General features: G+C 45.1%; 10 protein-coding genes and 3 long non-coding RNA genes across 18 annotated transcripts in view; 10 read left to right on the forward strand and 3 right to left on the reverse strand.

The window, feature by feature from the left end:
* The window catches only part of HOXA11 (homeobox A11), a 4,727-nt gene extending 1,221 nt beyond the window's left edge, over positions 1–3,506 (forward strand). The window contains exon 2 of the mRNA XM_082193536.1: positions 1,456–3,506. Within this exon, the coding sequence (XP_082049662.1) occupies positions 1,456–1,688 (233 nt within the window). The 3' untranslated portion in view covers positions 1,689–3,506. The remainder of the gene's footprint in view (positions 1–1,455) is intronic.
* Positions 3,507–12,261: 8,755 nt separating this feature from the next.
* On the forward strand, positions 12,262–17,395 carry HOXA10 (homeobox A10). Its single transcript, XM_082193515.1, has 2 exons — positions 12,262–14,073; positions 15,902–17,395. The coding sequence occupies exons 1-2, from the start codon at positions 13,101–13,103 to the stop codon at positions 16,174–16,176; spliced, it is 1,248 nt and encodes a 415-aa protein (XP_082049641.1). The 5' UTR covers positions 12,262–13,100; the 3' UTR covers positions 16,177–17,395.
* A 6,841-nt stretch (positions 17,396–24,236) lies between these two features.
* HOXA9 (homeobox A9) lies at positions 24,237–27,851 on the forward strand. Its single transcript, XM_082193547.1, has 2 exons — positions 24,237–24,924; positions 26,309–27,851. The coding sequence occupies exons 1-2, from the start codon at positions 24,372–24,374 to the stop codon at positions 26,545–26,547; spliced, it is 792 nt and encodes a 263-aa protein (XP_082049673.1). The 5' UTR covers positions 24,237–24,371; the 3' UTR covers positions 26,548–27,851.
* A 6,920-nt stretch (positions 27,852–34,771) lies between these two features.
* Positions 34,772–38,684, forward strand: HOXA7 (homeobox A7). Its single transcript, XM_082193557.1, has 2 exons — positions 34,772–35,376; positions 36,704–38,684. The coding sequence occupies exons 1-2, from the start codon at positions 34,998–35,000 to the stop codon at positions 37,024–37,026; spliced, it is 702 nt and encodes a 233-aa protein (XP_082049683.1). The 5' UTR covers positions 34,772–34,997; the 3' UTR covers positions 37,027–38,684.
* Positions 38,685–38,834: 150 nt separating this feature from the next.
* HOXA6 (homeobox A6) lies at positions 38,835–48,362 on the forward strand. Its single transcript, XM_082193556.1, is given in 4 exon segments — positions 38,835–40,110; positions 40,113–40,115; positions 44,644–44,914; positions 46,615–48,362. Coding segments are annotated over 4 exon segments (720 nt in total). The 5' UTR covers positions 38,835–39,921; the 3' UTR covers positions 46,872–48,362.
* Positions 39,970–53,885, reverse strand: LOC309515590. The gene is made up of 3 exons (XR_014212537.1): positions 51,771–53,885; positions 42,377–42,444; positions 39,970–40,107 (listed from the first exon to the last, which is right to left on the reverse strand). It is a non-coding gene; the product is annotated as an uncharacterized lncRNA (long non-coding RNA).
* Positions 39,991–92,149, forward strand: HOXA3 (homeobox A3). Of its 6 annotated transcripts, none has more exons than XM_082193510.1 (3): positions 39,991–40,115; positions 86,948–87,566; positions 90,441–92,149. In XM_082193510.1, the coding sequence occupies exons 2-3, from the start codon at positions 87,065–87,067 to the stop codon at positions 91,202–91,204; spliced, it is 1,266 nt and encodes a 421-aa protein (XP_082049636.1). In that variant the 5' UTR covers positions 39,991–40,115; positions 86,948–87,064; the 3' UTR covers positions 91,205–92,149. The 6 variants fall into 6 exon arrangements, with proteins under 6 accessions (XP_082049636.1, XP_082049631.1, XP_082049635.1 ...); XM_082193505.1 differs by lacking the exon at positions 39,991–40,115 and adding an exon at positions 73,519–73,600; XM_082193509.1 differs by lacking the exon at positions 39,991–40,115 and adding an exon at positions 75,589–75,725.
* Positions 49,207–52,769, forward strand: HOXA5 (homeobox A5). Its single transcript, XM_082193540.1, has 2 exons — positions 49,207–50,166; positions 51,401–52,769. Exons 1-2 carry the CDS (start codon positions 49,473–49,475, stop codon positions 51,649–51,651), a joined length of 945 nt encoding a protein of 314 aa, XP_082049666.1. The 5' UTR covers positions 49,207–49,472; the 3' UTR covers positions 51,652–52,769.
* On the forward strand, positions 64,325–66,779 carry HOXA4 (homeobox A4). The gene is made up of 2 exons (XM_082193537.1): positions 64,325–65,119; positions 65,621–66,779. The coding sequence occupies exons 1-2, from the start codon at positions 64,423–64,425 to the stop codon at positions 65,953–65,955; spliced, it is 1,032 nt and encodes a 343-aa protein (XP_082049663.1). The 5' UTR covers positions 64,325–64,422; the 3' UTR covers positions 65,956–66,779.
* A 177-nt stretch (positions 92,150–92,326) lies between the features above and the next one.
* On the reverse strand, positions 92,327–95,326 carry LOC309515587. Its single transcript, XR_014212533.1, has 2 exons — positions 93,811–95,326; positions 92,327–92,847 (listed from the first exon to the last, which is right to left on the reverse strand). It is a non-coding gene; the product is annotated as an uncharacterized lncRNA (long non-coding RNA).
* Positions 95,327–95,530: 204 nt separating this feature from the next.
* HOXA2 (homeobox A2) lies at positions 95,531–99,436 on the forward strand. The gene is made up of 3 exons (XM_082193519.1): positions 95,531–96,055; positions 97,111–97,539; positions 98,300–99,436. Exons 1-3 carry the CDS (start codon positions 96,046–96,048, stop codon positions 99,064–99,066), a joined length of 1,206 nt encoding a protein of 401 aa, XP_082049645.1. The 5' UTR covers positions 95,531–96,045; the 3' UTR covers positions 99,067–99,436.
* A 123-nt stretch (positions 99,437–99,559) lies between these two features.
* LOC309515575 lies at positions 99,560–104,054 on the reverse strand. The gene is made up of 2 exons (XR_014212515.1): positions 103,933–104,054; positions 99,560–100,635 (listed from the first exon to the last, which is right to left on the reverse strand). It is a non-coding gene; the product is annotated as an uncharacterized lncRNA (long non-coding RNA).
* A 345-nt stretch (positions 104,055–104,399) lies between these two features.
* Positions 104,400–107,085, forward strand: HOXA1 (homeobox A1; the record flags this gene model as incomplete). The annotated part of the gene is made up of 2 exons (XM_082193538.1): positions 104,400–105,048; positions 105,702–107,085. 2 exons carry the CDS (start codon positions 104,400–104,402, stop codon positions 106,055–106,057), a joined length of 1,005 nt encoding a protein of 334 aa, XP_082049664.1. The 3' UTR covers positions 106,058–107,085.
* Between the last annotated feature and the right edge of the window lie 34,442 nt (positions 107,086–141,527).

A 141,527-nucleotide genomic window follows, 5' to 3' on the forward strand; every position in this document is an offset into this window, starting at 1 on the left:
TTCCCCCCCCCCTTAAATCATAAAAAAGAATAAAGAGAGAGAGAGAGGATGTTGGGGAGAGAAAGGCTCTGTGGTCAAACTCTTGAAAATATAATAACGCACGTTTTGCGCCTGTAAATGTACCCAAAAGGGGATTTCTGAGTCCTTTGATATCCATGTAATCCTGTGATTATTTTTCTTCTCTCTTTTTTTGGATTTTTTTTTTTATAAAAGCCATGTGTTGCCCCAGAAGCCTAGTTAGAAACTTGGATTCAAAGCCATCCCAGTTTTTTAACGATTGCCCGGGAATAGCGTTTAGCAGAAAAACTAGCTGCCTGTACTGTAGCAATATAGTTAAAGCAACAGATTAACCTAAAGCTGGCCTTTTTTTGTCTAAAGGAAGCCATTTTCCTAAGACAATGTGGCAAGTATGTGTTGCCTTCTGCCCAACAGTTTGCTACTTACAATTGCTATTCAACCTGTCACTGCCTGGTTTTATTTTTTTAATGTAGATTTTTCTTGCTCCTCACCCCCTCACCTTCAAAAGCCTAGGAAAATAGCCTTGTAATGAGCTGTAACAGCAAATGGGGACGTGTTGTATGTGTGTTTGCAAGGAAATATAGCACCAATATTTAATGTAAAAAGCCTTTAAACATTAAAGGAGGGGGGCTATTAACCCCAGTGTGGCTATGAAGGAGCGAAAGGACTTGAGAGAATATAGCAGAGGGGTTAATTTTAAAACACCCCCCCCCCCAGATGCGAGTGATAAGATGTAATGAACTAGTGGTTGTCCAAGGCGCTGGGGTACTGTTTTGTTATTTTTAAACAAAAGGAAGCTGCACACAAAAGCAAAACCAAGTTTAAGATTAAAAAAAATCCTCGGTCAATGTACAGGAGCCCATTTGGCTTCTCAGATCCTGGTGTCATAATGTCCTTCAGGGGTGAAACAAGCGATGAAGCTCCCTATGTCCTCTCTTAAAACTGAGTTGCAAAACTGGGTTGCAAGAACAGTGTCACAGCTGGGTTAGGTCACAGAGAGTCTGCCATCAGCCTTCTTAACCTTCCCGCGCCAAGCATTGTATTATTCGGAGACTGCTTGTGCGATGTCCATCTAGATCTTGTGCATTCTGCTGACTAGAGAGTCAGTCGTTTGGACACCGTGGGTTTTAATTTCATAGCATAGCGCCTCAGGTGTACTGCCTGAAGTGATGCTTCGAAGTGAAGATGTTGGGATTTTGGAATATTACATGCAAATATGTTCCTCAAATACATGCAAATATGTTCCTCAAATACAGGTCAGGCTAATACAGCCGCAGAACGGAACAGAGCGTCAACTTTACGTAGCTAATAAACAGGCCTTTTCTCAATGGTTCAACCCAAGAATGTCCCTTTATTAAATATGAATTGCAGTCGTCCCCCAGCCCTATCTGATCCCAGACTTAATGGCTTCTGCCTTTTATTTTTGTCATTCCACAGGTGGACAACGCACCCGTAAAAAGAGATGCCCATACACCAAATATCAGATTAGAGAATTAGAGAGGGAATTCTTCTTCAGTGTCTATATAAACAAAGAGAAACGCCTCCAGCTCTCCCGAATGCTCAACTTGACCGACCGTCAAGTAAAAATATGGTTTCAAAACAGAAGAATGAAAGAGAAAAAAATTAACAGGGACCGATTACAATATTACTCAGCTAATCCACTACTTTAAAAAACTCGTAGCGTTTTTCAAGATGAGATTAAATTCAGATCTCGCCCATGACAAGGTCAAGCCACAGGGTTACCTATGAGAAGGAGGTGTGCAAAGTGACGGAGGACGCTGGGAAAAAACACCACACTAATATTTTTTTTCGTCCCCATAAAAATGTAAACCAACCGGGGTTTCCCGCTACTTTTCCCTCCCCCCTAAAAAAAGTTCTTCTTAAAGCTCTTGACATATCAACTGGAAACGGTTTACACCCTGGACCCGCATTTCCAAACACGCCACCCCCATATTTTGCTCTGAGGGCAATTTTATACCTCTTACCTATGACACTGCAACTCATCCCAACGCGGGTTCACACGTGAAAAAGCGGGGAGTGAGTTATTGGATTCGTGTCGTTCTAAAACTATGTTACTTTGGTTTTACTGTGGAACATTGCTTGAAAGGCTACCCATGGCTGCACCGGAGCCTGATGGACTACTGCAAAAGAAAACCTACAGGAGCCCCCCGCAACCTCTAAACGCACAGCCGCCGTCCCATCACCTTCCCCTCCTCGACCCTTAAAATGACAAACCTTCTTCCGCAAGAGCGGTTACCCTCTTGACCAAGTTCAAAAAAATTAAGCAGTTGCAAGGCCAATCATAAATGTTTGTAGAGGTGTAGTAGTGTTGAGTCTAACCGTGCTGTTGATAGGGAGTTATGGCGTGGAAGGTTTGACAGTCTCCTTTTGAAACCATTTCAGGTATTAATTCGCCATATATGGTAAGGAAACAATCACTGAAGAGTCAAACACATAGCCACGTGCATTAGCTCTCGTTTAAAAAACCCCAACAAAAATGAACAACAACTGTCGAAAAGTGGCCATCCCTTTGGAGACAAATCATTATGTTCTTATTTAAATGCTTAAAGAAAATTAAAAACCAAACAAATAAATAAAAGTGCACGGTGGGGTGGAAAGAGAGGGAGAAAGAAAGACTAATCTAATAGCTCCAAAGGGGGAAACCGTAAAAGGAAGCTTCTGGCTTCTGTCTCACAAACTTTCTTCAGGAAATACCTGTGGAGAAGGACAGTTTGGCAAATACCACACAACACTTAATTGGACCCTGGATGTGTGCAATGCACTGAGATCAGATCATTAAAATAACTAGCGTTTTCTTTCCCTTAGAAGCCCAAGCAGAAGGCAAACAATGTAAATATGGTGGATTGGTTTTCAGATCTCTTTGTTCACTATTAAGTGTCGAAAGCCCTACTTAATCGCTCAGGCGGCAGAATCAAAGAACGGAGAGTTCCCTGGAGTTATTTTAAATATATATAAAAGAAGTATATTTCCCTGCAGGAACCAAAGCGAGAGTGAGAAATAGAGAGAGAGAGAACAACGAATTTTAAAAGAAAGAACTATTTAAAAGTCTATATCAGTTTACAAAGGATATTGTGTTTTATTGTAAAAGTCGCTTGCTGTCGAGAATATCTGAATGTATATTTCATACGAGAATGGTGTTTTACAAGACTTGTACATTTTTAAATGATCCGTTTTGGTTGGTATATGTTTTTTTAACGGTCCTTTTCCTTGGAAAATGTCGAGTTTGTCCTTTTTTTAAAAAAAAAAAATTATGTGCAAGAAAGATAAGGTGACTAGAATGTTGTAAGAACCACCAGCTTCGAAAAGGGACACGATTTCTTTTACACGGTTCACAAAACGCAATACCTTTATATTCCAACACTGTTTGAAGATATGTATCGTCATATATGTAAATACGGTTTCTTTTACTATGCGAAGGTCTTTCGTGGCATGTATACAGTGGTACGGCGCACAACGAAAATAAACATGTGGGAAATTTATAATAATAATAATAATAATTTTTTTTAATCCTTGTGTTGTATTCATGGATATTCCTTGATCTGGGCTCTGAGAGTTTGAATCATGGCTCCTGAATGGGATGCTTTCATGGAAATTCCATTCACCTATTGCTTCTGGTCCTTCAGGATAAGGCAGTGCAACATGTCTGGTATTTATGAATGCGTAGGCAGACTGCAGCGAGCTTGAGGCCAGGTTTCACCGGTTTGTAGAAGTGGGAGGGGGTGAGGATCACTCCTTCATGTAACTGCAGATTACAGGCTTTATACATTTGCTCACAGGTGTAAAACCTATTAGAAAAGCTGGTGGTTTTTTCTGGGCTCGTCCGCTCTTGTTTATCTCGGGCGCCATGTTTCTGAACACACTCCTTTAAGTGCTAAGAAATGTTTGTGGCAGGATCTGATCCCCAAAACGCAATGATAGAGAGGCAGAATGAAGCATACTGGTTGAAACGTGTTGGCTCCTATGTGGTGACTCCTAAGGGAAGAGGATGGGGAGGCATTCCTCGTGTGAGTGAGGCCCAGATGGGCTGTGTGTGGTTTTCGTTCTTAATCTCTCGAGCGGGGGTGGAAATTAATTTTTTTTAAAAAAAACCACCGAAGACCTTTTTGAGGATGTGGCATGAGGTTGATTTTCCTCTCTTACACTTAATCAGGAGAGAAAGTACATACTGTTTTCTCCTATTGTTTATTGGCTTTGAACTTCTGTATTGCTTTGGACATCACCCATAACCTTGAGGTGAAGGGCTAACTGGCTCTGGGCTTTTGCTGACAACCCCCACCTAAGCCAGACAGCGTCTGGTCAAAGGAAATGTACAAAGATGAAGCGCAGGGGGAGAGAGGAGAGAGAGAATGGAGCTCACTTGCTTGCTTGTTTGTTTATTTGGCTAGCATGCTACAAAGGAATGCAACTCTTAAAAGGGAGAGATAGAAAGATAGATAGAGAGGGAGGAGAGAAAGAGAGGGAGAAGACAGGGAGAGGAATAGGCGGGTGGCAATAAATGTTCAGGCAGCAACTTCCTTTGCTAGTTAAAAATTAACTGGTTATTCATCTCTAGGTTGACTCATGGAGTTTCTCCAGTTTTGTGGAGAGGCTGCTGGTGATTTCCTGGCCCAGTTAAAAAAAGGTGGGGGGACATCCCATATGTGTTGCCGGGACAATGCAGCTATAAAAGTGCCCTCGACTCCCCCCCCCCACTTCTATTTGCATACTGGGAAAGCTGGGCTATAAACGAGACCGAGGTTTGTTTCAGCCATCTCTGAGGGTAGATCCGCGAAGGGCAATTGTCTGCGCTAGCATCCGTTCGTTTAACGCGGGGCATTTGGAAACCGGCTGGCAGGTCAGCTCTGCGGAGGAACGCTGTTGCCACAAGATGGCGTTCTTCAGATCAATGTCAAAGCCGCAGTGGGAGAAGAGGGGGAGAGGAAGGGGGGGGGTTGAAATCTTGGCCTTTGTTCCCCTTGCGTTCTAGGAGCTGCACATTATATTATTTCACTTTCCACGCTCAGATTTGCAAAGGTAAGGTGAAGCCGATTGCTCACTCCTTCACGGAGAAGCACAAGCGTTGAGCCAAGGAGGTTCTCTCTCACACACACTCTCAAGGCTGACTACTCCGGGCTTCCAGCGCTTCCAGAGGGTGAGTATTTCCTTTGAGGCTAAGTTTGGTTGATTAAAGAGGAAGCAAGCTCTTATCAAGGTGCAGCTGGAGTGACCTCTGGTCTACTTGCTCTCGATTAAGTCCTTTCACGTTTATTTTAATTTCTTTTTGGAAGTGGAACTCCAGGGGTGTGGTGTCTTTTCGGAAAGCCAGTCATTAAAAGGTTGGCTGTGGAAAGTATTGTTTGAAGGCTTGCTAAGTTTAGAGAGCAACTCCTCGAAAGGAGTGGAGAAAAGGTTTTCAGGTTGAAGGTCTGCCAAGCAGTTCACGCGGTGGTGAAACAAGCGTAGGTAGGCCAAGACGGCGGCTTTCTTATAAAAGCTGCATCCCTGGGAATACAGGATTATGGATGTCCACGTTTGTCTGGAGGACGCTAGGTGTCTTCTATCAACTAGATCTATAGCGGCGTAGACTGAAAATGGCAGCTATTGGACTTGAGCTGTGGTTTGCTCATTCCAGTTTGGCCGAGTTCGCCCGCCTATGGTTGGTTTACAGCGATATTTATTAAATGCCTTTTTCTTCCGAGGCAGCGTCACTCTCCTCCACTCTAAGCAGAAGAAGCTGGAAATCGATATAGCTGGATGTAGAGTAAAAGCTCCTTTCGCTTAACACCCCCACCTCGGAGCGATCTCATGTAAAGCCAATTCCTGGGTGGAGGCTGAACTTAAAATATCTCTGTTGATCCTGTCTCTATTGATCTGCAGTGTACTTGCTGTAGAAATATTCTGAGAGCGGAGCCATAATCTGGAAGGCCTAGCCCTTGTACACAATAACAGGAAATTTACTTGACACTTGGAGCTACGGTCATCAACATACTTGCTGCAGCGAATTTGCAGGGATCTCGTGTTATGATTATTCTGAGCGGGCCAATTACTTATATAGGATTGAGGGATATCTAGTTTTCTCTAGATTGCTGCCTATTATACAACATCCAGAGGGGATATTCTTGAGCTTCCTTTTGCATAAAGCGCCTGGGATCAGATGCTAACGGTGAAGAGTTACCAGTGTAGCACCCAGGATAGATTAGGAGGAGCAGTCCTGATTTCTTAAGCAGTCGACGAGTTGACCTTGGGATAAATTACAGATTACAGAAGCTCGCGATGAGATTGTCCCCCTCCACTTTACCGCATTCAGATAGGCCCAACTTTATTCGAGCAGTCTGCCTGTGGCATTAACTTCTTCGGCTTGCATATTTTGGTCCGAGTCATGTGTTATGTTAGAAAGTCTCTTATCTTGGCCACGCACCGCCCTAGTGAACTATGATTTCTGAAGTCCAGTGTTAAAGCTTTACTCGGTTATTATGGTGGGGTGGAGGAGGCGAGGCGGGAAGACGGAGGGAACTTTCCTTCAGTGTTTATGGAAACAAAGGCAACCGATTCATAGGAGGGAAACGTTCCGCCCAGGAACTTTCTTGCATTTATTTAATCAATTTCTTAGGTCTCATTATCAAATAATTTCACCAGCCAGCTCGTGCTTCTGTAGTAGTAGCATGGTGTCCTCTTCTCCGAGGGAACTTTCCTCCAGTGCTTATGGAAACAAAGGCAACCGATTAATAGGAGGGAAACGTTTAGTCCAACAACTTTCTTGCTTCTATTTAATCAATTTCTTAGGTCTCATTAGCAGATCACGTCACCAGTTACCTCGTGCTTCTGTAGTAGTAGCATGGTGTCCACAAAAAAATGATAAAAATTTAAGCATAGCAAACTCAAATGAGAGGTTTTCCCCTTCATTTTAACAACAACAAGAAGAAAGAAAAAGAAACCAGCAAAAATGAATAAATACGTGTATTCAGAAGCATACCTTTTTCGTTTTGGTTGCTTCTCTTTCTTTCATTTCATCCAAAAATATAAATAATAATCAGGTTTCCACAGTGGTTAGTCTCTAGATATCCTCTGGTGGTAAAATTAAGTTTGCTGTAGATCTAGGTCAGAAAGCAACCTTCCTTGTAGCTGATTCCTTATATTCACTCTTCCCCACCCGCTTCGATATCTAATAAGCTGGGATAGTGTGCTTGGGGGAAGAGGGTGAAAATGACTCTACGTTTATAATATGCTGCGATTGCTTTTTCGCACACAAGCACGCCTAAGGGTCTTTAAAGAGGCGTCTTCCACTTCGACGTCTCCTTCGGATATCGTGTATTCCCCATCCCACCCCAAATCTGTGCAAAGGAAATGCCTCTGAGAACGAACCATGGCCGAGCTTCAATATAATTTTATATTATAATTTTACGTTGTAACTTAGAAATGCAAATAGATATCCCTCCGCGAACAGCTGCTGCCTCGTAGTTTGAAATAGAGTGCCAAACCCACGTTGAAAAGAAAAGAAGCATAGGTTCAGACATGCGCCTCGCTTTGACTTCAATATTATTGCCTAGCCTAAATTATTCGAAGGGAGAAATCCAACTTTGCTGGAGTCAGATCAATGCACTCTCTCCAAATTTCGTTGCTATGTGCACAACATAATAGGCTACTAGAACCAGACGGGAGTCTACGACACAAAATGCTAGATACGTGTCTGCTAGCCTGGAGCTAGGCTTGCAGACCCAGAAGTGAGTCGCATTAAATTCAATAGGGCTTCAAGTCTCAGGTTAAGTGTGCGCAGAACTGTAGTATTTAATAACTTTCTTATGCTCCGGGATCCTCTAACTTAGGCCTTGGAATGGCCTTATTTTGAATGTGAGCCCCACTGAGACCTGAAAAGACTTGTGCTCTGCTCCCATTCCTTAGGAGACGTTAATTTGGGAGAGATGCCCTTGACTTCAACTGAATTTACGTCCAAGTAAACACGCATTCATATACGTCTGTGGTCCCAGCCACTCTCGCGCGGAAGGATGTGCTATTGAAACCAGCAGGACTTCCTTCCCGACCGACGCGTTTAACACTGGGGTGCCAGGCTGCGATCCTGCGCTCGGTTGCCCGCACATAAATCCCATCCCTATCAGAGAGAAGAAGGAAGGTAGTCACCAGCAAACCGGTGAGCAGGATTTCAGCCAGACCAGAATCCCAGCTGCCAGGAAAAAAAATGGGCTTAAGGTGCAAACGAAGTCCAAATTTTAAAGGAAATAAATCTCCCAAACCCGATCGTCGCTCACTCTTTACCCTTCAGGCCCTCTCCCCCCTTCCCCCCTCCTTTTAACCTGAAAGAATTTCGAAGCGAAGATAAAAAATTACTTCGGTAGTCGTTTGACACCTTTTCTTGGCGCAGAGATGCAGTTCTTAAAACGCCTGATGGAAAGCCGCCTGTTTGGAAATTTTTCCAGAGGGAAAACTGCCTTGGCACACAGTCACATTCTTGACAACTGACACTTTTAATATTAAATAAGTGCGCACTGATTGTATTAATTTGGGTGGAGATTTACAAAATGCAATCTGCGGCTATATATTTAAAGGCAGGCAGCCTTCCGACTCCCATGATAGCTTTTACACTTTTTCCTTCCTCTCCGCGCACCCCCCCCCCGCCACCGCCAGCCCCTTTCCCGCAAAACCTCAATTTACCCATGTCAGAAATATAAAGCCCGTTTTAATTACCGGTAGCATACAAAATAGCATCCCTTTCTTAACAATGTTGTACCTTTTTAGTTCCTCCTGGAAATAAGGAGTGGATAAATCATTCTCTTCAGCGAGTGGGATTTTAAAAGAAGAGAGACAGAAAGTGGTGTGTGTGTGTGGGGGAAATCCCTCCTTCGATCTAACTTGGCTTAAGTTATTGTGTCTTCCTTAGCCCTTCCAGTCTTTTTTAATTTTCAGTTCAAACTCATAAAACAGCCTAACGACTGTACTAATGCAGCCATTATATTTCTCTTGGACCAATAACTGTGGTGTTGTTGTTGTTTAAAAAATTAATAGGATATCTGTGTCTCCGCAGTGTACAAAAGCTCGTCTCCCCACCCCTCACCTCAAACTACCAGCCCTTTGGGTGGCTTCTGAGAGTCTTCGGTCCATTCCATAACTCAACTAAGGAGACTCTAGGCTTTGCCGACCCACATGTTCCAGCGCAACCTGGTTGTAGAGCTGGCTGGTTGTTTGCTGGTGCTTAACCCGCCAACCCTCCACCCACCCACTTCCCAATCTCCCAGACGAATTTGTTGGCAGGAGCAGAATGAAAAAGCAGTCATTTCTCTTCTCCCCCCCCCCCCGCGCCCTGCATAATAGTCTCAAGAAATGCTATAAAGTCCTGGTTAATGTCCGAGACACATTGTTAAGTGTTTAAAATGTTACCGCTACACACAATGCACGCCAAAGTAGTTTAGTTTGCTCTAGAATTGACCATTATCTTTTATAGTTAAAAATCAAGTGCACATTATTAGTTTTACTTCACTGGCTTTGACGATGCTTTTGGCCTTGTTAGCGATTAAAGAAAAAGGCGCCGAGAGCCGAGTTCACGAGCTCCTCCTCGCGCGGTCCAAAAGCTTCCCCGAGTCAAATGCTAGCCTTCTCTTTACCATTGACCTCCCCGGGCTTTGGATCCGGCCCTGGGTGCCTTGACCATCAAAGCCCAGACGCTTTGGGTCCCACAAACGCAACCATAAAAGGGGGCCCTGGATACGAGGGGCCGCTTCCTTATTGCCTTATACTTTGAGTGAAAAGGAACCAACAGTACCCTTCATTGCAGAGGGTGTGTGTGTGTGTGTGTCCAGCTGCAAGCGGTTCTAACCTGAAAGAGAAGAGGTTTCAAACCATTTTCCTAGCCCCGCTCCTCTGGTTTCGACCGCCGGTTTCCCCTTCGAGTCTTCTCTTGAATCTTAAGAGCAGAAACCGAGTCTTGCTGGGATGGATCCGACCAAAGGTCCAATTGACCTCCAAAGTGGCCCACGGGATGCCCCTGGACCTCTTTGAAACGGGAAATGGTCAGTCGCCCATGCACTTATGAGGTGCGAATTCCCGTACTGTATCTCCAGGTTTTTCGCCTTCGCTAGACTCACGAATCGGCTCGACCTTCACTGTAGCACTTATTTAAAGAGAGGAATGGCGGAAGGGAATTCTTTCCATTGGGATCTATAGATTCGCAATCTTTTTATTTGAACTGGGGGGTGATTATTATTTTTAAACAGACTTGTAGTATCTTTTCTTTATTCGCCAACGGACCCTTCCCCAGGTAGACGGTTGTTGTTGTTGTTGTTGCATAAGTAGCAAGATTTTTCAAGGCATGCGCTTCATTTCTTTTGGATCTGGCAGATGAGGGGTGAAGGCGGGGATCAACACACAGCACAGAGGGAGGAAATTCCCCCTCCTCGAAGTTTTGATCTACCTGATTTTAGCCCCACCAAGTCCTGGGAAAGGCGAAGGTGGGCCGTGCGCGCGGGTCCCATTTCATTGCTCGGAGATCTGCTGTTACAACTCTAAGCCCATTGATAATACGTTTCCAATGTGCTAGCCCATAAAAGTGCTCCTTATATGGCATTAATTTTGCTGGAAGTCATATTGCCCTCCTAGGAATCTGATAAGAACTTGTTCCTCACACATTAACACAGTGTAAGTTAAGTCGAGTTGGGGAAACACGGACAATATTACTCCAGGGTGTGGGGAAGGCTGCTGACTCCCTGCCTCTTGTTGTTCTGCCTCCATGCTTAACCTGTGCTGGAAGCCAGCAGAAGTGAAAAACCCAGGGTGCAATTCTTGGCTGGTGGGAGAGGAGATGATAGGTGAGGGTGATGGGTATGGCAGCGGTGGAAGTGGCTTAAGAAGGACGTCTTGCCTTTCCATAAAGATTTTACGGGCCCGGCAAAGTTGCAACTATCTCTGCCAGGCTTCCCATCCGACAAGCCAGAAACCTCAGGAGGCCCCCTTCGCGTTAACTTGCCTAGGAGAAAACTCGCGTTCTGTGTCCTGCTGTCTTCTGAATCTTTTAGAAGCTAAGCGGAGGGGAATCCCAGAAGAAAGGGAGGGAATTTCCCCACTTTTGTAGGCAAAACCAGCCCTCCGTGGAAAGGGGGAAATGTGCGGAGTGGCATATGAGCATTTTGCAGGACTCGCCCTGCATTGTATGAAAGCCAAGGGTAAGCCGTGCCAGAGAGAGAGGGTATATCTGAAAGCCACCCTCTCTGCTGCACTCACTACACCGAAGGCTTGGTCAGGAAAATAAGGCAGCGCCTTTGCCTCCCGATTCCCTTGGCATTCTTAGCGCTTTTGAGGGCTTTATGGACGAGGGAGTGGGTGCCAAAACGGAACCGAGCAGAAGATTTACAGCACAATATTGAATTGTTCAAAAGAATATTCCTACTCGCTTGGGAGCAGAGACAGGCGATCATTTAAATCCTACCAGCTGGGGCGGTTTGGAAGAAGAGATACTTAACGCAGGGATTTGTAACCTAAAAAAAAAAAGTTAAACAAATATTTGTTTTATTTTCTTAAAAAATAATAATTCTAAAAGACTCCATGGGCAATAAGAGATGTTATTTCTCTCAAGTTTTTATTATTTCCAAACAACGCGTGCCAAGAACATGAGAGACAGAGAGGCAGAGAGAGAAGTGGAGCCATTCTTTCGCTCTCTCTCTCTCCCCCCCCCAATTAAAAAATCTGTCTATCTGCCCCCGTCTGACGGGCTCACTCTCTTGTCTGCTAGTTGTCTACCACAATTACGAACTGGCTACACAGTTTTGTCTGACAGTCCTTTTTAGCCTTTTATGGGTTGAGAATGAGGATATTTTGAGATAATTTGCTTGTGGCGCACTTTTGAATCTATAGTGGGTGTGCGATTATTATTATACTCCCCCTTGGGGGGAAAAGAAACAATTCCGAACACTAACCATTAGAATTTAATGTTAATCTGAGGATATCTCGCATCCACGTTCTGTGAGACCTTTTGCTATCCTCGTCCCTACAAGGCACACCAGATATTTCTGCTTCGCATGTTAGTTTAAGACCAGATACGGAAAACTTCGATGCAATGCTTGCTTGCTGGGTCAACAAAGATGGACTCATATTGTTACTGTTGCTTCTGCGGCGCTAGACAGGAATATTTCACAGTGGCGCTCCTCAGCCTCTCTGCCAGGCGGGGGTTCACTTCTGAGCCGGTATTTCTATATGTACACTTAGCTGAAAGTAAACCCACCCATCCCACACTGAACACAGTGGGACTTGCTTCCGCGTAAAACACGTATAGGCCAATATTCAAAGATGGGAGCCAGGCTTGAGAATTTTCTTCATTAGTGTCGTTGTCATCTTGAGGAGACATTGGGTGACTTTATGATGTCCGTAAGCCTTCGGTGCTAGTGAGGAGGTCAGACTGGTTTAGAACTTCCAGTGGCCCATGATGCCATAATCACCGCCACTAAAAATAGGTAAGCAAAAGCGTGTCCCAGGGCTTGACAATAAATACTGAGGTTTTAATAATTTCATCACAGCCATGGGCTGTATGAGATGGGACTGGGAGAGCAAAAGGGGGAGGGGGGAATGTTGGTGGCGAGGTGGCAGAAAGAGAGAGAGGAGTTGGGATGTTGAAAGGTTCACTTACAGCTCGCTTTACGACCTGAACGCTTAATATGCTCCTTTGCAATTTTATATTAGCGCATATACTTAAAGAGGAAGCCTGGCTAAATTATGGGTTGCATTAAAATCGGGGCAAATTGTTTTCTATTGTTTGTCTCCCCTTTCTCCTCCGTGTGCGCGAGAGCCCACGCGCGCCTTTCCCCCTCCTTTGCTCACACGCAGGCAAAAGACAGCCTATATGTGGCAACATCAATTGTACCCCGGGTACCTAGGCAAGGGCAGCTATGTGGCACCATCGATTACACACACACACACATACACACACATATATATAAAATTCAGCAGTGGACCTGAGAGCAGCTCATTGCCTACGAAACCAAACGGGGAGGGGTTGCTGGCGAGGGCTGGGATTCCATTGGCTGCACGCACTCGCCGTGGCGCGGGGGTATCTCTAATCATATCCAGCATGTTTTGCACAAGAAATGTCAGCCAGAAAGGGCTATCTGCTCTCTTCGCCAAATTATTCCACCACGGCCATGGCATGCTCGGAGAGCCCCGCTGCAAACTCTTTTTTGGTGGACTCCTTGATCAGCTCAGCCTCAAGCAGAGGGGAAGGCGGAGGAGGCGGAGGCGGGGGCGGCGGAGGAGTTGGAGGAGGAGGAGGCGGAGGAGGCGGCGGCTACTATCCCAACAACAGCGGTGTCTACCTGCCACAGGCGTCGGATCTGTCCTATGGGCTGCAAAGCTACGGGCTTTTCCCGGTCCTGAGCAAACGCAATGAAGGCCCTTCTCCAAGCGTGGCTCCGGCTTCTCACGCCTACATGTCAGGGATGGAAGTCTGGTTAGATCCCCCCAGGTCCTGCCGCCTGGAAGAGCACGAGAGCCCGCAGGCGACCTCCTGCTCCTTCGCTCCCAACATCAAAGAGGAGAGCTCCTACTGTCTCTATGACTCCGAGAAGGGCACCAAAGAGGCGGCGGCCACCGACTTGTCCGTTTTCCCAAGGCTGAGCTCGGAGGTCTGCTCCATGAACAACGTGACAGCCGCCGGGGTGCCCGTCCCAGGCTACTTCCGCTTGTCTCAAGCCTACGGCACCAGCAAGAGCAGCGGCAGCAGCAATGGCAGCAGCTACAGCAACAACAGCAACCACCACCACCAACATCATCACCAACAGCAGCAGCAGCAGCAGCAGCAGCACCATCCGGGGCGGATGGTGGTTCCTCCCCAGTTCGCCCCGCAACCTCAAGTGCGCTTTGAAACTCCGCCAGCGTTGACTCCTGCAGTCCCACCGCCGGATCCGGGGAGGAAAGACAGCGAGGATTCATCCCCGCCCAGCACCTTGGCTTGCGTGGCCCAAAGGGGTGAGGAAGAAGGACAAGCTTCCTCTTCGGCCCCCGAAGAACTCTCCCCGGCTCCTTCAGAGAACAGCAAGCCCTCTCCAGAGAAGGAAACGCTAGGTAAGCAATAAAATAAAATAAATAAATGCACTACTCTCTACCCGCCTAGCTCCCCCGCCCCAGCGCACGGCAGCCGGCCCCGTTGCCACAAAAACCAGGAGGGGTGGGATGCGATAAGGGGGTGAGAATCTCCCAGAATACTGGAAGCCCCCTTCGCTGGCCAAAATGGCCATTCATAGAGCGGCTTAGCTGAGCTGCCATTCATATCTGGACGCTGGGATGCTGTAAAGATAAATAAATAAATAAATAAATATTGATATATCCACCCCTTCGAGTTTATGAGCCATGCAAAAAGAAAAGAAAAGCTGAGTATGGGTAAAATCCTAAAGGCAAAGGGCTTGAAAAGAGACAAAATAGGAAGAAAAGGAAAAAGAGATAAATACAGCTCTGTATTTCCCCGCCTCAAGTGATGCTGAGGTGACTGCAGAGATAACATAGATGTTTGTAAAGCGTCCAAAGTAAGCAAGGGGCCAGCGCCAATAAATAAGCCCATTAACAGGCTAAGTTCTAGTTTACGATCCTGGATGCCTTAAAAAAAAAAAAAAAAAGGCAGCTGGGTTAAAATTCTCTTCTACGAAGCACTATCAAATTAGACTGCTGGAGACTGCGCTGCGAGAGGCTCTCCAGAGCGCCACAAGGCTTCTGTATTGTAATATATACGCAGGGTCACTGGAATGAATGGGAGCTGTACAAGAATGCCAGAGTTCCTGGTCGGTGCTCAGTCATTCATTTCAACGCGCGGGGATGGCGAGTGGCTTTTGCAGAAGAATTTTCTATTTCATGATGCCATTAAAGGGAATAATAAAATAATAATAATAATAAAGCCGGGAACTCCGCAGGGTAAGCTTACAGTTGTTGTTTCTCCCACAATTCTGAAACAGGATGCAATGAAGCATGTTACGTGTGTGCACACATATATGCATATGCATATCGTTATCTAAATGCACACAGAGAGAGTTGGATTTCCCGCCCCAATCCCACCTCCAGCTACATGTACTTCCAAAAAATAAAGAGAAATGCATATGTGCTTTAAAAAAAACAACGTGCATCATCAGTGTGTGCTTGTAGGAAGCATCTCAGCGCTAAACTGCCCAACGGCTTAGATTTAATTTGAATTTGGAAACGCACAGCCCGTTCTTATGCTTGCTTGTTTGCTGCACCACTGAATTGAACGAGCTTGATTCGCAGTAACGCAACATTCCTATACCTGCTTACCGGGGAGTAAGCCGCACTGAACACAGTGGGACTTACTTCTGAGCGAACATGCTCTGCAAGGGTGTGCGGAGTAGTTTAGATGGGATTGCAGCCCTCATTCGCCAGAAATATTAGGCATAACAATTCGAAAACGACCCCACCCCCAATAAAAAAGCAGCCACCCAGGGCTCCTTCTTTTTTTAATCGAGCGCTTCGGCAGCGTCGACCACATTTTCAAATAATCTGGATTTAGGGGAGGGAGCAGGGGGCGGTCTCGCAACGAGTGTTTTGAGAACAAACGGCCAGGACTGAAGCAGAGGCAAAACCCTGCAAGACGCCACTGCCAAAGGCATTTGTGCGCATCGGTGTCAACTCCAAAAGCGATCCAATCTCTCAGACCAGCGAGATGCGGCAAAGTCAGGGAGTGTGTTGCAATGCTCGCTCTCCTTTGGGGCTCCCAATTTAAGAGGGACCCGAACCCTGAAGGAAGGCCAGAGTGCCCTTCTCAAATTTATATTCGGTACTAAGTACGGAAGCGTTCCCCAGCCCAGCCCCGCTACGCCGCCCAAGTTTTCCTGGTGTCGTTCTGGTAACCTTCCCTTTTTTTTCCTTATCCCCCCCCCCTTAAAACTAGGCAATTCCAAAGGAGAGAACGCAGCCAGTTGGCTCACCGCAAAAAGTGGCAGGAAGAAGCGGTGCCCTTACACCAAGCACCAAACTCTCGAGCTGGAAAAGGAGTTTCTGTTCAACATGTACCTGACTCGTGAGCGTCGCCTAGAGATCAGCCGCACAGTCCACCTAACAGACAGACAAGTCAAAATCTGGTTTCAGAACCGCAGGATGAAACTGAAGAAAATGAACAGGGAGAATCGAATCCGGGAGCTCACAGCCAACTTCAATTTCTCCTGATGAACCCTAGGCACGCATCTTGTCGGTCTGAACAGCTAGGACGGTTCCACCCCCCCCCACGAGTCTCCTCCCCACCCCCTAAGCCTCTAGCTACTCGCACCTGTGTGCGTCCGAGCCTTTCAATTACATCCTCAGCCTCTCCATGGCCTCTTGGTAATTGATTTCGTTGGGATGAAGCCATAACTGATGCACACTACCCCATCCATGTCCGCTGCTGCCCTCAGTCAATGCCCGGTCTGGAAAGTCTGACGCTGAGGGGGGGGAATGGTTTTCAGAACCCTAGATGCCTATTGTCCCCCCCCCCTCTCAACACCCTTCTCCCAAACTCCATTTTCAGAAAATTGAGCCAAATAAGACTGAAGGCAACTTCCCACCCCACTGTAATGGTAGCTGGTGTTTTGGATCTGAGCCGAGGATGGTTTTGAATAATTAAAATCTGGCCACGCCGCTGCTTAATAGGAAGCATGCGTCTAGCCGATCCAGATAAAATCAGGTTATAGAATATGGTGTCAGGAGCCAAGGCTGGCGCACTTATATGTTTGTGCCCAATCCCCCGCGTACCCAAAAATCCATATTTAATATTGCAACTTTTTAAATTGCCACGAAAATGAGACCTCTTCCCCCTCCTCCTCCCCCCCCCCAAAGGAGAGAGGAAAGTCTTTGTCTGCTTTATTGGCTAAAATCTTACACTTTCTGGTTGTAGGTAATGACTTGAGGTAGTTTTTGCTTTGGATACCTTTGGGTTACCGCTAGTTACGCTTGGCAAGCACATGAAAGGAAGGAAGGAAGAAATCTCCCCGCTTTGGAGAGGAGAAACGACTTTGTCCACGGAGAGGTGTGTTATTCTATGTATATTGGACCACCAGATGAATTTTTCCCCTGACTTGACTGTGGGGGACAGCAAAGGAGGTGAAAGTTTCCCCCCTGGTTTCCTTGATACTGTGAAGTTACATGCGTTGAAAAGGTCAAGCGTGTAGTGCAAAGAGAAGTTTTTTTTTAAAAAAAGAAAAAATATCTATGAATACAGAATATGTATAAATGTCTATTAATATTAATATTATTAATATTATTAAAATGCCGATACTGTTGCAAGCAAAGCATTCTATAGCGTTATTCTCGATGTTAGCTCTATCTCTCGTCCATCCCCTCCTTACCTTAAAACCAATGAATTGTAATGCTGCCCTGCGTGGAAGTAAAGCAAAACAAAAAAACAAAAACACAGGACAAAATGGAGGTGCTGTTTATGTTTCTCTTGGAAGAAGAATAAAAGGCATGGAATGAACCACCCTCTTAAAAAAAAAAAAAAAAAAAACCTCGTTTGTGACTGTTTATTCTCATGGTCCTACTTTCAGATCTCCAAGAACTTTTACAACAGGAATAGTTTGCCCGAACCCCCTGCAATTACTTTAGGAATCTATTTAAATATTACCTAGACGGTCGTAATTTGTCTGGGCCATATAGCAATGGTGCTGTAAGGTTTGTCGGCTTTTGTTCAGTTTTATGACTTGCTAGTATATCTGGATTGTTGCTGTCTTGGACGAGTGGTTTTAGTTGACTGAGGGACTGCACAGGCAGAGGAAGCCAAGGGCTGCTTATTTGCGAAGTTAGAGGACTTGGGCTTCTCTTTATTTATTTATTTTATTAAAATAACTCGGTGGTTAACTCACGAGGAAGGATCCACTATTATTATTTTTTATTTTTATTTTAAACCAAACAAAACTACCCCACTAGACGCTCGGAGCTCTTTTCAACTCCAGAGGAAAACCTAGATGCCCCCACATACACAAAAAGGCGATTCTGAAAAGGTGAGCACGTGGGAACGAGGATCTTGAGCCTTGTTCTCCTTGATCGATCAGCTTTTCCGCCATGTTTATTCCTCCCTTCGCTACCTGCCTGCTTGCGGATGCGCTTAAGCGGAGAATGTTTTGGCATTAAGGTTCTGTATCATTGCACGTTGATCAGCTCCAGAATCCAGACAAAGGCGAATCGGGTGGGGAGGGAAGAGAGAGGGGGAGATTGGAAGGGGGGGGGAGTGGAGGCGGTGGTGATGGGAGCCTGAAAGGGCTGTGTAGCCATTTCTTTTTCCAGACTTTGAACCCGCGCATCTTGATCGTCTTCGATAGCCTATGTATACAAGGATTCTTGCCTCTCGAGGCCTCCCTGGCCCCGCTGCCCCCTTCTCTAAGTTGCATTTTAAAAAGGCATTCATACCTAATTCGATCCGTGGCTAAGTTAGAGAACTATGATGGAACGTGGAGAGTAAGATTAAACGGAGTGACTACAGAGGGGGAACAATGATTTGGCGGGTCCAGAAGAAGAGAAAGAACTTCATTTTTTAAAAAAACACACAAGAATGTGGAAAGTTTGTAGACGGAGATGGAGACTTTGGTGGAGAGGGCGGAGGGGAGCGGTGGGAAGGGTGAGGTCTTGTTGCTGTTCGGTTTTTTTGGGGGGAGGGGGCTTTCCCCACCCCACCCGCTCGGAATCTGTTTCTTTGGGGCATTGGTGTCTCTCCATATTTATTCGAAGCGGGATCCTGTTTCCTAAGGAAAGCGGCAGTGGGGAGCCCTCTTAATTAGGAGCCTGAGAACTGGTCGGTGGTTTAGGTAGTTTCATGTTGTTGGGGCTGGATCTCAATCTCTCTCTACAGCACGAAACTGCCTTAATTACTTCAGTTTGAAATCATCAACCGGGTCTAATAAGAATAAGAATAAGCGCCGGAGTCCTTCCGTAGCAATAGCGATACAATACTAATAATACCGCCTTTTACCGAAGAAATATGGCAAGCTACCTTTCCTCGGCAGGCGTTAAGTCCCAATGCCATTGGTTTGCCTTCTGCGCGCCGAAAAACCCCGCGCCTTTCCAGCCGCCTCAATTAATCCATTTCAGCCAAGTTGGAAGAGGGGGGAAATGTTTCAAGGCGCTATTGAAGGAGACCTTCAAGCTTAGCTAGGATCGGTTGTCTTCGGGTTTTCTCATGCAGGTTTCCTTCAAGGTCAGGTGCACTCTGCCAGTTTAGGAATGTCCAGATTTTATTGTCTAATCCGTATCAATGGATACTTTGATTATTGTTGCTGGTGATATTATTCGCATTATTCGCAAAAATGTCTGTTGCCCTGGTGTTTTCCTCCCTATGTATTGGGTGTGTTTCAGTTACTCCGCTGTAAAGAGAGAGAATCTGGTAGCAATTTCCATCCCTGCTTACTGGTTCTATCTCATTATATTTTATTGAGCTATATTGTGTTATGAGGTCTCGCCGCCGGCCCGTTTGCGCAAACACACACACACACACACACACACACACACACAGCCCTTGCTCTCCCTTTACTTACAGTAGTGGCCTTCAGAATCACTCTGTTTTCTCTCCGCTGTTTCTCCCCCCACCCCGAAGCTAGAACAGTCCTTCCAATGTCTGCAGGGAATGCAGACCCTAAGGGCATAAGGGGCGGAAAGAGGGAGCCCGGGGAGGCAGGAAAACTCGGGAGGGGGGACCCCAAGGATTTCTCCGTAGCTCACAAGGCCTCGGTTACGATCATTATTGGAGTGTGTCCGGGCGCCTGCATTCCAATGAGGGGGAATAAGCAACAGCGACCTCGCTTGGGCTCGAGGCTGCGCTGTGCTGTCGCTTTGCCTTTCATGCGCAGCAGCCCAGCGAGAGGCGAAGGAGCGGCAGCGCCTTGTTTACACCGGATACACACATTGTTTACAGCTATTGTAAATGAACAAGACCTCTCCCTTCCATGTCCTGCGGTGGGTACGGGTGCGTGGGTATTGGGAAACGCACGGGAATATCCTTTATATTCTTTTTTCCCCCTCCCCCACCCTTCAAGTTTCCGAACGTTTCAGAGAACAATTAAAAAGGCTGGAGAAATCAGATTTGTTTAATTCTGCCTCCCACAAACACACACCGTCCCGTCAATTTTGGGGGGAGCCTTTGCCACGGTTGAATAATTTAAATGGCAAGTTCACACGATAAGTGCTTCGGGGGCATTGCTGCTTATAATATGGACATTGTGTGGTTATGTATGTGTCTGTGTTTGCACGAATGCACGTGCCTACGGCTTGGATCTAGAGGACGTACATGTTCCCACCACATGAACACAGAAAGAAGGCATTGCTGTATGCAAGCAGCTACCATGGCCAGCCTTCTGTATGAAGTCTGTGCTTCTTCTGAATCATTCTATGATTGTGTGGTCACTTATCTCAAGCAAAGCTTATTTAAAAGCTAAAAACACAACAAAACAGACAAACCCAAGAACCCGGAATGCTCCATATCAGTGCGCAATACATTACCTCCTACAGAATATTATCCAAATCCTATTAGGACTACTTTTCTTTCTTTCTTTCTTTCTTTCTTTCTTTCTTTCTTTCTTTCTAAAAAGAGAAATCTCTATATGTCTCTGTGTGTACACACATATATATGTTTGCATGAATGAGAGGGAGAAGGGGGTGGACTATATGTGGGGGGAGGAGAGAGAGAAACATTATTCAATTATATTGCTTAGATATGTTTAGGAACATACTGATTACTTCAGACTCTGTGTAAAATAAGTAAATAAAGTGCGAGCACACAGTTATAACCCTTAAACGGCGTTTTTATTTTTCCTTTGATCTGTCTGGTAGGCAGATTCAAGGGTTAAAACCTAATAATGTGTGTGTGTGTGTGTGTGTGTGTAACCAGATATAGTTATTAAAACTCTGAAGCTGCGACCATATATGCACACTAACTTGAAATAAATACTGTTGAGATCAGTATAACATTTTTTAACCTGGGCGAAAATTTCCCGAAATGGGCGAGACAGTGTATATGGGTTGTTTATATGTCACGGCTACCGTTCTGCACACACTTACTCGGGAGTAAGTCCCAAATTTATGTGTTCAGGGTAATGTCCAAAGACTGGTAGCCGCCTTATTCCAACCCGAAGCCTATTTCATTGGAGCTAATTAACAGTTCAAAGAAAGCAGGAATTCGGCTAATGAGGAGGCTTTCTCCATTTTCATATTATTTGTCACTAAATGGAAGTCAGCTATAGGTGCTACAAAGCCGAGCTATTAAAAAAAAAGATTCCTGTTTATACTGAAAATACAATATGTGCACCAAATGAAGAAAATGGCGAAGTACTTTGTATTTATCCTTTTCTATCATTTCGAAGGTGGATGTAACAAATCATCTTTAAATTCTTTAATTTTAATGGTTCAGCAGCCAGCTTTTTTAAGGGAACTCTGAAATGTTTAGTCCTTTATTGTAACGCGAGCCTTACATTTCAAATTTCTACATGTCTACTCAAAAGTAAGTCCCACTGAGTTCAATGGCGCTTCTAGGTAACTGGGTAAAGAGACTGCAGTTTTAGACTGCAATTTTACCCAGAAGTAAGTCCCACTGAGCTTTAATGGGACTTACTCTGTAGTAAGTGCCGGGGATTGCAGCTGGATCATTCCCGTTGTTTCCCACTCTCAAAGGCTTAATCCGGAATGAAAAGTCACTACCGCCTCCGAAACCCCAAAAAGTCATAAAAACATTTAGGAATCCTGCTGTTAAGATTATTTTTCTCCTTCGAGGAGGAAGGAAGTTCTGCCAGCATATTTCACAACAGCTGACTCTCGATTTTAAACAAAAATGACGTAAGACTTCCGTCTTTCCAGGAGAGAAACCGACTAATAATAATATTTTCCTCTTCTCTCCTGTTGAGGATATCGCACTAAGGCGATCACATACTTTAGCTGTAATTACATAGGAAGACATTTGTCTACATTTTTTTAAAAAAAGAAATGGCTTTGTTGAGGCATGGGAAGAGATTTCCAGCAACGCCCCTGCGAAATTGTTTCTGCTGAGGATCTGTGAAATATTAATTGTTTCTTGTAATCTCGGGACCTTATGTCAAAAAAAGAGAACTGACTGCTAATTTAAGTTTTTCTCAAGACTCAGCTATTGGAGAAGTATGAAAGGGGAAAAGAACGCTGACGTGATGTAAAGCTAATGAGAACCATACTTTTTGCGCTCACAATATTCACAGACGAATTTCATTAGCACGCGGTTTCCTTGCTATTTGCCCCGTCTCTAGCCTGACGAAGAGTTAAAAAAAATAAAATAATAAAATAAAATACAGAGATCCTTATTCTCTTCCCCCTCCTCCCAGTAGCAGAACACAGCATTTCTTTCCAAAGAAAGAAAGAAAAAAAGAAAGAAAGAAAGAGAAATAAATAGGGGGGGGGGGGAGAGAGACGTTTAGAAATCCTCCGGAGAAAGACAATGAATGCAAATGTCACCGACAATCCACCATTTAGTCATAACTTTAATCCACAACACTGGACTTGATCTGAGACCGTATCACCTTCTCCTTGTTTTTCCTAGACGGCGGTAACCCTCCGCCGCTTACAGAAGCCATATAAGAACGTGCCAGAGAGTAAATAACTATTTGCCCCTCAAATCCGACGGCTCGGGAATGCGATCTTCCAGCGGGGATACTGCATAAAAATGCAAGGGCGAAAGAGGGTGCCCCTTTAAAGGCAGGCGACAGACAGGATTTTTGCTCCTATTTTGCTTTCATGCATGCTTAGGAATTAATCGTCATGAAGAGTGTGTGAGTGTGAGTGTGTGTATATAGTGTGTGTGTGTGTGTGTGTGTGTGTGTATTCCTTCCCCACCCACAGACACACACACACACACACACACACACAGTCTCACACACTCACAGTCTCCAACATAGCTGTGCTTTATCCGGTTCTTGACAGAATGTGTAGTTACACTTCAGAGAGAGAGAGAGAGACAGAAGGGATAAAATGCCCAGTGGCCGTGGATCCCGCCGCAGTCAACTTGATCGAGGGGGATGTGTCCGCTCAGTTTTTCTCCCGCATAAAAGTTCTCTTCTGCATTCCTCCTCTTGACTTGGTCTCTTCCTTTTACCAAAATAAAATAAAATAAAATATAAAGGTTATCTAGTTGTCAAACCTGCATCCAAGAACAGGGCATCAAACAACTTCTTGATAAAATGTCACAATATTATTTAAAAGAAAAACAGCAAGAAGGGTAATTGTCTCCCACACCTGCACGTTAAGCTAGTACTTGTGGCAGAATTTAAATGTGTCTGCGGTTCCTTGCCTTATTCTGCTGCTGGAATTATTTCGGGGGCTGTGCTGGGGGTGAGGGGAGGGAGAGAGAAGAGAAAGAGATTACTGAGGAGCCAGAAGGTGGGTGTTTTGGATTCCTAGTTGTGGGATCGGAGGTGCAGATAAAGATGCAAATTTCGATATCGATTTGAGATCTCTCGCCCCCAACCCCAGTTATCCTCCTGCTCTGTTCGGCGGTGGGCAGATTCCCTTTTGGAAAGGGGAATCGTGTTGGATTTGACTTTTCCCTGCCAGCCCCAGTTAGCTCTGAACTCAACGGCACAGTATTATTTACAGTGAGTTCCCAAACTAAACACAATAGTATAATTTAACCTTTCCAGGCACTCGTAAATTTTTACTGCTGTGAAACACAGCGATGCAAATGAATATGCTCGTAGTTACTGACTTAATAACAACCCCGTGGCTCCCGAAACAATAACTCCTTATGAAATATAATAAATATATATTTAAATACAGTATGCCGCCAATGTTATTTTGCTTTTTTATTGCTTCAATTATTGTATAATTTTATGTGAAGGTCTCCGATCACAAGGAGGGTAGCCTGTCTTTGTGTGTGTGTGAGCGTGAGTGAGTGAGTATGTGTGTGTGTATGTGTGTGTGTGTGTGTGTGTGTGAGAGAGAGAGAGAGACTTGGTGTTTTTTTTTTTTTTTTGCAAGGAACACGGACCATTGATGGGATGATTAATTATGATATAAAATAGTCCGCTTTAGAAAGGTGGCCATACCCAAAATTCTGATCTTTTAATCTCGATCAGCCACAATTAAAACAAATATTGCCGTACAAGTCGTCTATCCCTTTGCATAAAAACATATGGCTTTGCTATAAAAATGATGACGGGAAAACACTGACCCATTAATAGCCTGCGGACTGATTTATACTTTATTGTTCTGCTGCCCGGCCATGTGACGCGAGGCAGCCAATGGGCTGACAGGCAGCCTTCAACTTATTAGGTGACTGTACTTCTTCGTGAGGACCAAGTTGTTACATGAAATCTGCAGTTTCATAATTTCGCCAGGTCTTGCCTCTCCTTTTTTTGCACTGGGGCTGGGGCTGGGGCTTGGCTTGGATGGCTATGTCTTCTTCGGGGACGCTCAGCAACTACTACGTGGACTCTTTCCTCATCCACGACAGCGAGGAGCTGGTGCAGTCCCGCTATGGCTCGGCTTCTCTAGGTCAGCCGGCCAGGCAGGCGACCCTTGGAGACCACCCCGAGTTCACCCCGTGCAGCTTTCAGTCGAAAACCTCCGTCTTCAGCACTTCCTGGAACGCCGTGCACCCGCCGAGCGCTAACAATGTGCCCACCGTGTACCACCCGTACGTGCATCACCAGGCACCAATGGCAGCGCCCGACGGCAGGTACATGCGCTCGTGGCTGGAGCCCATGCCGGGCTCCTTGTCTTTCCCGGGCTTGCCGGCCAGCAGGCATTACGGCATTAAACCTGAACCGCTCACGGCCAGGAGGGGTGACTGTACCACCTTTGACACGCACGCGCTCTCTCTGACTGACTATGCTTGTGGTTCTCCTCCAGCTGATAGGGATAAGCAAGGCAACGACGGCGCGTTCTCGGAAAACAATGGCGAGAGCGAGGCGAACGGAGACAAGCCCCAGATCGACCCAAGTAAGTGCCATCCGCCTGGGCTTGGGCGGGAGGAGGGTGGGCGGGTGGGTAGGGGGCTGGGTGTCGAGAGCCACCGTCTACCGCGAGCTATGCGGCAATGGCTGCTGGGTGGGTGACTGGGTGGGGGCTTCTGTGGTCATAGAAGAACGTCCAGCGGCACCACTGAGCTTCTCTCTATCTCTCTGTGTGTAGAATTGTGTGCGTAAAACGGGAAGATGGTTGCGCATGCATATACGCGTGTATGTACATATTTGGTGCCACAGTCTTTGTAGGTTCACGGTCTATGCAGCCAGCTAGGTCTGTGTGTGTTTCTCAGCGTCAAGGTGCCAGCAAAGTCCAGCATGACCTCCCTGTCGCAACAGTGTGCAGGGGCGCGTCACCAGCGTGTTTTCCTGGGCGCACGCTTCAGCTACAAAGCCACATTGGGGGGGATGGGAGGAGAGAGCCGGGCGGTGTAAGGGGGGGCGGCGTGAGAGGGTGGTGGTCGCGCACAACCCAAGTTACTTGGGAGAGGCGAGGAAAAACAAAACATTGGATGTGAATCTGATCCCTTTGTGACGACTGAGCTAGGAAAGCCAAGAACGACAACTGTGCATGTGTGTGTGTGTTTTATCTAACTTCATTTTAGCACTCTCTTTGGCGACTGTTTATTCCAATCCTTTGCTTGTTGCTAACACCTTCACTTGCCTTTAGAACTGAGCTAGCGGATCAATAGTGCAGGCACGGCAAATAATGCCAAATGCAAATGTGTGAGTGGGTGTTTTCCTACCTAAGCAAGCCAGGCTTCGCCCGAAGAGAGGGCCGGGTGGGTGTGTTCCCTTATCTCCTTGAAAGCGCCCAGTGGTTATATAATAGAAGGTCAGAACTGGAAAGTGAAACATTTTCCGTATGACACTTATTCTCAGGGGTTGTGCACCGGTCCTATATATTTTTTTTCGGAGGGGGAGAGGAGAGAGAGAAATCAGGGGGCTTGGCTGAGAGGAGGGTAAGCAGCAAAAGCAGGCTTTGAAATTACACCCTATATAAACACTATGAAGAAGTGAGGCGGTGGCCAGTGGGGTTCCCCCCTCCCTTTTTCTTTTTCTTTTTTTACTACGCGTAATTCTACGTGACCTTTTCCATGTGTCTCAGTTTGGAGTCCATTGTGTCTGACCCCATCCTGTATGTCTGTCCAAAGGAAAGGAATGTCGTAAACCACCAATATCAGGGCATCCATGCTCTTCAAAAGGAAGGTGGTGGCTTGGGGGGTGGGGGGTGGGAGGAGGTGCTGTTTGTGTGCCTATGGGGTGGAGATGCAGTCATAATAGCAGTACGGGGGGGGGGTGTTGGTGCGGGGTTCTGTCCTTCGCCAACTTAACCCTCTTTGGCGTCCTTTTCCTTGCAGACAACCCGGCCGCGAATTGGTTGCACGCGAGATCCACTCGGAAAAAACGGTGCCCTTACACCAAGCACCAGACGCTGGAGCTGGAGAAAGAGTTTTTGTTCAACATGTATCTCACCAGGGACCGACGGTACGAAGTGGCCCGGCTCCTGAATTTAACCGAGAGACAAGTGAAAATCTGGTTTCAGAACCGGAGGATGAAAATGAAGAAAATCAACAAAGACCGAGCGAAGGATGAATGATGCTCGGCTTCCAGGTTTAATCACGTTTCAAACAGCAAAAATCTCCCCTTCCAGCGCAACGCAACACAATCCTCCCCTCTTCTGTTCCCAGCATACCCCGAGACTGTGTCCAGGCCTCATGTTTTGTTGTTATTATTATTATTATTAATATTATTTGGGGTTTCCCACCCCCCTGGGGTTGTTGCTGTTGTTTTGTCCTTGGCCAATTCAGCTCTTGAATGTATCTCGCCAGCGTGCAGGGAGATATGGCTGTGCTCCGGTGCTATTATGGAGGTACCCAGATTTATCATTTTCTAATCATAGGAAAGGAAAGGGGGGCATTAAACTCGGAAGGCTGATCTGTTGGCTTGTCTAAATCTACCTGTCCTTCACGAAAGAAAGAAAGAAAAAAAGAAAGAAAGAAACTACCTTTTTAATGCACAATTCTTTACAGACTGTATAGGTTAGTCGACGTAGTTAATTTTATTTGCTCTTTGCGCGGCAGAGAGAGGTCTGCTCTAATACTTGAACACTGTGTTTTATTGTGGTAATTATATTTGTGACTCAATTTTTTGTGCTTGGGTGCTGTACCAGATGTGATTGTGTAAGCTAGGATTCAATTTGAACTCAGGTTGTTTATTATAAAGGTTGCATAGAGTATAGCTCGGTAGTGTAAGGAGTCCTTTTTTCTGTATCATTATTAGACAGTGAACCTTGGATTGTACCCGGGGGGAACCAATTCGTTCGCTCTCTTTCTATCCCAGCTTTTAAACACAAAAGTGGGGGCATGATCTGGGATAGCCAAGGACTTGTGGACCCCCCAGTTCTTTTGAAGCAAGTCATTTTCGTATGCACACCTGATCGATCTATCTATCTATATATATATAGTACAGTCTTCGTCGGTTGTATATATCATAATCTATATATTAAAGAAAGAAACCCTTAATAATCAGGCTAGCTTGAATCTTGTTTTTGCACCCGTGAGCAATTTTGAGATAACGGAGCTATACCTATATGTGAAAAAGAAGGTAACTACCTATGGTTTACGTTTTGAGTTTAATCGAATTTAATTGATTCTTATTGTAATGAAGTTTAATTTTATTGATAATAAATTATACACTCTAAAAAAACCTACCTTTTGGTTATTGTAGATTTGTATCGATTATTAACATAAAAAATAAAAAGTCCTGGACGTTATGTTTATGCAGAAGCTACACTGTATATTTTGCAATAGTTACCTCATGGCCTACTGACCAAATAGTTGTGTCCAGAATGATATTTAACTTTTTGCTAAATAAAATATATATTGATTCTTTTAAAAAAAATATTGTGCTGTTTTTAAGATTATTAAGAAGGCAAAACCTGCCCATCTTTACCTTTGGAGAGCAATCAAAATCCTAACACTGGTCCTTTAACACGGTTACTCAAAAGGAAGACCCACTCATTTTGATGGAACTTAACTTCCAAGCAGTTATGGTTCACATGGCAAATCCTTCTCCCAAACGAAAACGCGAGTGGAATCTGGGAGAAGACGACAGTGGAGTAACTCGGCCAGGCATGTTGCGCCCAGGCTATCCAACGATTGCAAAGAACCCTGAACTGGAAACTAAGGATAGTAACTAGTGTGGGTGTCTTTAATTAGTTAAGATGCTGTGAAATGATAATAATAATAATAATAATAATAATAATAATAATAATAATAATAATAATAATAATAATAATAATGGAATTGATAAACATAAACCAAAGCAGCAGGACAAAATTTCGGTGACCTTTTGCAGGAATAATCTAGTCAGTACCCGCCCCCCTTTCAACTCTCATTTTTTTTAAAAAAACAGCTTGGCTTCCAGAAGCAAATAATCCATAGAGTATGAAATTTCATCCATGTCTCTTCATAGAGAAAGCATTCCCAATGTAAAACCCATTCCAGCTGCTTTCTGTGTCCTCCGTGCATTCTCGCCCGCGAAATAAACACACCGCATTTGACGCAGCCAAAGATGGAGGCTGATCGGGCAACAATGGACGCTAGAAAGGTTTTTTGGTCGTTGTTTATAAAGTTCAGGTTAGAAAATCGGGCTGGTTGGCAAAGGGGAGTTGGTGATGGAGATTAACCAACACTTTAACGAATACATGCAGGCGATGGAGTGGGGGTGGGCATTCCGAACGGATGAAGAATAAAAGGAATTCTGACGCGTTGGGAGTTTAGTCGTGCCTCGGGCAGGCTCGGCTCTCCGCTCTGAAATTATTATCCTCCCCCATAAAAAAATATACCAGTTAGAGCAGAGTTGTGCACAAGACCAAACAGGGACTCCTCTGTAGCTCATTGCAGAAGAGTTTATTTTAAAGGCACAAACAAGCCCGCACACTTCCAGCTAACAAGTCTTAGCTGAAGAAGCTGTTAAGAAAATTCAGAGCCATAGTGTGCCATAAAAGAAAATGACTGCTGTAACCGTTTATGGGGTGTAAAATGCTGCAGGGCTGAAGGCAAGAACCTTCAGTATCTCAGGCTTTGAAAATGTTCGAAGGTCCAGAGAGGCAGGGGAAATCACTTGGAGTTTTGTTGGCCTTTTTAATTTTTATTTTTAAAAATAAAGAAATCTCTGGTAAATTGCATTAAATTAACACAAAGCGAAACAGTTCTTGTCTGCAAAAACAAGGGTGGGGGAGTTCTAATTAATGCCTGTCCCAGTGGTTTGGGATGTTGCGACGCCCTCTGTTGTTGCAGACAGTGGGGACTTCAAAGAATCCGCATTGGAAGTGCGTAATAAATGGCAGGTCTGCAAACTGTCTGGAATTCGGCCCTTAATGAGTTTACAACTGTCCAGCCACAATTAAGATTTTCTACAAAAGCCCTTTCATTTGTTTTGTCTGGCTGTTTTAGATAAAGCGGCTCTGCGGAAATAGCTCGTTTTTATTAGCCCTTTCCCCTCTGAAATGTAGGCTGTAAGGTGAACGTTTATCTTTAATGAATATACCGCTGGAACCTTTTCTATAATTGCTACTGCATGGCAAAGTAGATTACCGAAGCGTTTGCAGGGGTAGATATCAGCTATGTTTACACGTTCGTCAGATTCCTGCACCTATTTTATTGCTTGCGGTTACCAGGACGGAACAGCAGATGGCAGTGTTGTTCCACGAAAACAAGGGCGATTTCCGCCATGAAGCCAATGGAAAAAATTCTAAAATGTCGACTTCCTAGGAGCAGCATATGCGGTTTTGAAACTCCTGATTTGACATTAACAAAAGGCGATATTATATATGTCCCCACTACTAAAAGGAATACCTTAATGCTTCAGTATTTCGTGTTTCCATATTTAATACTCTTAAAAGTCAATAACTGCAATGGTAAAGTTCTCCGTCTGTAACTATTAGTATTAGTATTAGTATTATCATGCCAGTTCTGTACAGATTTATATTTTCCCCTCTCAGCTTGAAGCCTGCTTCAAGAATACTGTTAATTTGACCGCAGTAAGAGCAAATAATATGTCGTGCGCCTGAGTGCACGTATCAAACACATGTACAGTGAGACTATATTTAAACAGTTTAAGCTTATACAGATGCATTTGGGTTAAACATCCCGTGTATATTGTAATCGACTAATGAAAATGCATAACGGATATATAATGTAAAGATATATAATGCACAAAGTCAAAGCAGATATTCTCACACAATATAATCGTTTGTATTAACCCGTTCATGGCTTAGGCAATCTACCTGGGAATCTGCCCCAATGAATGCAGCAAGGCTTCTTACTTCAGAGTAGACCTGTATAGGACTGCACTACGCTATACTGAGGCCGCATAAGCAATTTTTATAGCCGGGAATCTCAAAGCGCTTGGAATGCGGATGCTGGTGATTGAAACGCGGCGGAGTTGTTAAAGAAACATGCTCAGTGTGTATTTAAAAACAACAACAACACACAGTTAGACGTGGGTTTTTTATTTTATTTTTTAAAAAATGCTCCGATCAATTTTTTAAAAAAGTATTTATTAGGAGCAAAGAGTTTTCACAATGCAATGGGCGAGCTTTTGAGATGCTGAATATGGATGGCTCCATCTTAATCTCTTATTCAGCCAAAGATCCCCTGCCTTTGGTTCTATTCTGCTCTGAGCCAGAATCTTTCTGAAACAACGTTCTTTTCGCCGGGCCGAAACAGAGGCTCTAAGTTGGTGGCTTGGCAACAAAATTTAATTTGAAAATTATTTACCGGCCACTGAATTCCTTCACCAGATGTCTTTGAGGCAGTTAAAGGCTCCCGCTCGCTTTCTTAAGCAATCTCATCTCTGTGGGACCCGGTTTAATTATGCAGTGCAGATGATAACAGTTCTACTACAGCGCATGACTAAGATGCCTGTACGAATCTAGGCTGGAACTCTTACGGCATTTTATTTACTCTTTCATATATATATATATGTGTGTGTGTGTGTGTGTTTATGTATATATAGTATATATTGTATATATATACACACCTCTCCTTCACTTCTGAATTCTACGGCTCCATCGATTAGTAATTGAGCCATATACACAAACATACATACGGAAGATAGATGAATGGACTCGATGTTTGTGAATAAATAAGACAATTAAACCACAAATGTGTGCCTACTGTACCGAAATTAAGATCCAAGAAAGACAGCATTATTGGGGAAAAGCTTTAAGTTTGCGTCTTTTTTCCCTGCAAAAAAAGAAAAAGAACGTTTAGCAGTCAAACGTTTCCCACTAAATGTGATTATCAAAGGTATTTCATTGTAATTCCTTAGTAGGAATCCAGGAGGATTCCTAAAAAAGACTGGAAATTTATTGTGCATTTATTTAGGATGGAACTTACATAAACTCTACTTAATACAAATCCCCAGTAGAAAATGTCGTTTATATGAACGAAGGACTGGTCATGGCAGCTTTTAATGTTAATTCTTATTGTCTCGTGTGTACTTTTAATGTAGCTTGTCCTCAATGGCTTCAGCTACAGTGAAATGCAAACACAAATATATACATTTGTTGTAAGTAATTTGGACAATGGGTGATCAATGGAGGGAATAAAGGAGGAAGAAAGCAGCTGAAACAGCGGAATAATACCTCAAGTCCAAATTGCAGAAAATTCTTTGCTTGATCCCAAAATAAACCACCCTGCAGAATGGCCAGTTGGTGTGTGTGTTTTTAAATCATCCTCGTTATTTTTAACTTTTTATTCTGTGGGTGGAGGTAGTTTTTAAACGAGGTTTGTTTAGAGAAACCTAGAAAGCAGCAGTTTCCAGGTTACAATTTTTTAAAGGGGGCGGAGAGGGCACTTTGGATGGAATGAGTGACCTAGGGAAAACTTTAAATAGTTAAGCAGTATCCATTCCAACGTATCTTTTATTTTTATTTTTAAGTGGGATGGAGAATAGAGGCATCTTCGAAAACTGGACACCATTAAATTTCCGCATTCATGTACCGGTAATATGTCCAGGAAACATGGCTTAGAAGTGAATAATCATTTTTTCCCTCTTTTTTTTGCTATTTATACTGGAAGTCTATACTTTGGACGTGATTCGGGGCTCATTGCGAAGGGACATTCCGTTTAGCGAGGGTTAGTCCTGAGACTTTATTATAAAACGCCCTATTTCCTGGAGGGGAGGCCGTGGACAACGTGTGTGTGTGTGTGTGTGTGTGTGTGATGGTCTTCTCAATGTAAGCAGCGTTTCCAAGAAGTGACTTTAGGCAAACGCGATTTTAAAATATATTTATATAATCCCAGCAGAACTGAGACACGCACACGTCTAAGAAAGCAGTGTGCGGTTTGATCCTCCCAGACCTCGGCCTCAAAGCTAGTTGCACTTAACGGTGTCCTTTAAAGACTCATCGATAAAATTCTGTCTTGCTCTTATCAATACCCAAGTCTAGACTGTCGGTTCTGTTTGCTGCTGCTTTCCTCTGGCATCTTGGCTGCGTTGTCACCAGAGGAGCAATTTATTGGCCGAATGCCGTCTAATTCCGCTTCTTTGATCTGGCTCGTCGTCTTTGGCAGGTTTTCTTTCGCCTTCCCTTCTAACTTCTTAGTCCTCTTTTATTTTTCTCAGGAGGCTTTTCTTTCTTTCTTAAAATTTCAAGGTTATTTTTTAAAGGGGGTATTATTATTATTGTAGCCCCTCAATCTTGCATCACACGCCTCTCCCCCCCCCCCAACACACACATTTTCTTCCTTTGGGTTTGACAGCCATCTTGGTGCCTTGACCGATCTTGGCGGAATGAAAACCAAAGACGTCTGTCGATGCAACCAGACTGTTCTCTCCCAGGAATAGCAAAGCAAACCTCGAAGGGCGGTCTCCGCGCCCAGGACCGGCTCCAGTCCATATCACTGATTGTGAAGACGAGTTCATGATAATAATGTTCTTCCTTTCCAAAACTGTACACCAACACCTCTCTCCAGCCCCTGTTGCACCCGGGCCTCCTCAGGCCCCTTAGCTGAGTCCTCCCCCCTTCCCTCCCATGGGTTGCCAAAATGTGCCCCTCTGAAGGGTCCCTGCGAAATATGGGCCAGGCATAATTTTAAACTGGTGAGAACCTCTTTGTACACACAGGATACCAAACTCTATAATCTAAAGGGAGAATTTCCGGGGCAATCTCATTGTCCTCCTTCCAGTTTATGGTGTGCAATATAGCAGGGCAGTAAAAGCTGTCTTTACCAAAACTCCCCCGTCTGAGGGAAGGAAACTAGTTTTACGATCCGTTTTAAAGGAAGGGTAGGGCGCAACATCCTCAATGGCGTGTCCTCTTATTGCTTAGTGGGGGCCGAGTGTTTAGAAATTAAGGAGCTGCCTTATCCGAGATCTGGGACGGACACGCACACACACACGCACACACATGCCACCGCTCTCGCCACCACCAACACCACCACATAAAGTCAGAGGTAGGTATTTATTTACCCCGGGGGCGGGGGAGGAGAAAGAAGAAGCCAGGATGAAACAAAGAAACCTGAGTCCGCATCCCAAGTCTCTTCGATTTTATTTTTTTTTTAAATAAGAGGTGCTGAAAGTCCGTTTGTTTTTATTTTATTTCCCACTGTATCATTTTTTTTGAGGGGGGGAGTGGCTGAAATATGCATGCTAATGCATAGAAGAAATCCGCACCAGTAAAGGCAGACCGGCTGCATTATCACCGAAAAACAAAAACAAAACAAAACTCCCTCCTGGATATAAACCTTCCTGGAGTAAAAGGAACAGGCAAAAGTAGACACATGCCTTCTTCTTCTTCTTCTTCTTCTTCTTCTTCTTCTTCTTCTTCTTCTTCTTCTTTCTTCTTCTTCTTCTTCTTCTTCTTCTTCTTCTTCTTCTTCTCCTCCTCCTCCTCCTCCTCCTCCTCCTCCTCCTCCTCCTCCTCTTTCTTTTTAGGAAAGATACCCACCCGTCCTCCCTCAGATATGCTGTTCTTTTTCTCTATTTGTGTTTTGTTGCTGAGGAAGAGAATTTGGCAAAAGAGGGAGAGAGAGATGATAGAACACGTATTTAGCAACCCTTCACTCATCTCGCCAGCAGCGATTAGCCGAATATGTCTGTCAATATCTTAATAAATCTGCGAGCAAATTGGGAAGCCTCTCATATAAATATTTCATTCTTTCCTTTCCTGAGGAAAAATAAATGTGAGCAGGATACAGAAGGATTTGCCAAATGAGTTCATTCATACACACACACACACACACACACACACACACACACTTGAGATAGACAGACGCAGATAACACATCCTGCATAATGGTGCTGGTGGTTTTTACTATGGGGGTATTTTTATGGGCACCTTGCCTTTGTATTTTTTTTTTTTAATGTGCTTTCCCTCCCGCAGTTCTACCCCTCCCCTTTCGGAATATGGAAGAGCTGAAAGGCGGAGAGAGATAAGAAACAAGAAAAACAAACAGGAAACATACATGGAAACTCAGAGTTGTGTTTGTGGTTTATTTCCAGCTCTGCAGGAAATATGACTGAGGAGTGGGCTATATGCAGGAGCAAAACAGAAATGCCTTTTCCTCCCCTTAAAAAAAGAAAAGACGAGGAGAAAAGGGGCAGAGAGAATAAAGATGCAAAGAGGAAAATGTGTATTTCAAAACACTGGGTTGACGTTTCTTCTTCTAGCTCCCTCTGCCTCGGGGCTGATCTCGGCGCTCCCTCGGCTCTCTCCGGAGCCTCTCCGGGAACCCGGGCCCCGTTGGAGCTGCCCGAGCGGCCAAGTCTCCCCCTCGCCTTCGAATCGGCCAGGCGTCGGCTCGATCCTCTTCTCCTTCCATCATAGGACCTTGTGAGCCACCCTGATCTATACCACCTGTGATGCAGGAGGAGATTGGAGGATGGGGTCATATGACTGGTCACGTGGTGGAGGCAGCTCAGTCCAAAAGAAAATGGGGTTTGGTGTAAATCTGGGGGTGTAATGTTATCATATATCACGCTACCTCGTAAAACCGACACGGAAGCCTACCGGACCACAAATCACCGGTCAAAATTATGAGTTCTTCGTATTATGTGAACGCTCTTTTTAGCAAATATACGACGGGGGCTGCTTCTCTCTTCCAAAATGCGGAGCCCACGTCTTGCTCCTTTGCTACCAACTCGCAGAGAAGCGGCTATGGACCAGGCGCTAGCGCGTTCACCTCCTCCATGCCTGCCTTGTACAACGTGAACAGCACCATATATCAAAGCCCGTTCTCTTCCGGATACAGCCTGGGCTCCGATGCCTACAACCTGCATTGCTCCTCTTTTGATCAGAACATTCCCGTCCTTTGCAATGACTTAACCAAAGCCAGCTGTGACAAAGCGGAGGACAGCAACCTGCACAGCCAGGCGGAGAGTAATTTCCGGATATACCCCTGGATGAGATCTTCAGGTATGGGGGAGGAAGGAAGGAAGGAAGGGGGGTGGGGGACAAAACCGAGATGCGGGCGGGGAAGGCCGGGCTGGGGGGGGGGGGCGTTGGATTGAAAGCGCCGCCAAGCAGGCGAATGGCAACTTCCACGCGGGTGCGGGGGCAACTTCCACGCAAGGAGCGCGCGCGCGCCTGCCCTGCCTGCCTGCTTTTAATTAGAGCAAGCGGCGCCATTGCGCAGAAAGCCCGTGGCATTGTATGTAAATGAGTCTCATAAAACTTTTTATTGCCCAATTAATGGGTTCTAGCCTCGTAAATTTATTTAACTCTCTCTCCCTCTTTCTCTTTCCCTCCCCTGATATGGAATGGGAGCGTTGGGTTGAATTTTTGGTCGGGGCCCTAGGGAAATATGGGAAGGGTGATGGCGAAGGTGCCCCGAGACTGGTAGGGGGAGAGCCTCGCTTCTCCTCGCCCGCACTGGCGAAGGAGGGGGGGGAGTAATGCTGAGTGAGAGAAGAGCCGGGGGTAAGGACTGGGGTGGGGGACGTATCAGAGAGAGAGAGAGAAAAATATATATATATGGGGGGAAAATGGAGCTTTCTCTTGGAGTGAGCGAGAACGTTTGATTCCCTATTATTAATCTGACCCACCCTCCGCAAGAAATATAGACGGTCAGTGGTAGGCATGTCAATAAAGAAATGGGTTATTGGAGCGATGCAAACCCGAACCTGCAGTTAATTTTGTGCGAGGACAGGAAGACCTGCTCTTTTAACTGGGAGTAAAAGCGAGCCCTGAGTTCCAGACACCGCTTTGACTTCCGCCAGAGTCTGGAATGTGGCGGGCAAACCGGAGAGAGTTTGCTTTCAGTCAATCGCCCTCTTTTCCCCCCGCCTGGTTTTATTTATTTAAACTACCTGGTTAAAACCCGAATTCCTCCACCCACCCGGTTTGTCGCCTTTGCCCCGGGCACTTGAGGGAAAGCTAAGCCTTCAGTTTTTAATATACTGTGCAGGAAGTCGGTGGGATTTGCTTCCGAGTAGACGTGTCTCAGAATTGGACGGACAGCTTCTACCCACTGGCCAGGAAGTTACGCCTTGCTGGACTCAATGGAGCTTACTTCTGAGTAGGCATGAGCAAGATTGAAGTGCTGCTGTCCTGTTCCGAAATATATATACATTTATTTATGGGGGGGGATTCGTGTGTGTGTGTGTGTGAGAGAGAGAGAGAGAGAGAGAGAATAGGAAATAGAAGGGATTTGTTTTTCATTTGTTTGCCAGTGTTGTAAAACTATTTCCTGGTTCTCTAACTTCGGTGGTTCTTCCCCGGCCTCCCCAAATCCTCTCTTCAGGTCCGGATAGGAAGAGAGGGCGTCAGACCTATACCCGTTACCAAACTCTGGAGTTGGAGAAAGAATTCCATTTCAACCGCTACCTGACCCGGCGGCGGCGGATAGAGATCGCCCACGCCCTGTGCCTGACCGAGAGGCAGATCAAGATTTGGTTTCAAAACCGGCGCATGAAATGGAAGAAGGAACATAAAGAAGAAGCTGGAGGCGGCGGCGGCGGCGGCAGCGGCAGCGGCGCCCCGGCGGCCAACGACAGCACATCAGCTACTGCCTCTGTGGAGAAAGTAGAGGAGGAGGAGGAGGAAGAGGAAGAGGAAGCGGAATGAACGGACAACTCCCCCCCCCTCCCGGGCTCTCGCTCGCCGGAGCCCAGCGCTCGTCTTCTGTATGCACGTGACATTGTAAACGCTCTCTTCAAATAATAATTAAAATCTATTTAAAAAGGAGACCCTTGCAATCACCAATTCCAATTATAAGGGATGGGGGGAGAGGTGAGTTCACCTCGACTGGCCCTTCCGCATTCCCAGAGCATCCGAGACACAGCTCTGTGTAAACTAAGAGTAAAATTACCACTTGAACACCCGGACCAGTTTGGCTGTGAATGTCCAGACCTGTTGTATTATTATTTTTTGTTACATGATAGACGGATAGATTTTTCTCCCCGCCCTGATATCTGTGAGGGGAGGGGGGGTGTCGTAACTTGCACATAATAAGAAAAAGAAAAAGGGGCAAAAACGCTGGGGAGCCGCATATAGTTTAACTTCCAAATAAACTACCTGACTGTACTGGTCCCAATCAATCGCTAAGGGATAAGTGCATTAGGCTCACACTCAAACTACCTAATTTACGCTGAGGATCGATGTACTTCCAGTTACTGAAATTTTTTGTTGTTGTTTCTTTGTTTAAAATAAGCTGAAGAAGGATTTGGGGGGTGGGTGGGGAATTTCGAATTCCACGCGGGAGAAAACAATGACTAAACCACTACACACAGCTGCAGTGATTTGTACTACCTATTTTCCAAACTACCTATTATCTAGCTCCGCCTACCTATCTTCAAAATTATGCTGTATTTTATTAATGCAAAAAGGAAAGATGACAATACTTAAAAGCGGACTTCCTTGCAGGACCTGAAGCGTAGCGCATAAGGTATAAAAGGGAAAACAATTGAAAAGGGAGGCCTTCCCAAGTCCGCCACAGGATTTGATGCCTGGTATTGTTGAGTATAATTTAAAGTTTTTAAATAATAATAATAATATATTTATTCTAAGGCTGTTATTAAGTGGAAACAATATGCTGCAATGTAAGCTTTCGTCACACAAGTCTTCGCTAGGCCGAATTTGATGGAGGTTAAACCATCGCAATGGATTTGTACAAAGCGCTTTCGTCGCGTCCTTTTTGTGCGGCTCTGCTCAAGGCCGATTTAGTGTTCCCTTTTGAGTTTTCTACCATTCTGCTTGATGCAACTGAAAAACACACAAAGCAACAAATTGAAAAAAAAAAGATGTGAATTTAAGCACCGGCCACATATACCTGTTCTCAGCCACCTTATTCTCTGCTCCCTATTGCCAGAATGTGTTAAGTCGGAAGCAGCGTTGATTTTCATAACAAAGAACGAATATTGTATATTGGGTCGAGGGAGGCTTGAGCCATTTCTGATTTTCTTGGACCTCATTGATAAATATACCATGTCATCTGCTGGGAAGCCTGTACTTGGTTAGGCAAACTTTGTAGCATGAAGCAACGTTGGCAACTGTGTATAAATAAATTCTGCCTTGAAAGTTTTGGCTAAACTTTATTCATAAAATGTACGTTACAATGTGTTTTTCCACTGTGAACATTGAGGTATCTCGTGTTAAAATTGAAGGGGGCGGGAAGTGCGTGTGTGTGTGCGTCTGCGTGAATACTCTTCGGAGGTGCTGTCGTGTATCGCCCACGTTCGATGTGTTTTATGTTACACAGAAATAAAAAATGCTTGTTGACAAAATATCCTCTCTTTTTTATTATTAAAAGTTACATATCTATATAAACATTTATCTACACGTCTAGGCACACATGCAGACCCGCATCCAAATGCGAAAGTCCCGAGTATATACAAAACAACCCAAAGCAACTAACGATAACTCTCTCAACCTGGTACTTGGAAATGAATGTTAATATAATCACTAAGATCTGCTCTCTCACAGTGATCTACTTTATATATGAGAATGAGCGAGCAGGCTGCTAGCCACCCAGCAAGCAACCCAAATATTACTTGGGCGGAAATCTCGTGGATTCCAATCAGAGTTCCTTCCCCATAGTATAATGGGGATATAAAAGAGAGATTTTGCTTAAGATGAGTCTACTGGTTCGTTGGAAAACATACATCTGATTTCGAAGTAGGTCCTAATTAACTAATTCATGATTTGTTTTTCAAACGCATCTCGCGAGGTATATATAAGCTGGTATAGTCCGCACTTTGGAGAGGAAGTCACTGAAATTTCTGGAATGAAATGACTATAAGGCGCTTTAAGGCGCCGTCTGGAGGGTGCACGGTAGCCCCCGGAACACGGAATTAAGGACAATGCCATTAGCAAAGATATAACACGTATAGAACCTATTTCCATAGCATATTCCCAAAATATTTCTCCTACGAGCAATTTTTCTCCCCGCCCCCTTTTTATTCATTTAAAGCAAAACTGAGTGCTATCTCTCATATATATATATATGGAAAGATAAATAAGAGTGGTGAATGAATAAGGGCAGATTTCCTGCTGCTCTGTTAAAAGCGTGTGGCACAGTTTTAATATTCCCCCTATTATAAAATACAATTCAAAAATTGTCCAGACTGTGGGTCCTTTAAAAAATCTAGAGCTTGCCTCTCTGGTAAAATGGCGCCTCTCTAAGTCCTGCCTCTTTCTTAGTGAGGAGGAAAGAGCCATAAATCCGTTGTTGTTTATGAAAATTTACAACTTTGCAATACAACTTTATGAGTGGTTCCGTTCCTCCATTGGTTGCCGATGGTCATGTGGATGGCAACCGTGAACATGAACTTTTTTATAATTTCCCTGGCGAGAATAGAGCTGCATTCTTTTGCTCAGCTCTGTCCTGCTTCGGATCTCTCTGGCTTTTCAGGTCCCCCCCCCCCTCCACCACCCCCGATTTTCATTTGTCCTTTGTAAGTCAATAGGGAGCCGGGTGGATGGAGGTTCAGAGCAGGCAGTCGCCTAGAACGCAGGTCTTGGATGGCAATTTCCAGTTCCTCCGCCGGAAGGTGTGGCATATTGGATTCAAAGCGCTGGAGTGGCAGATTTTCAACTCGCAACCTGGCTAATTTCCTGCTTCTTCTGGCACCAAAAGGAGGGCGATTCGTCTCCGGTGCAGCCAAAGCGACAGCTGTCAAAGTAGCAGGGGCTCCTGCAAGCCAGAACCTAAAAAGGTGAGAAATTCAGAGAACTACCAGCATGAGCGAGCAACCTCTGTTATAACATTAGACTAGACAAACCTGGAAAATCAGCATCCTTCTCTGATACAGATTAGACATAGAATGTTGATCCGCCAAAGGTGCGATGGTGCCAATTGACTCTCTCTAAGCTTTCTGGATTGTGCCGGGTGCAATCAAAACAGACCAGAACTGCTAGTGAGCCTGTAGATATGCTATTTTAGCACCGGCTGCAGCTACATTTGCTTAAGAATAACCTGTATTTTTTTGAAGCCACGGGAGATTTTAGAAACCGTCTCATTAAATGTTGCGTTGATAGTAAGGCAGAGCTGGAATGCTTCTAAAATGTGTATTTTAGCAAAGCGGGTGCGTTTTGACTTTTTGTGTGTTTAATGCGCGGTTGTTGTTGCTATGAGATCTGTCAATGTAAATAGAGAGTTTAGGAACTTATCGCTTCATTTTAGATGTTAGGTGGAAATTAATTCCGGTAACGTCAGAGGATAGATTATGCATGCACTGGATTGCTCCATCTTCAGATGAAGATGTACGTACAATAGCATGGTAGTCACGTATATCGTATGGCGCCTGGATAACATTAGGAGCTTTTTAAAGTCCCGAAATGCAGCTTGTTCCTTAATGATAACTAAGGATTAAATGCAATAAGGAAGCTTACTTCAGAATCACAAAATGCGGCTTTTTGTTTGGTGGAGACGGGGGAGTGTTTGTGTGGATGTGAGAGAAAAACAGGTTAATGAAATAATAGAAAATTATCCTCAAAATTGGTATAGGTGGAAGGATGTGGTGAAGCAATATTTTCGTAAGGGTACGTAATTTTGTGTGATGCGCCCATTTTGTGTCGTCTCCTTAAAATGGTTTTCTGGGAGGAAAATATTTCGGATTGCATATCTTCAAATATTCATTTCAGTTGTTAAAGATGAGAAGCAATTATCTTATGTGTTCAGAACGATGGGTGTCCCCCCCCCCACTTCTCCGAGCTGATAAAGAATTACGTGTGCATTGCATTGCAGTATCTGGCTGACTGCAACCGCAGTGAATGTCGGATTATTTATCGCCAAGTGGAGTGTACTCAGTGCTGCCACTGTGTGGTTGAAGGTGGCACTGGACGCAGAGTGAGCTGGGGCAACCGCCAGTATCACACACACACAAACACACACACACCCGCAGAACGTAGCGGGTGGTTCTCCATTGGAAAACTCTATTTGTAAAAATCGGCCTTCAGTTGCCCACCTCAAGCCGTATCGCTTTAAGGATTCTTTTTCCGCGAGAGCTTAAAAAAAATTACGTGGCAGACGGGATTTGAAGGGGACACCCCAGAAAGATATTGTTGTTGAACTGAATGTTTTGGCGTGGTGAACTGGAAGGACCAGGAAGGGCTACTAACACGTCCAGTCTAAACAATAGCTGGGATTGCGAGAACTGCTTGGATTAGCGGCTGTTAGCTAAATGTTGCTTTCTGTTACACCTCTGAACCTAAGAAGGATTTGCAAGTGGATTTATACCTTAGGGAAACGGAGCTTTTAAGCTTAAGAGGGTAACTGCCCCCCCGCACCTGTATTCTAACTTTGTTTGACTTATGGCTTCGATTGAATGAAAGCCCGAGAGCAAAGGGGGTGGATGGGGGGAAACCTCGCACTGTTAAACGGGTAGTCACACATTTTAAATCGATGGGTACTGCTATATATATTTTTTTTAAAAAAAAAGTTTTGGAGTTTTGCATGTTTTCTTTTAAACGGGGCCACTCCAGCTGTTTACCTTGCTTCGGTCAGGAATGTGTCTCCGGGAGCTTGTCTGGGTTCATTTGAGAAGCTGCAGTCTATGGCAAGGCTTCTGCTTAGCAGATGTGGGTCTCGGAACCTCTAGCTGGGGAGGGGCGACTTTTTCTACTGGCAGACCTTGATATATTTGTACATTGGAATGCAACCATAACATTATTATTATTATTATTACATTGCATCTTGCTAAATAACCTCGTTAAGAGACCTGGTGAGCGTTGCATGCAGTTTCGTACTTTTAATTCTGCTTTATTTGGTTCTTGGTGAGTAAAAGAAAAATGAGGGAGATGCCTTCGTTATATTGCGCTGAATTTACAGACACTTCCCTACAGTTTGTATTTTTCCTGGCTGCTGGTCTTTGCAGGATAATTTGAGAGTGGCATTTTGGTTCATTAAGTCTGATGGGGTGGGGAACCCCAGCACAACTTCCTGAAAATATTAATAGAGAATGAAGAAATGTTTTACCTGTCCTTCAACCGTATGGAGTTTCCCACTTTCAAGTGCCTTGTGCATCCTGACGTTATATAGCTGCACTGTAAAAATGTTTGAAACGTGATTTACTCATTTTTTGTTGTTGTCGGCGAATGGTTAGCTTCCTGTTCCTCTGCTTCTGAGCTCTCCCACCTATACTATCGATTGCATTTATAGGTAACCTTTTAGCGGAAAGATTGGGGAAGTCCTTTGAAAGCACTCGCCATTATTGGAGGTAATCGAGAGTTGCCTGTGAAACCCCGATGAGGGGCGCAAACAATGCACACGGTGGGGAGACGTTTTAACTTACTGCTGTTTTATAGATCCCGTAATGGGACTCCGGAAATGAAACAAACCAGATTGCAACTGGGACAAAGCTCACGGCTTTCAAGCCAATTGAGGGATAGTTTTTAAAGCGCCCATTCAAAAACTCGAGTCTTGTGGAGGGAAGTGTAAATCGCTACCCAGGCAATTGGCACAGAAAACATTTTGTGGGCCTCTGCCCTAAAGACACTTTACTTGGGACCAAAGTCCTAATGGGCTCAGGGGGGGGGGACTTACTTCTGAGTAAACCTGCTTAGAAATGAATCAAATGTATTAAAAGCGTGGATCTATCAGATGTTAGCATTAGTACCTCTGCTACCTTAGGCCTAGGCATACCGCCTTCTTTTCATCACCCTAAAATTTCCACCACATTGTGGGGGAGGGATTACAGTGTGGTGCTTGCTAGGTGATGTCTGGGGGAGTCCACAAAAGCCAGGTTAAATATAAAGATGAAAAGGGGCAGCCCCCCACCCACCCAAAGTACTGGCTATAAAGGGTATTTGTGCAAAGTTCGCCATGACGGGTTTCCCCTCTGCCTGCCAGACTGAGACGAAAACAAGGACTAAAGCTGCAGATATATTCCTTGACGAGTTAAAAAATGTCAACAAGAAAAACAAGCCTGTCCTTGCCGGAATGATTCAGCCTTTTCAAAGCTTCTGATGTCTTATCCTCAGCTACTTTCGAGAGGATTCCTTTGCCAAAAACAATAACAAAAAAAAACACACCACCCACTGCCAACACACAATAACAACCACGTCGAGACATCCTCACTTCTTTCCTGCTTTCCGAATTACTATTAAAATTGTCTGGGTCAAGCTTAACAGACGAGATTATTTTCCTCAGCCACCCACAGGCTCCAAGAAGAAGAATCATTGCAGAGAGACGTATCTGCGTGCGCGTGTTTTCTTACTAACCAAATAAAACTAGACTAAGCGGTATTCGATATTATTAATTATTATTATTATTATTACCTGAATCGAAACATTTTGGGAAGCCTTGTATGACTAAGCTTATTCTCCCCGCCCCACCCCGGACTAGGAATATGTGAAAATAATTGAAGCTTTTAATTGAGGTGGTCTCTTTTTAATCCGATCAATGAGCAGAAGTTCCCGTTTTCGAACTTGTTTGACATTTTCTTATTATATTTTTAAAATTCTTAGATACCACATAAATCAACCAACCGGCTGCCTTGCTTTCATCTTCCGGGGAGGGGGGGAGGCTGAGGGGTCCTGGCGGGAGAATCAATGGAGAGGGGGCAATGGGGAGTTTCCTGGGTGCTGCTTCATAACGCCTTCAGTCTAGACACCCTAACTTTGCAGAGGTGCCTCTTTTGCTTACAGATGCCAGCGGGGCTGTGCTCTGGGTGTCTACAATCACCTTGATTTATTTATCTATACAACAACACACACACACACCCAATTCCTCTCTAGCCTTCCCCCCGCCTCCAGCTTTTTGGCACAGCGGACGATAACCGCTGTTTCCAAGTTGCCATCCATCTGCCGGGCTCCGGCGGCGGCTGAGATACGGCGGCTGGGGGGTGTTGTTTGTAACTTTGCTGGTTCGGTGGCGGCGGGTCCCAGGGGAGAAGGGCCCTCCGCCGCTCTCTCATTGGTCGCCGAGCCATCAGCTGGTGCTATTTGCTGCTGTCGCTTTTGGCGCTCGGCCATCCAGAAACAAACCACTTCGATGACTACTAATAGTTATAGCCAGATGTACTAATACACAACAAATCACGGTCCGGGATCTGGGGAGCGTCAATGAGTTCCTATTTTGTGAATCCCACTTTCCCGGCGAGCCTGCCTAATGGGCAGGAGTCGTTCCTCGGGCAGATCCCCATCTACCCAGCTGGGTACGAGGCTCTGAGGCACTTCCCAGCCTCTTATGGGGCCGGCAGCCTGCAGGACAAGACCTACTCCTCACCTTGCTTCTATCAACAGTCCACCAACACGGTCATCGCCTGCAACCGGGCATCCTATGACTATGGAGCCTCCTGCTTCTATCCAGACAAGGACTTGGGCGGCGCCTCCTCGCCCTCCGGCAGTGGCAAGCAAAGGGCCAGCCACCCTGGGGACTATCTGCCCTGCTTTGCTTCTGACCAGCAGTACAAGCCCGAGAGCGGGCCGGCCAAAATCCTAAACGAGGAAGGAAGCGACCGGAAGTACAGCAGTCCTGTTTATCCTTGGATGCAAAGGATGAACTCGTGCGCTGGTAAGTCACAGGGATGCAAGCAAGACTCAAGGGGTGGGCGGGCGAGTGAGGGTGAAAGTGAAGGTGAGGGGGGGGAGAGAGAGATAAAGGGCTTTGGGGGAGGATGGAGGAATATGAGAGGGGTTTTTTTTGCAGGGGGGTGAGCTGGATCTATGAAGACCAGTGTCACCTGCAAGCAAATGGGTAGACTGAGATTCCTCTCCAGGTTCTCCTCTATCCTGACACTTTGCTGGGCGGGGTGAGGTCGGGTGGGGGGTGGGGGGCTACTTTGAAAAAGTATGCATTTATTTATTTATTTATTTATTTATTTTAAAGGAAAGGTCGCCTAAAGTCTGAGTCAGCAGATAAAGGTTGCAATGCCCAACAGTCATACCTGAGAGCCAGTTCGGTATAAAGTACTAAGATCTGGTGCTCGTTGTAGGCTTGGTTGGTGGTTACTGCTGCTACCAGTACGAAATAATCATGATTAAAAGAAGCCCGCTTCCCTGAGAGCCAAAGACTGATGCAGAGGAATATGCCCTCTGTATTGACTGCTCAATATATTTGCAAGACAGATCCTCTCTTCCCCCTCCCTTCACCCACCCATTACTGTGTATGTATTAGCTACTGAATGCACGTTTTCCAGTAATATGTGCACGCACACAAATCATCTACTGGGGGCGGAGGAGGTGGGAAGAGAGGAAACTTGATCAATGGCCAAATTCCCATTGATTTCAATGGATCAGAATTTCATCCTTTGTCCATCTTAAAGGGGAAGTTTGGAAAAGACATGCAAAATTAAAACTCCACGACGCATTTTTATTCAGGTTTTTCCTACATAAGTTTACCTTCTCCGTTGTGAGCTTGTTTCTTTTGGGGGGTACCACACTGCAGTAAATATAACACTGCAGGGGCGGGGGCTTGTTGCTTTAATAATGCATCCTAGGATTTATTTCTTTGTAATTATGTTCGTTTCTAGGCTGTTATCCTAAGAGCACTTCCTTGAAAGTAGGCTTTACTGAAATCGATGGCCTTGCAAATAAATGAGCTCAGAAACTGGTATCTGTTGCTTTAATTATTATGAAAGGTCGTGGTCCAGACAAAGTTAAGCACTTTCAGGTCGCACTTATTTTAAATCGAGCAGAGTTAAGGACGTGCGCCTGCTCGAGTTTGCCTCTGAAAACCAATGGAGCTGCTTAACTTTGTCCGGATCCTGCCCAGGTACCCTATCGGCGTGATCTTAGGCATGTTCACTTATAAGTAGGTCCTGCTGAGTTCCATGGGGTTTACTCCCAGGCAGATGGGTATAGGATTGCAGCCTGAGTTTGTGCCGACGCCACAGCGAGATAGAAATGTTACACACCCCACACAGAGTCAGTCACAGCGTGTGCATATGTGCCCGTTTGCGTGCCATATGAGAGTATTTTCTGCGTGTTGAGCGCGGAATTTTAGCCCCGACGTCAATACGAACATTGGCTTCCCAAAGTTCTGCTACCAACTTAGATATCCCTGGGAAAATTTAACCCGGGAAACGTTGAGGAAGGGACTGAACTTTCCCCACGCATCTCCTTATATCTTCCTATGCAAGGATATGGGCTGGGGGTGGGGGAGAGAGGGGGGAAATCACACACACCAGCGCAGCTCGAAGCAGTTTTCCTCCATTGTTAACAGAAAGCACGAAGGCCTCTCCAACTGAGACCATCTTGTCTTTCCTTCCATAGGTGCAGTATACGGAACGCACGGCAGACGGGGCAGGCAGACCTACACCAGATACCAGACCTTAGAGTTAGAGAAGGAATTTCACTATAACAGATATTTAACCAGGAGGCGACGGATTGAGATAGCGAACGCTCTCTGCCTCACTGAGCGGCAGATTAAAATCTGGTTTCAAAACAGGAGGATGAAATGGAAAAAAGAAAGCAAACTCATCAATTCCACCCAGCCGGGAGAAGAAACAGAGGAAAAGTCAGGGGAGTAAAACAATGCTTACAACGAGGCGGGTGTGTGTGTGTGTGGAGTTGCCACTATACCCTCTCTTTAGTTGCTCTTTACATCTCCCTTTACCCCTCCCCTCTTATGTTCCTCCAGGAATATATATATATATATAGATATAATTCGTATTGTAATGGTTCTGACGACTTTCAAAGGCTTGATTAAAATATATACCTATTTATATATATCTATATATATTTGCAATTAACTGTGAATTTCTGGATCGGTAGGATAAATGGACATGGAAGGGAGTGATGTACATAGTCAGGTCTCCAAAGTGTAGGTTAGGATATGCTTCAGATGGTATCAAGATTCTTTAAAAAAACAAAACCACACCAAACAAACTTTGAAGTGGAGCATCGGTGATAATATGAAAGACTGGAAATTGGTGGAATGGCTTCCAGGGACAAAAAAAGAGGGGGGCGGCGGTCGCTTGCTCAGAGGGAAACCTCCATATTCTAGGACGGCCAGAGATGTACATGCGTCTTATTTATGTCTTTGCTGCTAGCTCGGGATAGATTGGTGCCATTGTTCGTCTCCTTTTCACCTCAGACCTGAGCCCATTCATTCGGATTTTTTAAAAAAATACAAAACAAAAAATAAAAAGACTCCATGATTAAAGTTGCCACCATGGCGATTTTATGGCACCGAAATATTACAGTACAGATTAGGAAAAGCCTGTTTCCTTGTACATATGATTGAAATATTTAGTTAGGATCCCACCCCACCAAAAAGAAAAAGAGGGAAAGGGGAAATTTCAATAATGAGATTAAGCGTTTTTCTGTTGTGGTTGTTTTTTTTAAGTACAGCCTTGAAGTGTTGATGAACCGCTATGGATGTTAAAAAATGGCCACATATTTGCGTACTGTTTTGTTTCAATTAGCAAAAGCCTGCATTTAAAAAACCCCCACAAAGCTCAAAATACTGTAATTAAAAGCACAACAAGTGAAGGGAGAAGTATCTCCAGGCAGGCAGAGATGGGTAGAGTTCTAATTAGAGGAGAGAGAGAGAGAGAGTGTGTGTGTGTGTGTGTGTGTGTGTGTGTGTGTGTGTGTACACACACATGTATATGCACGCTCACAAACACAACTTGACTATCGAGGGTAACTTTGATTTCTGAGTACTGTTGAAGGAGTAGGCAGAATACTGAATCGTGGCTGTTTCCCCAACCTCCCTCCTTCACATTTGGTTAAATTTCTAAACAACGACAGTAAATTATGATGGTGATGGAAGCAAAGTCGAAATGCAGCTACTATTCTATGCTTTCATTGAGAATGTGTGGAAGAAGGATCCGGCGCAAGCACGGTTTGCTTTAAATAACAGTGACAGTGAAAATGTGTCTTTATATATGCGATTAAGTGTGTTTGGCGTCCTCTGTGTATATGTGGAAATGCAAAGGTCTTTTTCGATACTATGAAAAGTGTACTTTTTGGGCAATGACTCTGAATACTAATAAAAGTGTAATAGTGAAAACCTACCCCTCAAAAGATCACCAACCTTATATATATATATATGTTGTTGTGAAATTGGGTGGGGGAGGAAGAGAATATGCCATGGTGTCATAAAATGATACTGGGGTTTGCTTGCTTTTAGTTCCAGGCTGTTTAAAAGAGGCTTAGAGAACAGCTCAGCGGAAGGAAATTTTGAAATCGGCACTGATCTTTAAAAATGCACAGCGATCGATCCCCCGCCACCCCTTTTATCCTGGTTTTTCAAGCGCCTGAGAAAAAAGGACACCATAGTAATTGTTGCTAGAATGTTGGGGTTTATTGCTTTCCTCTAATTGGCTTCAATAATAATTAGTCTTTTCCCTTCCTCCCGCAAAAGAAACCCCTGTATATATATATATATATATATGGCTCTCTCTATTTATATAGCTTTTGTTTGTAAAGAATCTCTAGCAGAATGGGGGATGTTAGGAAATAATAAAGGAATGTGCAAGATTAAAAGGAATCTTATTGAAAAGGAAAGGTTGAATATATTATTTCTCCCCTATGCTTCTGAATTCTTGCTGGTTTTCTGATCTGGAGCCGATAGCCCTTAAAAATTGGTCCATACTAATGGAACTGTGTGAGAGATGCCATAATTTTGCTATAATGGGCTGTAACCTCGATTCGACCCCAGACTTGCGAGTAAGCCCCTCGCTGGGGCTGGGGGGGGGGTGTTGCGGAGGTGAAGATCCCGCTTTCCTCCAGAGGGTGGCGCACGAGGCCGACTGACAGTCGCGAGCTGGCGGCCGGGTGCGCGCGCCGGCGCGCGCGCCCCAGCCCTTCCAGCATCCACCCAAACTCCCCCATTTAGTGCACGAGTTTACCTCTAGAGGTCATCAGGCAGGATTTACGACTGGACAACAAAAGCACGTGATATGAAGCCGTACCCCATATTTGGGTGCCTACGTAGGAGGGAACCGAGTACATGTCCCAGTCATTTCCATAATTCATCATAAATTGTGCTAGGGTGCTATAGACGCACCAAAAAACGAAGCAAAGAGCCACAAATCAAGCCCCCCGATCAAAAAAAAAAAAGCAACAAAAAAATCCCAACCAACAACAACAACAAAAAAATCATCATCAACAAAAAAAAACAAATGAGCTCTTATTTTGTAAACTCATTTTGCGGTCGCTATCCAAATGGCCCGGACTACCCGTTACATAATTATGGAGATCCCAGTGCCGTGAGCGAGCAATTCAGGGACTCCGCCAGCATGCATTCCGGCAGGTACGGCGGCGGTGGCGGTGGCGGCGGAGGCTACGGCTACAATGGCATGGACCTCAGCGTCGGCCGCTCGGCTTCCAGCCACTTTGGGGCAGGGGGCCCCTCGGAGAGGGCTCGCAGCAGCTACCCCGCCAGCGCTGCCCCCGAGGCCAGGTACGCCAGCCGGGCGGCGGCGGCGGGGGCCACGGGGGCCACTCACTCGCCTCCGCCTGACCCTCTGCCCTGCGCCGCTGCCGTGGCGGCGGCCACCTCGCCTGTCAGCGGCGACGCTCATCACGGCGGCAGCGTGAAAAACTCCACGGCCAACTCGAGCAGCACTTCGTCCACTTCCAGCAGCGGCGCCAGCAGCAGCAGCAGCAGCACCAGCGCCAGCAGCAGCGCCAGCAGCACCGGCAACAACCCCCACCACCTAGGCAGAGAAGGGCTCAGCACGTCGCCCGGCACCGAGGAGGACGCCCCGGCCAGCAGCGAGCAGGCGAATCCCCAGCAGAACGACCAAAGCACAGCTCCACAACCGCCACAGCCCCAGATCTACCCCTGGATGAGAAAACTGCACATAAGCCATGGTAAAAAGCATGCCCGGATTACAATATCTATGTATGAGAGAGGGGTGGGGAGGGGGGGAGTGTGGGTCGAGGGAGAGAGAAGGTAGATTGTTTGCAAAAGAGGAAACGTGGTGGGCAAGAAATGTGCTTTCTCTTGCTCTCTGTCTTCCTCTGCCTGCTTGTCTGATCTTCTGGTCTATGCGGAGGGAACCCCCCCCAAAAAAAAAAACCCCGTCCCTCTTGGAAAATGCAAGTGGGACTTTGGAAATCGGGGTAGGGTGAGCCAAGCTCTCTTTAATAACTCTTCTAAGTCTCCCGGACTGTGAGGTGTAATTGAAATTTGGGGGGAGGGGAGAGAGGGAAAGCGTGTGTGTGTGAGAGAGAGAGAGAGAGAGAGAGAGGGATCTTGAATAGTGCGTGTCAGTCCTTGTAATTTATGACGAGGACCGTCCAGTGAAAAACACCGTTACTAATTATATCAAAAAAGAAGTTGAGTAAATAATGTGTGTGTGTGTGGTGTGTGTGTGTGAGAGAGAGAGAGAGCGAGAGAGAGAGAGAGAGAGAGAGAGAGAGAGAGAGAGAGAGAGAGAGAGAAAGGGGGTGTGGGGTGAAATATTTTTTTTCTGGGAGGGAAGGAAGTCGAGGGAAAACTTAAGAGAGGAGGTTGGAGGGGAGCAATGGGGGGGGGGCTTAGTCCTGCAGTCCATAGTGCACTTGGAAATTCTTCCCACTGACTCCCAGATAAAGTGTGTTCAGATCAGGAGTGGGACCAGAACTTCAGAGGGTGCTTGGTTTGGGTGTTTATGTTTGTGTAAAACTCACTCTAGTAACAACTTCCCCACGACCCTAAGCATACTGTCAGGAGGAAGTAAGTTATCATGAAGCCAAATGGTTTTGTTTTCTTTTACTTGCGAGTAGTAATATATTAAGGGTCGGGGTGCAGAAGGGAGCTGCCATCCTGTCTTCCCCAGATTAAATAAAATTCCTCAGACGAGGCTAAGGGGAGGCTGCTCAAATTCAGAGCCCGGGATATTATTTGAAGGAAGGGGAGAAGAGATAGATGCGGGTGGGGAGAGCGAGAGAGGAGAAGGAGCTACTTGTTGATCATTGTCTCCCAACTTAACGCCCATACCAAACAGAGAAGGAAATCAGGGAGAGGAAGATTGGAGAGGAAGGATCCGGGGTGGCGGCGGTGGGACGTCTCCTCTTGCCAAAGGTCTAAACCGTGTCGTCCCCTTTCTATTTTTTGTTGCAGACAACATAGGGGGTCCCGAAGGGAAAAGGGCTCGGACTGCTTACACCCGCTACCAGACCCTGGAGCTGGAGAAAGAGTTTCACTTCAATAGATACCTGACCCGCAGGCGGAGGATTGAAATAGCGCACGCTCTTTGCCTCTCAGAGAGACAGATCAAGATCTGGTTCCAAAACAGGCGGATGAAATGGAAAAAGGATAACAAGCTGAAGAGTATGAGCATGGCAGCGGCGGGAGGAGCCTTCCGCCCTTAAGAGGAAAAGCCCCCGGCCCTGAAGCTGCTGCTGCTGCTGCTCCTTCTCCTTCTTCCTTCCCCGGAAGAAAACAAAACAAAAAAACCCGAGTAACTGAGCAGTATTATAATTGAGCTGACCCTGCGTGGAATGTCAGTAGCCTCTTCCCGCTCCTGCTCTCCTTCTGCCCCTCGTTCTGTAGACCACATTGACTTGCTCCAACTTCTCTGGGAGGCTGAAGATTCCCTCGCCCATCGTTTCATCCTGAGCCTGTTTTAATTGAGCCCCCCCACCCCGCCCCCGCCCGCGTCTCTCTCTTCCTCTCTCTCTCTCTCTAGCGCGTGTTACGTACGAGTAGATCTGCTTCCCGTGCATTTTATGTCTTGAATGGCTTTTGTCTTGAAGGGGGGGGCAATGTAGATGTTTTAACTTATTTATATGAAGCGAGTGGTGTTACTTGAAGTAACTGTAAAGTGGGAGGGGGGACCGAGGGGGGGGGAGACACCCTAGACAAACACAAAAGTAAAGGAGGACGATCTGTTCCCTCGTTCGCTTCCCCCTCAACTCCTTCCCTTCTGGCTCCCCTACAAGTCCTGTTTGACTCCCAATGTTCTCTCTCTGTGTGTGTTGCACTCGCTGTGCTTTGCTGTGCATGTGTGTTCAAAACGTGTCAGTGTCTGTATAGCTCCAAGCTGTGGCCGAGATTTCCGATCAGAAACGACCTATCTTATTTCCCTGTGTCCATTAATGGCTGTTGTAGAGGTGAATATGACGAAATACAAAAACGGAACGTGTCCTAACGTGTAGTGAATAGTGAATCTGTGGCGAAAACTGTGATTCCAGACAGTATGTCCTTTGCTTGTGCCTTTGTATATGACTCTCTTTGCACGAAGTCTTAGAAGTGGCTTTTTTATTAAGCGCAGCTTCAGTAACGTATTTGCCACCCCCTCTTCTCTCTTATAGCTTCCTTCCTTTCTTTTGGTGAACAAAGTTACACATAGAGTCAAAGTCTGGCTGTTTGAGCAAACAATAATAATAATAATAATAGCAGCAACAACAACAATAATGTGATCGGCTTTTGAAAAGAAACTGTTTTTTTTTTTAATAACTGACTGGAAAAAATAAACTTTCTATTGTAAGGGTTTCCCCCTTTTCTTTCTTCCCCATCGAACCCCCCGGTTTTGGTTTTGGTTTTTACTTCTGCGGGTAGTTTGGTTTCTACCCTAACGGAGGTGCCCTCAGCTTCATCACTCTAACTAGAGCAAAGTTGGAGAAGGACCCAAACCAAATTCAAAGTAAATGCAGACACGATTGCCCCAGATCCCTTGGAATTGTAAAGTTACTATTTGGATGGAGGGCTCACAATAACAGACCCTCAGCCAACTCCTTGTCTTGGAAGTGGGGTGGGAGGGAGAAGGAATGCCCCAAACTTCTGCTCTTTCTTGGCTGGGGAGGAAAAAAAAGAAGAAGAAGACTGCCCTTTCTTCAACAACATTATCATCTCCAGAACTTGCTTTATACTATCTCCATCGGTTCATCCTCATAAGTTAAAGAAAGCTAGACCTGGCAGAAAGGTGTTGCATCTGTGAGCACCAGTCCAACATGGGGAAAAACGTATTTAAATAAACCAGATACACCCACCTTCTTATTCTGCACTCTTACAAAAAGGTATTGGGGAAGGGTTTTGTGGCTGTTGTTGAGCGGGTGGGGATAAATTCCACCCTTCGAAATAACATTTATTTATTTATTTTCGCTACAGCTACTCTTTTTTTTTTGCTAGGAAATGTAACGTTACTTACCCTCACCAGGGCTTGAATGGTTAACTCTCCCGAGCTTCTAAGCGCAACTAAAGCTTTGCACATTTACAGACGGCTTTACATTGATGCCTTCCCTTAAAAGTTATAAAACAGTAAACTTTATAAGCCCCAGTTCCGGCTATATGACATTTGGGTGCCAAATGAATAGGGTTTTGTCTATGAATTAGATCGTAAAATCATCCATAGCACAGACAGATAGGCTCACTGGCTATAAAAAGTCACGTGGTGCCATTAAAGTAAGTTTTATGGTTTTGGGGAGTTGTCATCCAACATTATATACCACATAACATATAATCACACTGACGATGGACTTCATTTGACTCTTTTGCAGGCTACGTGCGCCTCCTGGCCATTCAAATTGTCAGGTTTAGGTACAGAAGTATCCATTAACCCAAGTTCTCAAATACTCTCTGAAAAAATGGCTCATTGCAAGTTAAGGTAAGTTTCGTGCACAAGTTGCTTAAGTTTATTTGTACAGTGAAGAGCTCGCCTGTCGTTGCCTGGCTCCTTCTTAACGCTGCCCAGTAGATTCGGAAGGGAAGAAATAATATTTGGAAAGGCGCAGGTTACAGTGGGTAGGGGGCCCTTGTCCCTCCTCCCCATTTTTATCTAACCTCTCCTTTTTAAAATTTTATCCTTCAAATCCAGGCAAACCACAATAAGCGACTTTGGCAGAGATGGATTTTGAGGCCTAACTTTAATTACTTTGACTACGGCAAATGATAATGACTTCCTTTGCTTTTCCGTGCCCAGTGATTTTGTTTATTGAGGGGGCAGAGAGTCCGCAGGCGATTTTTTTTTAAATATTTTAATGAAAGGAACATAGATCTGGCTATGTCTGTAGACTGGTCATCCCTGTCTTTGCGGAGCGGGATGTGTGTGGAATTGACGCAGTCGTAGGTTTTCCAAGATAAGTTTTCCAACTTATCGTCTCTAAAAGACAAGGAAGGTGCGCTCCAAGTCTGACTTTTTACGTGGTTAAGGTTCTTTGAGACTAATCTCTCCTCCATAATTACCCCTACGTACCTCCATCTCTCTCGTGTGTCCCTCTCTGTGTGTACATAGAGTGTATTTATACGCAATTTACACCCTTACCGTAGATTCCCCACAACCCCAGTGCCTTCATTTCCCGCTGGTTCCTTTATCCCTTCCCATGAAGGAACAAACTGACTGTAACTTTTACAGGAGATTCTACGTGCCATTGGAGTGCTTGGAATTATGAAGGACAATACGTATAGGTTTATAGGCGATAGTAAATAACCCCATTTATATAGATATCCGTGTATATATCTACATACACACATTACTGGCTGGGAATTGCAGGGTAGGCCCCAGCTGCCTGTTTATTTCAACATTCTTTTTTCCTATTTAAGTAGACTCTTCTCACTAGAGTGTGATTACTCAGCAATAAACTTTATGACCGGATTCAACTTTAAGTCTTTGAATTTCCAGGGTTGAAAGAGAGCGCGAAAGAGCATCCCTTTTTCCACTGCCCTTCTTCTTTTTGTTTTGTTTTGTTATTTCCTTTTCTTTCTTCTCAGCTTCTTTGTACTGCCAGAGCCAAATCCTGGAAATCCTTGCTCACACGAGCAGCTTTTAAGTCTTATCAGTTGTATCTTTGGAGCGCCTTGTAGCTAAAAGCCATGCAGGTGACCAAGAATTGGCAAGATAGGACCCTACTCTTTTTGAAGAAGAAAGTAAGAGGGGCCCGTACAAATGGGCTCATACATTGAGGTGACCCCATGTGTGGTTTGAAACGATCTCACCCCAATTCCTGCCTTTAAAAAACAACAACAACAGATTGTTATCAGCGTGTGGGGTTCTAGAATATGCTTTCCCACTCTTATATCGCTTTGGACATCAGAGGAAAAGACAGTGTTGTCAGAAAATATAATAGCGTAATATAACATAAGCGTGCCCTGTCCTAGTGGCTGTTTGGAAAGAGATATTCTGATGAAGGATCTTTTTTCTTGTGTATAGGTGGGTAATCTTAGAAGACTGAGAAACTTGCAGCAATAAGTGAATATATATTTTAAGACTTCAAATTTTTTTTTTATACATTTCCCTGAATACAGATGGATACGCTAGCAATGCAATAAACTGGGTGGGGAGGAGCAGTTTTTAATTATACATTTAGTCCAAGCCTATGTGGCAGAATTAATCACACAAAACCGAATGCTAATAGTAGCTGGCATTTTCATGGTATTTACTTCCCTACACCTTAAATAGTTAGCAATGCGTATACACGTGTCTGGAACTATGACTAGATTTTTTTCAGTAGAAAAAATAAGGATTTAAATATAATGCATATCTGCTAAATAGAAACAGATGGCTGAATTACAAATCCATAATCCAGTTAAGGGAAGGACCTGATTTTACACTTTTTTTAAAAAAAAACCATCCAATGGGACTATTGTTGGACTCCTAAAGTATTTACTGGGAAATTCGAGTCCAGGCTTTCAAGGGGATATTTCCCTAAGTGAAATATCACTGAAATCCAGGTGCTAATCTACTTCAGTTTACATGAACTGAACTTTAGCTTCTGTTTCTTAGTGAAAAACAAGGTACAGTTTAAGCTCATTCGGGGCTGGATGTGATCTCACTGTCTTGGATGAGACCATCTGAAGGTTGTGGTCATTCTGCTCCATACCTAGGCAGAAGAAAATCGTACTGAAGTCTGTTGGATTTAAGAATTCAGGAATGGAGTAGGGAAATCCTGATGCCGTCTGATTTTATAACTGGGGGAAAACAATTCATTGAGCTGAATGCTTATTTAACTCTTACCGTGGCTATCTAGCGATCCAGCCTTCTGATTGCTAGTTGACTGAATGGATACTAGCCAGTGAAACACATACAGCTTTGTGAACAATGTCATTTAGGCTGCATTTCTATACTCACTTCCCTGGGAGTGAATCCCATTGAACTCAACGAGACTTTCTTCTGAGTAGGCAAAATTCCTCACGCACAAAAAACAAAACAAAAAAAGCCAACCCCTAAACACAAGATGAATTCATTGAGCATGCGAATAACTATGGGAGTTGTCACTATTTAAAAATATTTCTAGTTTTCTGTCATGCCACCTTGAAACACTCTACCGAATAACCTAGGCAAAACACATCCACACGAAACTCCGGAATGTAAAGCCCATTTTAAAATAATATTGTATGTGTATTTAGTGCAAGTATATCTGATGGTGATGACTGTCGTATCACTGTTACTTTCTTTCTCTGACAACTGTGTGGTTTATTTTACTTAAATTACTGCCAGCAATTCTGAACCTTAGAAGTACTTCGCTGGCCCAGATGTAAGCACCAGCGCCATTAAAGGTTAGACAAGGGTGTGTGTGTATATAGCAAGGGCGTCGGAAGACTTCACTTTCTTTAAAGCGTAAGATGGCTTTTCTAAGTCACATGATTCGATGGTTTGCGCGTGCCCCTCACTACAAAGCATCATGGGAAAATTATTAGTGGCGTTATCTTAACGAATTAATTTCCTTGTCTTCAAAAGAGTGAAATTGCAAGCGTTTTCTACCTTATCTGTCCAGCTTTCAACATTACATTCTAATATCGAAGACATAAGCACTTGGACGGCATCTTTCCTGTAATCCCTCTCTTTCTTCCCCTTTTTCATCTGATTTTCTGATCTGTATAATTCGGCCTTTGGGAGTTTTTTGTTCTTTCTATCCACTCTGATCACATAACCTCTATTTTTCGCAGGCTTTGTTTTCACGATTCTCCAAAATCCTAGTAGTTTCCCTGGCGGCTAGCGCTTCTCGGAAACAGCTCCTCCACAATCACAGGGCCGTATGGTTTGCATATTGGACGCAAACAATGCACTGTGGTCTCAGAGAGAAAGACACCATGTTTTCCAAAGGGCGTCTCTTCCCAGGCAGCCTGTCCCCTTCTTTTCCTTCTCCACATAACCCTCTGAAATGGGCTTTTCAATAATAATATTTGTTATGAAGGTTATTGGGTAATTATTGCAGTTTTTGTGAAACAGTCCTTGCTCGAGGTGAAGCCTGTCTCTGGATAATAAATGGCAGCCCTCGCAGTTCATTGCCAGGTTAAGTAAATGCAGAAACTAAGATAAATCTGCACACTCCAGAACTCGCCAGCAGAGCTCGCTTTAGACCAAGTTCACAGTCAACTTGCTTTCTCCGTGGGCAAGGCTTCTCGACTCCGTTGGATCAGGGTCTTTATTAAATAAATAAGATGGCACAATGGCCAGCCTGGATAAATTGCCCGGTCACTTCGCATCCAGAATTTACACATCTACCATTGGAAAGCACATCGCTCCTTTCAGTATAATCTAGTTAATCTCCCACGCTGGTGTCTGGGCATTGCGTTTGATTTTGGAATTCGGTTTCAGTGTTGAAAGCCGTTGAGGCTACTCTCTTTTTTTAAAAAAAACACCCAAACAAACAGCCATGCAGAAACTGCATTCCCTTAAAATCTTAGCGAAAAGGGAAACAGTCAAGGTTTGATGGCAACAAACAAGAGAGCTGGAGATTCTTTTACGGAGATAGGAGCTGCTCCGCTTTTGTATATCTCTGTGGTTAGGGCGTAACAACTCTAGGTCAAAAAGTTGAGGGTCAAAAGTTTACGTTGTGCGCCACTCTTAGTCATGCGCCCAGACAGAGTTTGATGTCAATGTTATAGCCAAGATCTTGACTATCAACACAAAAGATAAAATAGCTTTGAGTTAGGCGTGTATCATAGTATGGACTCCAGGTGAACTCTAGTGGTTGAATGACCTCAATTACCGAGGAAAGGATAGAAAATCCCTCTTTTCAAAGAGTAATGCACGTTGTATTTCATCTTGAATTATCAACCACATTTCCCCCATTGAATATCGTTGGCTGGCAGATGCATCAGGTGAATGCGGGCGCACATTCCCCCCCCCCAGGCAACTGCGCATACACGCACCACCACCAATGCATTTTAAAGTGCGAGTCCTATCAGAGTCCATCGGAAATTCCCATTGGATTTTAATAGTTCTGAATCGCAGAGAAGTGGACTCTTGTTCACACAAGCGTACGCCATAGTACAATTGTCTGGCTTTTAAGTGCCACAATACTCTGTTTTGTGTGTGTGTTGTTCGGCTTTGCTACAACAGACTAACACAGCTAGCCCTCTCAAAAAGGCTCAGTGAGGTGCCAGCTGAGTTCTTAACTTTCCAGTGGGTACCAGAAGACTGCCTGCTGGCTGATAGCAATATCTGAGGAAACGAGTAGACTGAGATGACCATCTCACTGCCGGATACCGCAGGAGTATAAAATACAAGCATGACAATACTGGAGAAGTTCAGATATCCTGTCTTTCTGAGTTAAGGAATGACCCTAAGCAAATTGCATGCCCCCCCCAATCCTTTAGGGTTATACGTTTAATAAGAAATATATAGCTTCACCCTTTTGGCCGCCTTATTTAGCCACAATGAAGCTTTATTTTTTCCTTCTTTTTTTCAAGGCGTGTTTGTATCTGAATAACTATTTATTTCAAATAAGGAAGTAGGGATTATTTATTTAGCCATGAGTAGGATTGCTTTCTGAGATGGATTTTCCGTTTTCACTGTGTCTCCAGGTGTTTTGTTTCTTTTGTGTATTTTTTTTTAATCCGAGAAGGTGCGTTTTTCAGTCCTAAGAAATTCAGAATATTTCACAGAGATCCAGTGAGTGGTTTATTACTAAGCAAATACATAGGAGAGATTGCTCCTTTCAGAGGTGTCGAAACAGAGATAACGTGCAGGAGAAAGTAAGCAAGTTATTATTAGAAGGCTTTATCAATGCTTTGAAAATACACAAAGAACTACGGGAAACTCCCCGTTCGACAAGAAATAGTTTTAATTATAAGGCGAGGACATTGGGCTTCCAGGAAACATATTTGCAATGTATTTTGGTTTTTCATCAGCGACCTTCTCTTGAAAATTATCTTGCAACGTCCCCCGTCCCCCCGTGTCTCCTATATGTGCTTTTGCACTGAAATTACCACACCACTGTAAGGTGGAGGGGGATGCTATTCACAACACACTGTTAAAATACGCCTCTGCTATTTCGGTTTTGCCCTTGAAATACTGCATTGCCTATTTGGAAATTTAATTATAGGAAGCATGAACATTGCAAGGCGGAATGTTTGCTTAAACGTCCCTTTTATATACAAAGGACCAAGGAGACTATTTCGAAGACAACACTTCTTTGACTCCGCCTGTCCTGAAAAACTTGACTAAAAAAAAACAGAGGGAGGAAAAAAAGAGAGAATAAGATCTCTGTGGAAAGCAGCAAAGCGAAACCTGGCTTTCTTTCCCAAGGACTCCTAGGGCCAATTTATTTTGCTTCCATTTAAGGTGGAATTTTGGGCGGGGGATGGGAGTAGGGACAAGTTTTTTCAAATACAGAATATTTCCAGAAGGGCTTCAAAGAGCATCTGGAAGAAGTATCGCCTTCTCAAATCGTTTTCTATTCATTCATTTTTTAAAAAGGTAAAAATAAAAACGACACAGTGGGCTTTTGTTGCTTTGATCGGAGCCATACCCATATAGTCGGAGCGTCCTACCTCTAGCGCAGCACAGACACTGGTACTTGGTGCGTAACGTGACCTTTGAAAAGATTAGCCTTCTCAGCCTCAAATGTAGATGCCAATCGCCCCATCTTCCCCTTCTTTAGAATTGTGCTTATTTACGGTCCTGGACGACCAGGACCTCAAAGTCCAGTTACCAAACACACACTCAGGTACACACACGAGTTAGATCCTTATAAATAAAATCACCAGTATTTCGGAATAGGGGGGAAGGAGAACATCCCAACCTCTTGTCCCAAGAATGAACTCCATAGGAACTCCATCACACCATCCAGTTCCCTGGTAGGACCTTTTGCTGATTCAGAGGAAGTTTAGGATAAACGCAGCCGCTGCGTTATCACAACGTTTACATGTTTTCTCGCACGGCCGCCTTAAGATTCCTTCCCCGTTTGCGAATAAGTGACCCTGCCCAGAGCCTCCTTCTGCCCCTTGCTATTTTTTTTAAAGACGCTCTTAAAGACCTCGGAAGGGGAAGAAAAAAAAAACCCTAAGTCCAAGGCCGAGGTGAACTTCAGGTCAGCGCGTCTAACAAATATGAAAATGTCGCTTTGTGAAGGGCACGCCTTGTTATTTAACAAAGACTGTCAATGTGTAAGATTAATAAGAAACAAAATGCGCCCGGTGTCACTTTTCGGTCACTTTGAAACTTGGGGCAGGCTTGCATTCAAGAGTGAAAGCTGGGTTAAATATATTCAAAATGCCTCGAATCAAATTCAAGCCAGGCTGCCGGGTGTCGCTCTCCACCGCCAACCCGCCTCCCCCCCCCCCGCCCGCGTCTCTATTGCTCGCTCGCTCCCTCTCTCCCTCCCAGGCGCGTGGGCAAGTTGGAAAGTTTAATTGCATAGATTATCTATAAAAGCGCAACCTAAGATTGCGGTGCGCGCGCACACACACCTATATTTACACTCTGAACTTGCTAGTCGGGGTTGGCACACTCTCCGCTTATCCATTTACTTGGTTTGCTCCAGTTCTGAGACCGGCTCCTGTTTCTTGGGAACCTCGGAGTTATCTTGCCATCAACTTTCATTTCGGTCAATCTTCCACGTTCTTCACTGGTTAGCTGCTAAACTTCAGCCTCCCCTGATCTGCGATGATGATGAGGTCTCGGTGCTGAAATCCCCCTCACTGAAATGTGTGTGGTTTTTTTAAAAAAAGATAGGCGATGCTCTGAAGCAGTTTCAGGAGGCCAGGGTTCAGGGTTCGGTGTAGGTTCGTTCCGGGATTTGCTCCGCGGAGCCATAAATCTCTGGAGGGAGCGGGAGGGGAGGCTGAACGTGGAAACCGCCGCATATGAGATAACAACTTGGTGGTCTTGGCTGGGCTCTTGTTTATGATATGTAAACCGCAAAGACGAGGAACAGGCCCATCTCTGCAGCCTGATAGAATCCCATGGAGGTGGGGGTGGAGGGGAGAGAAACCCTGGCTGCTCCCGCAGCTGAGCAGCTTAGGTCACCTTGGAGATTTACAGCCCCAGCTCTAGAATCGTATTCATTGCTTGTTGCAACTGAGCAAAGGAGACACCCAGTGGAAAGCTGACCAGGGGGAAACAGACCAGTCTCTGAGGTACAATCAGGAGAGCTAATATTAAACAGCCCCTGGGACGTTCTCCGAAGGTAATAATCAGCAGACAAAAAGAGAGAGAAGGTACCTGCTTTCCTTGTATTGTTGTGGTTTCTTTTCTTTTTTGTTTTGTTTTGGGGGGAAAACCTGCGGTTTTGACGCCTGGTGGTTTTCTGGTATTTACTATCGCCCTCAGATGCAAGGGCACCGCTTTATCTCAAGGGAAATTGATAGTGTTTATGTCAGAGGTGCATCTTGCAGTGTTTCTGTGCCAGAATCGCACCGTCCATTTCAGCGTGCGCGAGAAAAGGGGAGGGAAAAGCGAAACAAAACCCTGCGCCTTTGCTTTAGCCGTTTAACACCAACCATGGGCTTAATTGTTGCTGTTTGTTAGTGGCAAAAGACCTCCCCAAAGGGGCAGCTTTGCATCCCGGTCTACTATTCCGTGAAACCATAAAAGGGGACTGGAGCCGGTTGTCATTCCTACAAATGTCACAGGCGCGCAATCAGCGTTAAAAAGCCAAGTGTTGGATCCTGCTATTTGACTTCCGCATTGTCTGCGAGTGTTTTACGGCCTGGTACTCGCCAGTGGCGTCTATTTGCTTCCACAGTGTATGGTGCATTCGAGAAAGCTTTGCATACATAGAATATCCACTGGAGATGTACAAGGTGGGGTGGGGCGGGAGGGCTCTTGCCATTTCCAGGACGGAGGTATTTCCGATAGTATCTGGAAACCAGCACATTATTATTATTATTATTATTATTATTATTATTATTGTTGTTGTTGTTGTTGTTGTTGTTGTTGTTGTTGTTGTTGTTGTTATCGTGGAACGAGGTTTCAGCAGTTTAAGGGAGACGCACAGAGAAGAGGAAGGGAAATTCAACGAGAGCATAAAAACGGGACCTATTGAGCGCACTGACACACATTTATACACAAAGAATTGTAGCTGGTTAATCTAGATGCAATCGTCATCCACATGAGCGCTATGAGCGGTTGATACATCAGTCCACACTTCGAGTGAAATAATCACGATGAGAATGAACACTCCTATTATATGGATCCTTTTCTTAAAACTAAACTGGTTCTTTGGGAACAGGGCAGAGCACCATTTTATCAAGTTCCAAATTCTTATTTTTTAAAACTAATATTAATATTATATTAAATGGGTGTGTCCCTAAAGACTCAAATATTAAAAAGGAAGGTGGGTCACTAGACCTACCAAGCGGTTGAATTAATACATACTATAATAAAGGCTAGTTTAACGTCCAGATTTCAATTACCCCATAGGTCAGGCCATCGCCTCCTTTTCCTCCCTGTCTCGCAAACGGATCAATTTCCAGCAATCGTAACGCAAGTCGAAGAGACTATTCACGACGCTCAACTGCAATGTTTACGGTACTTGTGAAAGATAACGGTGCATTCTGTTTTAAATAACCAATTCCTCTCCCTTTCTCGCTTTCTCAAAGGGAAATACTGTTTCCTGGGCACTAGATATCTTTATTTATTTATTTAGGCACGTGAATGGGCTTAATTCTTGATCTTAACTGCCTCTCTAGTCTGCTGGAGGTTTTGATTAAAATCTATTCACCTTAAAAAAAAAGTATTTTTATATTGGCCTCTCTATTTAATGATATGCCCCCGCAGCTCCAAATTTGCCACGGGGTGGAAGATTTTAAAAATAATTAAATTATCGTAAAAGAGCAACATTTAAAAGCCCCCGGGATGTATCAGAGAGAAACAAATAGCTAGTTGCAATTAGGTGGTCTCTGTTTTCATAGGATCGACTGGTCTCATTGATTGCACTGCTACCGTCCAATCACTCATTGATGCCCCCGAAATCACGCAATCTCGGGTGCCCTTTTATGTCTCGGGAGGACACTGCGTTTCCTTTGCTTTCAATGACTTGGTAAGGGCTGGAGATACAGAGAGCGAAACCGTACGCTGCGTTTGATGTTCGGTTTCAGATACATATACAATGCTTTGCTCACACTGTTGCTACTCACGGCCTGATGCTTGTGGTCAGAAATAGCACACATGCGCAAACTCCCAGCTTGCGTTCAGGAGGATATATTATTCCGGAATAAGGACTACCCTTGGTTCCCTCATCATGATAGCGCACAAGGACGTCTTCTGCGACACACACTTTTGGGCTGCCCCGGATCACTCCCTAAACCACCCTGACCCTAAGTAGCACATAGCTGTTTTAAGGGGTAACGACCGTGCGTGGTTAGTCTTAGGTGACCTAGCATGTCAAGCAAGGATCCCTCGCTGCTTTCACTGGGGAAACTCGCTCAAAGCAGCAGCCCCCTCGCCCACAGCTGCATGGCCCGGAGGCTTTCCTCTCGGCCTAATTCTCTAGTTAGGCCGCTTGCGCCGACTTCGGTTCTGACCGCCGCTGTCTGGAGCGCGCAGAAAGGAATCTCCAGCTTCTCCTTGCCTCTGCCGCGAGAAAGGCAAGACAGGCAGGCAGGGGCCGTCCTGGGCTTGTCCACCAGCGTTTCATTTCCTGATCCGGGCTCTGCCAACCGCGTAGCAATTGGCCCTGCCGGTCAGGTGGTGGGGGTGGCTCTGGTTTGTGTGTGTGTGTGTTTGCGCGCGCGTGTGTTCCAGGCTCTTGGGGTGGGAACTGGAAAGGAAGGGGGGAGCGGAGGCCCAAACTTTGGCAGCAGGCGCTTGACAACAGCAGCAAGGGGGGGTTGGAGGAGGAGGAGGAGGGAGGGAGGGAAGGAAGGAAAGAGGGAGGGAGGGAAGGAAGGAAGAAGGGGGAGGAGGGGAGGGGCCTCCTCGAGCCCAGAAAAACGACAACGCGAGAAAAATTAGTATTTTTGCACTTCACAAATTAATGACCATGAGTTCGTTTTTGATAAACTCCAACTACATCGAGCCCAAATTCCCTCCTTGCGAAGAATATTCGCAGCTCGGCGGCGGCGGCGGCGGCGGGAGCAGCTACCACCACCACCACCAGAACCAGCCCCACCACCAGCAACCCCATCACCACCATCCTCAGCCGCAGCAGCACCTGCGCCAGCAGCACCACCAGGCTCACCCCGGCCAGCCTCTCCCCGATTACTACCAGCGGCCGAGCAGGGAGCCCGGATACCAGCCGCCAGCGCCGCCGCCGCCTCCTCCGCCTCCTCCTCCCGAGGCGCTGTACCCCGCGCAGCCACCCCACCACTACCCGGAGTCGCCTTATAGCTACAGCAGCCTCAGCGCCACTCAGGGCCAGGAGCAGCCGCCTCCCGGAGCCTCGCCGCCACCGCCTCCTCCGCCGCCCCTGCCTCCTCCTCCGCCACCCCCGCCACCGCCTGCTCCACAGACTCCCGCGCGGAAGGGCCACCATGCCCCGAGCCAGCCCTTGCTCCAAGGCCACGTCCCGCCACCGCCTCAGCCCCACCAGCGCCATTGCGAAGCAGCAGCGGCGGCGACAGCGCCCGGGGGAATCCCTGCCTGCCCGCTCTTGCCGGACAAGAGCCTGCCCGGCCTGAAAGGCAAGGAGCCGGTGGTGTACCCTTGGATGAAGAAGGTCCACGTTAACACGGGTGAGTTGACCACCTTCTTCCAAGGGGAGCCGGGATGGCTTGTATGTGTGTGCGTGGCGAGGTGGAGGAGGCTGGGCTAGGCTGGACTCCGAGGTTGTGTGCATATACGTGTCTGTGTGTGCTGGCGCATTTCCTAATTTTAAAAAAGCGCGCACGCACACGTGAGAAGCCTTTTGTACTCGGGGCCCTTTATCAAGAGATTTACGAGACGCCAAACTGTTAGGGCAGTAATTATAGTCCCCATAAATTTAATCGCCCTGCCTGTGGCTCTGGGCCACGTCTCTTTGAAGCTTTTCTTGAACCCAAATGCCCGTCACCATTTTTTATGGCTCCCCAATTGTCTCCTATTGTCACGAGCCTGTGAACCATTTTCCTCCCCGCTTCTGTGGCTAATCTAAACCCAGTGTCGAGTTATTATATAATAATGATAATGTTCCGTTGCCTTCTTCTCCTTTGTGTCCGTGCGTGTGCGTGTGTGTGTGCGCGCCTGTGTACGCTCAGTCAACCCCAATTACACTGGAGGCGAGCCCAAAAGGTCTCGAACTGCCTACACCAGACAGCAAGTCCTGGAGCTGGAGAAGGAGTTCCATTTTAACCGCTACCTGACCAGGAGGCGACGCATCGAGATCGCGCACACGCTCTGCCTCTCCGAGCGCCAGGTCAAGATTTGGTTTCAGAACAGGAGGATGAAGTGGAAGAAGGACCACAAGCTGCCCAACACCAAGATGCGCTCCTCCAACCCCTCCAGTCTTAGCCAGCAAGCCAAAGCGTCAGCACAGCACCATCAGACACCACCGCCCAGGGGTAGGGCGACCCCAAACTCAGCAGCGCTCTGATGGCCTGACAGACGCAGGGACACCCTAACCCACCACACGTCCCGCTCCTGCCTGATTTAATTTGCCATAGGGACTATATTAAGGGGCATAAATGCAGAACAAGAACCAGTCACAGGGCACGTGTGTTTAAACCAAAAACCAAAAACAAACACCTTGGACAAAGTGTTCACCTTCTGTAAATATGACCTTTCCATTCCTACCATGTTTCGTTTTTTAATTTATTTATGGAAATACGGTCCACCTGCAGCATCATTAAAGAGTTGAGGATGGATCCTGTACCTAAGAAGGACCCTTTGCAGATATGTTTTAAGGTGTCAACATATGTTAATAAGTGACTTTGTGACATGTGTGTGTAAATCATAGACTTTGTCTTGTTTCGTGGAACATTCGTGGACTCTCAATTACAGACAGAAGCAAAGCCATTTTATGACGTGGAAGTATTTTGGAAGTTGGAGTGGGGACGTTGCCCAGAGACCCCAGCACCCTCCAGCCCTTACCGACCAAGAAAGTATGTTTTCTGTGTAATAAGAACAAAAAAGTGTAGTCTCTGCTGTGTAGTCGTGATACATTATCCTCCCCCGACGGTGCATTTGTTACTTTTTATAAAAAAGAACGAAAAAGAAAAGTACACCAATATTGCTATAAAGGCTATTTCTGTCTCCGTGTCTTGCCATAGTCAAACGTCCGTGTACAGTTTGTGAAATCTATGTGTGCACATTTGTGAATGTGTGATGTATATATAATGTCCAGTGCTGGTAATAAAATAAAATAAAACCAAACCAAACCACACCTCTCTGTACAAAAATAAAACTTAAGGCACTAGACACACCGTGAGAAGCGTGCATTTGCCTAGAATGTGTCTTTGTTGACATAAACATGAAAACTCTCGAGGATGTCTTGTGTACATGCTGTTCAACCCATTCCTTAGGAGAGGCCGAGTACCTGCATTATAGTCGAATTAGTTTTATTAAGGAGTAACGTTTCTCCTTCCCAAACACCCGAACCACTTTATGTGTAAGGAAGTCACATCGTTTTCGATGACTCTGGCTTCCACATAGGACCATAGACCAAAGCCCCTATGGAAAGCAGAGAGTTGAGAGTAATTCCCATTGAAACAGGTTGCCGGGGGGTGTCGTTGTAGATGGGCTGAATAGGCTGCCATCCAAGTACCCAGTTTTAAGTGAGTTGTGGATCGGCCTGCGCAGCCTGTCCATTTCCCTAAGGAGGCGCCTCGGCTTAGCCACTCCTTCTACAGGATACAGTCTACTGTGTGTAGAACAAGAAAGGCGTCCATCCCCCCAAATTCTCATTCATGACATGTGTCCTCTGCCTACACCATTGGGGAAATATAGTTCTTTCCCGCCTTGTGTGAAGAGAAACGGGGCTATTCTAGTAGAATGAAGGGAATAATAACAGTAATAGTAACACTGCACTATCAATGCTTAAACATATTGCAGCATCAGTAGTGACCCCTTAGTTTATTCCAGCCGCAGCAACTTCCCACAGGGGGGAAGAGGGTCGAGTTGCAATGGCCCACCGCTCTTCGGCATGGGAACAAACCGGAAGCGTTAAAGCCGCACACCCAAAACATTATGGTAAAGCCAGATGATGCCCTTGACATGGAGGTTCATGGGGGGGGGTGTCTTCTGAACAGCTTAACCAACCCATGCAATAAGTACAGGTGAAAGTTGCTAGTTTAACTCTACACCCCCATTGACGTTTACTCCGAGGCAAGTCCCACTGTTGCACAGTGAGGCTTATTTCCAGGTAAGTGTGTCTAGGGTTGCACTCTTATAAGTAGCAATTCTTCAGTCTCCTCCTGGAGAGTGGAATACAGTTCTGGGCCCTTTCTGATATCCAGAACTATAATCCGATGCTGGTTTATATTGGAGACTTAAATGGCGCATTCAGTGCAAAAGCTTGTAGGCAGCTCAGACAGAACTGCCGTGGAAGCATAAGCAGATGGTTTAAATGTATCCTTCGTCCATTGGGCTGGGAAGGGTGACACCGCCATTTGAAAAGTTATGGTCTCACTTGCCGTGCAGAAGAGAAGTAAACATTGCTGTGAATAATCTGGAAGTGTGCGTCGAACTGCACCACCCCAAAGGACTTCCTTTCTTATTTACTATATCCTTAAAGTGCCCTGTCCCGTATGTTTGTTTGTTTGTTGTTAAGAAATAAAAGAGAATAGGCTGGAAAACAATATCGCCCCCTCTCCTCCCTGTTAACATGGACCTCTTTTTGTCTAAAGTCTTTGTTTGGTCTGCCCTAGAGAATTCTCTTCTGCTAAATCCACTGACGCTCGAAAATCAAGAGGAGTGTCCCAAAACTGTTAAATCAGTGATTAGTATTGAAGTATGATTGCGGATCTTCCCTGACTTCCGTAGTCTTACGCTTGGATCACCCCCCTTTCCCTCCCCCTCTTTCTCCATTGTGTGTGTGGGGGGGGGAAGATCCCGAAATGAAATCACGCTGAAAATAGCAATTTTACTAGGAATCATTAATCACCTCCTACAATAAATACTTCTTTGTAATTCAACAGCGATTCTGAAAGGCATTCTCTTGGAAAAAGGTCTGAGAAGACACGAAGGATTTTCCTGGGGAAAATGGGTTCATGTAGAAAGACACAGTCGCTTGGCTGTGCCACGAAAATGTATACTTTCTGGGTGGAGAACCGAACGAAGACTGGAAAATGCACGTGGCAGATCAACATCGTTCAAGGTAATGTTTTTATTTGATTTTTGGGGTTGTTGTTTTTCTGTTTATGCCTTTCCCCTTGAAAACGCAGGGCGCTTCACGGTGATGTGTAGGTGTCGATTTTTTTTTAAGCTTGGCTGCCATAATCGATGTAACAATAAGTTCGAAAACTACACCCGACCATTGTCCTGGTTTGTGCGAGGGCAATGGGGAGAGTTCACCGAAAGGACAAATTTTCTATCCTATTAATTGTTTTTTTAAGAGAAGCAGACTGACCCATCAAACCCTTGACCTTTAAAGGCAGGATTCTTTCTAGCTGCTGGACCTAAATCTGCTCCTCTTGCCCTGTTTCACACACACACACACACACACACACACACACACACACACACACACACTTACTGCATATTACCAAAGAAAGCTGCTCTGGATCCTAAAGGTGGAAGCGCCTTCATGTTTCAGATAGAGTATATGCAAATACCGGTACTTGAAACAGTCGGGCGTAAAGGTCTAAGCTCTAAGGGGTCCAACCACAAACAAGTAAGGGAGGAGGGCTAGAACTGTGCTGCTTGCCTTTTCCTCCCACTCAGAGATGTGGCATGCGGGGCGCAGGTTTGTTTGTTTGGGTTTTTATTTTATTGCTGCCTTTGGGATTCACTCGTGGCCAGCATCCACTGCTGAAGAGGGATTGCCACATGGATTCCTGCAGAAGGGACTGGCCATTTTGGGTTGCAGCATCTACAGGACGAGATGGGTTTGCGTATGTAAGGGAACGAGAAGGGAGGAAGGCCCAGACTGGTGGGATTTGGCAGGTTTCCATCTCATGCTGTCTAGATTTCCCCCAGTTTTGTAAGCAGAAGGGTGTGTGTGTATACATGGCGCTGTGTAGGGTTAGAGGATTGCGAAGGACCGTTTCGTCTCTCTTTCTCCCCCCCCTGCCCCCAATACACACAACCCATCTTCAAACTTTAGGCTCATATTTGCTAACTTTGAGCGTGTGAAATGATCGCCGCAGGCCTCCAGACGATTCTACAAGCTCTAACACTCCTGGTCCAAGTCTTTCATGCCCAACAGAGGCTACAGAACTAGCTTGAAACTCTGCTCCCCTCCCTACTTTCCTTTTAAGAGAAGTGCCCCTCGGTTTGCTTAGCTTGTTCACTACAGAAATATACAGATCAATATCTTGGTGACACCATTTCACCGGGCAACCTCAGCGTGAACCGACCGGGAAGACCAATAAACAAGAACTGTGAGGTTTTGGATGTGATTTATAGTATACGGAGAAGAGACATTAAAAAAAAGACAGACAGAAAGAGAACGTTTCAGAAAGAGAAAGTAGTGTCTTTTTCCTACACTTCCATTACAAGAGAGACAGATGGACACCTAAGACAGAAGTGCTACTCTCCGGGCAGAGACAATCTCTGACGCGCAGGCTTGACTAGGTTGAGAAGGAGGAGTAGGTGTGAAGATATTGTTCTTGCCCAGCTTTGAGGGAAATGTTAGCTTTGCAGTTCTGCTAATTGCCAGCTCCCTCCAGAGCAGTTTAATTTACTCACTCCTTTGGCCATGCTGCGGCCCAGGAGGATTAGGCCGCCAAGTTCTCTTAACTTCTTACTTTGACCCCATTTGAGCTCATTGGTGCTTTTGCCTGTTTCATGAATAATAAGCAGTAGTCCCACCCCCCGTTTTAAAGCACATATTATCCCTCCTTCAAGAATCCTGAAAGCTGTCGTTTACCCCTCCAGAAAACTACAGTTCCCAGCACCTTTAACAAATTATGGTTCCAAGGATTCTTGGGGGAAAGCGGGGATGTGCTTTAATTATATGATGCTCAGGCAACTGTAAGTTAGGCGCGTTGAAATCTGGGTTGAATCCAACCTAAGGTACCTGCACTTGGATGCCATTGAAATCGATGCGACAAGTCAGACATTAAGCCTGCAAGCCTAACCCCCCTTACCTGGAAGCCACCCTCCTTGCATACAATGGGGCTTGCTTCTGAGTAGACGTGGCCAGGATTGCTCTGCTAATGCATGAAACCGATGGGCCCTAAGTGCAACTAGCTCGTTCTAGATTAAACCCACCGCGCTTAAAGTGCTCGCCAGTCCTCTTTGCATCTCATCCAGTCGAGTTTCCGCCTGCCTCGCTTCCTTTCTGGAACTGGCCAAGGTGTGAAACACCTTTGTCTCCCAGGACTGGGTGGCAACACTCCTGCTGACCTCAGAAGAATCAAGTTGTCACCCCATCCGACCAGTTCAAAGGGAATACTGACTAAATAGGGTTATGGCCCACGCCGTGGCCGTTCTCTTACCGACTCGCCCGCCTGACATCCCTATAGCCAGGACTTTTTATCAGGCGGTCCCTGTTGTGATGAAAGGCGTGGGTTCCAAATCATGTCTGCTGCCCCAACCTGCTGCCACTGACAATAAAAAGTCGAATTCAAATGACTGATTCGGGGGCTCGGCCGCTTCATTCTGCCTGGGCCTGACAAGCCCCGCGTTATTAATGCCCAAATGATCTCCCCAGAAACTGAAAAGCTGTCAAAAACCGGCGAGATGATGAGGCCTAAATAAGCAATAGAGAAGCACTGCGAGGGTAGATAAAGGTGTTGCGTCTGTTCTTCTCGGGTATTGAAATTTTAATCTGGCCGGGTTGGGGAGGGGAGGGTTGGGGGGTGAAAGAGAGAGAGAAAAAGGATGGGATGTCACGTGACATTAAATAATTAATGCAGATCTTCACGAATGGATCTGTGGCGGTCAGTTCTCACTAGTAGGAGTGATTCTTTCCGAAGTGAAAGGGAACTTCCTCTTTGACTTTTTTTTTAATATATAAAAACCAAAAAACCCCAAAAGCATGCCTACCTGGTTTATCTTTTGCAAGGCTCCTTAAACTCCTTAAGCGAGCATTAAGGGGGATGAGGTCGGTAAGTATGCGCAGGCCGGTCGTGTGCCTGGACTGCCTTTCATTGTTTGCACTTGCCTTCCTTTTTGATTGGGGAGCCTTGACTTAAGCGACGGGGAGATTTACGAAATGTTCCATCTTTGTTGCGAAGCTGCCTTGTGGTCGCATTATGCCTTTTTGGTGATTAAACCTAAAGCGAGGCGATTTGATAACGTTCGAGTACTAATTCACACTGTGGAAAGTTGCCACAGTGCGGGAGTCCTGGCTTTTTTGTGTGTGTTTCCCCCCCCAATTTGCCATGCGTTCATAAATCACCGGCTCGCAGAGCAGGGCCAAGAAGAGAAACCGGAGAGGCGGCGGCGGCGGCGGCAGCAGCAGCAAGCATTGTGAGGAAGGGAATAGAGGCAGGCGAGGGGGGCGGGAGACGACAACAGAAGTCATGGACACATTTCTCTATGACTCATCATTAAGCAGCGCGATTTAGTACCCAGTTTAAAGCACCGCAATTAATAGCAGAGTTTTGTGATAAGCCCCCCCCTTTTAACTCATGGCGTTTTGTTAAGTGCTCCATTGCTACTTTCTAACTTTAAAGCTGCAAAGGAGCAGCCCTCCCCCCCCACCCCAAGAGGTCTCTAAAATATCATAGCATGTAGTTTAATCGTCCCCAAATATACCACCAAAAGCTATTGAATAGCACGATGCTGATTTAATAGTAAGCACATTAAGTGGTTCTGTATGCTACTGCTTTCGATTGTATTGCAGTTTGCCACGCGATGGGCTGTTTAGGAAGTAGTTTGAACGTTAAACACCAAAGGAGTTTCCCAGAATAGAGAACTGGTAGGATAGAGAGCGAGCAAGAAATATTATTATACCCTTAAATACTCCTTGGTATAGAAGCAGCTGTCTGGCAAAATCCACGGGCAGTTCCAGAAATCGAAGCATCTTACTAATGTGGGAGTGCAATAAAACCCCCAGTAAGCGATTTAGAGCTTCTCCTTTCTTTTGTCCTGCTAGATGCCTGCTTAGCACCAAATCTAAAATTATAATAGTCATTACCAAACGATCCAATTACCAAAAGCAAATTCTATCATGCCAAGTTCTCCCAAGATGAGATTTAAAACTTTTTTTTTCAAGCCTTCGATGACATTATTCCAAGAAACAGCACTAAGCAATTATTAGCAGTCACTTTTGCTAGCCAGGCGAAGGAGAATCCAGCGGGACATTTAAAGAGGTGGGGAGGCCTGTCAGTGGATTGCGGGAAGCGGGGCGAACATCTCATTGTTACTTTAAATGATTAATAAATATATTTAAATAAAATTATTATTGCTTTGAGAAAGTCAATATCCTTATCTTCAGGCTACTTTTCTGCCAGCGGAGCAAAGAACAGCCATTTAAACCCACAACACACGTCTGTTTCCCCCGTTTCAACACTATTTTTGTTGCTATTGTCCCTAGTCTGATTTTTAAGTCAATTGCAGCCAATGGGAGACAGTTCAGGGACGGCAGATCAGGCCCACAGATTCAAGTGTGAGCCTAGTTTCGACCGACGTGTGCCTTGCATTTAAAGGAGAGAGTCACATTCTTCTACCATTAAACAGAGATGAACGTGGCCAGTTGTATTTAATGTCCTTACTTGATTAAATGATGCTAAACAAAGGCTTCCCAGAGGAATATGAAGCTTACATTTCATAAAAGAGGAATTATAAGATATTCACAGGGAGAATAGTTGTCTTCATAAGAAAGAAGCTTATCTTTCAATTTCATACACGATTGCAAAAGGCAATATTTTTACGTGTGTTTTTTTCTAAAAGAAAAAAAAATACGCAACTCAACAGCGTCCTTTTAATGATTATATACCCACCGAGGATCTGCTAAAACAACTCAGCAGCTGACCCACGTCTTGTCTCGAAAACAATGCTCATCCCCTATAGTTCTCTCATTTAGCTATTACTTGTTCTTTATTTACAGCACTCCGGTGCACCGGAAAATACGGTTTAAAGACACCTACAATCTGGAAACAATTCTGCCCGGTGGTTGGAAACGCGAGGAGGTAAGAGCCCTGTGGGTGGAAAGAGGGGGGGGGGAGAGAAAAGAAACGAATCTGTTGTCCAATTGTTTAAAATAGTTTCATATTGCAGAGAAGAGGATTCGGTTTGCTAGCGCTTGTTACAAAGGTTACTGTGAGCTTCGGGTTTGATAAATAGCTAAATCGGTTGGAATTTTCTGCACTGCGCCAATTCATCTTTCGTCGTCGGTGAATGCACGTCTTGTCAAACAAAGAAATACATAGAGCCTAAGTAAGAGCAATTCTTTGAGAGCCATTCAGAACAGGGAGGGTTGCACACGGGCTGGAAAGAGCTAGAGAAGCCAATGAAGTCTTTAATGAAAATGCATTTTGCTTATAAAATCAGCTCTCTCAGGATAGGCTCGCGATTAAGAGCAGCTCTGCATTTATGATAGCCTGCTTGTTGTTTGCTGTTCCGGATGGCTTTAGATTGTTTAGAACATGAGAACAAAAGTCACCTTTACAACTTAGAATACCTGAGGATTCTCTATGGCTGCTAGCAACTACTACGAGGAATCAGTAATATCGCATCTGCTTTCCCTGCTGTTGTAGTGAAATTTAAAATTTTCTCTAGGTGGCCTTGTTTACACCCAGCTGAAGGCAAACGAAATATATTCATTGGTGGCATCTATTCATTGAAAACTGCTCTTAATCCTAATAGAGGTGCCTTGCACTCTTCTCTCGTTTCAGTTCTTAAAATCGATGAAAACGCTTAAAAAGCCACCATATGATTCCCCCCCCTTTTATTAACCAGCGTTAGAAGACCAAGGGATATGTAGAGCCGCTTGAGTTTCCTGCTAGAATTACCTGCTTTTATGAGGCTGAAGTACAATTAGTTTAGTTTACTACCTTTTAAACGGCAGGCATAAATTACAAGCCTACAAAGGCTTGTTGTGTTGATTTAGCAGCTTGTTGAAATTCTCCCTGCTAAAAGGCGCTGCGAATGCCCCTTCCTGAGCCATTTCAAGACAAAATGTTGATTTAAAACTATCAACATTCCAAGAAAGGGAGGGGGGCAAATTACTTTAAAATACAAAACACTTCCAAGTGTCTGAAATATAGCCTGACCGTATCCTCCCAGAAATAGCCTAGACTTTTCTAAGAATAGTATTCAATGCTTAAATATATATATATTGCACTCGTCCCCATTTCTCTGATAAGGATGCATGAAATTTGGACAAACTTTAAAGGATAATAGATGTGATGCAGCGCAGCTGTCCTAATACTTAAACGAAAAAGATAAAATTATTTAAGGGGGACCCAAAAAGCCCCAACACCCCCCAAAACCTAGTGACATAAAAAACTCACACCAGGCTCTGATAATAACAGAGTCTCTATGAGAACGTCATTTCCTAGTTCTGATCATCTTGCTTTGCATTTTCAGACATAAACGTGACATAAAATATTCAGAGAAGTTCACTCGGTTTCTTCTCCGTGTACACAACATTTTAAGGTTAACGTTAATAATCAGCATTCGTTTTGAATGAGGCATATTGCGGAACGGAACTTTAAACTAAGCCCAAAACTCAATTCACCTAAAGCAAAAAGCACAAATCGTTTTATTTAATCTAAGCCTGGATAGCGGAAGGGAAGTCCCACTTTCTTCGGAGGATTCTCTGCTCAGTATATTTACTTGGCAGAAAGTCCCACTGAAATCAATAGGACTTACCTCTGAGTAAATATGCTTAAGCATTGCAGCTTTCAAATTCGTGAAGACTTTACAGCATAGTTGCACTTGGATGCTAACCAATCATTTGAAAAACGATGTCCATTGATTTCAGCGCGCGCTCTCTCTCCCTCCAAGTAATTGTGTCTTGGATCTCGACCTCAGCTCTGCTCCGCGCCTTCTTTCTTCCGCATGCATTCCACTGCTATGTGTGCAGAAAGAGGCGGGGCAGCCTAGCCCTGTTCCCTAAAATGAAATGTAGCGTTTTTAGCTCTCCCCAAAGCGTTCAGATTTCCCAGTCCTCGAAGTAACAGATGAAGGCAACGGAGAACCTCCGCGAGGAAGGCGAAATGGGTGGCGAGGCCGCTGCCTTCCTGTCCATTCGCATTTGCATTTCTCAAAATTCAAGATCTCTGAAGTTCGACCCAAGCAAATCAATTCCAGGTCAGCTTTTTGGTGGGTTTTTGTTTTGAAAAAGGAGAAATAATAAGCAGAGTTACCAGGACTCCAGTGAAGCAAGCTTGTCTCCTATAAAGCACAGCCTGAAGAATTAGCTCCTCATAAATCACCAAGAAGTTACTTTTCTTTAGGAGAAAAACCCCCCCCACATATTCACTATCCATGCAATACGCACCGGAGTTAATAGTTCAACGGCAGATTTCACATTAACTTGATCGTTAAAACTAATACAGACCTACACAGCAAAGGGCCCTTTCCTTTTTTAAAAATAAGGAAAGGAAAGGGGGAAAGGATGTACTCATAGATGGCGTTAAGGCGTGTAAGTTGAATCTGCACCCCAGAGTTATGATTTATGGCTTTGTAGTTTCTATTTGGTAAAGTCATCTTTCTGCTTCTGACTCAAAGCAGTCGATAACGTTTTACTCGAGATTCAGGAAGATTCGCTGTGGCTCCCTCCCCCATCTGCTCCATTATCCATTAATTTTGGCTGCATTGTTGCTGAAGATCTTCTGAAGGCCTCTTTTGACTGCGTTGAAGGCACTTTAGTTTAAATGCCTAGGAATCCATCTCTTGGATAAGGGTGCTCCCTGTTTAAAGTTTAGCATTTGTCAGTGGAACTATTAGTGATGGAAGTGTCTATGACTATTCTACAAGTTTCCCTCGAATACTCCCCTCACTTTCTTTTTTAAGGTTGCTTGTGGCCTAAGCTCTTCAGGTTCTAGTCCTATCAAGCGGTGTGATTTGGTTCCATTAAAGGCTATGTTCCGGGAAGGAAAATGTATAAAGGTAGCTTCGAAGTAATATATCTTTGGGTATTCTGCCACTGAGTTCAGTGGGAAGAAAGAAAGAAAGTTGCTTTCAGAAGAACTCTGAACTTATGAAAACTCTGAGCCTAGAGAGCTTCTGGGTGAAAAGGGGAGCTTTTTGTGTGCGCGCAGAAATCTCCGCATTTCCACTTAACACGGTTGTGGAAGGAGATGAAGGTTACTAGTGCGGTTAAATCCACCAACCTCTTAAAAGTTAAGTTGCAGTCAAAGGAAGAGGACGGATCATAATTTGATCAGAAGGCTGGCAGACGATACATTTCATCTGCTCACACATAGTAAATGGGGTTCTCTCCCCGCCCCAAGCCCTAATGCAAGTGATGAAAGAAATAGAATACAGTGAAACTTGCTTTGGAGTTGGTTGGAGGAACAGCTGAGAGGGATGTTACATAGGAAACCGGGCAAGAAATTCAGAACCACCATCGGTAAAGTGGGCCCGTAGTGCATTTAAGGTAGAAACGACGTTTGCCTTGTAAGACATGGTCACTTTGTTAGAGCACTATGTAGCTTGTGGAAACTGAACAGAAAGAAAAAGAGAGCTTTTAGATCTGCATGCAAATGAAAGATTAATTCATTTCTGAGGCTCACTCCAGGGACCTGTGTGAGATCTCTCTCCCCCCCCCTCATTTCTTGCTTGCTTTTTCTTTTTCTTTTTTAAACCCTCCCTCTCCGGACAGTTAGATCATTATTCCGCGCTAAATATTTCATCGTTCCAGAACCCTATAATTTTGTACATCACTCAAGTACTTGCATAGGAAATGCGTAAGCGCAGGTTGAAAGAGAAGGTCCCAACAGAGTTTGCAAAATGTAGATCCACCACAAAGCCAGCAGACGCCTTCCTCCTCGTCGTCGTCCTCCTCCTAGGGTGTTAACAAGTATAGAAGCCCACCATCTCTATACCAGAGGATCCTTGGGCCTTTTGTCAGGTAATTACGGGTCTTTGGGGTTCCTACAAGGGCTCTGCTGTAACGTGGGTGTTCAGCAAGCTCCATTCAATAGAAGTACAGAGGAGCCCGTGGGATGGCGGATACCCCCCCTTTAATACTGAAGGGCTTTTCCTTATGGAAATAGTGGCAGAAGTTCATCTCGGATGGATCCAGCTGCCCTTTTTCCTCTAAGGGTCAGCGGAGAGTTTCTCCTTCAGAACGAGGCCAGTTGGTTAGCCTCAAAAAGTTATGGGTAATCACATGAGAGAGGGGGGGAATTGTTGATTCTTCCTATCTTCTGTCTGAAACGTATATAGAAAAACATTCGTGGGAGGAGTGGGATAAAAAATAAAAGATAATCTGTGCCCCCCCCCCTTCTTGGCTAAAGCGTAAGGAGGGGTGAGAGAAGAAACAGAAAAGAAAGGAGGAGAAACTCTCTCTCTCTCTCTCTCTCTCTCACACACACACACACACACGAGGCTTGCGCTTCCAACCCTTGTTCCTTCAGTGATTCCCTATTTCAAATAAAAGGATTTAAGTTGACGTATGACCACGTGAGCACATAATACAGCGCATTATTGTGGCATTTGGAGTGGAGACCCGGACTGGCTTCGCCCGTGATTACGTTTTTTCCGTTTCTGTTCAGAGCAAGAACTGCTTTCTATTATCCACCATCAGCGCCGCCGCCGCCGCCGCCGCCACCGCCGCCTCCCCCCCCCCAAACTACCAACCCACCCGCTCACCCTCGGAGAGAGAGCTTCCACTTGGGCTACGGCGCTCGGTCCTTATGGAAAGGTTATCGCCGGACTCTTAGGACGCGATGCTTCGTTTAAAAAAAAAGAGAGGATGGATTTTATTTTAAGGTATTTCCGCCGATTGTTCCTTTACCGCGGGTGACTTATGGCTGGGCGAGGCAAAGGTCAGGAGAAAAAGCTTAAGGGTGTATATGGACACCAGGCAAGTCTCGTTTCCCCCTTTGTTTCCCTGGGCTTGTGGAAGGGGGGCGAGAGAGAGAGCTTTGCAACAAACAGATTAGATAATATTTCCCCCCCCAATAGGTTTTGGATTTCTGCGTGTTCTTGTGGCTGGGCTTTGTTGTGGCTTTTTGTTGTGGTCTGGATGCTTTAGTGGCCGTTGTTATTTAAATCGCCCAACAGAAGCAGGAGAGGACAGAGTCAAGGCTTTAGCTTGTCCTGTTTATTATATACCTCTGATGCTGATTTAAGTGTGTTTTGGGAAGCGTCACGCGACCGTGATCTGAGCCATCTTTCTTTCTTTCTTTCTTTCTTTCTTTCTTTCTTTCTTTCTTTCTTTCTTTCTTTCTTTCTTTCTTTCTTTCTCTCTCTCTCTCTCTCTCTCTCTCTCTCTCTCTCTCTCTCTCTCTCTCATATTCTGGACCTTCAAATCGATGAGTATGCAATTCTGCTACCATTTTATTTATGCCGCTTACTGGTATTTTGTTGACTGGTGGCCCACTGAACGCGCGACTGGTGGGATCTTCACCATTCCAGGAGAAAGAAACCAGGCGGTTTTCCCGCTCTCCCTGCTCAATTTTCAAGCTGTTTCCCTGTCTTCTCTCTCTGTGAGAATGGAATAAAAGCATCCATCCATACCCCATAATAATCAATGGGAATATTGGAGCGGGGAGGGGGGGGGAGAGCTGTGGTTGAGAGCAAGGATCTGGAAAGGAAAAGAAGGCGCTTGAACCTATTTTTCTCTCCAAAAGCTTTACATTCGCAGTTAGATTTCCTTTACCTCTCACCAAGTCTTAACCAGCTATTCATTCAGTTTTATGGAGGGAGATGCACCGCAAATAAGGGGGAGGGGGAATGAAAGCACTGCTTGTGTTATACAAGGGGACAAATGTTATATAAAATTACATCCACCACTGAGTCCCAGCATTGCTAAAGGTCAGAGTGCTGACTTTTGATTTATGTTGCCAGTGGGCTAGGGGCAGAGCGCTCGCCTACACGCTGCTGCTGCGCCTCCTCCCTCTCCCTTCTTAATGCCCAGTTGCAATTATTCAATTCAGGGTTAGATTTTAGAATTGGGGGTTAAGGAGCAAAAGCTTCTTTTTCTTCTGTTATAAATAAAACTCCCTTATCTAAAACATGATGGTTCTTTAATTCTAGAATGTGTCTTGCGGATATTGTGTATTTCCCCCCCTTCCCTGATCTGTTCACCGACCAGATCCTAAATTAATAAATGAAAAGCAAGCGGATCCAAATTGCCCAGGCATCTCTTTACACGTATGCACTTCTATACACTCTTTCAGATAGATATGAAAGAGGTGGGGAAACTTTATTTTTTCTTTGTGGGGAGGGGGGGAGGGGAATTAGATTTCAAATAGGCCGAAACCTCTTTGGGAAAATATATAAATAAAATGTAAGTTTTAATTGTGGCTCAATTACTTTGTCACGGTTTCTTATGATTTATGACCTAGTTCTGGTGCATTTTGACCCAGTTAAAAGAGTCATAAATAATAGGAGTGCTGAACCTGATATGAAAAAGGGCTTTCGTGCACAAGTGTTGGAAAGTAAGTAAATAATAATAATAATAACAATAATAAAGATTCCGGTAAAAATCCTCAGTATATATATATGCTGAGTAAATACAAAACGAAGTGTCAATAGCGGTTGTATGGGGTTTGATAAGATAAACAATGATAAGAGACCGAAGAGGCTTCTTCTGTCTAAGGTTGGAAGCGATACACTTCTGGGATTGAGATCCTAAACACCCTTACCGGGAAGCAAATGCCATAAAAAGCCAATGGTACTTACTTCCAAGTAACCAAGCTGAGGTTCGGCGTATTAAGCGTCTCAGATTTGCATTTTATCAAGATTCTGTACCAAACAAGCCTCTCTCCCTGCAATTAAATCAGTTGAGTAGTTCTTCTCGGTGCCTTCTTGCAGTATAGTTATTCCGGAGTTCTGAATAATTTTCTCTTCCCAGGAGATATATATATATATTTATATTTTCTTTCGCAATGCATTCCGAAATCTTTGGGCTATTTGCCGAAATGATCGACGAAACTCCCCTGGATTTTCTACCCAGAGAAGAGAAAATGTTCGTTTACAAACTTCAGCTCCTGGTTCAAAATGTAGTGTAGTATCTGTTTGTTGGTTTGTTTGTTTTTTTCCGGTGAGCAGCCCACCCCCAGGTTGCAGAAAGGATTTTCAGGGGAGGGAGGGGCACCCTGAGATATTCATTTATTCCCCAGTATAATCCAGTTAACTGGAAACATATTTATGCCGCTTGACTCCCAATGGCATAAATCCAAACATCGTGGCTTCTTAGACGGGGGAGTGTCAGGCAACTGCAGCTATATAAAATAAAATTAAGATTTATTTATTTTTAAATGATCAGGCTGGATAGAGAAAAGATACAAAGCCTACAACAGAATTCGGGGTGGGGGGGTAATTTCACTTATTAAATTAAATAACCTATTTTATTTAAATATTCAGGGCTTAGAAATCCACCCCCGCTTCCAACCACAGATCCTTTATCTGATTTACCTCTAAGGTGAAATATGTTATCTCTGCATCACAACATTGCTCGCCACAAAATTAGCCTAAAGTAATTCCGAAGTGTGACAGAGCGCTCCCACCTCGCCATCGCTGCTGGGAATCCCAAGACTGCCTTTGTGGCAAGTGGGGTGCGCGCGCGGTGGATACCCGGACCGTCTTCTGTCATTTGTTCCGGAGAGGGGTTCTCTCTCTGCCACCCGCCTTGCTCCCCACGCAAATCCTCCCCCAGTTTCTTAGCCGGCATCTTGCTCTCCTTTTTTTGGTGGCTTAAAAAAAAAGGAAAAGTGTAGCATCAGCAGTTTTCAGAAGAAAAGTACGAGGTTGATTATTGACCAAAAGAGGCGTTTTCTCTCCCAGCGCAACTTTCAAGGGGTTGTTTGTAGCAAAAAACTGCCTACCAGTGAATTTTTTGGGGGGCCCTCCTACGCCGCTCAGCTTTCCCCTTTCAAGTTGGGAGCCGCCGCGATCTGCTACGAGGAGCAAGTGTTTTCTGTTGTGAAGCTCTGTTTACAGCTTGGGCGCACGGAGTCATAAATCTTGCCTAGCCATAAATGACAAAAACCATTGGTATGCGTAAGAGGCCACCCTGGCCTTAGAGTCCTTGTGTGTGCATGTGTTTAAATATCCTCTTTCTTCCCCTCCTTTTGCTTTGTTTCTGCTTTAAGGTGACATTGCGGTTTAAAGGGAGCCCTTTGTATTTCTCGCACCTTGGGTTTTATCGAAGGCATGTCAGATTCACACCTAGGCTTTATCCGAGTGCACCGCGGAAGGTCTGAAGCGCCGAGCGGCTCCTTTGTGTTGCCTTGATGCTCTCCGTAGGTCCAGCTTGGTTTTGTTTTTTTGTTTTGTTTTTGGAACCCAGAAGCATTCTGCCGGCTAAACCTCGCGACATTTGGTTTGGTGGTTGGAATGGAATAAAGAAATGGTTAGGAGAAGGGAGACTAGGATAAAGACTAAGGGGGGGGGGCGGCGGAACAGAACTGAAGTTCACAGAACCAAACATCCACGCCCATCAGCATGCAACCACAACATTACATATGTCTGTGTGCGTATTTTTATAAATACACACGGAGAGGTGTGTCTTTATGGATGAAAAGACTTTCGTGCTAGCCTCTCTGAACGCATTTACAGAGGTCCTCCAGGCACACCTAGGCTTCAGAAAGTCTAGGAGCCCCTCCGAATTATTTAGAACCCGAGTCCCATTTGTTTCTGCCGCGGAAGGATGCGCAGCTTCCCCATTCGATCCTAACGATGTTTGCTCGCCAGCAAACCCCGTCGATTTCAATTCGATCGGCTTTCACCTAAGCACCCTTTAGGAGTAGGTTTGCCTGTCTCAGTTCCATTGATCTGAACAGAGACAAACATGCCAGCAATTCGGTTCTACAGTAACTGGGAACGGAGTCTTTATGGGAGTGACAGCCAATTTGCGCGGAATTCAGTGGCAAAAAAGAAATCGTCCCTCGGCTTGTTTGTGTACCACGGTCGCGTGGGTATCCCGCATCCAGTCGCGCGCGTTAATGTAAGCCTAGGGGAAGGGCATGTGTGTGTGTAGATGCGTCCTTACATGGGCATCTGGCTGCGGTTGCCTATCTCGGGTGAGCGCGCCCGTTCATCATCCCGAAATGTCATTACTTTAATCGTTCCTTTGAAACGCTGTCTAGATTGGCCTGGGTGGTAGACAGACCAGAGGGCTCCTGGTTTATTACAATGGGGAGCATCCGAGCCTTGCAGGAGTTCCAGGTTTCGACCCCTTCTGAACGTCCAAAAGAGTCCATATCTACCATAAGCACCTTCATATAACGTGGAAATACGCGCGCGCGCACATATATATCAACAATCCGGCCTAGGGAGGGTGACCCCTTTGTGAGCATCCTTTGTCTTCATTTGCATAATTTCCCTGGCCTTCAGTGCCGCCCCGGCGCTTCCCTCCCTCCCTCATTCTTCGCCCTCCCTCCCTCCCTTCCCGCTCCCCACCCCCCACTCTGCTCGCCTGCCTGCCCCGGACTTCCCGAGGCAGCTGCCTTACCCCCCCTTCAAACAAACGCCCCCTTGGGCGCACAAAGATTTCAGAAGAAACATCTCTGCTGCTTTTTTTTTTTTCCTGTAGAAAATCTGGTCAAGGTGGGAGAAGCCGGGCTCCCGTAGCCTGGGGAGGCTCTCGATCGCGGCCAGGCCCCGAGGAGCGTGGGGAGGTGGAGGTAGGGGCTGGAGCGAAGTAAAGGCTCGCGCGGGGCGAGGAGGGGCGGGTGGCTCTCCGTCAGAGGCGAGCTGGAGAAAGATCCCCTTGCGCGCGTGCCCTCTTCCTGATCAAGGCAGGGCTGCTCCCATCTGTACTCGTGGGCTCGTCCTGGTGGAGATGAGTTGAGCTGGGACCCATCCCGGAGAAGCTGAGGGGACTTGCTTGGGGAGGGGGACTCGCGAGGTGGAGTGGGGGGGCAGTGGATTGAGGAGAAGAGTCGTGCTCCCAGGGCTGGCGGGGAGCGACTGTCGCCGAGCCTCCAAAGAGCAAAATGCGGGCTTCCGCCTCAGTCGTCAGAAGTTAAGGTAAGCAGGCCACAAATACGCTGCTATCAGTGGTGAATGGCGGAGTTTATGTCCTGGTGATTTATGACCAGAGACTTAAATCTCGGTTCAAGAAGAGTTCACAGGCTGGAGCTTCCTTCTAGGCAGTGACGGATAGACCCTGGTGCTTCGAGTTCAGGCCACTTGCCCACCCCCTCCCCTCCACTTTCCCTTTATCTGGCAGGAAATCTTGGGGCGAAGGGAAGGTGGGTGAGAGGGGGTGCCCGCCTGGATTGAGAGCAGGGTGAAGGGAAAAGACGGGAGCGCGAGAAAGAAACAGCTCCAGATTGGTCGCCGCAGCTCGCTCCACGAGCCAGTTGAGGAGGATTGAAACTTTTAGGCCAGTTCAGTCTCCCTGTTTTCCAACCAGGACTGTATCGGCTCATGTCTAGGCAACCTGCCTTTTTCTGAGCTGCGGATCGAGGCGTGGAAGGGAGGAGGGTTTTTTGTTGTTGTTGTTGTTTTTTAAAAAAATCTGAGTGTGGGGTGGGAGAAGCAATAGGGAGACTTCCCTAACCAAGCAAAAGTTTCCACCAAAGCTTCCTAGTGTTTCTAAGGAGCTAGGAAAGTCCAAATTGATGAGGATATTTTATTTGCAAGGGCCGGTCTAGTCTTCTTGCTCACCCCTTGGGACACTTTTGGATCCTAAGATAGTACAATCCTGCGCACATTTCTTCCTGGGAAGGGAGTCCAACCGAATAGAGTGGGACTTACTTCCCGGTTAAATAGACATTGGGTCGCCCTATAGGGCAGCGAGAGTAAACTCCATGGAACTTACTTTGGAGTAAGCTCATGTAAGACTGGGCTGCGTATGATCCCATGATAAGCAATCAAGTTTTTATGAAGTCTGCTGGCCAAGTCACTGGGTTGCGTGACAAACTTCTGCGCGGCCTAATTTTGCTTGTAACTTGTTCCTCCCCGCCAGTTTCCTTTTGTCTATCATCTGTGCATCATCAGCAGCAATAGGCAAATGATATGAAGGGTGCATTTTACTTTGAATTGATAAGACAGTATAAGATGTGATCCAGAGTCATGCCCTTTCGTGGAAGTTTTGCCCATGATTTCAACCGGAGTTGTTTATTAGCACCGCTCCTTTCATTGTTTGAGAATACTTAGGTTTACCTTTGCTCAGAGTCGGCTGCTGACATTAAGGATGAGAATTGCCTTATTCCTCTCACTTCACACTCTCTTTGGCACCATCCTCCACCTGAGCTGGTTCTCGCCTCTCTGCCAAAGCTTACAAGAACAAAACTTAAATGCCTGGGACGTCGTGGAAATATTATGAATTTGATCAAACGGGAATCACGATCATAACAGACCCCACCACCTAATTTGTGGTTCACAGAAGATAACAGGCCTCTGCAAAGGAAGCCCGGAAATTAGCAGAATGATTAGAAGACAGATAGCAACAGTAGGATCTACAATCAAGGCTTTTTGTTTTTGTTTGTTAGGTATTTTAGGTTTAAGTCGATTCACTCTCAAACTGGAGGGAATCAGTTTATGGCTGGATTGTGTTCCGGGGCTACAGTTTCTAAACTGCAGCCGAAGAAAGTTAATTGCCTACATTTTTAGCTCTTAACCGCCGGGTTCAGAAAGGACTTGATTACTGTTTAAATAATAATAAGAATCAAAAGGCAGCTGCCATCTGTAAGGGGTTTATTAAATTAGTTTGTCTCTACAATGTGCCTTGTTTTCTAAGGAAACGAGTGTGGACTGAAATGCTAACACATGTAATGAATTTGAGTGGGTGGCTAGGGTGCTGTGTAATGTTTTCTTCAAGAATATAAGCCTTGGCACAAGACCATCTTGGCGGAGAAGAGGGAACCGAGGGTGTTTTGTAAGAAGATGGGGAGAGGGAAGCTATTAAGGTGCGGATAGAGGGGTTTTGATATCGGGGTTTGGCCCGCCTGTTAAAAAAAAAAAGTTCTTAGATGGCAGATAAAATTCCTGGGAATGGAAGCCCAACTCCAACCTCGGTTGTACTCATGCAGGTAAACATTGTGGAGTGAACAGAAAAAGATTCGCCTGGGTTGTAGGAGCCTTCTGCGGTTTTGTGTGTCCATTCTCCTTTTCCCAGCCAAATGACCCTCATACATCAAATTACATAGCAGTTCCAAAGACAGAGCCTATTATCGTTAAGTTGGTAGGAAAGTTCAATCCGTGGTCATGGAGATGAACGCTGGTTTTTCAGGTTCCTGGTGTGTGTCTTTCCCCCAATCCATCATGTTTGAGCAGGTAGAATTTGGGTATATTACATGAAGGGGTTTGGGGGAGGGGGAAGTGAAGATACTGAATGATAATATTTTAAAAGTTCATATGTGCCTAATATACCCCCGAAATAGTTATTAGCTGTTCCCGCGGAACGCAATGGACAGAAATAATATACAGTATAGGCCCGAGGGTGCGAAGGAAACTTCCCACAAAAGCAGGTCTAGCTGAAAGGCCGCCTCGGATTATTATGTTTGGTTACATGTTGAGGCTGTTTGATCCTGGAGGCCAGATTTGTGTCTCTGTCTAAAGGCGCAGCAGTTAAAGCTAATTTATGCGCAGGAAGTTGGCTGGTTATTAAACTGCGAAGGAGAAGGGTTTCCCTCGTCGCTGTGCTGTTTCATCACACGAGGGCCATTATGGGTTGCATTTGTCAAACGTTTCCTAGCAAACAGTTCATGTGTTCGAATCCCTCGAGTGCCAGAACGTTGAGTAGCCCTTCACGGGGAATGCGATACAGTTATTTATGGGTCTTCTAGCTTTCCCTTTTCTTTTTTCCTTAAAAAAAATGCAATTCAAAATGATGTTTGCTTAATAATAAAAAAGGAGGGGGGAGCAAAAAAAAAGTATAAAGAGGAAAGAGCTACGGATTTGCTCATTATTTGGGGGGTGGGGGTGGGGAGAAAATATCACTTTCCCACGGTGACCACAAGTTTACTCTGGTCGTTCTTATCTAGAGACTCTCCCTTTAAATAACCTACGAAGTCTCTTTCCTGAGAATTGATAAATTGGTTCTTAGAGTAAGTGTGTGTGTGTGTGTAGATTTTCATCTCTCTCTCTCTCTCTCTCTCTCTCTCTGTGTGTGTGTGTGTGTGTGTGTATGCGCACACACACACGCACACACACACACACACACACACACACAAATATAGATATGAAAATCCTAGAAAACTACACACTCCCGGAGCAGTAAAGCACACAGTACCGGCTGCCTAGTAAATCCCAGCCACTATCGAAATTCTCTTCGCCCTCCAGGCCAAGTCATGCTGCTAAATATTGCTGACCACTTTTTCTGTTATGGCTTTCATGTCACTTAGCTATTGAAAGTAAGATGGATTTGTACTATTTCTTCACTCTCCTGTGCTTTCCCTACACCCTAGGTCTACCAGGACGGGCCATTGGAGGAAAAACGTCACGTGACAGAGGGGTGCCAATGTTATTCTTTAAGGGTGTCAAGACCCTGTCAGTTTGTGAAATAAATATTGGGAAACAACGAAATGCAAAAAGCGACCTACTACGACAGCTCTGCGATCTATGGCGGCTATCCTTACCAAGGAGCAAATGGTTTCGCTTACAATGCTAGTCAGCAGCAATATCCTCCTCCGCCTCCTTCTTCCTCGCTGGTGGAAACGGAGTACCATCGACCGGCCTGCTCTTTACAGTCCCCCGGAGGCGGCGGCGGCGGCAGCGGCAGCACCACCGTGTCCCACCACAAGGCCAATGAAATCAATGAGAGTTGTATGAGGACCATCACCAGCCAGTCTCTCCAGCCCCCGGTCCTTTCAGAGCAGCCTCAGCAGCAGCCTCCAGCCCCCCAGCAAGCACCACCACCTCCACCCCCCTCTGTGTCACCACCTCAGAATGCCACCACTAATTCCGCCCCGCCTAGCGCCACCAAGAGCTCCATCTTGAACTCGCCCACCATGTCCAAGCAAATATTCCCCTGGATGAAAGAGTCTCGACAAAACACCAAGCAGAAAAACAGCGGCTCCAGTTCAGGTATGGCAAAAGGAGGAGGGCTAGTAGAGATTAACCGAGCGGATGTACTTACAGGCAGCCCCATCCACCAAGCCGTTAAGCAGAAGTTATTCAGATACTTGACTTCTAGGTGTTTCATTAGTCTTGCAGGAATGGTTTAGCTTCCCCACTCCCCAGCTATTTCACTTGGAAATTGGAAACACACACAATGGCTTGAGATCAGAAAAATGGCCTTATCTATATCTATATCATCTATATCTATATCTATATCTATATCTATATCTATATCTATATCTATATCTATATCTATATCTATATCTATATCTATATCTATTACACATTCACACAGCAAAAGATAGATATGCAAATGCATACATACATACAGCTACATGTGCACATATTTAGGTAGGGGTGTGTGTGCGCGCGTGCGTGCGTGTGCGTGCACACACACACACATCCAAAGAGGCTGATCTCCAGAAAGAGGAGGACGCCTGAAGTTTGGTTGCTTTGCATGACCTCTGTTAAACTCTTGCAAAAGAATGTGAAGTTGCTTAGCTTCCAAGCTCTTCTCTTTGCAGACTTTGAGATGACTGTAACAGGCACCTCTGAGTCCTCAACATTCCATAGACAACCCGCCCCCTCCTTCTTTCTGCTTCTATTAAATCATGTCCAGATACAAAGGTCCAGGCCTATCTTCAACCAGTGGCAAGACCTGTGTGCTTCTCTCTCTCTCTCTCTCTCTCTCCCTCTTTCTGTTTCTTTTCTTTTTTGGCACAGTGCTACAGTCACAAGACAGTGACCTATCCCTGCTGAAGTGTAATGAGAATAAAATAGCTCATCATTATCTGCAGTCAAGATCAATGCTTTGTTTGATATTCATAACCTCTTTTGATTTTAGCGCACAGACTGGCAACCTTACAAGCGCGGTAAACAAAGCTTAGGTTTCTTTAGCACTTTGCAGGCAGGTCCATAAATACATTATGGGTGGATTATAGTGTTTATCAACAGTGCTATTACATAAGTAAACCCAAATCGATGAGAAAAGTATTAGCGTCAGTCTCCCCAGGCATTTGGCTCCTGTTTACCACTTACTTCCTCAATTTATCTTGTGCTGTGAAAATAGATTCTAAAATTTTTGCAAATGTTTTCTTCGATGCATTTCTAATACTGTTACAGTGGTGTATCAACACTGACAAGCCTGCTTATTTGATATGTACTGTGGTTTAAACTGTATATTTATCTACATGCATATTATATCATCTAGGACCCTGGCTCTGATCCATAAACCCCGGGCAGTCAAAGTACTAAGGGTGGCAGCCTAATTCTAAACATGTCAACCTGGAAGTAAACTCTGCTCAGTTTAATAGGCCTTGCTTATTAGTAAATATGCAGAGGACTGCAGACATATCTCACTAGGTGCAACTGTTGGAAGGACAGTCCCACAGAACTGAATGTAATGTGGGCTTGATACTAAACTTGGAAGCAAGTTCCTGGAATTCTGTAAGGCTTCTAAATAGGCTTAGGAACTCTGCTTAACAGTGTATTCCTATACCTATCTACCCAGAAGGAATCCCACTGAGTTCAATGGGGACTTTTCCCGGGTTAGAAGGTATAGGATTAAAGCCAAAATCTCATGGAGTTTGATGCGACTTCAGAAATATTTCACTTATTTGGATTGTGCACTCAGCGAAAGCTGAATACGTTTTGGAAAATGTCCAGGTGTCCCCACTCCCACCCCACCATGGTGGCAAAAAAAGCCAGCACAATGAATTGAACAATTAACCATTTTGCTGCCCTTTAATGGTACCCTAAAATCACTGCCTACAGCAGGCCTCTTTGTCCTTCCCAGTCACAGAGCTGGCCCTGTGTTCCTATCCATTCCATTCACTTGAGTGTGTCCAAGCTGGCTTTAAGCCAAGTAATTCTTCACTGGTGTGTGGAGCTGGCAGCCAAGCTGGTTTTATATTTGGGGAAGGAAGTGGATGGAGTATGGATGTTTGTCTTTGGCTTTTTGTATTCTGATTCTCGGCGTATTGACATAGATACCTATCTTGTTATACTTAATGGAATATACCTTTTGAAGTTCTCTGGACCTCTCTGAATGTCAGCCGCATTATCCTGACCCTACCAAAGTCAATGGGACTTTTGCGGTTGATTCTAAAAGAGTCAAGTTTTCTCTTCTCTAAAGTTCCATATGAAAGAAATAATTCAACCTACCACTTCAATTGGACTTTCATTCAATTACTTGGGAGTAATCCAATTCATATAGCAAACAACTTTTGTTTTAGCGGTTTGGGAGCTGACAACATGTAACCCCAAAATCCATACCTTTATTTGCCGTGGTGTTTATCTTTCCCATGAAAGCATGGTTTCTGGTCAGACGCATTTCTAGTGGTTTTCATAGACCGCATCTCTGATCCTACAGAGATACAAGCAATTTGCATATATTGGTGCAGTAACTGACTGTCACTTGAGCATATCTTTGGTCACAACAGACAACCTCATGTGTGAAAGAGCCAATGCTACCACTAGGCTAGGGGTAGGCAACCTAAGGCCCGTGGGCTGGATGCGGCCCTATTGCCTTCTCAATCTGGCCTGCGGACGGTTGGGGAATCAGTGTGTTTTTACATGAGTAGAAGGTGTCCTTTTATTTAAAATGCATCTCTGGGTTATTTGTGGGGCATAGGAATTCGTTCATTCCCCCCCCAAAAAAAACATAGTCTGGCCCACCACATGGTCTGAGAGATGGTGGACCGGCCCACGGCTGAAAAAGGTTGCTGACCCCTGCACTAGGCCCTGCAATGTATTAGCACAGGCAAGGCTGATTGATGATTACTGGTTGTTGTGTGTTCAGGTGCCCCGATGCTCACTTTGTTCTTTGTATGATTTGCATAGGTGAGAGTTGTGCTGGTGATAAAAGCCCCCCAGGGCAAGCTTCCTCTAAAAGAGCCCGCACGGCTTACACAAGTGCCCAGCTGGTAGAACTGGAAAAGGAGTTTCACTTCAATAGATACCTTTGCAGGCCAAGAAGGGTAGAGATGGCTAACTTGCTCAACCTCACTGAAAGACAGATCAAAATATGGTTCCAAAACCGCAGGATGAAATACAAAAAGGATCAGAAGGGCAAAGGCATGATGACCTCTTCAGGAGGACAGTCCCCCAGCAGAAGTCCTGTCCCTCCGGCTGCTGGAGGATACCTGAACTCTATGCATTCCCTAGTAAACAGCGTTCCATATGAACCCCAGTCACCGCCATCCTTCAGCAAGCCTCATCAGAACGCCTATGGCATCCCTACGTCATATCCAGCTCCTCTCAATAACTGCCCGCCTCCACAAAAGAGATATACCGGAACTGCAGCAGTGACTCCTGAATATGATCCTCATCCTCTTCAAGGGAATGGCTATGGCAATCCACATATACAGGGAAGCCCCGTCTATGTTGGGGGCAATTATGTGGACACCATGGCAAATTCTGGGCCTTCCATCTTTGGTCTGACTCACCTCCCTCATCCTTCCTCTGCCAACATGGACTACAGTGGGCCAATGGGCAACAATCATCACCATGGACCGTGTGACCCACACCCAACATATACAGACCTTACTTCTCACCATCCTTCTCAGGGAAGAATTCAGGAAGCGCCCAAACTGACCCATCTGTAATATACCATCAGTTACTTAGTGGATCATAAAAGTCCCCCAGCCTTTTTTTAAAAAAAGAAAAAGGGGAAAAGAAAGAAAAGAAAAGAAAAATACTTTAAATTCCTCCCCCTGCCCTTTCTGTTTTGCTTCTGTTTTCTTTTCTTTTGGTAAAAAAAAAAAAGCATTTTCTAGTTTATGTGACGTAGCAATATCTGTTGCTTGAATTGCTCCCTAGTTTCAATAGTGGATATTTATCTCCTTGAACTCTTTGCCTTGTGTTCTCCCTTTGAGAGTATACATAGGCTTTCTACTCTTAACTTCAACACTTTTATCAAAACAGGGTATATGAACAAATTTTCTATACAGATGGTTCTTAAATGTGAATTTGTTCGTACAGAATCGATCCCAACCGGGGAAGCATTTTTATTTTAATTGCACTTCTTTTAAATAGCGAGAAAGAAATAAAAAGGCGCTTGAACAGGGGCTCCCTGAGCGAACTTATTAATACGTGTACGTCTTTCAACGTGTGTATGCTGGTGAACTTTCAGATTTATTTATATTTTTTTGCAAACTTTGAATAATCTAAGTGTTTAAATTTTTTTATTTATCCCCATCTGTTCATATTTATATATATAAATATATTAAAAAAAATAAAACTTCTGTACCCTGAATATTCAGGAGATATTTACCTGGCTGTATGTTAAATGACATACATAGGAAATATCATTTGGAAGGGGGGAACTTAAACTCCTTTATTTAAAAAGAAGAAGGAAAAAAATGCAATAAAATCTGGAAAATAAACAGCAGGCCACCACAGGAACAGAAGCGGGTGCCTGTTAACATCGAACTAAAGGGAAATGTGTAAACCTGAACGAGAACAACACAAAGCTAGATTTTGTTTTGAAAGTTATACATTCCTTGCTGCTCACATTCTGGGAAAAAAAATAAAGTTTTTATTCTGAATAATACAGACTTAAGATATGATCATTTGATTTTAGAAAGGAAAAAAAGCGAGAGAGAAAGAGAACAAGGACTGACGCCCTTGGAGCTTTTAAATACATAAATCTCCAATATCCAACCTTCAGGTCTCCTCTGTTTCTCTGAGCTTTCAAAGCTTAGAAGGTTTACACATTTTTGTCTCCACTCCCCACTCCTCAAAAAACAACAACAGTGGGGAGAACTGGAGCACTGAAAATATCCAAGATGGAAAAAGATCCGCCCTTTCCGACCATAGCTCGAGGACTGCAGTTCTCCAGACGTTTTTCATAAACGCAGCCCATAGGTAGCTGTGGCAGCTTGCTCGTTTTTTGTTGCATTCATTGTGGTCGAAGGGAAGCGGAGGAAGGGGTGGAGGTGGGGAAGAGAAACCGTGTCCCTCATGTCTGGAGCGATATGCTGTAAATCAAGCTCAGGTGGCTGCGTCGCCTCTGCAGAAGGGAATCTTCTCCTGAGGCCGCAGGATGAGCTGGGTCCCGCTTGCAGGCTGTTCTCCCTCTCGCCATATTGGGTCCACTCTCTGCTGGAGGAAGCCAGCCGTTCCTAATGGGAGAAAAGGCTCTCCTCGCCTCCGCACTGGGGACCTTTGAGCCGATCGGCAGTTCGCTACTCCCACACTTATAAGCTCCTCTCGGGAACCAAAACGGACAATTCAGCGACTGTTTATGCTGAGTGATGGGGGAAATATTTTTTTAAAAAAGGAAAAGGAAGGGGTGGGGATTTGGAGGGAAGAAAGAGAGGCGAAATTAAATGAACTTAAGGCTAAAAAAACGAAGACTCATGTAGTTAGACTCATGTTTGATATGGCACGAATTCAAAAGCACATTTGTTTACAGGCAAAATACAATTCATCACCCTAATAATGAAGGGACAGATTCAGCAATAATAAATCAGGCCTGTTTGCCAAGCGATCTGGCCCAACCCCGGGGTTGAAAGAGAGAGTTTGTTCCTTATGGTCTTCTTCACGAACTGATCTGCTCATCTGCGGTCTTAGAAATTGAAGGGCTTTAATAATCTTTGCACGACTTGTTAATCGAGCGTCCTTTCCCATCCTGCACCCCCACCCACGTCTTTTCTAGATTGGGTGGGCGAGGTGAGGCAATCGAATGTAAATCTTCTATTGGGGGAGGGGGAGGGGAAATAAAATAAATGAAATCCTTTCTTTCCGAAATACCTTTTGATATATCCATAGCAAATTGGGCTCGAAGACCCTCATGCATGGATCTGCGCTAATAAACGAGTTATAATAAATCCAAACAGTAAACAGATAATTTAAAGCTGTGGGGCTTATTTGTTGTAGCAATTGGGTTTAGGATTCTAAAAACACCGGTATACACAATAGTGCATTTAGAGGGGAACAATTCCACATTCAGCATCTGTTATTTCAATCTGAAAGAGATTGTCGCCATGTTGGTCACCTTGGTAGAAATATTATTCATCTCTTCTCTTTTTCAAAGTCTTAAGAAGCTTCCTGATTTCTTGTCCCAATAACATTGCTACCCCCAATATAAAAAAAATAAACACAAGGCGTAGCTAACTACAATGCAAAGAAACGTAACTCTTTATTATTATTTTGCCATCCATACAAACCTTATTATAGCTTGAGTTAGGCAAGTCCCATGTATACTTACAGCGACGCGCTCCAGACTGCAGAAAGGCTGCACCCAGCCTTTTAAAACTCATTAATCTGATTTTAAAAAGTCTTATAATGGGAAAAAAAATCCCCAAATTGGAGCTCCGGAATGCAGCATTTGGAGGAAGATGAAGCGAAAATGGATCGTGGTGGATATTCTCCTGTTCAAAATTAATTTGAGAGATGATGCCTTATATCAGTGGCGAATAGCTGACTGTTTGGGTATTGAAAACCAACCTTTTAAGACAATTTTCTGGGAAGGGGAAGTCAAAAAGCATATATTATCTCCTCGTGAATTTATTTATTTTTTTTACAGGAAAGGGGTCGCCTAAATTTTCTTTCTGCGCTCCCTCGACTGTATCACATACTGTTCGGATTTCATTTAGAGAAACATAAATTTTGGTTTTTGTTTTGGTTTTGCAGAGGGTTTTGAGTGGAGGGCGTGGGGTTTTTTTTGCTGTTGGCCAGCCTCTTTGTTCCAGGTGTTTTTTCTATTAGGCTGCCCACCCCAAAATGCTGGCCCTAACCCTCCCACGCCGATTTGACTCACAAAGCCTTCCTGGACCCAACTGCCCCAGCCTTCTCCCACGTTCGCCTTTCCTCCTAGCGGGTCCTCGAACAAACCCTCCCACCCATTTCACTTCTAGCACCTATATTCTATAGGGGGGGGAGTAAAGATTTAAAAAAACAAACAAACAAAACCCCAGGATCGGAGCTGTCTTTCAGGGTAATGCGAAAAAGAGCAAGATCCCCACCCTTAGTACAGGAAAATAAAATCCATTTAGGGAGCAGAAACAGCCTCGCCGTCGTCTTTTTCCTTGTTTACTCGCGTTTCTTGCTCTCTCTCTTTCCCCCCTTCTTTTCTCAGCCACATTTGATCTGGGAAAGAGCAAGAAGCTTCGAATGTGTTCTTAAAGGCCAGAAGCTGTCAAAGCGTTTGGCCCGGGAAGATTGATCGCGCGCAGGCTTCAGCGGATCTTTGTTTGGAGTAAAAGCAAGAAAATTAAAAAGAGAGAGAGAGAGAGAGAGGAAAGAAACCCAGCCTACATCTTCCAACAGCATGTATATTTGTAAGGCACCCTTTTCCATCCTCCCTCCCTCCCCTCCCTCCTTCCTTCTTTCCCTGTCAAAGATGCATTAAATAGCAACCACAATCTACATTTTTTAAAAAAATGTGAACAAATTATTGCAATATTTCGGCCCCTCCCCCACCCCTTCCTCAGCCCCTGATCCATATTGTGGGAGTTTATTTGCTTGAAATCAAAAAGGGGGTTTGCTTTTTTCCTTTTTTTTTTTTTTGCTTAAAAAAAATCACCTTTAAAAACATTCTCTCTCTCTCTCTTTTTTTTGCTTAGCTTCACTCCACCTGAAGATGTAATGGTCAGTTTATTGTTTTAAGCGCTTCCAAGCTCTGCTCAGGATTCTGCTCTGAAATGTAACAAGGACTCGAGGTAGCGGATGGAGCACTTTCGGGCTTCACTGGAATGTATAAATATAGAAAGAGAAGCTCTTCCATCCCACCCCTCTCGCCTTGCAGAAAGCCCTCTTCCAAAAAAACCCGGAGGATGCGGGCCTTTTTCCTGGTTTGCTTTGAAGAAGAGGAAACCTTCGCCTCGTTCCCACCGTGTCCTTCTGGGTCTTCTTCTCTCCTCCAGCGCTGTCCACCCCTCCCCTCATTTACCTTTTGTAAAAAAATAATAATAGTAGTGATTGAGGCGATTGAAGAGCTATCCTGTCCAAACCATCGGCATCGCGGAATGAATGAGCAAATCGAATAAACCGTGCGCACCAAAACGAGATGGTAAGGGCAGAAACGGATAGTCAGTTCCACAGTCCTTAGAGCTCTTTGGTTTAATCTGCAGCCTTATTGCGCTTTTGTTTCGTTTTTTTAATCCCAGACATTGACTTTTGACATATTTCACTGGAATCGAGAGGGGGGAAAATACTCGCCGGACCCCATTTTATTGGGGCTACGGAAGGAAAATGCGTCAGCTGATTCCAGTGTCGTTTGTGTGAATGCTCTGGATGTTGTTTTGTGACACCCTCCCCGCTTTTATTTCCTCTTTTGATCGGAACCTGTGTTTGCAGTCCCAGGGTCTAATGGAAATCTGTATCTCCTCTGAACCGTCCGCTTCTGTCAAGACAACTGCGGGGAGAAAGTAGCGACCCACCAGCCTGCGTGCTCTTACTCTTCCCCTAGGAGCGAAGCTGCTGGAGAAATTCCTTCGACACAATGGATGGAGGCAGGGACCGGCGGCCAATTGTTCTCCATACTGTACCCTCAGCTGAAACAGGGAGAGAATTGCGGGGGGGAAAGATGCCAGGTCGTGATCGAGGGGGAGGAACCCCCCAACCTTGCCGTCCTTTAATTTTTTCTTAAGGAAGTGGTTAGTCCTTAGCACGGAGTTGGGTCCGGGTTTTGTTGGAGATGGGGGGGGGGGCGGGGGGGAAACAAACCCAAATCAAATATAAGCAAAGACTCCCTTCCTTGGCATCCCCTGGCTGGGTGGAACTTTTTGTGCTGCGGTGGAGATGTTGGGGGCCCGCGGTGTCACAACTTTGGAGATTAATGGATGACTTCGTTAATGACTCAGGGCGTCCGATGGAGGTGCGCCCGTGATTTGTGAGGTGCAAGGCGCTTGCTTGACAGTCCCAAACAATGAGAAGGGGGAGTGTGCGGAGGGGAGGCAAGCGGGGCAAGGGAGCCTCCCCGGCCAAGCTAAGCATCAGAGGCAGCAGCAACAGCAGCAGCAGCTCAGACAACCCACCCAGGCAAACACACACACACACACACACACACACACACAGACACACACCCTCTCTCTCTCTCTCTCTCCCCCTCAGATATCATTTCAGATTAGGAGGCAAAAGGGGGAGAGCGAGCGAGAGAGCGCGCGGCGGAGATACCCTTTCCCCCCTTTTAAAAAGTATAAATAATGCCTTGCTGGCCCCCAATGAGGCGTTCCTTCCCGACTTTTTTGGATCAATCAAACAGACAGTGGCTTCTTTTGATTAAAGCCCAAATTGTCATTGGGCAGAGGCAATCATGTGACAGCCAATTCGGTCCAATTTCAACCTTGTCTCCATGAATTCAATAGTTTAATAGTAGCACGGTCCCCATACGGCTGTAATCAGTGAATTAGAAAAAAAACACCCCACCAGCGATCTTCTATGATATTTTTTTTCCCTTTTCTCTCTCTCTCTCTCCCTCTTCCTTTCTCTCTCTCCCTCTCTCTCGGTTTTTTTTCCTCCCTCCCCCCCCCTTTTCCTGGGCCTTGCTCCCCCCTCCCCCTCCCAGAAGCGCTAAATAAGAGGGAACTTTTTCTCCAAGGGGGCTGCGAGTTGAAGGCCATGAATTTCGAATTTGAGCGAGAGATTGGTTTTATCAATAGTCAGCCATCGCTCGCTGAGTGCCTGACATCTTTTCCCCCTGTCGGTGATACATTTCAAAGTTCATCAATCAAGAACTCGACGCTTTCACACTCGACACTGATTCCTCCTCCTTTTGAGCAGACCATCCCCAGCCTGAACCCAGGCAGCCACCCTCGCCACAGCAGCAGCAGCCGCCCCAAGCACAGCCCCAATGCCAGCAGCGGCAGCCCAGTGCCAGCCGGCGCCCTCCAGCCTCCGGAATACCCCTGGATGAAGGAGAAAAAAGCCTCCAAGAAAACTGTCCTGCCGCCTCCTTCGGCCTCCGCCACTGGACCAGCCTGCCTGAGCCACAAAGGTCAGTTCAAAGACTTTGCTGCACCTTCAGCCTTCCTGGGACTCAGAGATCTCTCTATCTCCATATAATCTCCTTTTCTCCTCTCCCACTCCCTCTCGCTTGGATGGGTGCCTCCCTAACTTACGGCACTCCAATCCGGGTTCGCTGGAGGTCTGGTGGGGGATCCACAGGCAGATTCCTCAGAAACCAACCCCGCCGACACCCCCAAATCCCCCCACCCCAAACAAAGTTTCTTTTTTTCTCCCCTAACTTGTTTAGCGTGGGATGATTTATTTGAGTTGGAGGTGACCCTCCTCTTGTCTCGCTGTCCTAGAGTTGGGATATTTGACAGTAATGAAGAGTGATAGATTGCTCTTGCTCAGCTAAGCAGCTGATGCATTAATTATAAATTGTTGTATGGCTAATATCAAAGTTTGCTCGGGTATGGGCAGGTTGGGGAGATGGAGGCAAATCAAGTTCCTGGAGCTAAGCGAGGAGGGTGGGGGGAGAAGGAAAAGTGGGTCCAAGAGACCGGGCTCACAGGAGTGCAAACACAATGGATTTACTGCATTCATGGGCGGCCATTTTGTTGCAGTTGAAATTTTAATGCTTTAAGAGAGAAAGAGAGAGCCCCCCCCCCGCTCCAACTAGCTCATTTCCCCCCACCAGGCTTGGATGTTCAAAATCCTAAAATAAGACATTCTCCCTCCTCTTCTCTCTCTTCCCCCCTCTTTCATATCTCTCATTCTAATAGTGCTGGTTGTTGTCTCCTTTTAAGCAGAATCTCTGGAGATTTCCGAAAATGGGACCGGGGGCTCCAGGAGGCTGAGGACTGCTTACACCAACACGCAGCTCTTGGAGCTGGAGAAGGAATTCCATTTCAACAAGTACCTCTGCAGACCGAGGCGGGTGGAGATCGCCGCTCTCCTGGACCTGACCGAGAGGCAAGTCAAGGTGTGGTTTCAGAACAGGAGGATGAAGCACAAGAGGCAGACCCAGTGCAAGGAGAACCAGAACAGCGAAGGGAAATTCAAAGGCTTGGAGGATCCCGAGAAAGCAGAAGACGACGAGGAGGAGGAGGAAGAGGAGGAGGAGGAGGAGAAATCCCTCTTCGAGCAAGCCCTCAACAATGTCTCAGGCGCGCTTTCGGAAAGGGAAGGCTACACTTTTCAGCAGAATGCACTAGCGCAACAGCAGGCTGTCACTGTCCACAATGGAGAGTCCCAAAGTTTCCCAGTTTCGCCTTTAACGAGCAATGAGAAAAATCTGAAACATTTTCAGCATCAGTCACCCACTGTTCCCAACTGCCTGTCAACAATGGCCCAGAACTGTGCAGCTGGCCTGAACAATGACAGTCCTGAGGCCCTGGAGGTGCCTTCTTTACAGGACTTCAGCGTTTTCTCCGCAGATTCCTGCCTACAGCTCTCCGACGCCGTCTCCCCCAGTCTGCCAGGGTCCCTCGACAGCCCTGTAGATATTTCAGCTGACAGCTTTGACTTTTTTACAGATACACTCACCACAATTGACTTGCAGCATCTGAATTACTGAGAAATGACAGACCAACTTTTCCGAAAAGGGTTATTTTCCCCCTCTCCTTTTCCTTTTTTGGGGGGAGCGGGAGGGGGGGATGACTTGATTTAATTTCTTTCCCTTTTCCTGGTCAGTATTTTCCTGATTATTTTTATTTTTCCTTCTCGGTGTGTTGGAGAGCTTATTTTGCCGTTTGCCTATGACATTTTTAGTTGTGTCCGGTTTTAAACCTAGTCCCATTCTAGGTCCTTCTATGAAAAGCAATATATAAGGCCTGTAAGAAAGTGATCATATCAAAATTGTATCTTCACTTTCTTTTTATTTTTGTATTACATTAGGATGCGTTGTCATAAGTATTTTTGGTAGAATAAATTCTTGTTTGCTACAAGCATTTTTCTTATCTCTTTATCTCTCTCTTTCTCTCTGCTTCATACAAGGAAGTTAATCTCCGCCCCTCCCCTAGTCCTGAAATACAATTAAAAGAAACAACACAATTTGGTCACAACCTTCGTCATTTTTCGTTAGAAATATATTTATTAGGGGGGAAGCCAGCGGTAAATGGTGGATTTCCAAAGTTCTCAATATTCAAATAGGGGGGAGGAAAAAAAACCCCTAAAATAACTCCAAAACTTACATAAAAATATATCCCCCCTCCCTTGAATGCCCATAAGACATTAGAAGCACAAGTTAAAATGTTTCTGTGCTATCGCCAACGTTTTATTTATAGTACAGGTTTAATATATCGTAACATTATATAAAAATTCTCTTCTACGTTTTAACTGATATTGTATTATAGGCAGAATATATCATATTATTGCAAGGGGAAACAAAAAGCACTACGGCAAGCCTTGCTGCATAAATGGCCAGAAATCGACAGAAGTGTATACTGGTTTCTACTATTGAACGCTATTTTTAACTATTTCTTTTGCGACCCGTGCCTTGGAAAGGGGGGAGGGATGGTGGTGTGGGGAACCAGAGCTGAGAAAGGAAGGCATTTGATGGATTTCCCAGCTGTCCGAAGGCCCCGAGAAAAGAAACCTAAAAGAGAGGAAATCAGAGGAGAGAATTAAAACACAAGCACACGCGGTTAGGATGTATGCAATGCATATGAAAAATCGCTTTCAAATCCTGTGGCTTTCGCTAGGTCTACGGAACAAAAGCTGTTGGAGGGCATCGAGTCCTACTGGAACTGGACTAACAAGTGTAGAGTCATGAGGTCCGTTTAAAAGTGCTACCAGGCGGGGATAGCTGTGTATACAGTATTCTCTAATCCGATTTCAATTCGGATTGTTAGCAAAATCCAATGTGCCTCTTTTCTTCTTCCTTTTTGCCCCACTGCCTATCAGTAGGTGTTAGCATACATCTTCGTGTGTATGTAGATATGCCAATGTAGATATTTATAGCCCGCTCCTTAAGAACTTCCCCAGATCTTTGCAGGCGCGGGTTTCCTGGTTGCTCTCCTCTGCGCGCGTTTGTTGTGGTCGCCGTTGGCTTCCCTGTTTTGCAAACCCCCTCTAAGTGGGGTGGCGCTGAGCTGCGTGGAAAGACTGGATGCAATTCTTCCTAAAGTCATAAATCAAACGCTTTCTGTGAATGAGAATGTCATCAAAGAGATCAATTGCAGGAACACATGCACAAATAAAAATCCTCTTACGTATTTGCTCGGGCTGGGGATCCCCGTCTGAAACCATTAAACTAGGAGGCGGTTAGTCATAATTCATTTTTATTGCTCTGTTAAAACAACAGCTTGGCTAAGCTTCAGGTGCGGCAGGGAATCCCGGGCGCTCCCGCGCTCTTTTTCTCTCCCCGCCCCCCCCCTTTTGCTAAGGGTTTGCTTGGTTTGTGACACAGAAAATTCCATTTCGGGCGTGCATTTCGGAACGTTTTCCTTTTATACAGAGAAGGCAGCTCCCAGGTTTGTTGTTTGTGTGTGTGTGTGGGGGGGAGAGCCTCCGGTTCAAAGAACAAAAGAAGCCTTCCATACAAATCGACCCCCCCACAGCAGATTCTCTTCCCCACCCCCGCATATCAGAAGTAGGCCGAGCCCTGCAGATATCCTCTTTCAAAACGAACAAGAGAGAAATTCGAAATATTCTTTTTCGAACGCAAAAACAGAATGCGCCCTGGCCGCAGGGACGAAGGCCAGAGGTGGGTTTGGTGACGTTCAGAACCACCAGAGGAACCGATTCAACAAAGGCGGATGTAGGGGGACGGTGGGGTGGGGGGGGAAACCGGTGGGGGGGGCAGGGCCTGCTTTGGAAAGGCCTTCGTCGAGCTTAGGGGGCTTTTCTGTGGGCCTGCTTGCGTTTTCCAGAGGGCAGACATGGAATGGGAAATATGGTTGCTTCGCCACACTGGGAAAGGCGTCCCCCTCCCCCGATCTCCCCGGCCGCCGCCACCACCCCGCCCTCCATGTGTCTCCTTCTGCATTCTGGTAAAACAGAGGAATTGTGTTGGCTTCAGAATGCAAAAGCGTTGGGCCACAGAGACAATATAACAAAAGGGGAAAGAGTTCTTCTGAACAATGGCGGAGAAATGGGGGAGAAAGTGTGGAATGGAGCAACGTAGCAGCAGGCACGGGAGGGAGGTTTCTGCTCAGAGAAAGGCGGCCAAGAAGGAGAAAGAGAGGATAGGGGCCCAAATAAAATTACCAACTTTTCATAGGGAACAAGGCTTCCTTTAGATCAGGATTTATACTCTGTTTTCAAAGCCGGCATGCACCAACATAGTTTTACATCTAAAGCTGTTAGGGAAATATTAAATCCCTACATGCACGTTCTTTTGTTTTACAAAACGCCTCCTCGTGAATCCACTCCTCGGGCCACGAGTTGGCCACTCATATCGATGCGATCTACTCCCAGACCGTCGTGCCTGGGCAATACGTGACTGTGCGTGCAATGAGTAGAATGGAAATCAATGGGGCTACGCGTAAAGGGAACCCTGTATCTATCCTTCCTTCCTTTCAGTAAATTGAAGAATATATAAATATTACTCTTAAACACACACACACACACACACAGAGAGAGAGAGAGAGAGAGAGAGAGAGAGAGAGAGAGAGAGAGAGAGAAATCCGAGGTGTGACTACAGGGCCAAAAGGAAATGTTTTTAAAGTCCCATTCAGAGCGAGTTTAGCTCTACCAAAGGAAAGCCAGGAAGTACGCATGAGACTTTCAAAGTCTCACAGCCAGATTTGGGGCATGTTTGTCTTAGTAAACAATGCACGCTTATCAATATTTTGAGTGGGCCTCGTTTTTGAGAGAGGGAGAAGGAAGAAAGGGGAAGCCGGAGAACAGCCTAATCCAGCAGCATTTTAGGAATGAAAATAGTGTTATAGTTTCAGAGGGACTAGGGTGGTACGGAATCATACATGGTGTGTGTGTGTGTGTGTGGATAAGATAGAAGAAGCAGCCATTAACACACTAATACTAAATTATTGGGCTGATTTCGACATTTGCAAGATGAAAGCATAAGAAGTGCGCATAGTTATTTCCGGACTCCGGTAGGCAAAGTCAGCCATCTTTCTAGTCAGGCCTGTTTTCCTTCCTGCAGTGCAGGGGGTTGGACTAGATGACCCTTGGGGTCCCTTCCAACTCTACCATTCTACGATTTTATGCTGAATTCTGTGCTGTTGAGTCCTCCCTGCTCACCTCTCCTTTTTGTGCAGATGAAGCCCCCATGGGACGCACCACCTCCCCACATCCAACCCAGGGATTTTCCTCCAGGTTTAAGCTGACCCTGCCTTTCCTTTGGGCAGGTCTAGCCCCACCGAAAGCCAGGCGTCTCTCCTGGCCCCACGGACTTGAGCGGAACCAGGGATTTACATCTCCGAGAAGAAAGCACTTGCGGTCCTCGCGAGGGAATCCAGAGAGGACTCTCCCAACGCCCGGCCATTTGTTTCCCTCGGCTCCCTCTCTCCCTCCTCGGAAGGAGGGCGGCAGCCTAGCGATCAAGCGCCTGGAGGAGCGTTGTCGACCCCCTCGCCCCTTCCTCCAGACAGTCTCCTCCCCCTAACCGCTGGCCATGCCATCCAGAGGGCTGCTATTTTAAAGACTCGCGTCTTTCTAGACCTCATGGTTTCAACCCGTGGACACTCCTTGCGGGTGGGGGGAGGGAGGCAAAGGTTATACGTGAGAAGCGGGGTGGGGGAGCAAAAGTGGATGGGAGGTGAGAGAGAGGAGAGGCCTGACAGTTTGCACAGGCGCTCTGGCGGCTCAGCTGCCGGAGAGAACCTGAGAAAGCTTCCCTGGCAACCTTTGTAAGCGCTTCCTTCCTCTAACCGCGCCCAGCAGCGTCGGATCGTCCGAAAAAAAGAGCAAGCCAGTACCCAGTCGCCAGGCAGGCACACTACCGCCTCCGTTTCAGCCGAGGCTGCCGGCTCCAACTGCCCCCCACTGACTCCCCGTCTCCAGGAGCCAACGGCGCCATTCCCGTGCGTTAAAGCCAACCACGCTGCCCGCAGCAGCAGCAACAATGGCGTTGCCTTGCAGAGAGCCTCATTTCCATGCAAATAACCGCGCGAGAGAGGCTGGACCAAGCGCATTTTAACTCTTGCCGGTTCGCGCGCGCACGCCGCGGTCTGTCTGAGGACGCATCGGCAACTGGCAGAGCTCAGCCGCCGGCCTCCTACCTCTCTCCATGCCCCCAAACCTCCCCCAGCCCCCTTGATCTCTCTCTCTCTCTCTTTCTCTCCCCACCTTTCTCTCACACACAGCAACCCCAGACTGCTGGAGACTGCCCAAGGCAGACCATAATGATCCAAGCGATCTAACTGTAGCCGAAAAGGTTCAGCCTAGCTGTGCTCTCTAGACAACAGCACTGGAGAAAGCAGCAGCAGGAGGAGCAGCTACCCAACTGGGGACGCCCTGCGCGGGTCCCTTTGCTTACCTGCCAAGCCCAGGCTGTCCCTTCGTAAATCCATGCAAGAGCAGCCCCCTCCGGCGGCGGCTCTGTGCTTGCTGCTGCTGCTGCTGCTTCAGGCTGAGCGCCTGGGCGCGCACTGCCTCTCCGGCCCGGCTCTCAAACCCCAACGCGCTGACTGGGGACGGGGGAGGAGATGGGGGGTGTGGAGAGAGAGAAGGAAAGAGGGAGAGAGGGAGGGAGAGAGGGAGGTGGTGGTGGCTGCGCGTCACCTTGATGGAGGAGCGCTCGGAATTTAAATGCCACAGCCAGGGTGATCCATCACCAGGAAGGAGCAGGGCAACTTTGGCAGGAGGAGCAGCCATTGGCTGCCGCCCTCACGTGGCCGCCGTCTCACTGTACATTCATATCATTTTTCTTCTGGCCCCCATGGAGGAAGTGAGAAAGTTGGCACGGTCACCCAGGACTCCGAAGAGTCGGTCAACCGGTGATAGATGGACACGGCGAGGATGAATTCCTTCCTCGATTATCCGCCCATCCTCAACGGCGAGTCCGCCACTTGCTCACCCCGGGCTTACCACCACCACCGCCACCACCACCACCCCGACCATGGGATTACCACAACCACGTTCCAGTCCTGCGCTGTCAGTGCCAACAACTGCAACGGGGACGACCGCTTCCTCGTGGGCAGGGGGGTCCAGATCAGCCCCCATCCCCACCACCAGACTGCTACCTACCAGCACCACCCCAACCTGGGGATGTCCTACGCCCACCCGAGCTGTGGGCCCACCTACGGCGTGCAGAACTTCGGCGCGGGGGGCTACAGCCACTACCCACTCGCTCAAGAGGCAGAGATTAATGGGGGCTTCCCCCAGTGCGCTCCTGCGCTCTACTCTGGAAACGTCTCGTCCTCCGTGGTTCAGCAGCCCCAGGTTTACGCTGGGGGCCCCGTGGGCTCTGCTCAGTACATCCACCCCTCTTACGGGGAAGAACAACAGAGTCTAACTCTAACCAATTACAGCCACCCCCTGTCTCCACTTCATTCGAACCACCAGGAAGGCTGCGGTTCCCCTTCGTCGGAGACTTCTCCTCCCGCCCAGACTTTCGACTGGATGAAAGTGAAGAGGAACCCTCCCAAAACAGGTGAGTCACCTGCCTGAGCGATCACTCTGGACTTTGGAAAGTTCGGGCCCGAAGTTTTCTTCTTTTCATTATTATTTTTGTAAGGTGGACGCAGAAGATCTGCATTTAAGGTAGATGCAGATCAACTTGATGGTCCCAGGTACGATGGGAACAGGTATGGTTGGGATCCTGAAGCGTACCGGTTCTCCAGACATGGGGGAAAGGTCGTGTTGTGATTTGGGGTTCGTGTTATAACGCAGTTTGATGTGTTTGTGTCCCCGCTGTGGATCACAAAGCAGGCGGTCGTCAGATCTCCCCTGATCTAGGTGAGTTCAGTTGCTGTTTCACTGGACAAGCAGACACTAAGAAGTTAGCCCATGTGCACTCGCTAGGTCTTTACTTAGGAATAAGCAGGTTTCCGATTGGCCCACAAAGTTCCTTTCACTTTAAGAGCTCATTCTCCATGGTTTGTACCTGCGCGCGCCTGCCTATTGATTCATGTCACCTATAAATCATTGCATCGAGTTAACGCTTCTGATGTGGGTTGTTGTTGTTGCTGTTTTCTTTCTTTCTTTCTTTCTTTCTTTCTTTCTTTCTTTCTTTCTTTCTTTCTTTCTCTCTCTCTCTCTCTCTCTCTCTCTCTCTCTCTCTCTCTCTCTCCCTCCTCCCTCTAGGGAAAGCTGGCGAGTACGGTTATGTTGGCCAGCCCAACACGGTCCGGACCAACTTCACCACCAAACAGCTGACGGAGCTGGAGAAGGAATTCCACTTCAACAAATACTTAACCCGGGCCCGCAGGGTGGAGATCGCCGCCTCGCTGCAGCTGAACGAGACTCAGGTCAAGATCTGGTTCCAGAACCGCAGGATGAAGCAGAAGAAGCGAGAGAAAGAGGGCTTGCTCCCCATTTCTCCGGCCACCCCAACAGGAAGCGAAGAGAAAGCGGAGGAGTCCTCGGAAAAGTCCAGCCCATCCCCCTGTACCCCTTCGCCAGCCTCCTCTACCTCAGACACTCTGACTACCTCGAATTGAAAGACGCGCTGCTCCTCATTCTCCCTATAAGGCACAATCTAAGAGTAAATTTATTGTGTTTCGAACTTATCCCCTTGTTTATTTTCCGACTCTCACGCAATTGGCGGAGAGAGCAACCCAAACTCTCACCCTGAACCCTTTGATCTGGAGACAAGTCTCGTTGATTTGAATGGAACTCCCTCACAAATTTAGCAACTTTGAGGCTGAGATCCTATAAGGCCTGCAAGCAAGCTCTCTGGAAGCCAACACGCCGGAGTAGGCAGGCCACAGGACTGCGCTGTTAAATCATCCCTAAATCCCATGAAAAGGAGCGGGATGGGACTTTGTGACTATTTTAAACTCAGTTGATTTCAATGGGAGCTGGCTCACGTTGGCTGGGTTGTGGCCCAGGAGTTTAGGACCTCACTCTGCGTAGCTTATTCAGTATCACTCACTAAGCCTGCCTCAGCTCCTCAGAGTTGATCTGTTTTCATCTCTCTAAAGACTGTATTGTGGGAACAATCAAGAGAATTTGTTAGATCAGAATCGAGTTGCCAAAGACATTGCTACAGTTTTCTCCTCCAACCAAAGACCTGTCAGACCCAAATTCACGAATAGATGCACTATTGAAAGCGTTTACACGACTTCGAGAACTTTCACCACTTTAATTTAATGTTCTTGTCTTCTCGTGTGTATGAGTTTTGTTGGTTGTAAATACTTTGTCCCAGAGATTTATCTTTTTACGGATTTTCTAGAAATGTTTAGATAAGATGATGAGCTTAAACAGGGTGGTTACATTCTCAACACTGGATTCGATTTTATAGCGAAAAGTGAGGATGTCACGAACGAAAAGTTGTTCAACTCAATCAGATACCTCAAAAATCATAGGTTGCTACTATTTCTTTGAACGAACTAGAAAAGAAAGTGGAAATTGCACTAGGTTTTTAAAAAAATAAACCTTGCTTATTAGTGTCTACCCCCGCTTTAAATCCCCCCCCCTTCCCGAACTCTGTGCTGGATCATTCCCAACCCCCAATATTATCATTAAAAAGGGACTTGAAGTCTTGTCAGCCCAATTCCTGAATGTGATGAATGGCCAAACGAATGTATATTTTATGTGATTCGTGGATGGAACTTGCATGATGCACAACCGCTTGGATGTACTCAGTGAAAATAACACTGAGTTCTATCAGTTGTCATTTGTGATGGAGTACTTTCTGATTTTTTTCTGTACAATCATCCAAGGTTCTGAGATTCTGTGTTTAAAAAGAAAAAAAAGAGAAAGGAATCCAGAGCAGAATTTTACGGGTCCTACAAATCTCTGTAATAAATATATTCATATCTCAGGTTTTTACTTTCCTTCGGTATCTTTTGGAAAGCGGAGTCTGGGGTTGAGGTTAAGCTTTCTGCACCCTTTCCAGTTCCCCTGGAGTGGCTTTTGATCGGCTGCTCAGAAATCCTCCTCAGATATCCCTACATCGAATTATTCGCGCCCTTTGACTGCACATTATGTACAGTACCCCGAGATTATACAAAGTAGGTCTATTAATCAATAGAAAGAGAAAGATCCATGTTTATCTTCTGCAATTAAGAGAAAGGCGAAGGAAGCGGAGCTATTTTTGAACCATACTTGAGGGAACTTCCTGGGTCAAGGGCTAACCTTTTCACCCCGAACTGAATATTGACCTGTGTGTAAACAGAGTCCTCTTCAAAAGCAGAAGCTGTCTTCGGCCGGTCTTTCCTCACATCACAAGCCACCAGTTAAGAGAGTCACATTTCATTATCCCTGGGTATAAAGCTGTCCAAGGAACCCCCAGCGTCACTCCCTGCCTTCTAAATCGTCAGTGACATCTTGAAGGCACAAAGCACGATAAAAGTTCACAGAGGGAGAAAGAGGGAGGGAGAGATCCTTGTTGATCCAACTCCGATTCCTGCGTGGTCTGCATACAATTTCCTAACCCAAGTATGTTCAACCCAACGTGTCCTTGCAAACCCCACACCATTCCCGCCCCCCTCTATTTGGAAAACAAGTTCTGGCAGGTGAATTGAAGTTACTTCCTGAAAAGACTTGCAAACAAGTTTGTTTTTTGTTTTTTTTTTGTTTAAGATCTGCAGAACCCTCTAACGCGCCCCCGCTTTTTCTTCCAAGCTCTCTAGCCAGAACATCGAGGCTTTCCATCCACTTCAGCCCGTCTGAGGAGCTGTGTTTCTTTCTTTGGGGATTTAAAAGAAACAAAACAAAACACCCTCCTGGCTGCAAGATCTGCAGGAGACTTTTACAAGCTTTGAGCCCGGGCTGTGAAAACAACAGCGGAGGCTGCTGGATTTGAGAGAGCCGGAGCGCGCGCGAGTCGTCTGCAGCTTCTCGGCTGAAGTGTCAAAGGCAGAGCAGCCAGGATTTCCAGGCGCATCGGCCATATCAAGAGGGCGAGGAGGAGAGACCCCCCCTCCCGCCCCTCTCCCCTGCTATTGCGCAGGGCTTGTCTCCAAAGGGCTCCCTTGACTGCCTTGTTGTAACTTCAAAAGCAAGGAGACCCAGGTTTCCTTTTATCCTCCCTTCCTTTGCTGGCCCCCCGCCCGCCCGCTTTATACTTTTATATACATAAAAAAATAAAATCATTTTGTTGACTAGGGTGAGGTTGCAAACTCAGCAGATGGCCTTCTGCCAGAGGCTTTCGTGACCCAAAGGGCATCTATCTCTGCATGCCGAGAGGGCCTGATCGGGATCACCTTTCGGAGAGAGCTGGCACTCCTCAAGCAAGCGGCGGCCGCCTGACCCTTCCGCATCCCTTGCGCTCTTCCTTCCTTCCTGACTCGTTCGGTGGAACCGGGAGAACAATAACAAAAGGCTGGCAATAATATTATTGAGGGTTTGGCGGGTGTTTTCAAAGGAGGACGCATGTGCCAGGCGGGGAAGGGAAGAGGCTGTCCTAAGATAACCTTCTGCATTTCAATACACATTAAGCGCCCTTCCCCAGGGATCTAGGGAACCGTAGTTTACCCTTCACAGAGCTACAGTTCCCAACACAGCTCCCAGGATTCTTGTGGGGAGCGGGGAAATGCGCTTTGAACGCGCTTTATAGTGTGGATCTGCATCTTCCCCTTATTCACCCGAGCATGCCTTTCCAGACCCATTCCTTATTCGTATGATTTTACCGTCTAGTAGGGCTGCCGTTGTGACCCGCTTTTGATTAGTATGGGGACCGCTAGTGGGCCCCGATTCGGGGACACCGACATAGGGCCAAATCCCCCAGAAAAAAAGTTCCTCCTCCCTGCTAAAACGTTTCATGTGGAGGTTATTCAGGAATAAATAACTCACTTTTCGTGACGCAGGCTTCTTGACTAACGCCCGCCGCAGCAGTGCTTCCTAAAAAAATAACCAGTTCGACCCTGGGCACGTTTACCCTGAAATCTGTTTCCCCCCCCCCTCCCGCAGCTGAGTATGGGCTTGCTCCCCACTAAGAGTGTGTGAAATTGCAGCTTCTCTGGTTTGGACAAAGACCAGCAAGAAAAAGCATTCCTCCCGAGCCGCTTCACTTATGCTGAGGCAGAAACACCGCCCTTCACTGGGAGCTGAGGATGCTCTCCTCATATATCTATAGATATATACGTATATATGACATTTGATCAATAGGCTTGTCAGCCAAATAACATGGCTGACATCTCGATCCTAAGCGGATTTAGAATGGGGTGGTGGTCGGCGGACTCTCTCATCGATGAACGGTATTTGGAAGGAGACCCCAAAGCATGGCCTAATTTGAGGGGAGATATAAAGGCTATGGGACTTCCTTTGGATGAAATAAAAGCCAAGCACATTGTGTGTGAATGAAGATTTGTGCACGCATGCTTCGGGGTAACTTGCTCCGAGCTTCACGGTTTCACGGCTCTCCGAAACCCACGCTGCTGTCTCTGCGGCTGAATTAGTCAATCGCTGCTACAAATCGATTAATCACACCTGTGAATCGATTAGTGCCTCATGTTCGCTTTATTTACAAAAGAATTTGCGATAAATCTTCTCATCCTTTCCCCCAAATTGTGCAAAAGGATGAGGTGGGGGATCACCTATTATTATTATTAATTTTAAAAAATAGAGATAGAGATGCCAACAGCAGCTATCCTTGGTCTGCTTATTTGCATCCTGGTCCTCTTATGACTGTGTATATATTTATTACCCTCAACTCAACCAAACGTCTCAAGGAATTGAGCGTCTTTTTTCAAGCCCGAGATCTATTTTCAATGTTCACCTTTAAAGTTTACTTTTGGAGGCTACATTGAGATGCTCGGTGTTTTCCTCTGGGGCAATCAGATTGAAAGCGATCAATATTTACTCAGTCTGAAAAGGGTTGTTGAAAAGGCAGCTCGCAACAAACTGCTTAGCTGCTCAACCCTGTTTAATCTCAGGTTCACCGAAAGTTCAAGCAGAAATGAATTCAGCGGTGGGTCACTTTAGAATGTGTCCCAGTGGTTTATTTCAGCTCTCTGCTAAAGGCAACAATTATTTACACACACACACACACACACACACACACACACACACACACACTCATCTCCCAGCGGAGCCTCTTGTCTATTATTCTAATGCTAAACTTGATCCTTTGACTTAAAACTAAAAACATCCCCCCCCCCCCCAGTTGTGGGGTTAAAATCTTGTTTCCTCCTCGTCTCCTTCTAGTCCTTCTTTGTTCTAGCCTTGATGATCTTTAGCCATTGTTAAAATCAGTGCACATTTTTTTAAGCGAGTGAAAGAGGGAGATTGTTTGCAACAACAACTTTTAAATTATACAGAGCAAAGCGCGGGCTTTTCATCTGCTTTCTGGGCAGCAAGCCCTGATGACTTCAGCAAGAATGCGCTTCCCGGTAAATGCGTTTTTGGATCAAACTTTTTCGCAGTATCTACACAAAGCAGAGAATTTAAAGGAAACCCTCCCCCACCCCCACCCCCGTCTTCAGCCAAGCAGTAGATCCCATTGCTTCGACTTAACTGGGTTGAAGACAGTTTTGGCGGCATTATTCAAGGAAAGAAGCACTCGAAAGAGGCGGCCATTTGAGGCGATTCAGATGTTCCTTGAAGCAAGCCCTACCTGAGATCAAGGCAGCGGGCTTCCAAATCGAGAAAGCACAGAACTTGCGTTATAATAATGTAGCCAACCTCTTAACAATCCCCCGGAGACGCTCCGAAGGGCGCGCACAATTCAAATTGTGTGTGCGCGCGGGCGCGCCCTTGCTCGTGTGAACAAATGCGAGTTCTTTAACGTGTTTGCACGCTCCCCCCGGCCCGTCTTTTAATGAAAGCAAGCGGGAAGGGACCGCGGGACTACGCAAAACCCGAACATTTGAAGGTGCTGCACGTTGTGTCTAATTGCAACAACCCTCCAGAGGTCAAAGTTCACCTAATCTCTGCATAAATGCATCCGGAATGGGAATTTATTAGCCTTTTTCTCCGGGCAGATCACGTTCGAGGCAGAATATAATTTTCATTAGCATATTGGCTAGCAGGAACTATCACCCATAAACTCGGCGGCTTCCCATTTTCCCTTTGAGATGCTGAGCATCTTTAATTGTTTTGTCCTAACGCAGGGATAACGTTGAAAGATGCTGCGCCGTTTCGCTAGGCAGAGGCATACAGAGGGACTGATTTTTAAGCGTGCGCCTCTAAGCACTGTTCCTGGGGGAAGAAAATTCAGCTGCATTTCCAAAGCGCTGATCCTGGTATCCCTCTTTCTGGCATACCGCACATATTAGATCTGCGGAACTAATCCAAAGCAAGCGTTTTCAGGACCCCCTGCTTTCCGATTCTCGCTGGTAACCGAATATATTACGCTGAGTTTAGTTTCAGGGGGGCGTTTTAGGGGTCATATGTTTTTCTTTTTTTAGTAACCACATTTAAAAAGAAGAGAAGAGAGGTGGATGCTGATAAAAACTCACCTACGAGGAAAGGCAGAAGATGGGTTAAAAATAAAATAATTGGGCATGCTAAAAATACTTTTAAAAATATGCAGCCGATTAATACAGAGATGTGTTGGTGGGGTCAATCGTAAAAAAAACCTCAAGACTCCCTATCTACCCCTCCACCATTCCTGTGGCCTCTAGGCATGTTCCTCGGCTGTCTTTCACAGTTGAAATTCCTTTCTTTTTTAAATGGCTTGTGCATCATAAACTCTCCTGGGTGCCCCCCCCCCCGCTCTTTGTCTCAAGCTCAGGAATTCAGAGGGACAATCTCGGCCAGACCCGATCGAGGCTGAGATGTCTGCAGGAGGAAGGTGTTTCAACCCAGCGGGGCCGCGCCTGGCTTTTGAAGCTCAGCCCAGTCACCCGGTTTGCCCACTCGAGTTCGAGGGAATCCAAGGCAGGAGAGGGGAGGGGAAGAGACTTGCATTGGTCCCTTCCCCGTTTCTCTGCTCTTTCCGGATGCTTCCTTTCGCTTCTCGGAGGTGTGATTAGGATTGGGATGGAAATCCGCTCGCACAATCTTTCAAGGGAGAATCAGAAAGGAACATTTGCTCTCGAAGGCGTTGGCAATTCCAGAGAACCAGGTCCGAACACGATTCCCCTGGAAGAGCTGCAGAAGAGATTAAATCAATATAAAACACAGAAAAGTGCAGGGCGGGGCGGGGCGGGATGGGGGAGAGGGAGGGGAAGCAACCCCCGGGGTGAGAAACCTGGGAAAGCTAGTGGATATAATCTATATCGCTATCTTGCGGGAAATCCAAATGCGAACAACTGGGCATTTCCAGATCCAAGCCGCGCTGGAGCCCGCCCGATTTTGCGTCAGACAATTAAATGGAACGAAATCGGTTTGAATCCGAATGCCCCCCCCCCCCAATAACAGGCCAACTGACCGGACTCAACAATGCGCGTTTGTCACTGGTGGGTTTAAAAGCAAGCGGACTTGCGGTAGTTGGGCCGGGGAACCCTCTGAGAGATCAGAATGGGGAGAGTCTTCTGCTAAACTTCTGCGCCATCCATTAACCACGGGATCGCTTTAGCAATCTGCAGAGACTCTAATTTTAAACAGGCGCAACTCCGTTTCTTGAAACAAAACTGCAAGAAAGGAACGTCAAGAAGGCCGGTCTTGAGAGAGATGGGTGCAAGCACACACGACCACCACCGACATAGGTAGAGACCTCCTTTAAAGAGCTTCCCCACCAATGGGTCGAATTACAGGCAATAATTGCAAGTGGCTTACTTCGGTATTAATCCTCCAAGGCTACAAGTGAAACGAAATTTTGCAGCCCCTTCCTTTACATAGGATCGCAACAAAAATGTAAACTCATTTTACAGACCATTTACAGACAAAGGCGTCGTTATGGATGCGAGACGCGCGCAATTTAATATTTGGAACTTGCGCGCAAACGAGAGAAAGAAAAATATCTTCGAAGTTCAAAGTTTGACAGTTTTCGGGCTTAGCAGTGAACACGAGGAAAGGATGTGTTTGCATTGAGTCACCATTGCGGTACATGAAAATTAAAAAAAGTAAAGCGCGCCGAATTAACAAAATATTACCGGAAGGGAACATAGTTTAAAAAAAGACACCACGTGAACTCCGATAGGTTCCCCCCTTCCCCAATCGCTTTCTTCTTATGTTTCTGAGTTAAGAAATGCAGTTTTTAACAGAGTTCTACTCAGGTGCTGTAGCTGCTTGTGGTTCCTTATGTTTAATAAGAGCAGTTCAGGCTTTATAAGCTGCTCGAGGGTATGGGAAACGCACTCGTTAAAAGGGGTGCGCAGAACATTCTCTGTCAATCACAGATCCCCAACGAGTGTATAACCCTGTGCAACTGACACGTGCGTCATATTCACAAGGTGCCCTAGAACGCGCGGGTTCCCAGCCACCTGTGCAGAGGTACCAACCCTGTAGAAAACCCGTCTTGGATTTAATACAGTTGCTTCTTTGGTTAAATATCCATTCCACATCCTCTTGAAGTCGAACGCAAATGTACTCATACGGAGATCACAAGCCGAAATGTGTGGCCTGCGCCTAATGATTCAGGAGAGGGGGACTGTCAGGCAGACTTTGACGAGAGATGCCACACCAACAGCGCTGCAGACAGAATAGCTGCTTTGATTCTGCAAAGGATTTTTTTTAATTTAAAAAAAAAGAACCGTGGAGAAAACGGCCCAAAGTGTAGCAGTCTCCAATAAAATTGCCTCGGCTGATCCATTTTTTTAATCCATAAATCAAGAGCACTCAATTCCTATTTGATTTTTCTATCTGCACTTCAGTTTTACAATCTATGTCGGATCCAGTGACAGAACTCTTTTGGATTCTAATAGCTGTGCCTGTCTTATTTGCATATGATTTTGCTATATCCCACTCACCCAAATACATAGATATGATGATTTAGAATTCTTCCCAGGGGTACTCATAATTCAAAGTGTTGGATATCTCAACAACCTTGTTAAGCCAAATTGGTATTTTATTCCCATTTTACAGGTGCAGAAGTGAGGGAGGCAACTTAAGGCCACATAATGTACCTACCGAAGTGTCCAGATTCAAGTACAGGTTTATATCAACTCGACCATGCTGGTTATCACTGATTTTTCAAATGGCGGAGAAGAAATAAATTGAAAAGGTCATCTCAACAGGTATCCATTCTCTTCCATTTCAACAGAAGGCAAAGAGAGGTTGTCTTTTGCAAACCAGTTAGACCAAAGTACCCCAGCTTAAATCCATTTCTTTGCAAAACCTCAATGAATATTTTTTTTAAAAAAAGCAAAACCACTTTGGATATGTTCCTATACATGCCTACTCAGAAGTAGGTCCCATTGTGTTCAGTGAAAGTTACTCCTAGGTAAGCAAGTATAGGACTTTAGCTTCAGTCTAGGAAATGCAAGAACTCAAACCTATAGCTCTTAAAAATAAATTGAGAATACAGGTTGCACTTGCCAAACATTTGAACTGGAAGTGCCACTGACCAAATAAAGAGAGGAAGTTGGTGGACTCCTCTTCGCTGGAGGTTTTTAAACAGATGTTGGTGGTCATGGTGGTCATCTGTTGGGCAAGCTGCAGCTGCGATTCCTGCATTTGTGGGTGTTGGACCAGGTGGCCCTTGGAGTCCCTTCGAACTTTGCAATTCTGTGATTTCCACAGACAAATTGACTACAGAAGGCATTTATTTATTGCATCTATATCCCATCTTTTCCCTAAGGAGCTCAAGGTGGCATACATAGTTATCCTTCTCCACATTCTATCTTCACAATAACCCTGCAAGGTAATTTGGGCTGAGAGTGAGTAATTGACCCAAAGGGTTGAATTTCTTGCATGGACAAGAATGGGGAAGGTAAGGAAATTTAAATGAGTTTTTTTTTTAAAAAAAACCCACAGCCATCTTGCTGCTGGATCCACTGGTGGGTGGTGCATTCACTTATGCATGCTTTGTACTTAGTGCCAGGTTTGGAATTATGGATGTGTCCCTGTCATGGATTACTTTGGATCAGAGCAAAGGGTTCCTGAGTGTTTCTGTTCTCCTGGGCAGAGAGAAGTAGTAGATTTCCCTTGTCAAAAGGCACAGACAACACCTATACTCTTTTAGGCATTACAATAGAATCTGAAATAGCCACTACACTTCATGACGCACAGGGGATCATTGTATTGATTGATTGATTTGATTTATATATCACCCTTCATCATAGGATATCAGGGCGGTTCACAGAATAATGATTTAGCCTATATTGAAGAGTCAATCTGCACAGAACTTAAAGCAATGAACTCGAATGAGAATTAAGCAAGTTATTGCTGTTTGAAACGGTAGGCGGGAATGCATGCTATATGCTTGATGCACAAATCCAATATTGTCCCTATGCTTGCAGAAAATACTTTCTTCTTCTTCTTTAAAATCTTGGTAGATGAATGGAGCATCTTGCTTGATTACTCATGCTCTGATTTCTTTATTTTGCTAATAAGCTGATTGCCCAAACTGGATCTGCTTTCCTTTGCTTCTTTCACCACTGCCTCAGACAACAGCGTATGTACTCGAGGGAAAAGGTATTGGACGTGCCATCAGGATTTTGCGATAGGGTAACCCCTTCAGAGGTTCCTTGGTGACAGATGCTGGCATTTGCAAAGAGTTCAGTAAACAGAGACTTGGACTGGACATTTTCATAGCCCCAGATGTTTTTCATCATTTCCCATCAAGCTGAGACCAAAGGAAGATGCATCTCTCCTCACACTGTTCATCTTCCCACATCTTTGGCTGTCTTCTAGCGATGGTGACAAGAACTTAAGAGCAGAGAAAACACAGGAGACTAGGGTCTTCTTTAGCTGCTTGCTAGCCAAGTGGAGAGCTGCAGCAAGTTCATCTATAATATTTCCTGATAGAAAGGTCAAACCTATAAAATAAAACAGAAAAGGAGCTCAACTTGATAAGCCTGATGCCCTCATTGCCCTCCAAGGCTGGTTGCTTAAGTTGTGGGTTCAGGAAGGAGACAGTTAAATTGAAAGGGAGAGATATTCACAACTGAATTTCATTGCTACCTGGTTATATAAATGGACCAAATGCTTTAAAACAGAGGGTTGTCCTGATGTCTAGTCTTGACCTGTATTGCTGGAGGCGATAGCAAAATCTGCATCTAGATAGAATTCTAGTGCACACACCTGGTATAACTGAACAAAGATTTTCAGGTGTGAAGAATATTCCTAAAGGTAAAGGTCATTAGGTCCAGTCATGACCGATTCTGGGGTTGCGGCGCTCATCTCGCTTTATTGGCTGAGGGAGCCGGAGTACAGCTTCCGGGTCATGTGGCCAGCATGACTAAGCCGCTTCTGGCGAACCAGAGCAGCGTAAAATGCTGTTTACCTTCCTGCCAGAGCGGTACCTATTTATCTACTTGCACTTGACGTGCTTTCGAATTGCTAGGTAGGCAGGAGCTGGGACCGAACAACGGGAGCTCACCCCATTGCAGGGATTTGAACCACGACCTTCTGATTGGCAAGCCCTAGGCTCTGTGGTTTAGACCACAGTGCCACCCGCATTCTGCAAAAAAAAGAAAGAAAAGAAAAGAAAAGAAAAAGAATATTCTTAGATATAAATGTCATAGGCACAACTTCCTATGAATGAAATAAAACACAGCCTTAATATACACACATTCAGAGCTCTGCATAGGTACTGCATATAGAATATGCAATGCAAATGCATAGTAAATCTAATCTAATAAATAAAAAAATACTAAATATGAGACAGGGGAATGTCCAAAAATATGTACTTATAAATTAATTGAGGATTTTTTTTTGCTGCAAAGTCTTAAGAACATGAGTGCATAAATCCCCATGTATTTAATGTTAATCTATTTCATACATTTAAGGCTGTGAACAGGTCTGTCAAATTTAAAGAAGGGTGCATGCTCGATAAGGCTATAAAAATATTCTTTGTTGTACAAGCTGAATCATGTCACAAAGGTTAGCAAACAGCACATACTGATGGTGACTCAGGTTTGGCCTTAGGCAGGAGAATTGTAGTCTGTGCAGCAGCCAAGGGGCAGGACTTTCCCTTCTGAATGCAACCTTAGCATACATGCATTAGGTAAAGAAAGGAAGGATGTCTTGCAAAAACAGGCCATCTATGTAATATGCAGGGTGGGAGATAAGAGAGGGTCAAGAGAACAGCACCAGTCCTTTGGGCACCCAAGCACATGATGAGTGAGGAGTGTGCAGAGTTGGTAGTAGTTGGAAGGCACAGCTATGGGCAAAGGAGAAGGATGGAGCTAGGCAGGGTTAGTGGCTCGGCTTCTTAGACCCATGAATTCCAGGTCCCAGGGCAGAGGGGCTGGTGAGTAATTTTAATATTTCAGTTGGAATGCCCAAATAACAAACTCCATGCTGCAGTGCTGTCATTTCTTGGTGCACATTTCTTGGCCCAAAATATGAACTTCTTGGTCCAAAATATGCTTGAATGTACACTGGTACCTCGGGTTACAGACGCTTCAGGTTACAGACTCCGCTAACTCAGAAATAGTACCTCAGGCTAAGAACTTTGCTTCAGGATGAGAACAGAAATTGCATGGCAGCAGTGCAGTGGCAGCGGGAGGCCCCATTAGCTAAAATGGTACCTCAGGTTAAGAACAGTTTCAGGTTAAGAACGGCCCTCCAGAACAAATTAAGTTCTTAACCCGAGGTACCACTGTATTTTTAAGCAAGCGTCCTCAGGATCACAGCTGTGGTGTCTAATCTCTTTCAAGAATACGCAGAGCTATTGCACATCACTACAACCTGGTTCTTCTTACTACTAAAAAGGTTCATGATGCAGCCCTCTCTAGCCAATGGCAGAATGACTTCAAAAGCTTGGAATTGCATTTAGTGACAACTCGGCCTTCAGCGAACTCTAACAAGGGATTAGGAGCTGTTGTCTAGAAAGTCGACATATACCAGCTTCGCTTTGTAACTAGCTGCAACCAGCTGTGACTTGGAAGTCTATTTTGTGTAAATATATGTGTACCTCAGGGAAAGCCAGCTAATAAGCAATTAATAGATCTGGACGTGGGTCTTCTGTTTTTTACCTCACCCCCACCCACCCCGGCACAGGGCATGACACCTTGATACGTCTCCAAGGAGACTAGAGGTTCTGAATCTTTGGGGATTTCAGTTTGAGAAAGAAACACTTCCTAGGCATGTAAACAGGTTACAGGGTTTGATTTCTGTTTGGGGCACAAACCCTAGAGACACGCTTGTGCTGGCAGAGGTCAAGACACAGATATAGAAACGCTGGAGTTGGAATGAGAGCTGACAGGCTTCTGCAGAGGGATCTGAGAGATGGACTCAGAAGCCTGTGGGGTAAAACTGAAGGAACTCTCAGCCCCCCTCCTCGTTTGCTCCTTGAATTGCTTATTTCACTATCAGAACCTGGAAACTGAATGCGACTGCATTTGATTCTTTGATGTGTTTCTGAATACTCGGTGGTTTCCTTCAAAAGCATCCCTTGTTTGAGATGCAAAACTGAGTTTGTTAGACTTCATGAAATTGAGAAGAGCTAACTTTCTCAGTCAACAAGCCGCTGTGTTTCTAGTGTCAGACTAGCTAGAGAGGCTCCCTGAAGGGAATTCATTGGCCTGTATGAAGATTGGTAAACCTCTGTGTGACCCTTGGTTTTTCCCCAGATCGTTTGACTATAAACAATGCTTTTGGGACATAGCAGCAATTCTCTAGGCTAATATCCAAGCAGAGAACCTGTGCAGTAGCATAACATGTGCCTTAGGACACATGGTGATGCATTCTGTAAACATTAACATATCCACTGGTAGGGAATGCTGATACTGTGCGACACTCTGGGGTTTTTGGCTCCCTACTGTATTTCCAAATGGCTTCTGCTCTTTCAGCCTAAAGCCACAATGCAATTTTGGGCTGAAAAGCCAGAAGCAGTGGAAATACCTTATGGAGGTTATGCGATAACCATCTATTAAAGGTAAAGGGCCCCTGACCATTAGGTCCAGTCGCGGACGACTCTGGGGTTGCAGTGCTCATCTCGCTTTACTGGCCGAGAGAGCCGGCATACAGCTTCCGGGTCATGTGGCCAGCATGACTAAGCCGCTTCTGGCGAACCAGAGCAGTGCACGGAAACGCCGTTTACCTTCCCGCTGGAGCGGTACCTATTTATCTACTTGCACTTTTGACGTTCTTTAGAACTGCTAGGTTGGCAGAAGCTGGGAAAGAGCAACGGGAGCTCACCCCATCACGGGGATTCAAACTGCCAACCTTCTGATCGGCAAGCCCCAGGCTCTGTGGTTTAAGCCACAGCGCCACCTGCGTCCCTTACATCTATTGGTGATAGATAAATAAAAATAGACAGAGGTGGATGTGGATGGATGATGAATGGAAAGTTTTGAGGTTTTATAATTGTTCATATTCTAAGAACATAACAAGAGCCTGATGGGTCAGGCCAATGGCCAATCTAGTTCAGCATCCTGTTGTCAGAGTGGCCAACCGGATGCCTGTGGGAAACCTATAAGCAGGATTTGAGCACAACAGCACTTTCTTCTCCTGTGTTTTCCAGCAACTGGTATTCAGAAGCCTTGCTGCTTCCAATTGTGGAAGCTAGTAGCTATCGATAGACCTCTCCTCCATGAATCTGTCTTCTCCTCTTTTAAAGCCTTCCAAGTTGATGGGAAGTTCCAATGAGAGCCAGTGTGGTGTAGTGGTTAAGAGCGATAGACTCGTAATCTGGGGAACCGGGTTCGTGTCTCCGCTCCTCCACATGCAGCTGCTGGGTGACCTTGGGCCAGTCACACTTCCTGAAGTCTCTCAGCCCCACTCACCTCACAGAGTGTTTGTTGTGGGGGAGGAAGGGAAAGGAGAATGTTAGCCGCTTTGAGACTCCTTAGGGTAGTGATAAAGCGGGATATCAAATCCAAACTCTTCTTCTTCTTCTTCAATGAAATAGGGCTTTATTTGATATTCATAACATTTGTTTTGTATTTTTTCTGTATCAGATCAGGTTTGTTTTTGTTTCATTGCAACATCTAATTCGCCGTACTTTATTTTATGAGCTAATGGCTGTGGACCTTCCTCTTTTCTGAACTCCCCCCATGTTCTATTTATCTTATTTCTCTCAAAACGTATAGAGAAAGGGGTCCAGCAGCATGGGGTAGCCTATGGCACCAACAGAAATTAGAAGATTTATGTGGGCATCCATTGCTCTCAGAGAACTTTAGAAGCTGAGTTCCCTGTGTCTCTCAGTATAATGGACCGAGCCAGTCACCACTATTCCCTGCCTCCTTGGCAGCAATGGAAGTCTCACATGAGTACTCATGCCTTCAAGGTGAGATGTCTGCTACAAGCTCTCCACGCCAGTCGTCTCTGCTGCTGTCCACCATCATGAGAGTAAGTCTCTGAAAAGAAGCGAGAAGCAGGAGGGCTGGAACTGAGTGCCCTTGGGGTGGAACACCATTAGTTGAACTTCTGAGTATAAAACACAACCTAATTAAGAGATAAGTAGGGAAGTCAGGGGGAGGCATGGCTGATGACCGCATTAGGCACTGGCCTAAAGAGAGGACCCCGGGGTGATGGAAATGTAGAAAATGAGAAGCCCCAGAGAAATTAGGAATGAAGCAAAATTAGAAGTAAAATAAGGGCATTGTTAATTACATGTTTATCCCAATTGTCCTTTAAAGAACTGAGGGTGGCTTTATATGGGTTTCGCTCCCCTTTATCTTCACAATAAACCCATGAGCTAGGGCTAGACTACAAAAGAGTGGCTGGCCCAAGGTCACTCAGTCAGCTTCATGGGCTGAGTGGGGACTTGAACTCAGGTCTCCTTGGTCCTAGTCTGGCATTCTAACCACTATGTCACTCTGACTTAACAAACAAACCAACAAACCTGAGACCAGGATTGTGCACCATTGGTAAGAAGAAAATGGGCAAGGTAAGTGACGTTTGGGAGTGCTATAGGCAAGGTAGCTAAGGGGGCACACGGCTGCTAGTTTACAGTCTAGAGAGGTCCACCCCCAACTGGGTGCCTGCCCAGACATGGTTGAAATCCAACTCTTATTAAGTGCCAGCAAGCTTGGCCAATGGTCATAGGTGATGGGAACTGTTGTTAGCATCCATCTATCTTGAAAGACAATGGAGTACACCTCTAGGGGTGAAGTCAAACTGCTGTGGCTGCAGGGACCAGTAACTTGTAACTGCTGCCTCACGTGCCATTTTGCTGTGTTAGCAGCACTGCAGTGACCTCCCCACGGCTAAAGCCTGGGCAGTGTGTATGGAGGTCCTGGGCTGCTCAGATGACAAGACCCCCCCTCTCGGCCTCGCTGATGTGGTCCAAAGGAAAGCAGAGCTGGCACCAGCAGGGCTACAGGAGTTACCAGATGGAGGCATACGAGGTGCCATCCAACCATCTTAGGGACTCCATTTTGGATTTGTGTAGGGTTTACTCCCAAAGATGTATTGCAAGGCAGTGGGCACAGATTTTTCCAATACAAGGAGTGCACCAGCTTGCGAAAGACTGAAGTAGGCCTGACAAAGAAATTCTGCCAGTTACATAGGGCTTCTTCTAATAATAATGGAACGAAAATAGCTTCTTATAATAAAATAGCAAGGGGGGTATGTGTTGTGTATGTGCTGAGCAGTGCAGGGGCAGATGGGGAGCCTGAATTTCACATGTCCATTTGCACTAACCAGCCAATTCTTTGTTTGCAAGCTTCTTATATATTTGTAATGTGATTGTTCTAAAGACTCTGGGCTGTGTGTGTGTGTGTGTGTGTGTGTGTGTGATTGGTGCATGTCAACATAAATGTAGCTAACAGGAATGACAGGCCAGAGAAATGTCTTCACACTAATAAAGCATGTGCAAATTTATAATTAAGGCTTGTCTTTCTGGTATACCACTGAGACTGGTGAAAAACATGGATAAGTTCGATAGGCACAAGGATCTAAAGAGACTATCTATCACAATAAAAACACCAGGTGACATGGACCCGTGATTATAATGTCTTTTGTTGTCATTACTCTTTCCATTGCATACGTTTGTCAGAATAATAATTAGTGTTCTACTTTTAAAAAGATGGATTTCACTCATTGTTCTCTCTTAAGATCATCTCTACCATTTGTAATGTAGCTGGAAACCATAATGGGTTTTTTGGTGGTGGTGAGGCATATTGCAAATACTTTAGCTGTTTTATTAATGATATAGAGACTTATAATATCATGGTTTTACCCTAACATTAACTATGCTGGACCTTGCATAAGCATACATGGGGATAGGTTTTCAGTAGTTCCACAAAACGTTCTCCTAAATTGCATCTTGATGTTATGATTATGGCTATAGTCATCGCTGGAAAGCATCAATGTTTTAAGTGAGATAAAGGTGATTTAAAGTGCATTTGTGACTCTGGCAATGAGTTGACAGCCATCTTTAACCAGTCTGACCTGGGAATGACCCTGAGCTCAGCTGGTTGTGAGATACTTTGGTCTATTACGGGACAAAGTATCATATGTCTGACAGGAGGCAGAGAACACATTGTAAGATCACGGCTGAGTAACACCACAAGACAGAACCTCATATCGTTTGACAAGGAAACTATACACAAATTTTAAAACAGTTTTAAAAGAAACAAAGAAAAGAAGTGCCTTTCCCCTCCAAATGTATAGAAATTCACATTTGCTAACCTCTTACTTCTGTCCTTAGTTTAAAACAAATGATCTTGGTCCCAGATTGCATATAAAGCAAGTTAACGCATGATGATAAATTAAAATGGACATACATCTTTCATTTGGCTTTTTCGCTTCCCATGTGGCTTTTACTAGTTATCCATGTCTATTAATACTGACACCCCACTAGCAGTTTTGTCCAAAGCCGCATACATAATTTTTGTCACGCACAGTAGTATTGGAGGTCACCTAAAGAAGTCGTCTTGAAGCAGATGATATCAGCCAAAGATATGATTTGATGACTGGCTATTACCCCTCCATAGACATGTGGGTACATTTACATGTGTGAATGACCTGAAAGAGGCACATCAAGATTTATTATTATTATTAAAAAGCGAAGTGATATTTATTATTTATTAATAACACTTTATTACTGCCTGATCCTGTGCAGGTTAACTTGGAAGTGATGTCCTCTAAATTGCTCATAGGTAAGTATGCACAGGATTTCCTAAACCATGGTGAACAACTCTCTGTGTCTCTCTCTTTTTCTACACACACACACACACTGGGCTGAGCTGGGGGGTGTAGCTTTCCTTTCTTTCTTCCTTTCTTCCTTTCTTCCTTTCTTCCTTTCTTCCTTTCTTCCTTTCTTCCTTTCTTCCTTTCTTCCTTTCTTCCTTTCTTCCTTTCTTTCATGGGGAATTGTTTTTCCCTATGAAGGGCTGTTGACTCACATGGAAAGTCAATTGGGGGCTGGATCCAATGCAGGTGGAACCATTGCTCTCTCCCACACTCATTCTCTGCTACCCCCTTCTCCACTCTCCTTATTTCTGCCACCCCATTTTCTCTCTCCCCTTGCTGCCCCTTTCATTTCTCTTGCTCTTTCTTCCATCCCTTTTCTCTCTCTCTCATGCTTTCTGTCACCCTTTCCCTCTTTACTCCCCGCTCCTCTCTCTCCATTTCCCATATTTCTGCCGTCCCCTTTCTTTTTCTTTGCCACCCTGTCCCTCTGGCCTCCTGCTCCCACTCCCAAAACAAGGTAGCAACTCTTTGGTGCTCTTTCAACCCTCTTCCTTCTACATTCCAATCTGCTTTTTCATCAGGGTGAGTCTAGGATAGTCACTTTGGAGCAAGGACCCCTGGATTCTCAAGCAGGATTGGTTGGAATAAGTGAATGGCCAACATCAATTTGGAACTGATCAATGCATGGATCGAAGTTATGGTGTTCCAGATGAAACCATGGGCTAGTGTGGTGTAGTGGCTAAGAGCGGTAGTCTCGTAATCTGGGGAACTGGGTTCGCATCTCCGCTCCTCCACATGCAGCTGCTGGGTGACCTTGGGCTAGTCACACTTCTCTCTGAAGTCTCTCAGCCTCACTCACCTCACAGAATGTTTGTTGTGGGGGAGGAAGGGAAAGGAGAAGGTTAGCTGCTTTGAGACTCCTTCGGGTAGTGAGAAAGCAGGATATCAAATCCAAACTACTCCTCCTCCTCCTCTTCTTCTTCTTCTTCTTCTTCTGTGGCAGAACATGACCAATAGGCTGAATCCAACCCAAGGGTTGATGTCTTTCATTCCATGCATCTGGCCTGATTCACTCTAGTCTGTGTGACTGCTACCCAAACTTCAGAATGTGCAGCATCACAACTGTAGCAGTAACAAATGCAAGAAGCAGTCTTATGGGTCTTTCTGTTTCCTTCTTCAGTGGTCAAGTTATTATTTCCTACAGCATTATTATTTCGCCTCCATGGGGATCACTGGTGCTCTTGTAAGTCCTCATGAATCAGGAGACTTGTGTAGTTGGCATTGCCATTGCAATGTCCATGGCCAATGCCTTTGTTGACATGGGCATGAATCTGCTGTATCTGTCCTTTTCTATGTTTTCACTCATAGTTACTTGCCAAACATAGGAGCCAACTCCTAGGGGCTGAGGTCTCTTTATCCCCCAACCCCAATAAAATATTTGAGGATGTCGGGGCCCCCAAAATTGATAGCCATTGCCATTTAAATGGTGTGCGCGCGCCACTCCTTGTGATCTATTATGTGGAGTGGGGCTTCCCTGGGCCCCCTAATATTTTATTAAAGTCCCTCCGCCCACGCTGCCATAAGCTTTTCACGAGGCAGCTATAGATATAAATAAATTTAATTACAGTAACCCCCTTCATGATGAAAGCCCAAACATGTGCATAAATTAACTCAAGTATGAATCTGAATTTATACAGCACTTCCTGCTTCCTTGCCTATTGACATATGGTTGGCTTTGGCTTTGTCAGATGGTCTCCAGGATGAGAATGACAAGATGTCTCCACCCCCATTATTCTGCCCGGACGCTGAGGTCCAGCGCCAAGGGCCTTCTGGTGGTTCCCTCATTGTGAGAAGCAAAGCTACAGGGAACCAGGCAGAGGGCCTTCTCGGTAGTGGCGCCCGCCCTGTGGAACGCCCTTCCAGCAGATGTCAAAGCGATAAACAACTACCTGACATTCAGGAGACATCTTAAGGCAGCCCTGTTCAGGGAAGTTTTTAACGTGTGATATTTTATTGTATCTTTGGTTTTTATGGAAGCCGCCCAGAGTGGCTGGGGAGGCCCAGCCAGATGGGCGGGGTATAAATAATAAATTATTATTATTATTGTTGTTATTATTATTATTATTATTATTATTATTATTATTATTATTATTATTATGTGAATCATGTGACCTCCTGAACGGAGAGGCATTAGAACAGCCCTGGGGTGGCCACATTTCTATTGCATAACACCCTGTGGGTAGGATCATGATTTTGCTGCAAAGATTTATCCCACTCTGCTCACTTGTGTGCTGCAACTGCTTTCTGTCTTCTGAATATTGACTCATGTGCCAAAATGTTAGAGGACTTCATCTATGGCCCAGCCAATATATCTTTACAGTAACAGGCCAAAGGATTTTTGTCAGGGAACAATACTCAGGAGAGTTTCATGATGTGGGGGGTGGCGGCACACACAAGCTGTTCTGAAATATAGTCCAAGAGAAGCAGTGGCAGCAATGGCTGGGGCCAGGGTTATATTTGCCCATTCAGCTTTTCATAGAAATGCCTTCTTTTTGTCATCCTGTCCTTTGAAAAATTGTAAAAGATATTGCTGGACATTTGGGGGAGGGGGGCTGGATGGAGACGGTGTTAAATAAATAATAATTTAGAAGCGATCTCTATGTCCCTCCCTATCAAAATTGGCACATTTTATTTTAATATTTTGAATGGGGGATTTCCCGCATTGCATTTCCTTCATTACAAAATGCATTGTTGTACACCACCTACATGGCTTCTGGCTGTGAAGCAGTTAACAGATGTGCAGAACAAATACATTAATTCTGATACAGTGGAGTGTATTTATCTCTTATACAGCTCTTCTATAATCAATCTCCTATACAGATTGTAACCTCTGCGGTTAAACAGCACATTTCTAGAAGTCCTCTAGGTAAGATGGTGATGATTTAAGCTTCTTGTTTTGCAGACCACTGTTCTAATTCATTCGGTGTGAGTGGAACAGCCTTTCTTATTTTGTGGCATGGAGGAGGCTTCCCAACTGAAAAGCTTGAAATGTTTCCAAATTGAAATGGAGCTCTTAGGCTATACTGTGCACTGCGGTTAAAAGAAGGGGTGGGGAAATGAGGAAAAAGACACGTGGGGAATAATAATAATAATAATAATAATAATAATAATAATAATAATAATAATAATTTATTATTTATACCCCGCCCATCTGGCTGGGCCTCCCCAGCCACTCTGGGCGGCTTCCATAAAAACCAAAAATACAATAAAATATCACACGTTAAAAACTTCCCTGAACAGGGCTGCCTTAAGATGTCTCCTGAATGTCAGGTAGTTGTTTATCGCCTTGACATCTGCTGGAAGGGTGTTCCACAGGGCGGGCGCCACTACCGAGAAGGCCCTCTGCCTGGTTCCCTGTAGCTTTGCTTCTCGCAATGGGGGAACCGCCAGAAGGCCCTCGGCGCTGGACCTCAGCGTCCGGGCAGAATGATGGGGGTGGAGACGCTCCTTCAGGTATACTGGACCGAGGCCGTTTAGGGCTTTAAAGGTCAGCACCAACACTTTGAATTGTGCTCGGAAACGTACTGGGAGCCAATGCAGGTCTTTCAAGACCGGTGTTATATGGTCTCGGCGGCCGCTCCCAGTCACCAGTCTAGCTGCCGCATTCTGGATTAGTTGTAGTTTCCGAGTCACCTTCAAAGGTAGCCCCACGTAGAGCGCATTGCAGTAGTCCAAGCGGGAGATAACCAGAGCATGCACCACTCTGGCGAGACAGTCCGCAGGCAGATAGGGTCTCAGCCTACGTACCAGATGGAGCTGGTAAACAGCTGCCCTGGACACAGATTTGACCTGTGCCTCCATGGACAGCTGTGAGTCCAAAATGACTCCCAGGCTGCGCACCTGGTCCTTCAGGGGCATAGTTACCCCATTCAGGACCAGGGAATCCTCCACACCTGCCCGCCTTCTGTCCCCCAAAAACAGTACTTCTGTCTTGTCAGGATTCAACCTCAATCTGTTAGCCGCCATCCATCCTCCAACCGCCTCCAGACACTCACACAGGACCTTCACCGCCTTCACTGGTTCTGATTTAAAAGAGAGGTAGAGCTGGGTATCATCCGCATACTGATGAACACCCAGCCCAAACCTCCTGATGGAAGAAGTAAGAAGCTGCTGCAAGGTTCATGGGGGGCTCCTGTGTCATGGGGATACTGATCAGCCAAAGCACAACTGTTCAAGGGCCACAATGCTTTTATGTGGCATCCATTTCAGCAAACAGCATTCACTTCACATCACATGAAGCTCAAGCCTGTACTAGATTTCATTTAACAATGCAACCCAAGGAATATGACAACCAGGAACTGCAACAAAAAGTTGATATAAACCCTTATACCTAAGAGGAGTGCTTTTCTTAAATACTTCAGTCAGCCTGGAATGGGATGTATGCTTGGTAGGGAAGGATACCTCTCCCCCTCTCCCTACCACCACTGGGGCCATCTCCTGGTATAGTATATACAGCGGTACCTCGGGTTAAGTACTTAATTCATTCCGGAGGTCCGTACTTAACCTGAAACTGTTCTTAACCTGAAGCACCACTTTACCTAATGGGGCCTCCTGCTGCCGCCGCGCCACCGGAGCACAATTTCTGTTCTCATCCTGAAGCAAAGTTCTTAACCTGAAGCACTGTTTCTGGGTTAGCGGAGTCTGTAACCTGAAGCGTATGTAACCCGAGGTACCACTGTACTACTAGAGCTGTGGTTCACCAACCTATTTTGAATCCCCTCCTGACATATACCTATTTATCAAATGATATCAGGGGCATATAATTAACAACAACAGCAGTTCCCTCTCTTTACAGACTCAGCCGCAATCAGAATTCTGAAAGCCCAGAAGTTCTTATAGGCAGATTTTACTTATTTTATTTTAATTTTCAAATTTCTATATTTCTGCATACCTAGTGAAGTGTCTCTGCTTCACTTTCAAGTGAACAGATACTTGACAATGTTGTTGTTGTTGTTGTTAATGGTATTTTTATTCTGCTCTTTAGCTGAAATGGCTCCCTGCGCAAGCTTATAAAGATCAGTAGTAGTAAGACACTTGCTACCCTCAGGCTTACAATCTAAAAGACTTGATAAGCAAAGGGAAAGGGATGGGGAGGGAATGGTGGGGGCTATGATTGAGCTCAGGCACCAGTTCTTAAATTTACTGTTTTTATAATGACCAGCTATTAGAGGAATAATCACAAGTTACTTGTTCAAAAATACCGTAGTTCATTTTGGTTCCATTCCGGTCTATGGAGCTGTTCACAGTATAAGTAAAGTCACATTACCATGTTGGTATGCAGGAAATGTGGATGGAGAAGTTAAGTTTAGAAAATAGTAGGGTGGTCATATTTTGGCCTCTATTTTGAAAGACTGGCGGAAGACACTCCTCTATTTGAAGGCGTCCTAAGAAGAAGAAGAAGAAGAAGAAGAAGAAGAAGAAGAAGAAGAAGAAGAAGTGTCTACCTGACTTGTTCAGTGCAAGAATTGTTTAAAGACAGAGCAGCAGTCTTGAAGTTGCCCATTAACAGAGAGCAGCACCTGGTCAGCAAATTGAGCAGGGACATGTCATCTGGTATATTCCCCACTATGGTGAGAAGAATTGTATTTCCATTTAGCTTATCGTCAGGGCTGGATTTAGGTTTGATGAGGCCCTAAGCTACTGAAGTTAATGGGGCCCTATATATGTCCAGCTGTCCTTTGTCAACAACAAATTGTCGCTGTTATTTGTGTTGAATATATGCTGTATGGTAATTTATGGACTTAATAGGTATCTAAAGCCATTTGCACATAGCAAAATAGAGGCGAACACAACACAAAACACTGTTGCTGTATGTAGGTTTTATTTTATTTGTTTTTTATCTTGTATTTTGGAAATGTACATCCAGTCCCCCCCCTTTAATTTTTTTGGGGCCCCCCAAGAGAGTAGGGCCCTAAGCTATAGCTTGTTTAGCTTATACGTAAATCCGGCACTGCTTATAGTAATTATTTCTGAATTTTCACCTACACATATAAATTGACTTCTTCTTTTTTGGGTGTGTGTGTGTGTGTGTGTGTGTGTGTGAGAGAGAGAGAGAGAGAGAGAGAGAGAGAGAGAGAGATGCACATCTTTCTTTTAAGGCAATGTACTGTATAACTGGCTCCCCAAATGTAGAGTGAACCAATCCTACATTTCTTTATCACACTTTACCCAGCTGTTTAAAAAAGTTCTCAGCAGTTTTGCAATGGTGATGTAAATACAGATCAATTCCTGAGCTGAATATATGCTGAAACAATTCCACCTACACTCTGAACGCTGCCTGGATCCAGATATTTTCAGCGTGCCAATCTGATGTTGCAAACCCAGCCTAAATAATAGCAATAGATTGACTGAGAGGCAGAAGCACTAAGTTAATTAAATTGCATTGTGCACATTTTAATGGGCCAAATCAGCATTTAAGAACTGAACTTGGCATAGATTGCCATGCTGTTTGAGCATGAATGTGTGGGAGACGGTTTGTCATGTCAAAACTGCATAATCTTTAAAAGTATTTTATATATAGTGTATATATATATATATATATATAGAGAGAGAGAGAGAGAGAGAGAGAGAGAGAGAGAGTTGCTGGTTAAATATTTAAGTGATTGGTTTGAAGTCATGTCATTTAGAGATGATTCTGTTTTATGTTCCTAGTATCCTTCAGTATTTCCAGAGGGGGCTCACTCTGTACATAAAACTGCTGTTGGCGATATACCATTAACATAACAACCCAAGTAAGATCTGTACGTTGAGACAGGATGACAAGGATTGTATCATAAAACCACACCAAAATAGTATCCATAACAGTGAGCCCTAGAATGCCTTTTAAAGCAAAGATTTCATTTCAGCAAGTGCTTAAAATGGATTTTCTTTTAGTGCTTTTATCATAATAATATGGGCACACATTTCTAACTGGCAAATAATGATAATCCCTATTGAGAGTAATATGCCTGTTGTTGTCATAATGGATCTCCATTCACACATTTAACAGCTTGAAGGTACACATATTAGACACCATAACTTACTGTAATTAATCTTTATTACGCCATTACTGCCATGTACTCATAAAACGCAGAACCCATGTAGGAATTTATCACTTATATTAATGAACGTGCCAGAGCCCTGCTAAAATTGCAGTTCAACTTGTTTTTTAGAGGCACCACACACAAACAATGAGCCTAGAAATCAGCTGCATGCCTGCCACTCTGTAGGAATATGCATCTATGTAATAAGCCTACATGAAAAGATGTTGCCTTCTGTTTTAAAATTCATTAGCTTCCTAATAAGACAATATTAGATCTGCCAATCACACGGAGATCTCGGAGAGTCAAGATTTCATTATAGTCTTCAGTCAAGTATCTTTTCCACTAATAACCATCACTGTTTGTTAGGTCAACCGGCCTCTTAATTATGTCTCAGGAATAATGAATCTCTCGCCACAGCAAGAAAAGATTCAAAAGGATTTCCAATTGCAGTGTAAAGATCCCTGGGCCACAAACCTTGGCTGTAAATGAAATGAGACTGGAGTGTCCAGCTGAACTTTCCACGGGGATTCTAGGATCATAAAAAGGGGGGGGGGACCTAGGAACAGGAGTGAATATAAGAATGGGACACAAAATGCTGGAAACAAACAAACAAATGGAAGGATGTGTCTGTGTTCACATTTAAAGTATATTACTTTCCCCAAAGACTCTTGGGAACTGTAGTTTTCCTCTCACAGAGCTACAATTCCCAGCACCCTTGACAAACTACCATTCCCATGAGGGAAGTCATGTGCTTTAAATGTTTGTTTTAAATGTGTGTTTCAAGCAGTCTATGCTTATGTGTGTCCCACTGTGTGGTTTTGAGAACCCTTCTTTCCATGTTTCAATGTAATTCGTAGGGCTATAATTTCAGAGATTTTTTGGCAGTCTTGTGCCCAAGTAGCAGGGAATCTGTTGGAAAACGAGCCTGCTTATTTTGCCTCTGGGATGACAGCCTTTATTTACTGCAGTTATACACCTTCCAAAATCAGCTCCAGTTAAGAGCAGTCCACAACCACACAGTGCTGAATCGCACACTGAATGCTTGGTAGTTTTATAGCAGGTTGGCTCTTCACGTAAATATGGAATCTGTTTACCTTTCCTATTCAAACACTGTTTTGACTTATGGCTCGTGAGAACATCTGGCATTCAATTGGCCCAGCCAAGGAAGGGCTAAAACGGACTTTGTCAAGAAACTCTCAGAATGAGGAGGTGTGCATGGTAAACAACAATATCTTCCATATCTTGTCTCTGTGAGCTGTGGGATGAAATTGAAGAAGCAGAAATCTTTATAGATGGTTTCCAGGTATCTTTCTTTCTTGTCTGGACTAGTTGCCAGCTGTCTGTGGTATCTGTGTCTGTAAATTCCAATGGAACTAGCAATACCTTGGTGATGTCATGCACTGGATTGCATCCACAGAAAAACAAGGACACAGGTGTGTCACTCACATTTTCCTAGTTTGGTTTGGTTGGTGACAGTATCTTTAATAGTCTATTTAACTTGGACTTCTTTTTCATGTAATATTGCAACATCAGAAGAAGTATTCCTTATCCATATCTTTTAAAAGCACTGGAACATTAAAATATATATATATATATACTTGCTAGGAAAAACTCTCAGAATGAGGGGAAAAAATACTTCACTTTCCTAGTCCAAAGAAGCAAAATGAAATAGCTGAAACTAGATTGTAATATGAATCAGATCACTTAAAGGAGCATATAAGATTTAACATATACATATTAGAGATCTCAAATGATAAAACTTTTTAAATTTATTACTCAGTACATTAATGAATCAAATATTTCATTCCATTTCAATACATTTCCATATTACTAAAATTAGATTTGTTTTGAAATAATGAAGTAAGACAAAGATCTTGAAATTTAATAAAAGAAAGCTACCACTCACTGCATGGGAGTGGCCAGGATTTTTGTTGGGTGGGGGCAGGCCTTTTGTTAGGGGGGCAGAACTGACGTGATTGGTCAGTTAGTTAATTATTCCTATTGTTTTATTTGATCTGGGAGGGGGCAGCTGCCCCCCTGCCCCCCCGGCTATATATATATTCTCTATTACATTAACACACAGGAACCGAAATAGCCTCATTGTGATTTAAATTTGCCCACACTAATTGCAATTAATCAAATAAAGCTTTAGTTGCTTAGTTTGCCAATAAACCCGATTAAGAACTCGATTAAGAACCCGAATAAGAACCCGATTAAAAACCCTACTTACTTAAGAAATATACTCCATTCCATTTATGCCACAGGACACAACTCTTCAACTTGCCTTAAAAAGAGATAGAATTAAATAAAATAAGAATTATTTGGGATTCTTCTGTCATTGTTAGTCATCTTATTAATTTCTGTTTGTTCAGTTTGTTATCATTTGCCACGAATACTGTGCTGTAACAATTAAACGCTGAGTATTAGAAGGCTAATCCTACGCATGTTTACTCAGAAGTAAGCCCCTTTGCATCCAATGGGACCTGCTTCCAGTCAGCATGCTTTGTATGCCTACTTGAATGTCAGTTCCATTGAAAGCCATTATAAAGCTATTTAAAAGTACCTGTGTTTTATCCATACCCTATCATGTTATGGATTAATTACTTAGGGATTAAAACTGTAGTGCAGTTCTCTGAGCTGAATGCGGAGACTGCAGTCTATCTGAGCAGCCATGAAGACAGCTATTAGGATCGAGAAGAATATAACTTTCTACATTAGTCCAAACCTAATCTATATGACACCATATAGAAGCAACAACATATCCATTTTCGAATCACTTATCCACTTGCTCGTTTGTTTTTCTCCTTTCATGTATCACAAATAGGTTCTTGTTCTCACTACTGGCCATTTAGTTGAAAAAGCAACGTATATTTCTGGCTACTTTGTTCTGCAGTTTGCTTGTGGGTATTCATTTATATATTCACAGGCTCCTATAATACATTTAAAAACCAGAAATGAAACCCCACTGCATTTTTCTTCTGCGTTAGATTACATCAAATGATTGGGAAAGAATCTCCTGTGCCTTTTATAGTGAAATGATACACACGTCCCCGTGTTCTCTGCACCATGAAACCACAGTGCCTTGAAAAATAAAACGCTACAAATTGGTAATTTACCAGCATGCTGCAAGTAACTGCGCCACTTCCCTTGCTGCATATCAAACCTGCAGCTTCACATCTTAATCAGGTTTTTATTTAAATAGTTTTCACCGTAGTACAATAGACAGAACAGACAAGCTGTTCTTCAGTAATGAGTTACATTGTCATCATGTCGTAATTCCTCAAAATGATGAACCATAATATGAACACAGAGCACATGTCACGAAAGAGAGGCGTTTGTGGGGAGAATGCAAACTGTCCCTGTGTACGTCTCTTTTGCTTTGCCTCCTGAGGCTACGAGACTGACTGACCAAAAATGCAGTCAGGCAGCACTTGAAAAAGATCTCGAAGCATCACCGTGCCTCCAGCTCAGGTACTGACCACCTCTAGAAAGAGAACCTTGCCTGTGTTCAAACTTTGCTTCATATGGCGTGTGCAAGCATGCAGTCAGGAAACGAGGTTGCATGGGCACATTAGCTCAGTGATGGCATGGAACTGGAGGAGTATGAAGACTCTCCTAAATTATGCAGGTAGAGATTGGAGAAGCTCATTGGTAGAGCATCTGCTTTGCACGCAGAAGGCAGAAGACCTCAGCTTCAATCCCCAACATCTCCAGGTATAATAATAATTTATTATTTATACCCCGCCCATCTGGCTGGGTTTCCCCAGCCACTCTGGGCAGCTTCCAACACAATATTAAAATACAGTAATGCATCAAACATTAAAAGCTTCCCTAAACACGGCTGCCTTCAGATGTTGTCTAAAAGTCTGGTAGTTGTTGTTCTCTTTGACATCTGGTGGGAGGGCGTTCCACAGGGCAGGTGACACTACCGAGAAGGCCCTCTGCCTGGGTCCCTGTAACTTGGCTTCTCGCAGTGAGGGAACCTCCAGAAGGCCCTCGGTACTGGACCTCAGTGTCCAGGTAGAATGATGGGGGTGGAGACGCTCCTTCAGGTATACTGGACCAAGGCTGTTTAGGGCTTTAAAGGTCAGCACCAACACTTTGAATTGTGCTCGGAAACGTAGTGGTAGGGTAGGGTTGGGACAGACTCCATATGAAAGCCTGGAGGGCCACTGCCCTTCAGGGTAGACAAAACTGAGCTAGATGAACTGATAGTCTGTTTCAGTATAAGGCAGCTGCTGTGTTCATTACTAAGCCTTGCCAGCCTTTGAACGCATGAAGTATCAAAAGGATTGCAAAAGAGTGGTGCAATATATTCCCTTACATATTTTTGTTTAAGTCCCACCTTCTCTCAAGTTCCAGCATCCATGCATAATGCTACCCTATGATTATCCTTGTTACATTTTTCAAGAGTCATTCCTATCCTTGGGCGGGGATAGTGTAATGTGGGGGTGCTAAAGTGTGCATAACGAGCTTCAATTTGCACTTGTGAGACACAAGGTGCAATTCAGCATCTCTGAGACATGTTAACTATGTTACATCTACATTCCCTATTGTATGACAAGTGCACCTGTTTTTAGACATGGGTCTGACAAGGTCAGGGAACAAGGTATGAATTGTACCCCTTAAAACAGACCTACCTGGGCTTGGATGAGGTGGGGAGGCTCTGGATGTTACTGGGCTCCAAACTCCCATAATCAACCATAGTCAGTATAGTCCAGCCTTTCTCAGTCTGTGGGTCCCCAGATGTTGTTGAACTACAACTCCCATCACCCTAGCTAGCAAGGCCAGATCTCAGGGATGATGGGAGTTGTAGTCCAACAACATCTGGGAACCCACAGGTTGAGAACCACTGGTATAGTCACGCATCAGGGATGATGAGAGTTGGAGTCCAGCAACATCCAGAGGACCACATGTCTTCCCTACCCCTTAGGGGCTTAGATATCTGCTGGTTCATAGTGAATCCCTATATTTGTAATCTTGAACTTTTCACATCTGAAAGTGGAGAGGAGATCAGGCAGTTTTCTCCACTACTTCCCTAAAGAATTAGGTAAGTATAAAAGAAACATAGTCAGAGATGTGGTCCTCACCAAAAGATAGGGGACGGGGAATCTGTGGCTTCCTAGAAGTCAGTCGACTCCAACTCCCATCCTCCCTGAACATTGGTCAGGCTGTGTGGGGCTAATGGAAGTTGCACTCCAACCCTTTAGGAAGGGCTGTTGGTACCCTACCCCAGCCCTAGGTTTCTACTCTTATCCTCTCACTTTCTTCAAATATCTCTAGCCTCCTGCTCCTGAGAACAGGCAGAGAAGCATTATAGAGTCAAGCGGGTCACACCCAGGGAACTTACTATGGAACGCTCATTTTGGCTGTTGCAGCATCCTTCCTTTCCAGCTCAGGCTCAGGTGTGTCACTGTTGTTGGCATCTTGCGTGTCAGCAAATCTTGCCTGTTGTTGTCGGCTCCTTGAGCATCAACAACTCTTGTCAGAAGTTGCAGAGTTGGCAGAAGTCCCTCCTTCGCACCTGGCAGCAAGAGGGAGGAAGCCACTGTCACTTCTTGCAAGGAAAGAACAATCAAGCTCTTTGGATTCAATTTCTGACTCTATGCATCAGAATGATAGGATATGTGTAATATGTATATATACCGTATTAACCTGCAAATATTATTTGCGAAAAAGCAGTGAAGAGTGTAATAAGATCCTTTGTGTGGTGGGGTGGCACCGGATGGCCATTGTCCAATAGCATGTCTCGTCATGTCTCCTTGTTTTAGCTACACACTGAAGTTTCGTGAGATAAGTGAATGGCAGGCTATGGCTGGGATCAGATGTGCTTCAAGGAGGAAATAATCTTACAAGCATGCTCAGGTATCCTATGCATTTCAGCTGTTCATTTTGCCGAAGGCAGATAAGTTATGATATCTGCCAAAACCAAGTAAACACACAGACACACACGGAGAGAGAGAGAGAGAGAGAGAGAGAGAGAGAGAGAGAGAGAGAGAGAAACAACACTGGAATATTGTGCGTTTTAAAGAGATCATGTTCCTATAAGAACGGGCAGGACTGTGCAGCAAATCTTGTCTTAATTCGTATCCCAAAATATATTTTACAAATACGGCTACATGACTTCTGCTCAAAATTGGACAGCTGCCTTATCCAAAAGGCACATTTGTTATTCTTGTTTTTGCAATGATGGCGAACATAGCAAACATTGTGAAATAATTCTCACATGTGCAGCCTGACCTTATTCATGTTTATTCAGAAACAATTCTCCCTGTATTCAGTGGCCTAGATGACTGAGTAAGCGTGCATAGGATTTCAGCTATTATTTGTGTATTTATTTATTAAATTTGTATACTGCCCTTACGTCAAAGATCACACAGCAGTTGACAACACAAAAATACAAAATGAGAACTGGCTATAGGGCCAATTCCCATCAATTTTTACTCAGGAGTAGGTCCAACTTATTTCAGTGGCCCTTACACATAACGTAAGTTTAGGACTGCAGTCTTAACTTACGCAGCAAAAATACCCTCCATATAATGGTGTAGAGATCAATTGCTGCAAACTCCTGATAGATAGAGTTGTATCTCTTCATTCATAAATAGATAACATCCTCTGCATATTTACTCGGAAACAGATCCCACCATATTCACTGGGCCTTTCTTCCTTGTATGTTCAAGAATTGTAGCTTAAATGCCTAAATTCTTTCATTCTACCTGAGACTTTTCATGTCTCCATGGATGTTCTGTATTGATATTCCATATTCAAGTCTACATATTGTTGCTAAGGGAAGGTTGTAGAGAAGCTCTATAGGGCTGCACAGCTAGCATAAGTGACCATCCTAGAGAAATAATTTTGGTTCCATTGGCAGAATATATTCTCTTCCAGGCTAAAGATGAGGTTGGATTATCACATCAAACGCTCTTATATGAAAGGTAGGCTGAAAATTAATCACCCAGTGAAGTTAAGTTATTAATCTAATGAGGTTTATTGCCACAAGGACCAGATTGCAATACCAGTGGAGGTTCCATCTAGTCCAGACTTTTTGATCTAGGGACTACGTGGTGATTACAGATTGAGGGTGTGGTGGTGATATTAGTTTCAACCCTGGGGTGCTGGTTTTTTTTTTAAAAAAGCTATATTTTAGCAAGTCAAAGAGCCTCAAGCCATTTGCCTCCAGTTCTGCTCTCTCACCTTTTCTCACACTCTTCCTACTGCCTTGTGTTCAGCCTGCCTTTTATTGTTAGTGTCTGTCAATTCAAAAGCAAACAGAGACTGCAGAAGCCTGAATTCTCCAAGGGTTTGCCCTGATGCTTGTTGCAATTGCTGTTAAATGAGAGCTGGAGGAAGAGATCTGCTCCTGATGGAGCCCTTCAGTAACCTGGGCCTCTGAAAATCCCTGAAAATGGAAAGCTGGGGTACTAGAGGCAAAGTAATCCCCATAAGGTGGAACGAGGCAACCACTGCCTGGGATCGTTATTGGCAGTGGAGGCTAGTTGGTTAGGGCAAATGAAGTGCTGTCCCACCAACTTCAGTCGGCCCCCCAGCTGCCTGCCTGCCATGTTACTTGTCTGCAGTCCAGGGGGTGGCCCTGGCTTTCAGCTTCCTCCTCCTCATTCTCAGGACTGTCATTATTGAGCTCAGTAGGGAGGAGAATTGGGGGGAACTAGAATTAGTTGCTTCTGATACCATTTAATGCTGGCCTTTTTGCTTTCTGTCCCAATGGGCACCAGCCACTTACTGGATCAGGGCAGCAGTCCGATACAATTCCCAGTAGCTTACAGTAAGTATTTAAAGTAGGTTTGCCATATGTCTAGAATTTCCTGGACTTACTGGAGTACAGTGGTACCTCGGGTTACATAAACTTCAGGTTACAGACTCCGCTAACCCAGAAATAGTACCTTGGGTTAAGAACTTTGCTTCAGGATGAGAACAGAAATCATGCTCTGGCGGCAAGGTGGCAGTGGGAGGCCCCATTAGCTAAAATGGTGCTTCAGGTTAAGAACAGTTTCAGGTGAAGAACGGACCTCCGGAACAAATTATGTACTTAACCCGAGGTACAACTGTACTGCAGCCACTAGCAGTGTCTGGGCGAAAATCAGCTAAATGTCTGGGGAAATCCGGACATATGGCAAACCATGTCGGCAATTTCATTTTTGTTGAATTTCATCAGAAATAGCTCAAAAAATGTCATTTTTTGCGATATCAATAACTTTTCTGCTCGGATTTTCACTTTTTGAAATATGGCAACCCTAATTTAAAACCATATTAATAATAAAACTAGAAAGCGGTAGACAAAGACCAAAACAAACCCACAGCTGCATACAAAACCATCTTTACTTAGAAGTTTCAAAAGCCTGGGCAAATAAAAAGTCTGTCATGTGACACCAAAAAAAGAAGCCAAGACCACCATTGAAGAGGACTTCTTTCCACTAATCAGTTGCTTCATCTTGAGAAGGTCCTCTGAGGAACATCTTAATACACTGGTAGCTCATGTGGGAGTAAATGATATTTAAGTTTCCCAGGTATGTGATACTGAAGAAGTCTGGCAATTTTGTAGCTAGCTTCTGGGACCTCAGTTCTATCCTCACTGTATAACACTAGCAGGTTCTTGGTAAAAACTGTGGATCAATGATGCCTCTACTGTCAAGATCGCTAACAACTCCCAGACATTTCTGCTATGGTAATATACTCTGAGTTCCTCCACATCTGGAGTGCTGGAGGGTCACTCTTTAGGCTCCTTCTGCCTTAGGTGAAAAAAGATGGAAAATGTCTCAGTCGTTCTTTCTACACTAATAACATTCCTCAGTTTGGTTTACAGTAAATACTCAAGAGTGCGGACAGATTGACAGCTACTGTACTGCACGAGCCGCCCAAAGGTAGACTCTGTTAATACAGAAGTTAGACAGTATGACAGATAGATGGGAGATAAGCAGGAGGGTATTATCCCAAGGTAAAGATATTTCAACATGCTGCTGCTGACTCCCATATGTTTTCTGGGGGGGGGAAAGTTCCACCGAGAGCCGCTGCTTTCCAAACTTTTATGTTAAGTTCTGTCACTTTATCAAAGAGAGAAGAAAAGAAACGATCCGTCTTTGTAGTCTGAGTAAATGCCAAATTAGAAATGTGGACGAAAGATTAAAGCCTCGCAAAAATATGACATACCTGGTAAGTTTTGTAATATATGAGAACCTAATTATGAGCTAACTCCCCAAGCGATCAGGTTGATTGCGAAGGTAGATGGTGAGGAGTGAAGTTTGGAATTTTGCATGATGTAAAAAGGTCTAGTACCTGTCTTGACCTCTGAAATTTTGTGAGCACCTGGAGAATAGTATTTTGGTTTTTACACTCACTAGCAGAACTCACTCCTGCCCATGGGAACTCTTTTAACACTTTCTCACAAATAGCTGCATGATAGTTGTTTTATGGTTTTTTAAAAAATTCTTATTCTATCATATTTGTGGTCTAGTCCCCCCCCCCCAGTTCAGATGCCCACGAACAAGAGAACTCTACTTAAAAAATAGAATAAATATTTGAAATGCACACAAATGTAATACTTTAAAAACAATGGGCTAGAAATATATGCAGAATCTTTGGTTGTTCGTTTGAAGAATTTATATCTCGTCTTTGAATAAAATAAGGTGGCTTTCGAAAAAGAGCAGAATAAAACGAGCATCATAAAAGGCAATTTATATTAACTGAGGGAGGAATTCAATGGAACGCTAAGCAGATCACTCCGTCAATGAAAGCATTTTCTCCCTGTGCGTGATTCTGAGAGTTCTCCAGAACCCACAGAGCCACAGAGGTAAGAGAAGGGAAGAAAGCCTCCTTGCATTAATGGAAGTCCTTGCATGGGTTTTCATTGCTTGGGACTATTTAGTTAAACTGAGTCCTCTATAAGGATTTTTTCTGCCTTATGAAATGCCCTGAGACACAGATCTACACCATACATTTAAAGCACATGACTTCCCCCAAAGAATACTGGGAGCTGTAGTTTGTCTCCACAGAGCTACAATTCCCAGAAACCTTGAGCTTCTAGGATTCTTTGGGGGAAGCCAGTGGCCTTAAATGTGTGGTGTGCAACCACAGCTGCCAGGGTGCTCAATGCACAGAAATGGAAGGAAGATTCCATCCCAACCAAGGAAGAATGGCGGGCAAAATCTAATGGAATACGCAGAAATGGCAAAGCTTATGGGAAGAATGAGAAATCAAGAAGGAAGTGTCTTTATTAAAGAATGGGGAAGCTATATAGAATATCTGAAGAATCATTGTAAACAACTAAACACATTAGCAGGATTAATTTAAAATCAAGCAGTTAAAAGGGGATCTAGTGGAAAATTAGAAATAACTTTTTAAAAAGGGGTTTAGGGGGAGGTGCAATTTAATTAAATAAATTTATTTTGAAACCAGAGAAGGAGAGGAGGGAAGTAAAAAAGAGGGATATAAATGTAAACTGAAAATAAATAATGAAAAGAAAAGGTGTGAGCAGATGAAACTCCCCCACACTCCCCAAACAATTTCCAGCTATCTGAATTTGATATAATGTTGTGCTTTCATGTCCTTTTCAAAGATGATTATTGCTGTCTTCATTTGAGTGTGGCTTTCCTCTCAAAAGGCAAGCAATACATTAAAATAATAATATTTTCGCTTTCTACCAGCCTGTGCTTGAAAGGTAAATTTTGGAAATAATCTTGACTTCTGAAATGATTTTTCTTTTCCCCCATTATTTATCTTTGCAGTTTTATAGACAAAGTCATTTGTTTCCATAGACCAGGAAACACAAGTGCTGTTACAGCATCATTTTTCCCCA

Source organism: Podarcis vaucheri (genome assembly GCF_965113315.1).
Source record: "Podarcis vaucheri genome assembly, chromosome: 12".
Classification (NCBI taxonomy): Eukaryota; Metazoa; Chordata; class Lepidosauria; order Squamata; family Lacertidae; genus Podarcis; species Podarcis vaucheri.

Coding starts and splice junctions, on each gene's coding strand:
- HOXA10 (XM_082193515.1), top strand. CDS start 13,101: ATGTCAGCCAGAAAGGGCTATCTGCTCTCTTCGCCAAATTATTCCACC. Junction 14,074..15,901: donor TCCAGAGAAGGAAACGCTAG/GTAAGCAATAAA, acceptor CCTTAAAACTAG/GCAATTCCAAAGGAGAGAAC.
- HOXA9 (XM_082193547.1), top strand. CDS start 24,372: ATGGCTATGTCTTCTTCGGGGACGCTCAGCAACTACTACGTGGACTCT. Junction 24,925..26,308: donor CAAGCCCCAGATCGACCCAA/GTAAGTGCCATC, acceptor TTTTCCTTGCAG/ACAACCCGGCCGCGAATTGG.
- HOXA7 (XM_082193557.1), top strand. CDS start 34,998: ATGAGTTCTTCGTATTATGTGAACGCTCTTTTTAGCAAATATACGACG. Junction 35,377..36,703: donor CCCCTGGATGAGATCTTCAG/GTATGGGGGAGG, acceptor TCCTCTCTTCAG/GTCCGGATAGGAAGAGAGGG.
- HOXA5 (XM_082193540.1), top strand. CDS start 49,473: ATGAGCTCTTATTTTGTAAACTCATTTTGCGGTCGCTATCCAAATGGC. Junction 50,167..51,400: donor AAAACTGCACATAAGCCATG/GTAAAAAGCATG, acceptor TTTTTGTTGCAG/ACAACATAGGGGGTCCCGAA.
- HOXA4 (XM_082193537.1), top strand. CDS start 64,423: ATGACCATGAGTTCGTTTTTGATAAACTCCAACTACATCGAGCCCAAA. Junction 65,120..65,620: donor GAAGGTCCACGTTAACACGG/GTGAGTTGACCA, acceptor GTGTACGCTCAG/TCAACCCCAATTACACTGGA.
- HOXA3 (XM_082193510.1), top strand. CDS start 87,065: ATGCAAAAAGCGACCTACTACGACAGCTCTGCGATCTATGGCGGCTAT. Junction 87,567..90,440: donor AAACAGCGGCTCCAGTTCAG/GTATGGCAAAAG, acceptor TGATTTGCATAG/GTGAGAGTTGTGCTGGTGAT.
- HOXA2 (XM_082193519.1), top strand. Junction 97,540..98,299: donor AGCCTGCCTGAGCCACAAAG/GTCAGTTCAAAG, acceptor CCTTTTAAGCAG/AATCTCTGGAGATTTCCGAA.